General features: G+C 37.2%; 6 protein-coding genes across 14 annotated transcripts; 4 read left to right on the top strand and 2 right to left on the bottom strand.

Moving 5' to 3' along the window:
* The first annotated feature begins 21,395 nt into the window (after positions 1-21,395).
* Positions 21,396-53,121, top strand: rad50 (RAD50 homolog, double strand break repair protein). The gene is made up of 26 exons (XM_065287248.1): positions 21,396-21,546; positions 21,810-21,964; positions 22,120-22,203; positions 22,351-22,502; positions 23,663-23,848; positions 25,010-25,214; positions 25,292-25,420; positions 25,923-26,088; positions 26,360-26,553; positions 32,675-32,881; positions 33,174-33,356; positions 34,663-34,820; positions 36,532-36,707; positions 39,322-39,559; positions 39,711-39,900; positions 40,782-40,908; positions 43,305-43,498; positions 43,749-43,859; positions 43,958-44,050; positions 44,123-44,236; positions 47,967-48,094; positions 48,284-48,508; positions 50,250-50,335; positions 50,553-50,695; positions 52,226-52,359; positions 52,685-53,121. The coding sequence occupies exons 2-26, from the start codon at positions 21,836-21,838 to the stop codon at positions 52,869-52,871; spliced, it is 3,939 nt and encodes a 1,312-aa protein (XP_065143320.1). The 5' UTR covers positions 21,396-21,546; positions 21,810-21,835; the 3' UTR covers positions 52,872-53,121.
* A 428-nt stretch (positions 53,122-53,549) lies between these two features.
* Positions 53,550-55,107, top strand: il13 (interleukin 13). The gene is made up of 4 exons (XM_065287249.2): positions 53,550-53,966; positions 54,057-54,101; positions 54,675-54,809; positions 54,891-55,107. The coding sequence occupies exons 1-4, from the start codon at positions 53,826-53,828 to the stop codon at positions 54,996-54,998; spliced, it is 429 nt and encodes a 142-aa protein (XP_065143321.1). The 5' UTR covers positions 53,550-53,825; the 3' UTR covers positions 54,999-55,107.
* Positions 55,108-62,782: 7,675 nt separating this feature from the next.
* pou4f3 (POU class 4 homeobox 3) lies at positions 62,783-64,155 on the bottom strand. The gene is made up of 2 exons (XM_065287816.1): positions 63,935-64,155; positions 62,783-63,697 (listed from the first exon to the last, which is right to left on the bottom strand). Exons 1-2 carry the CDS (start codon positions 64,028-64,030, stop codon positions 62,804-62,806), a joined length of 990 nt encoding a protein of 329 aa, XP_065143888.1. The 5' UTR covers positions 64,031-64,155; the 3' UTR covers positions 62,783-62,803.
* Positions 64,156-71,837: 7,682 nt separating this feature from the next.
* rbm27 (RNA binding motif protein 27) lies at positions 71,838-89,417 on the bottom strand. 6 transcript variants are annotated; one of them, XM_065287251.1, is made up of 21 exons: positions 89,232-89,417; positions 88,494-88,612; positions 88,176-88,294; positions 87,722-87,816; positions 86,906-87,102; positions 86,332-86,622; positions 84,348-84,566; positions 84,023-84,199; positions 83,055-83,201; positions 82,799-82,943; positions 79,819-79,920; positions 79,288-79,645; positions 79,071-79,202; positions 78,791-78,916; positions 78,597-78,671; positions 76,855-77,022; positions 76,615-76,719; positions 75,839-76,036; positions 75,651-75,734; positions 73,969-74,100; positions 71,838-73,674 (listed from the first exon to the last, which is right to left on the bottom strand). In XM_065287251.1, exons 1-21 carry the CDS (start codon positions 89,288-89,290, stop codon positions 73,585-73,587), a joined length of 3,138 nt encoding a protein of 1,045 aa, XP_065143323.1. In that variant the 5' UTR covers positions 89,291-89,417; the 3' UTR covers positions 71,838-73,584. The 6 variants fall into 6 exon arrangements, with proteins under 6 accessions (XP_065143323.1, XP_065143324.1, XP_065143322.1 ...); XM_065287252.1 differs by having other exon boundaries at positions 82,799-82,940; positions 86,332-86,625; XM_065287250.1 differs by having other exon boundaries at positions 86,332-86,625.
* Positions 89,418-90,411: 994 nt separating this feature from the next.
* Positions 90,412-109,334, top strand: LOC135776496 (leucine--tRNA ligase, cytoplasmic-like). The gene is made up of 32 exons (XM_065287256.1): positions 90,412-90,509; positions 91,450-91,571; positions 91,676-91,763; positions 91,840-91,920; positions 92,007-92,144; positions 92,301-92,462; positions 92,567-92,679; positions 92,914-92,977; positions 93,072-93,139; positions 93,851-94,076; positions 94,364-94,451; positions 94,881-94,957; positions 96,470-96,523; positions 96,902-97,042; positions 97,238-97,315; positions 97,399-97,484; positions 97,642-97,707; positions 97,800-97,882; positions 98,165-98,303; positions 99,384-99,596; positions 99,818-99,875; positions 100,253-100,316; positions 101,100-101,283; positions 102,118-102,208; positions 102,407-102,547; positions 103,213-103,353; positions 104,745-104,855; positions 105,382-105,492; positions 106,709-106,813; positions 106,912-107,007; positions 108,188-108,320; positions 108,665-109,334. The coding sequence occupies exons 1-32, from the start codon at positions 90,504-90,506 to the stop codon at positions 108,868-108,870; spliced, it is 3,534 nt and encodes a 1,177-aa protein (XP_065143328.1). The 5' UTR covers positions 90,412-90,503; the 3' UTR covers positions 108,871-109,334.
* On the top strand, positions 109,010-117,794 carry plac8l1 (PLAC8 like 1). 4 transcript variants are annotated; one of them, XM_073812566.1, is made up of 4 exons: positions 109,010-109,146; positions 112,558-112,741; positions 113,459-113,595; positions 116,879-117,794. In XM_073812566.1, the coding sequence occupies exons 2-4, from the start codon at positions 112,564-112,566 to the stop codon at positions 117,008-117,010; spliced, it is 447 nt and encodes a 148-aa protein (XP_073668667.1). In that variant the 5' UTR covers positions 109,010-109,146; positions 112,558-112,563; the 3' UTR covers positions 117,011-117,794. The 4 variants fall into 4 exon arrangements, with proteins under 4 accessions (XP_073668667.1, XP_065143890.1, XP_065143889.1 ...); XM_065287818.1 differs by lacking the exon at positions 109,010-109,146 and adding an exon at positions 111,857-111,983; XM_065287817.1 differs by lacking the exon at positions 109,010-109,146 and adding an exon at positions 112,368-112,467.
* The last annotated feature ends 26,385 nt before the right edge of the window (positions 117,795-144,179 follow it).

A 144,179-nucleotide genomic window follows, 5' to 3' on the forward strand; every position in this document is an offset into this window, starting at 1 on the left:
TACCCAATTAAACTAAGGCCTAGTTCTGGCTTAAGCTAATCCCTGTCCAGGAAACCACCCCATAGAGACAGCGTTTTTGCTCCTGCCCAAATAGGGGCATTTTGGACATACTATACCAAATTATATGTGGGGTATTTTGAGCTGAAACTTCACAGACATATTCTAGGGACAAAAGAGACTTATATAACATCTTGTAAAAATGGAGAAGGATGCTTTTAGGAACCTTAGTGGTCATCTACAGTCAGGGGCTAAATCTGAACAAGCAATAGGTTGTACAGAATGATGAAAAATAACTGCAAAGAATAAAAGCACAAATCAAGACTCTTGTAAAAAACTCAGCTTTAAATAACATATACTTTGTTGAGGGGACTTTAAAGAGAAAACTCTGTATAAACATCTGCGGATTCTAGGAAGATGAAAAGTTGTAACTTAAAAGCTAGGGTAGATTTGAAGTCTCTCACGGGTCATTGAAGCCCCCTCCTCTACCCAATGGTGTTCTGACCTGTGGGATGATATAAAGCCTTTGATCCCTTAGCAAGTATGTAACACCTCATGCAAAACGCTTACAGCCATTGAGGTGAAACGTGAGATTTAGCTTGATTCAAAACTCAGAGCGTGTTCAGAATAACAGCATGCTGATCATTGCATATTAGTATGCACAGCATACTGCCTACAATGTTAGACACATTTACATGTACACTTTAGTCATTTAGCAGACGCTTTTGTCCAAAGTGACTTACAAATGAGGTAACAATAGAAGCAATTAGAGCAACACAAGAACAGCAATACATAAATGCACTAAAACTAGTCTCATCAAGTCTAACACCGTATACATAGCCAAGAGTGTTTGTTTCTACAGAGAATGTAAAGATAAGGATATTAGCAAGTGATGTGGTGGCGGAAGATATGTTTCTTTAGCTGATCCTTAAAGACTTCAGAGTCAGCAGATCTTGTCTCAACCGGCAGATCATTCCACAGGTGTGAAACATATCCAGAGAAGGTACGCAATCATGATTTTTTTTCCCTTTTTGGGGTGGCACCACAAGCCAAAAGTGGTAATATAATAACAATTCATTACATTTATATAGCACTTTACATATAAAAGGGGAATCTTTTCAACCACCACCAATGTGCAGCATCTGCATGATGCGACGGCAGCCATATTGCACCAGAACGCCCACCACACACCAGCTTATTAGTGGAGAGGAGACAGAGTGATATAGCCAATTAGTAGAGAAGGGGATGATTAGTAGGCCAATGGGCAAGTTTGGCCAGGATGCCAGTGCATATCCCTACTCTTTTTCAAATGACATCCTGGGACAGAGACTCAGGACCTCGGTTTAACGTCTCATCCAAAGGACGGTGCATTGACAGTAAAGTGTCCCCATAACTATACTGTGGTGTTAGGACCCACAGACACTACAGGGTGAGCACCCCTTGCTGGCATCACTAACACCTCTACCAGCAGCAACCCATTTTTTTCAGGAGGTCTCCCATTCAAGTAACTGGCCAGGCAAAACCCTAATTAGCTTTAGTGGGCAAGCTGTCTTGGGCTACAGGGTGATATGGCTGCTGGATAAACTTCCAGTTTATTTATCACATTGGAAAGTTCACCCAGTGCATTGTGGGATACAAATATTAGCAGAGGGCTTCGTTAAATACTTGTAATTTGACTAAATCATAGATTATTCAGGAATTTTATGCATGACATTTGATCCTGTCTTTGAAAAACAATCAAATTATGAGATAAGGAGCATCAAAGTTTGATTTTACATTGATTTCAATCTATCACATAATCTTACTGTGACTCTGAAACTGGCTGGGTTGTTTTTAACCCATAATAGGTAAATATTGGACAGAACATGTGCCGGGTAAAAATGACCCAATATTGGGTTGTTGTTTGCGTCCAATTTTAATCCTGCAGTGTGTTCTGTCCAATATTTGCCCAACATGGCTTAAAAAAAAACCACCAAGCCATTTTTAGAGTGCATGCATGCAGGGGCGTAGCAAGCTTTTTAAAAGTGTGGGGGATGGATATATATCATTTTAAATTTGATATAAACGCACCAGAAACACGCGTATGTGCACCTGGGATGGAATTAAGCACCACCCATGACACAAACACACCCTCTCTTCCTTCATAGACCTCTTTCACAAACTGTAACATTCATTTTTCATTGCTCACCTGTGAAACTTTCTGTGTCTCTCTCTCTCTCTTTAAACTGATGCCTCCAGCAACCTCATCTCCTAAACAAGGTGATAAAGGAATAAGGCTGTGGTACTAGCAAACCTTATTGAAACTTGAAAAGTAATATATTAAATTAATGCCAAAATATATAATGATAATAGGCTACTGTTGTTTAATGTCAACATTTATCAACGTCCAGCTTTCAACTTCACTTACAGGATTTCTCTTGAAAAAGGTGTCAATCTTCTCCTGCCTCTTTCTTTTCTGTATCTTATTGATACTGCGTGACAAAAAGATAATGGTAAGCTCGATAGTGACATGGGTCTGACAGGACTGTGACTGCTAAATTTTGCTACTTGTGCCCTGAAAAGCTTTTTCTCTGGTGGTCTAAATGATGTAACAATTTACCGTTTACATACTCCAAATGCTGGTGTGAGACTGGTTCAAGGTAAGTTACATATTACTGCACAGACTAAATAAATGGCTGCATCCTTTCTTTTTATTCTTTTGTTATGTTGTTATTAGGCTAACTGAAAGATTGAAAACAGAAATTAACCCATATACTTTATAAATTATAATTCCTTTCAGATTAATGCAAATGTTCAGCATTAATTTGAAATGAATCATAATTTATAGAGTATAAGGGTTAATTTCTGTTTTCAATCTTTCAGTTAGCCTAATAACAACATAACAAAAGGTTTTACCATTTATAAAATACATATAAATTACATACATTAATTAAATTAAGTACATAAATTAAATTGCAGAAATGTTTTTAATGAATTCATTTACATTGTTTCTTCTTAAGGTAGTATTAGAGGAAGAGGATTCAGAGTTCAAAGACATAGGATCAGAGAGAGGATGCGTATTATTGATCCAGCCGGAACTCTGATTCGACGAAGACGTGTCATCAGAAGAAGAGTGTACAGTGTGAGAGGATCGAATCACTTATGGTATCTTAAGTTTAGTCTCTACAGAAACAATGTTGTAACACAGATCCTTATGAAGCATGAACTGCTCTTTTAATTTAATTAAAAAAAAACAATCAGAGTCAATTGATGCTGTTAATTAATTTGATAATTTTCCTTTACACTGTCTAATAAACTTCTATTTTTTCACCCCTCTAGGCATATAGACTCTAATCATAAACTGATTGCATGGAGATTTGTTCTTCATGGCTGCATCGATGGATTCAGCAGAACAGTTATTTATTTAAGATGTGCCTCGAACAATCGTGCTGAAACAGTACTGTCTTTTTTTCAGATTGGAGTCTCCCAATTTGGTTTGCCATTTAGAGTAAGGGGAGACAGGGGCCGAGAAAATGTACGTGTTGCACAGTACATGATAGAAAGAAGAGGCATAGACCAAGGAAGCTTTATTGTGGGAAGGAGTGTCCATAACCAAAGGATCGAACGTCTCTGGGCTGATGTGAACAGGGTTGTGTCAGACTTTTATAGGCAGCTTTTTCAGTACATGGAACATGTGGACATTCTACACCCAGATAATGAGATGCATTTATGGTCCCTCAACTACATATTCCATAGAAGAATTCAACGGTCATGTGATGAATTTATCAGACAATGGAATTTTCACAATATGAGAACAGAGGGTGGCATGAGTCCACTAGCACTGTGGAATTCTGGCATGATAATTGAGCCAAATATTGTCCTTAATACCCCTGATATTGATGACTACAGTAGTGGCTTTGTTAATGAGAATAATACACAGGCCACCATTGTACCAGAAAATACTTTTAGTGTAAGCACTGCAGATACTGATTACCTTCAAACATTATTGGATCCCTTATCAGATGATGGAAATAATGGCATACAACACTACTTAACTGTTTTGGACTATTTGTCATCTCAATACCCATAGCAAGAATTCAAACACACTTGTTATTTTCAAGTTTATGTTTTTTCTTCAAACTTGTTTTTATTCCACGAAGCAACCGTTTTGGAAAATAAATTTGTTTATAAAGTGCATCCTTTGTAGTTTTTCAACATTCATCTTTGATGAAAATTTTTACAATTTAAATAAGCTTTGTACTTTAAGCCAAAAGGAGCTTTTAAAACATGCATTTTTTGCTTTCCTTAACAATAACTGTTAAAACAACTACTAACAACTCGCACATCATTAAACATTTCAATTAGATGTTATAAAGTGTTATCTTGGTTTATAAAATTTTGGTAACAAGATGTGCAAGTTTAACAACACTGACTGTACTAATTTTAAATTTTTCCAAACCCCACCGAGCCTTTTACTGCTTCAGTTAGAAGTTTTTCTAATTCAGTTTCATCTTGTACACCTCTTGGTAAGAAAAGAACCATTGAACAAGTTGATGCAAAAGGAATTCTTCGACTTCCATTGTCTTGTGTATAAAAGTCGACCTCGGCTTTCTTGTGGAAACCCAGGGGAGGCAGACAATCAGCACCAGACAGGAATGTCAAAAGATCCTCAAAAGTCAAAGGAGATGCTTTTTCTGTTGTTAAGCACATGGAACAAGAGAAAATGCTTACAATTATAATACATATTAAAATAATGCTTAAAGAAAATGTCAGCACTTACCTTGGATGCTGTTGAGCAAACATTCCCAGGAAAAGATGGTCTCTTCTTCAGCCTCTCTTCTGTTACTACCTTCCTGACTCCAGTTCACAACAAAAAGGTCTCTAAACTCACTTCTTGACAATGGCTTCTGTGTATTTGTAAAAAGAGGCTTGCAGACCTTCCAGTTGTTTTCCACTATCTGCCAAAGTAACCCACACGAATTGACCCCTGCTTTGAACTGTGAAATCATGCTGGCAGGCCTAAGATGATAAAAACCATTGGCAATTAAAGAAAACATCAAATACTTTAAGTATTATTAAAGAGTAACTAAACCCTAAACCAACTTTTTATAATTAATGATCTGTAAGAATGGGGCTTTATTAGTGCTGTTCATTGATTTGAGTAACTTTTTTGACATATGGGTATAAAGTGTTTTAATACTACAATATATGGTGTAAAAACGTCTGAGTGCTGCCCTCTTCAGGTTGAACGGTGGCTACTGCAGTTGAATTTTCCTGTTGGATGTTGCGGTACGGTGTGATGTAAGCGGTATGATCCTACATAAGGTTCAAGCTCACCACGCCCTTGTTACGATCTCACCACACCATTGGTACAAGGTCAGTTTGTCCCCACTATCTCCATTGGGATCTGCCCACTTTTCTAGCATTTTTCAAATATTGCCAGTGGGTGGAGTCAGGCTTTGACCAGGGGTTTAGTTACTCTTTAAATTCAAAAAGGTAACATCTTGTCAACAAAACTAAATTATATTTCACTATTCCGTGTTCTATCAGTGATTGCTGACCTACTCCCAACACTATAAAATTAACAGTGTCTTCATAAGAAGTTTTTACAAGATTACCTTAGATAAATGAAGTGTTTAATCACAAGGCTGTAAACTCTAAGCATGTCAGAAAGGCCAGCATTGTAGATCCAGGGTACCCCACAATCTGCAATCCAGTCACCAAGATTGGCCTTCAGTGAAATGAGGTCACTCACACTTGTGCACTGAAGGATCTAAGCATGGCAGGTTAGGAAAACATTGTTTCAGATTAAAATTTAATTGTTATTAATCAAGCTAAATATTTGTGCATTATATACCTGCTGCATCTTAAAGTGCACTTCATTATCAGGCAAGTCTTGAAAATCAAACTTGTCCAATTGCCCTTCCTGTCCACACATCAGCAAATATAAAGCAGAATGAAGGGCCTTAATCCCTGGACCTCCATGAATTATTGACCATGCAATGAGTTTCCCACCAGTGTAAAATCGGTTCTGTTCTAAAGCTGTCTGATTGTAGGCGAAAAAAACCTGGCCTTGTTTTCCTTCAAAAATTCCAAGTGCTGACTGTACATCTATCATTAAGAGCCTGATGGGAAGAAAATAATGTCTGTTAATTATAAAGAAAACAGACAATTTCATTTAAAGTTCAGTAGCTTTAAGTTTTAATCAGAACCATGCAGGAACAGCTTACACACACACACACGCACGTACACACACGCACACACACACCTGTATGTGCATAGTGCCCTTTCGTAAAAAGTCTAAATTCTCTTTTACTTTGACTAAATTTAAAAGACCTTGTTCTTCAAGACTTATGGTACACAGGTATGCAAAACAAGGGAAGTTTAGCACATTTCATACACAAATGTAACCCAAAGACATATAATTACATAGAAATTATTTACAAAGAGAAAAAAAAAACAATCTTTAAGAGGGATTTACCAACCTTAAAAACTCTCTTTGTGGACCACCAAAATCTTCAGCAGACTCTCCAACAAACTCAATTCGTGGAGTTCTGTGCCATGCAAAGTAGCTCTTTGACAATGCTTGACAGGCGCTTTGGAGAATTTTTGACCGCCTTGCAACAACAATGGCATGGTCTTGTGTGTCAAGGTTTTCTTTCTGGAATGATGTCAGAATTTCAGCCAAGTCTTCTGCATTCTAAATATAAGTTTAAATATAAGAAACATCATAAGAGATCATACAGTAAAGTTTACAATATATTTTAAAAGCTTGTTACTATCATGTTACTATTTTAAATCTATTATTTCAGGTAAACCTTTTTGTAATGCACTCACATCTTCTGTGTTGGTTTTACTGGGAGAGCGCAACATAACTTCTTCTTCAGCATCTGACAGAACCATGAGGTTTTCTCTTAAATAAAAATAGAAAATACTACATAAATACCAACCTTTTACAAAGATGAAAAGGATCAACATATTTATGTATCAGAAAATAATTAACCAGTAAATGAGAACTGTGATAATGAAGAGGGTGGAAAATGTTTGGATGTAAGAAACCAAAGTTCTACTGACCGCACAAATTTAAATTTTAAGTTTAACATCCTTATTATTTAATAATAAAACAACAATAAAAGTACAACAACAAACCCAATCAGAACTTCTGTGCTTAAGTCATCAGTTGCTGGTTGGATTATTCTGTAATACACCTAAAATAAAAACAAACACGATAAATTCTTACACCATTTTGTAAAACTGTTCTTACTCATTACGCACACATCTGTTCGTAAGCATGGTTGATAAATGAGGCCCCTGGTGTTTATCTTTCACAGATAGGACAACCCAGTCTCACCCCATGGCGTCAATATTTGACGACACTTGACCATGCGTCAATATGTTGACGCGGAGGGTATACCTTTCGCGTCACTTTTTGACGAACTGGGGACTTCAATACTATCAGGTACGCGAAATTCTCTTTCCTATTTTCTTACCATTTTCTACCATTTTCGCGTCGGTTTAGGGTTAGATTTACATAATGACATCCCTACCCAAACCTATCCCTAACCCCAATGTCAGTTGACAACTGTTTAATTTCGCGTACCTAATAGTATTGAAGTCCCCAGTTCGTCAAAAAGTGACGCGAAAGGTATACCCTCCGCGTCAACATATTGACGCATGGTCAAGTGTCGTCAAATATTGACGCCATGGGTGTGAGACTGTGTTGGATAGGACCACAAATACTAATTCTTCTGCATCAGACAGTTTTGGGGAAAGTTACTTTTAAAATTAGTGCATTACAATATTAAGTTATTCCCCCCAAAATGTAACTAATTGTGTAACTTAGTTACTTTTCATAAAAAGTAATACTTGTTACTTTTGCATTACTTTTTCTTACTTAGCTGAGGCTTGATCTATTTCAGGCCTTGCAGGTGTTTTTTATGACTGAGAAATTCTGCATTCAGAAATTGCATATTTCCATTGCAAAAATGTCAAGCTCTGGCCTACCATCTCTGTTTCTGACTCATAGGGGTTGGGCACACCAAAACTTTTAAACGCGGCTGAAAACGCCTGGAAGGCGGCGAATGCCAGCTGTTTATTTAGCCGATTGCCAGCTTTCTGCAGCTGAGCGCTTTGGTAGCTCTGATACTTTAGCTGTGAGCCGGTTGGTTGCTGTGGTAATGTCCCGAACCTCCTCCACTGTGATTGGACAGCCGTGTGACAACAAAATGAGCTTTTTTTACACAAGGTTGAATATTTTTCAACTCTCAGTGCGGAAAAACCACCCAGAGCCGGTTTTCAGCGCGGAAGAAAAAGTAACTTCAATATTAATGTGTACATTTATAAAGTAATGCTACTTTACTCGTTACTTCAGAAAAGTAATATTATTACGTAATGCACGTTACTTGTAATGGGTTACCCCAACACTGGTATTAGTCTAACCTTTACATGTATCTCAGAAAACACTAGACAAAATCTATAGTTCATTTTAAGGAACAGTATGTAAGAAATGTATATCAATTAATCATAAAATGTCCCTGATATGTCACTAGACATTAAGAAATCATTTTCATTTTAAATGCTTATATCACTGACAACAGTGGTCCGGCCAGGATATTGTCATTTAAAAAGTGGAGTTGCGGTCCTAAACTGATGTTTATGTTGTCATTTTGTGTATTGGCCACCAGTTGTGTGATTGCAGTACCAGTTTTGGCCACAATCCTACATACTGTTCCTTTAACATTCACGAAGAAAAAATATATTAACACTGTAAGAGAAGTGTATTTAAATTATGCCAAAAAAACTACAGCACTTACATCTGGAGTTCCTGCATTGATCCATTCATGCAACACAGGATCATCATTGTCCTGCAAATATCATATATGTTTTAGGCAATCTTTCCAATAAGTACCCTAATGTTGTATAATTAAGTAATGGTGGATGCAGAGTGGTACCATAGCAGATATCTGGTCTGGTGATGATGGCTGGAGATGAGATGGTGCTACAACTGTTGCCTGGAAATGAGATGGTGCTACAGTTGTGGTCTGGTCTGGTGATGATGGATGGAGATGAGATGGTGCTACAATAGTTGCTGCTTGCTGGAGATGAGATGGTGCTAAAGTTGTGGTCTGGGCTGGTGATGATGGCTGGAGAAGGGATGGTGCTACAATTGTTGCTGCTTGCTGGAGATGAGATGGTGCTAAAGTTGTGGTCTGGGCTGGTGATGATGGCTGGAGAAGGGATGGTGCTACAATTGTTGCTGCTTGCTGGAGATGAGATGGTGCTAAAGTTGTGGTCTGGGCTGGTGATGATGGCTGGAGAAGGGATGGTGCTACAATTGTTGCTGCTTGCTGGAGATGAGATGGTGCTAAAGTTGTGGTCTGGGCTGGTGATGATGGCTGGAGAAGGGATGGTGCTACAATTGTTGCTGCTTGCTGGAGATGAGATGGTGCTAAAGTTGTGGTCTGGGCTGGTGATGATGGCTGGAGAAAAGATGGTGCTACAACTGATGCTGATGGCTGGAGATGAGATGGTGCTGCAGTTGTGGTCTGGGCTGGGGATGAAGGCTGGTAATGAGATGGTGCTACAGCTACTGATGCTCGAACCTGCATTCCTGCCTGCACAGAGGATGGTGCTAAAACTGGAGAAGTCAGGAGCGGTGTTGAGGTCTTAAAAAAATTGAGAACAAGTAACAGAAGTTTACATAAAAAAAAAAAAATTGTCACACCCAGCTGTGCTGAATACAAAAATATAAAGTTTGAAATATGGAGTGGTTTCATTTTATATGTTTAAAGTCATTAAAATTACCATCTACTATTTAAAGGGGCCATAGCATAAAAATCTCAGACTTTTATCATGTTTAAAGGACAAGTTCTGTATTTTACACTTAAAGCCCTGTTTTCAAATTGTTGGAAAGCATCTTTTGCAGTGATTTTTGTGTGAGCATATCAGTGAACACCCCTGACCACTCGGTGAGTTTCACGTCTTTGTAAACAAAAGTTTAAAGCATTTTAGGAAAGATTGTTCCAGTTAGGGATGGGCATTCGATAAAAAATTTTTAGTCGATCGTCGGGAGAATTAGCGATCGACTATCGATTAATCATTAATATTTTTATCATAAAAAATTATCATTTATCTTTTATAATTCAAAAATGTTGAATACAAAAATACAGCGCGTTTTCCTCCATGAGACCTTTATTACAAGATCAACTTGTGGCAAACAGTTAAACTACATTTAGTTAGACAAACGGAAGATATGTGCGCTTGAATATGCGGTGCTCTAAAGCAGCGGAACTTGCAGCTGCGATCCACATTCTTAAACAGAGACTTCATTTGTTCCAAAAAATCATGACCTCTTCATTATTATTTTTTTGAAATCAAAACGGAAGGTCAAACTGCTTCAAGACACATGCTACGCTAGGCAACGCAACCTGCATTAGATTAAAAAAAAGTATTCGATTAATCAATAACAAATTAACGTCATCGACTAAATTCTTTACGATCAATTATCGATCGTCAATTAATCATGCCCATCCCTAGTTCCAGTGCACCTAAACAGCCATTGTAGAGGTGGGAGGTGAAACACAAACACCCGAAAATTCTCAGGGCAGCCGCATATGTCCAAATTTCAGTCAAAACCATTCTATTTCACCATAAACAATCTGAAAACAGGGCTTTAAGTGTAAAATACCGAACTTGTCCTTTAAGTGCTATAATTGGGTCTCCAGTGGTTCTATCAACCTAGAAAGTGTGAAAAAGACAAACACAGTAAACTTAGCTTTGGTAAAACAATTCTCTGCAAGCATGTGAAAATTTTAGTTGTTCAGAGAGAGAGAGAGAGAGAGAGAGAGAGAGAGAGAGAGAGAGAGAGAGAGAGAGAGAGAGAGAGAGAGAGAGAGAGAGAGAGAGAGAGAGAGAGAGAGAGAGAGAGAGAGAGAGAGAGAGAGAGAGAGAGAGAGAGAGGCTTAACAGATCTTTATTATTACATTAAATACAGGATTTACAACACTATTATCATATCATTTTCGTTCAACAAAAAAAATGAATATATTAAAAAGTGAAACATAAAACTCCATCCATAATAACACATAAAACCTCATTTATACCCCAAATTTCTAAAAAATTCTCAACATTATTAATCAATTTGTAATATGAAAACTCAATTTTTATCCTGCCTTTTACCATACACTTCAACATCATTTCTACATCCGTTGAACCAAGTTCTAGTTCCTTATTTTTCCTAGTTTTCCACATTGCAAGCTTTGCTGTACCAATTAAATAATTTAATAAACACACTTTACCTCTATCAAGCACTTTGTATTTGAGTCCCCCAATAAAAACTTTATGGGAAAACTCCTCCCCAAAACCCTGAAACCAAGCATCAAGCAGCATAAAAAGGCCTCCAAGTCTCCGACATTCTAAGAACAAATGTTCTATAGTTTCTTCACCACTACAAAATCTACAATCCCCCCCAATGGCTGGATTCAGGTGAGCCACATGTCTGTTTGTAGCTATCGCCCTGTGAATAAGCCTCCACTGCAGATCAGCTGTCCGCTTCTCAATGGGAGGCTTATACAGGACTCTCCACCTGTCCCTCACTAGGAAGTCTGGCTCCATTGTCTCTGTCCATTTTGCAAAACTGTGCCTGCTAAGTGAGTTCATGTGAAAAACTTTCACTGTGACATAATACAAAGCTTTTTTCGACACAATGTCAAGCTCTTCCAGCTGCGGAGTTTTAAAAGACAATATAGATCCATCACATTCTTCTTCTTGTTCTCTACCAACATTGGGAGAAATCTGTAGCTCTGGAAAACCTCCTTTCGGCTGTTGTATGTTTCCCCCAGCAATAAGGCTTCTGTACCTACTTGGCAAAACAGCAAATATCTCATCTCTCAGTTTCGAAGCAATTCTTATTGAGCACAAACCAGATAGTGCTTTAAAAGTGTCCACTGAACTCCAACCACCGTTATCCAGTAAATGTCCCAGTTTAGTGACTCCATTCTTAACGAGAGTTCTCCGAATGCTTAATGATGATAAAAACCTGGTCTGAATCAACGGATTATGAAACAAAGGTTCCTCATTAATCCAGTCTCCAAGTTCCTCCAAATTTCTCTCCACTTTCAAAACTTTAATCCAAGCTTTTAACAATGATTTGTAAAAAGACGAGAGATTGTCCAGTCTCAACCCATCAATTTTCAATAAAAACAGGTGTTTGTCTAATCCAAGACCTTCAACCTTCTGCAGGAATGCACATGCTGTCTGTGTCCATGATAAATCCTCTTGGTAGAGTAATTTCTGCACTGCTTGTAATCGGAAAACAACAATTCGACTCTTTACGTCCACCAGTCCTTGACCTCCTTCGTATACTGGTAAGTACAGCACTGCTGCCCGAGTCCAGTGTTCTCCACTCCAGAAAAAGTCCACAATTGTCCTCTGTATATTACAGATCAAGTCATTTGGTGGTTCCAGAACAATAACTTTATACCACAACGTGGAAGCTGCCAGATTGTTTACCACTAGAACTCTCCCTCTATAGGACAATTGTGGTAATAGCCATTTCCATTTAGACAATCGAGCTACAACCTTCTCCAGCACTCCCTCCCAATTCTTCATTTTAAAACTTTCTTTTCCTAAAAACACCCCTAACACTTTTATACCCTCCCTCCCCCAAATCAATCCTCCTGGAAGTTTCGGAGGTCCGGTATCTCTCCACCTGCCCATTAAAAACCCCTCACTTTTCTCCCAATTAACTCTAGCTGAAGAAGCCATCTCATATTGCCTAATGCTTGTTTCCAAGGCTATAATATCATTTTGTCCTGAAATAAAAACAGTTACATCATCCGCATAAGCGGACATATACACTTTAAGAGTTTCCTTCATACCCGTAATTAAAACACCACCCAAATTTCTCCTTAACTTACACAACAATGGTTCAATTACAAGACTGTATAATTGTCCAGAAAGAGGACAACCCTGTCTAATACCTCTTGTTACTGTTACTGGGGCACTTATTCCTCCACCAACCTTAATTAGCACTGATACATCAAAATATAACAATTTAACATATGAAATAAATTGATCCCCAATTCCAAAACTTTTTAACACATTGAAAAGATAATCATGGTCCACCCTATCAAAGGCTTTTTCCTGATCTATTGACAGGACACCAACATTTAAATCATTTACACAGCCACAATCAATCACATCTCTTAAAAAAAACAAATTGTCCATTATTGATCGCTTCGGTATACAATATGTTTGATCTTTATGAATCAACATGTTCAAAACATTTTTGAGCCTATTTGCAATAGATTTTGAGAGTATTTTATAATCTAAACATAATAAAGATACTGGCCTCCAATTCTTTAAATAACCTAAATCTCCTTTTTTTGGTAACAGTGAAATTACAGCCCTTCTACAACTTACAGGAAGAAGTTTATTTTTAAAACATTCTAATACAACTTCATAAAAATCCTCCCCTAATATTCCCCAAAAATGTTTATAAAACTCAGCTGTTAAACCATCAATTCCTGGAGAGCGCCCCCTAGACAACTGCTGCACCGCTTTTGTTAATTCTCCATATGTAATTATACCATCCAAATCTTTTTTATTTTTTTTTCCAACTGTGGTAAATCTTTAAGCAAGTCTTTTGCACTATCATGATCACAATCCTCAGCACTATACAACATAGAATAAAAATCCACCGCCAACTTCCTCATTTCCGTCGGATTTGTTGTTATATTTCCGTTTGGGCAACGAAGATGATGCATCTGTTTATACTGAACAGTCTTTTTTTCCAAGTTAAAAAAATATGAAGTTGGAGCGTCCATGTCTTTAATTGAACAAATCCTTGATCTCACAAGTGCCCCTTTCACTTGTTCTTGTAACAAAGTCCCCAGTTCTTTCCTTTTCTTATTTAAAATTGTACTATTGTCCTGTACTCTTTTGTTATTTATCAAATCCTCTTCCAAACCCTCAATGTCTTTTTGCAAACTTTGTATAGTTTTTTTCACATTTACAGAATTACAAGCAGAAACATTTTGACAAAACTCTCTAATTTGCACTTTGCCCACATCCCACCATTGACTAAGGCTTTCAAAATCACTTTTTTTTTCTTTCCATTTCTCCCAAAACAGCTTAAAACTGTCACAAAAAAGTATATCTTTTAGCAATTTTTCATTAAAATGCCAATAATATCTAGGTTTTGAAATTTGCTTAATATTAAAATCAAAAATGATCAAATGATGATCAGAAAAACCATTCGGCAATATTGATGCACTCATTACCCTATTTTCCACCAACTTACTTAAATAAAACCTATCCAGTCTAGCCCCACTAACCAGATTTTCTACTACTTTCATCCATGTATATCGTCTTACTCCAATATTCCTTCTTCTCCACACATCTACCAAATCATATTTCCCCATTATGTTAGACAGTAATTTACTAGAGTAACTATGTGACTCTTCACCATTCCTATCAATTAGAAATTTAATAGTACAGTTCCAGTCCCCTCCTAACACTAACCAAGTATCATCATCAAAATTTTGAAGCGCTTTATCTAATTGATTAAAAACTCTTACTCTTTCCATCCCATTATTTGGGGCATACACATTAACCAGAACAAAAACATGTCCCCCATACTGTATTTTTAGTAAAAGTACCCTTCCTTTTTCAATTTCCTCAGTATATAAAATATTGACATTCAACCCTTTTTTAAATAATATAGCTACTCCCGCACTATTATTTGTCCCATGACTTAATACCAAATTTCCATCCCACCATCTATTCCACTCAATTTCATTATCATCATTGCTATGAGTCTCTTGCAAAAATACAACATTGACCCGATTTATATTTAAAAACTCAGATATTACTGCCAATTTGCCCCTATCTCTTCCTCCATTTATATTTAAAGAGCCCACTTTTAAATTCTCCATAAAAAAGTTGAAATATAAAGTGGACAGAGACAGAAGGACAGAAAGACAACACATAAAAGTCACCCAGTGCTTTTTAGCCATTACTTATTCATTAGAGACGGCCCTTTATCTTTCCTCACCTTCGTAAGAAATTTCTTTAATCTGAATCTCTTTTGTTTGCTCAATGCATCATAACTCACCGTACGCTGCAGTACTTTAATTGAATAAACAAATTTTTCTACATCTGGGAAAAAATCTTTCACCTCTACCACTTTACCAAAGGTTGTATCCAAAAAATCATTAATCTCATCCAACGAATACATCTCCTCCATGTTTTGAGACCCAATCTCAGAGATATCCGAAAGAGTATCATCCTCCCTTAGATCTTCCTCTCTAGCCATCTCAGGACAAACCAGCATATTGTTAATCTCCATAGTAACCACTTCATTCGTCGGAACATCCTCACTTTCCTTACAATCTGATTCAAGACTTTCTCTTATTTCTGTAATCTTGTCAAAAGTCTGTTTTCCATTTCCTACGTTACTACATGATGCAACATCACTTCCATCACTTTCCTTTGTAACATTAAGAGTCATTTGCTCTCCGTTGGATTCGTTTCTGGCCTCTGAATCAACATTAGGAATCACAGTACGAATCTCACTAGGAGTCGTTTGCTCTACATGAGATTCTCTGTTCTCTAAATCAACAGCAGGATTCGATGTATTAACACCGCTACCACCCGCCTTATGTGGACATTTAGACTTTTTATGTCCAACATCTCCACATTCAAAACACTTTAAACTGCCTGTGCTAGCATAAACCATGTATGTCTTCCCTTCATAAGGAACTCTGAAAGACACATCCAAATCAGGTTGTTTCAGAAACATTATCACCTGTCTCCTAAACGACATTACGTGTTTTAAAGCCGTATGTTTACACCCTAATGGGATCGTTTTTAGCGTACTAGCAAACTTTCCGTACCATAACAATGCACGCTCAATTTCATCATCAGGGATGAACGGGGGAACATTTGAAATTATTACCCTTCGGGTTGGGTTAACTAACGGTGAAATAGCAACAAAAAGTCCACTTACCGAAATCCCGCTGCTTACTAGACGATTAACCACATTCTCATCCTTTAAGAACACTACCACAGCTTTGTTCATTCTTGACGCTGAAGAAATGTTCTCATATCCAACTTGTTCTCCAATTGATACTAAAACTTCCTCCACTGCCACACTCGATTCAACCGCACACCTGACGCCATGCTGAAGCGATAGTGACGGTGGCACCGGCGCGTCCTCGCCAGGCCGCGATGCCATCCCAACTCCGCCAGCAATCCTCCCGACGCCGCGCCAAACAAATAATTAAGCACTTCACTTCCTATATTCTTACTTTTAAATGATGATCCTCAAAATAAGAAGAAATTAAACGGAAAAAACAGTAGAAAAACCACTTTCATTCAGTCTCTGCTCGTGAACACTCACGCTCCCCACTCACCCCGCACATACGCAACAGAGAGAGAGAGAGAGAGAGAGAGAGAGAGAGAGAGAGAGTTCATTGCAATCAGTGTTTGCATTTCATCAGCTCATTTCATTTGAAAAGACAAACCCAAAAACGGCACATTTTTGCTCACACCTACAAAGTGTCCATTTTAACATGTTATAATAAATAAATAAAAGACGTATTTTACATCTTTAAAAACATCTCATAATATGACCCCTTTAAAATACTTTTGTTTTACCTCAAATTACATGCAATTTAAAATCGAAAACTGCGGCCTCGTGCCTCTGGCCTAATCACATTCACAGCAAAGCTCATAAGAGCTTATTTATGCTTCATTTAAGCTTTATAGCGTATATTTATGTACTGTACCGTCTTCTCATGTTGATGCTTCCACGTGAAGCCTCGCCACGGAAGTTCCTGGTGAATTGAAATGCTGGTCTTGGTTGTGTTGCTTGTCTCGTATGTGTTAAAACTTGGGGATTAAAAAGCCTTCTAACTTCATTTTCTGCATTTTGAGAATAATTTCTCCTATTTTCCAAAACCTCGTCAATCCTATTTAAAATGTCTGGACTACTTAATATTGTTTCTACAATGCGCCTTGCCATGCTCCGGAGAATTGTGGGTAAAATGTTAGTTGATTGTTATGGGTGGGGTCCATTAGAGTCGCGCAGCGCCTCCCAGTGGGTCGCGCAGGTTTGTGGTCCGAGCAGCGCTGTCCAAATTGATCCGCGCTGCTCGGATGAAACTGGTCCGCGCTGCGCTATCCATCGGGTGGCGCAAGTAAACAACTCATCTCTGCACTATCCAGATAGCCGCGCGGCTCTGTCCATTGGGCCGCGCATATAATTGGTCCGCGAAGCGCCGATCACTCGAGTGGCGCAGTTTCGTCCTTCTTTTGAGGAGTTCGGCTTCCCATAAGACAGAGAGCGGCCAGAGAAACGGAGGAGCGACTTTAATAAGGCGTTCTTGCAAAACTGCATAAAAAGTGTGGGTGTTGAACCCTCTCACAGGGAAAAGTGTGGGTGTTAAAACACCCACATCCCCCACGGGTGCGACGCCCCTGCATGCATGTATTCCACCGTGACTCGTGTCATGCTTGCAATCTGAATCCTTGTGATCAATGAATATCCTTTAAAGAGATTGAACATTGATTGGAAAAAATTTATACAACTAGTTAACACAGAATGTTTGTTCATTTTTATCCGCATCAGAAATGTCATTGGCTTGCAACTTTGCTATTGCTAAAATGAAAGCATCAATTGATAAACATGATATGAGCCAAATGACAGAACTATTCAATGCACAATTATTCAATCATTTAATAATGGGATTAATAAAACCCATCCAGGTTTATGCTGAAGATTATTACTTGCACCAAATTGTCTTTTCAAATACCTAACCCTACTATTAGCAATATAAAAAGTGAAACATAGTGAGGTTCATAGCAAACACCAATAAAAAGTGCTTCACTACCATCCAGCTAAAACTTTGCGATCAGCATTTGAATAATTTACCGATGTAGTGTGTCGTTTCAAACGTTAGTGCAGTGGTTCCCAAATTGGGTGACAGAGATGGTGCCAGGAGACCCCCAGTTTTATGACATTTTTTAAACTACATTACATATTATCATAAATTCTGTTTAATCAAACCTCAGAAAATTTGAACAGCACTGCATTGTATCATTTAATATGTTTTGTTTAATTCAATTTTTAAGTTTGAGATGTCTTGAATTTTCTTTGGGGGGCATGAAGAGATGCTACCTACACAAAGGAGGGCACACTCAAGTCACACACGAAAAGTTTGAGAACTATTGCATTGGTGAATGCTTTTTTTTAAAATGTCTTTACTTTCAAAGATTTCAATATCAGGATGAAAATAAATGTTTATGTATTTTGAATATCAGGAGAAAAATAACCCTGCATGTGAAAACCCAGCTAAAGTCTTTTTTATGATTTACTACATAATGTAAAGAGCTTCCTGTGAACATATAATCTTAATATTTTAATATTGAATAAGGTCATGTCAAAGATTGAAAAAAAACTTTGATGCTCCTAATCATCATTAGATTACATTATGAAACTTAAGCCTGGATTTAACAGAAATAGCTAACTTGAACCTTACATGTGTGACATCCACATGAGCAACACAGCCCAAAAAGATGTCCTGAGATTCCAAATAGTTTTCAATGGTAATCACACTAAACAGCCCTAAAATAAAACATCAAGAGTTTTTAAGTGATACTGTAGCTTTATATATAATACTACGATCCGCCTAACGCCTTCAACCCTGCAGCGAGGGCATGGGAAAAGAAACTGTCTCAGTTGAGGCTTGTTAAAGCAACACCATTGAAGTGCCTGCTCTCTTTTGACATGTAGCATCTTCTAGAAAACCCTGGAGTCTCCACCGATGCACCTGACCTGCTTCTCAATTCACCTCAGTACATTCTTGCCCACATACAGTACCTCACTTCATCTACCTACGCTTTTGTTTTAAGACCCTGTAAGGAAACTTTTGTGTGTGTGGGCTACAGGTTTCTTACAGTCTGTGTATTTTATTCTGTACAGTACACTGCATTCTATTAACAGTATGGTTTACAACATTACTAAACCACACAAAACAGACATTCTGATAAATACCACAAGGCAATAAAAAAATTTCATTTTATATATTGTACATATATATTTTTTATTGTGTTTCGAAAAATTGCTGAAAGTTTAAAAAGGGTTTTTGTGTCCATTTTTTTAACCAATGCATGCAAACTATGAAGTAACATTTAGCAGAGATAGAGAACAGAATTAAATGTTAATGCATCTTATATTAAAGCTTTAATCATGCTATATTTACCTCATAATTTAATTATAGCAAACCTCATTTAATTCAATATTAACTCATCCAACATTGTGTTATAATGACATGAAAGCCAATACAAGTTTAAGAAGACACTGCCCTCTACTGTCAACTTTACTAAACGTAATCTTTGCACCTGTATAGAGGGTTGTAGCAGCATTACCACATTGACCAATGAGAATGCTTCCTGAGTCATTATTTATTATGGCATTATGAAACGAGATCAACAGTTTACATTGTGGGGTAAATGGTTGCATTCTAACTCAAAAATATATTAAAGTGAATGTTTGATTAACAAGTTAGTAGTGACAGCTGAACAAGAATTGAAATTGATTTTCTGGTAAAATGGAAAGCAAAACAAAATAAATAATATGCAAAAATGTTTGTTTTTTCATAATAAATCAAAAGTCGCTGATGATGCATTTGTACATCCAGTCTTGGAAAAACTCGATACACAGACGAATGAAAGTCGACTGTCGATCAGTCCTCAAATTCTTCAAGGGGACCATGACTTTGTCTTTGAGACAATGTTCTCTGATCTTTCAAAATAACACAAAGGAAAGAAATTTCACATTTGACAAATCTAAAGTTCAATCTACACATTTTCAATATGTGCATTCCCTGGGGATCAAACACCTGACCTATGATACATAAGACGAACTCTTGCTCACCGAATTCTGAAGGAGAAATCTGATGTTGTGTCGCAGGAGTCGAAGAGTAGAAGCGGCGGCATCTTGATCAGTAACTTCTGCTGAAAGAAGTGTCTTCAAAAGCTCCTCAGCAATGAACTCTTTACATCTGCACATCTGAAAGCAAACACATCTAGTGCTCTTTATGTACAGGGCATCTGCCCCTGACCTGTTAGCCATAGTATAAAACTCACCTCTCTGCTTTCAGTGTGGACATTTGGTATGTATATTGCGTTCACGTCCTTTAAACGAGACATAAAACACCTATTGCTGCAACTTTAGACTAGTTCAAATGCAAAAAGTTTTGTACTGATATTGTCATGTTGAGTTGACCTCTTTGACTTTCTAATGCAGATAGCGTGTTACTTACAAATGTGAGGAGATGGGCGTAACCTGTGAGGTCTCTGAGGTGATAAAGTGCCTCGTGTATGGCATCGTCCCCCAAACCTGTCTGCTGCAGTGCTATACAGAGAAACAAAACACATTTGCATGGGCTGAGCATTTTCTTATACATTCACATACGCTACAAAATTCATGTTGGAACTATAAAGATCTGAATTAATAAGCATAGCACTGTTGTTGTGTATGTCATGATTTCAATACTTCACATACGGTATAACTTAACTTTAACTTGGGTACTAGTTTACATTTATGTTGGCCACCTTTCGGAAACAGCACCACCTAAAGGACAGATATGATATAACAATGCAAAAGCATATTTCATCTAAAAAAATATTTGTATATAAAGTAAATTTAGATCAATTAGAACACGTTTTACAGTCCTCTCAACGTGAAAAACGTTCCCAGATTTATCTATATTCATCTTATGATATTAAACAGCATGATATTAAACTTATTTTTAAAAAAAATCAAACTACTACAATCATTTTAAAAATCACTATGTAAAACAGTTTTGGTAAAAAAATTATTTGTTTGTGTACGTCACAGAAAACAAACACGCGCGTCTACCTCACGTGTGGATATTTAACAATTACGATAATGCTTGGACTGCTACTTACACACCAGAAACAGCATGAGAGGGAAAGTTGTGCAGATGTGAGCGATTGTGGGTGAAAATATCAACAGCTGCTATCGGTTTGCAGTTCTCTACAAAAACCTTTCTTCGTGTCGCTTACAGGTCATGATAGGGTCATGATGTGTTTACCAAGACGTTTGCTAAAGTGATCTGCAGTTATGGTGGCATGATCAACAGTCTCGCCCATTTGCCCTGTCTCACGCTCTCCTAAATACATTTCAAAACATGAAGACAATATAACCAAAAATGTGCTCAAATTATTTTTTTACTTTCGTGACGGGGCTTAATCGTTGAAATTTTTAAGCTCCACATTTTCTTTATCGCTCTCGCGGTACTTTGACGTACAGTCCATCCATACCATAGATATGTATATGTATATATGCCTTTATATACATATCTATGATCCATACAGCATGTGCATTGTGGGAAATGTAGTTGCTAGAGATTTGTGACGTTTATTTGAATACGGAAGTGCGTCACTGTGCCGACGCGGGAATCAGACGCATCTGTGTGCGTGAGCAGTAAAAACATCTGAACTGCTGTTTAAACAGGGAAGTTACAACATTATTTACCCTGTGTGAGTTTATTTTGTTCTAATGCTAACTTACTTTATATTTATATCAGAGTACTTTGCAAAGCCTGGTTGAATGCAATTGAATAAAAAAGCATGCTAGTTTACTGTTTTGATAAATGAAGCAGAAACGTTGTTCGCCTTTTCCGAACTGTGATTTAACGTTGCTGTGAACTTTCCGCATTAAAATGGCTTTGTTGTCTTATTAGTGTCAGTGTGTTAAAAATGACGCCAATGTGCACTGTTTCATGTTACTTTTATGTCATAAGGTCACAAGTCAAAGCACTGGTCCAAAATGTCAAAGATAGAAAAGATGAGTATTCTGGGAGTGAGGAGTTTTGGAGTGGAAGATAAAGACAAACAAGTGATATCATTCTTCAGTCCTCTGACTGTACTGGTGGGACCTAATGGAGCTGGAAAGACGGTTTGTAATGTATTCTGCTATTAGGCCATACGTGGGTCAAGTGATACTGTATAAAAAAATATTACTCCTGTATACTAAAATATATTGGTTTAGTAATATATAAATCAACCAACCATAAGCTCTTTAAAAACTTTACACTGATATTAATTTTGCAGACCATCATTGAGTGTCTCAAGTACATCACTTCAGGAGACTTTCCTCCAGGAAGTAAAGGAAACACATTTGTCCATGATCCAAAAGTATGTCGTAACATACGAGTATTTTATTGTATTGATGTGCATTTTGTCTTGTACATAAATACTTTGTAAACATTCTTGATTCATGAGTCATGGTCTGTACAGTTTATGTTTTTAAGGGGTGTTAATGATAGTGTTTGTTTGTTCCAGGATGCACATGAGACGGACGTGCGAGCTCAGATCAGACTTCAGTTTAGAGATGTAAATGGCGAGCCCATGGCTGTCCAGAGATCTATGCAAAGCACACAGAAGGGCAAGAAAACCGAGTTTAAAACCCTTGAAGGTGTCATTACCAGAATCAAGTAGGTCCACATGTGTCATTTAACAACTAACATTAAATAAAATTAACTTTTTAACATGTTTTAATGGATACCCCAGCTATAACACTGGCAGTGGCGATTAAATCTATTCACTTGAATGCTATAATTTGGTTTACATTACAAAACCTGTTGTCAAAAGGTTGCAACCAAAACCTTTCTATTAACGGTATAGCGAGGAAACCTTTAGTTTCTATATTATGTGAGGTGACCTGTTGTCTTGAATTTGCCCTGTAAGGGCACTAAACACTGTTTGGATTTTGTATGGCATTTTAACCGTGAGCACACATACGTACTTTCAGTGGTTAGCATTTTGCTAGGTCATTAACATACTCAATTTTCTAGACAAAATTTCTTACAGCAACTTTAAAGGGACATTCCACTTTTTTTGAAAATATTCTAATTTTCCAGCTCCCCTGGAGTTAAACATTTGATTCTTACCGTTTTGGAATCCATTCAGCTGATCTCTGTGGCTGGCGCTAGCACTTTTAGCATAGCTTAGCACAATCCATTGAATCTGATAAGACCATTAGCATCGCGCTTAAAAATAACCAAAAAGTTTTAATATTTGTCCTATTTTAAACTTGACTCTTCTGTAGTTACATCATGTACTAAGACCGATGGAAAATTTAAAGTTGTGATTTTCTAGGCAGATATGGCTAGGAACTATACTCTCATTCTAGTGTAATAATCAAGGACTTTGCTGCCGTAACATGGCAATCGCAACTTTAAATTTTCAGTCTGTCTTAGTACACGATGTAACTACAGAAGCGTCAAGTTTTAAATAGGAAAAATATAGATTTTTAAACGTGATGCTAATGGTCTAATCAAATTCAATAGATTGTGCTAAGCTATGCTAAAAGTGGTAGCGCCAGAACTGCAGTTCCACTGAATGGATTCCAAAACGTTTAACTCTAGAAGAGCTGGAAAATTTGCCTATTTTCAAAAAAAAAGTGGAGTGTCCCTTTAAGTGTAATATGTTGTCTTAAAAGTTCTCAGGTTCCTCATTATTCAAAAGAAAGGTACAAACGCACCAGCAACTAGTATACAGAGCTAGTATATAGGCACTGATTTTTTTTTTCGGCACAAACAGTTATTTTGCATTATTTCATTAATTTCTGTGTTGATCTCTGTTAAAACCTTAGGCATGGAGATAAGATAAGTGTGAGCTCTAAATGTGCTGAGATTGACCGGGAGATGATCTCATCGTTGGGTGTATCGAAAGCTGTTCTCAACCACGTCATTTTCTGTCACCAAGAGGAATCCAACTGGCCTCTGAGTGAAGGCAAAGCCCTCAAGCAGAAGTTTGATGAGATCTTCTCAGCCACAAGGTATTCTCATCGTGAACGCAGGTTTCTTGTACAATTCATGCTTTAGTTATTAATTCACTTTACAGTTCATTTCCATCTCTGTACATCTGTTTGCTCTCGATTCCAAACCTCTAAAGCCACAGTTTTAAACATTGTCCTCATTTGTGTAACATTTGCAAACTGAAATTAACTGTTCATATAACCATATTTAACCTCCTAAGACCTGGATACGTGGACATCACATTTTTTTGTTGTTTGCACCATAATACTTAATTCTGTGTAACTGGAACCTGTTGTACACAAATGTGGACAATTACACTGCTTCATGTTTAAAGAAAAATATTTGGTTATTATATTTATTGGTTCCTCATAACCCCAAAATAGCTGGAACAAATCTGAAAAACGACAAACCAAAATTCCGGTCTTAGGAGGTTATGAGAGATTAAGAGAGAACACCTGAGACTACATGCGATATTTGTGCATTTGTACTTTCATTATTTTAGGATATATGATAATTTAACTGATACTGTAGGTCAGGGATATTCAAATCTTACCCTGGAGGACCGGAGCACTGCATAGTTTAGCTCCAACCCTGCTGTTAGGGCTGCACGATAAATCGCATGCGATATCACGCGCATATCGTCAGTAATGCCGGTTCCTTGATTAGCACTAAATCGCCATCAGCTGTTTTCAGATGGAGCGGCATTAACTGCACAGAGCCGTAGTTCACTGACAAGCTGTGCCATATCGCATACATATCGCAGGCGATACATCCGCGATAATTAATGCAAAAACGGCTCTGTGCAGTTAATGCCGCTCCATCTGAAAGCAGCTGATGGCGATTTAACTCTAATCAAGGAACTGGCATTACTGACGAGATGCGCGTGACAATTACATGCGATTTATCGTGCAGCCCTACCTGCTGTGGGTGTTAGTTAGGGTTAGGCTTATGGGGCGTACACACCAAACGCGAAGCATCACATTCTTCGCTCTAGATTACTGGTGGTTTATGGCATGCAAATATTTCAGTTTTGCGTTTGGTATGTACGCACCATTAGGGTACCTAAGATATACACTTTCCCTTATATTTATATTAACCTAACCCTTAAATTGTTTCTTTATAAGACCATGAAAATAAAATGTGTCAGTTAGCTAACCATCACCACATATATTTGCTCAAAGGTACATCAAAGTTTTGGAGACACTTCGGCAGCTGAGGTTAAAGCAGGCAAACACAGTTAAAATGTGTCAGGTGGAGCTCAGGTACCTAAAACAGGATAAAGACAAGGCTCAGGAGATCAAGGAGCTGCTGTCAACTAAAGAAGCTCAGCTAGCTTCCTCCAAAGAGACTGTCCAGCGAATCGAAAGCCAAATCGACCCACTAGAGGTAAAAAGACGCAGACAATAAATTCAAAATTGTTTGTTTCGGACGTTGGTTAATAATTTGAAATGATATATTTTCAGAACCGACTCAATGACATAGATGACAGCCTCAGTAAAGTGATGAAGTTGGACAATGACATCAAAGCTCTAGAGAGCAGAAAGAAACAGATGGAGGATGATAACCGTGAACTAGAAGAAAAGATGGAGCAGGTAACCCCCAAAACCGGTTTGGAAGTTATCAGTTATGTAACATTTTCAGTTATTAGTCAAATATACCAGATAACAATCGTCTGACAGCCAGGAAATGTTTTGCAATGAATGCATCTACAGGATGTTCAGCGAGAGATGCTTTTGGGTGTTTTGTACCTAATGACATGCTGCTGTTGAGAAAAACGGAGAGATTGATTGTGTTTAAAAGTAAAGGGCTTATGCCTTTTACTTTAAGGTTTACATTAAGTGTTGCTGATTTTTTTATTTTCATCATCAAAACTTATTTATTAAACTTTTTCCAGACTGCTATAATACACCCAAAAGAACTTAATTGATTACTTATTAACTTATAGTGAGAAAATTGTACGCATGTATCAGGAAAACAACAGGGCCAAAGACTGAGCCTTGTGGCACACCATACTTATTGCTGGTTAAATCGACAGCTGTTTATTTGCACAAGAGTCATTTACTGGGTTGCATATGTACTTGTTTTGTATAACAGGTTTTTCAGGGCTCAGATGAACAGTTACAGGAGATGTATCAGAACCACCAGCATACTGTAAAGGAGAAGGAGCGGAGGCTCACCGAGTGCCAGCGTGAGCTTGAGCGAGCCAGACGAGAATGCGAGAGAACAAACCGTATCAAATCCGACCTGCTCGTTGAGCAAGGTACTCGGACATCCTTTCCTGTTTATTTATCATTTGGTGTTAATTAGCATGTTTATAAACCCTCAAACAGGAAGTCAATTGCGGGTGCATTTATTTGGTAATTAGGGAGTCACTGTATTTATAACATTTGTATGTTTTGTTTATTCATATCTGTGAGTGTGTTTAGAAGTAGTTTTAAGCTATGTAGTGATTTCTTTTAAAGCCAAAGTGAGGCAAAATACTTTATTTTTCTTCATCAGAAGTTTTACTCATCCTTTTTGTTTATTTAAAGGTCGCCTGCAGTTGGAGGCAGACAGGCACACACAGAACATAAAAAAGAGGGACACCCAGGTGAAGAATCTGGCATCTGTTCTAGAGTTGGAGGGCTATGATCGGACCCCTCTCAGTGAGAGACAGCTTCAGAGTTTTCACAGACAGGTCAAAGAAAGACTGGACCAGGACACAGAGGCCCTCAACCAAAGCATGGTAGAAAGCTAATCTCTAGGATGCTGTGCTCACCTCTCTGAATATGTCACAATAGTTATGTTTTCACAAAAGATTTGCGCAAACCTTTAGTGTTATTTTATAAATGTTGACACAAAACGCTTAGGTTACTCACGTAACCCCGGTTCCCTGAAATAACGGGAACGAAGCATTGCGTCAGTTAGCTGACGCTATGGGGGAAACTCCTGTTTACTCCGTGACTGAAGCCTATTGGTTAACGTCTGTACAAAGTACAGACCAATGACGTTTGAACCCGCGCGCGGGAGGAACGCGTCCCTATATAAGCGCGGTTCAATCGTCAGGAGCTCATTATATTCGACTGAAGCGCGCAGCCGAATAACACTCGCTGCGTAGACGTTTGTAGCACGGCAAGAGACGCAATGCTTCGTTCCCGTTATTTCAGGGAACCGGGGTTACGTGAGTAACCTAAGCGTTCCCTTTCAATACGGTTCACTTCGCATTGCGTCAGTTAGCTGACGCTATGGGGGAACGTAATCCCATCACGCCGTGCATACACAACGTACTGAAGTGCCTTACCGGAGAGACACTGCGTGTGGCCCTATACCCGGCATATTCACAGCTTTAAAAGCAAATGTGTAAGCACCATATAAATTGTTGACGCGCACACGGTGGGGTTTTAAACGCACCGGGGGCACATAACATAGCACAAGACGGCGAGGTACCGAGCGCGCCGCGGCTGTGCGAGATAAGTAAATTCAGAGTCACGTTGGTGAGCTCGCTGAGCGCACCGTGGTGTACACATAAAACGCATGAGCGTGCATGATTGAGCCGAGAGAACCTGCGCTCGTAGGGCAGGGACGTCTAAGCTGTACAATCTGACAACGTAGACGGCGAAGACCAGCCGGCCGCGTAGCAGATATCAAATATAGATATAGATACCCCTGTAGACCAAGTTCATGAAGAAGCCAAACTCGAACAGAGTGGGCTCTATATAGGACATAGCTCATAGAGGGGCGTGAGCCAGTGCGATGGTTTCAACGATCCATCTAAATAACCACTGTTAGCAACAGACATACGTAGTGAGTGATCTGCGCAGCTCACGAACGGCCGATCTGACTATAATATGCGGCAGAACGGTTCGTAGCGTGGGATTATACAGATACCACAATAGTGTGAACCCAGGTGCACCCTCGAGCGCATCGGGATGCATATAGGTAGTATTATAGTGCACAGATCGGTGAGCTTTCCAAGCGCGCCGTAAATGTGTATTGACTATAAATTGCACGGGCACAGGTGAACACTTGAATACATCGTGAATGCATATAGATGAATCAGAGTGTTATAATGCACAGGCCGGCAAGATTCTCGAGCGCGCCGTCATGTGTTCTGATAATAAATTGTGCGCACACGGGTGAACTCTTCAGTGCACCGTGAATGCGTATAGATAAATCAGTGCACAGAACGCGCCGTGAATGTGTACAGATATGATTGATGAACGTAACGGTGGGCACCCAACGCACCGTGAACGTACACAGATGAACAACAATGTATGTGTCACAAAGCATAACACAGCTGTGTATACAGGTGAGCTTTCCCAAGCGCATCTTATTGTATACCAAAATGTTATAGCGTGTACATGTGAGCTTCTCTAAGCGCACGGTGGACGCATATAATTAAAAACCATATCGTGCATACAGGTGAGCTAATGGGCGCACCTTTAATGCAACAAACCTCAGTAGTGCGCGAAGCAGGGATGTCGAAGCTGTAAACTGACAACGTGGACGGCGGGGACCAGCCGGCCGTGTCACAATTGTCAATGAGAAACCTCTAAGACCATGCCCATGCTCTAAGACAAGTGAGCATAATTGTCACGGGAGGTGATAACGTCAACGATCCATAAATAGCCTGTATTGACAGGTGCTCTAGTGAGTGATCTGTGACGCAGATGAACAGCTGATCGTCTGATGTACGTCAGACGTATGTGTCATACAGGACCTTGGACAGTTCCAGAGCGCTGTGCCTCGGGCACCGTCCGCATCTGAGAAATGACAGGCTTATGAATAAAGTGAATGGCCAGCCGTAAAAGCATGGTTCGCTGTTACCGCCGCCGTCCGCATCTGAGAGATGACAGGCTTGTGAATTAAATGAATGGTCGGTCGTAAAAGCGTGGTTCGCTGTTATCACGGCCACATAGATATAGGTAGGGGAGAGAGCCGCCGTGCCTCTGTAGTGAGGAGAAAAGTGTTCCACCGGCGATTCGCGGGGGGTTTTGACTTTCAAATGTCACTAGACAGAATGGATCAGACTTTGCATAAGGACGCCTCGTGAAAGGGGTCCTAGCAGCTTGTGTCAATGTGTCATAAGGCACGTAATGTAGGTCGTGTCCCACGGATGCCATCTCCGCACGCCCATCGTAATGGGTTAATATTGGTAGTTAAGCATGAGATGCGTATCACTCTGATTGAACATAGCTTATAAAGCGATGCAATGAGTTTATAAAGGAGATGACTCGTCAGCTTGTTCAGGGGGCGAGATCTCAGTCTGGTTCGGTAAATAATGAAACCACCGTAGATTGCCCGACCGCATTATCACAATAACACGGTCGAGAGTGCTGCAGTGCTAAATCATCCTCTTAATGTACCGTATTCACAGTACAAGGTGATTTATATGAGACAAACGGCGTTCCACGCGCCGAAGGCTGATTGCCGTCGTAAAGCGTGTTCAACCCACAGCAAATGCTGGCCTAGCTCGTAATGACAGCACTTCATGCAGCCGTGTGTAACTTAAGCAAGCTTCCCGGCCGTCAGCTCGGGGCGGGACCTTTGCTTAGTCAAACTGAAGTGGACTTATGAACAGAATGCCACGATATTCAGCTTTCTGAGGCTCGTTAGAGGGGTACGTGTGCCCGTCTTAAACGAGATGCCGCGCGCGTCTGACTGTGCGCGCGCTTTAAGCTTTGAAACTTATTGTGGCGGGTAGCAAGCTCACTTGAGGTTGATATTACCCTTAATATCTCCGAGTATTGGAGCGGAGGTGTGAGCGTCTTCGGATCCGCTAATATAAATCAGCTATATGGCCGAAAAACGTCATAAACCGCTTGGCTGTAAGCCTTTGAGTGGCCGTCCGGAGAGGGCGCGATTCAAACGCTTGGAGCCATGCAAAAGTCTGAGGCTGTCCTTCCTCTAGGAAGAGAGAATAACAGCCGTAAGACCGTGCTCGTTTGCGCCATCAGCATCGTAGCGGAGAAACTGAGGTGGGCTGCGAGCGAATTTGGCAGAAAGGTGTTAGAGACACCGTACAGTCGTGGGGTGTCAATACACAGTATATGGCCAAACCGGGGTTTTTTCGGCTAGCGTCGATAGAATTATGGACAGCGGGCCGTGTGTGCGTATTACTGATTGCTTGTCAGTAAGGCGATAAAGTGTTTAGAGACACCGTACAACCGTGGGTGTCAAAACACAGTATAGTAAGCACGGAAATTACTCTTTTTAGAGGAATTAAATACCGTTCACCACTATAGTGAGGTCGCATAGCCGACAGTATTACACAGTATGTTTGGATAAACAGCACACAGAAAACATTTCAGGGCAGTCCAGCCGAGGCGCGACATAACCCCTTTTCTCCCAGACAGTTTCGTTCTCTGTTGATGCAGCTGTGCTGCGGAGACCAGAGCTCAGCCGTTCAGGTGCACAAGCCTCAGTAGTGACGGTGACCGAACGGCTCACGGAGCAGGGTAGTATGTCTAGGTGGTTTAATGTCAGACTGAACCCATCGCAGAGAGGAAGTCTGCCGTGAGGCCCGCGGTTTTGCCGTTTATTAAAAGGGCAGAAAAACCGGGTATATATATATAAGAATGTACCAATATTCAGCGCACTGATATAGGACGGGACTGAATAAAGGGAGGTATTCGGGCCTCAGTATATTATAAACAAATTCGCTCTGCCTCTGATTCCGTCTAAACCAGAGAGAAATTACCAGGCAGACAAAGAATGAGCTATCTGAAGTGAGATCGGCTCAGGCCAGTAAAGCTCTATAATAAGTGTTTTAGCGCTCCAATAGAGGCGTGTCCGCCTTATCGAGCAGACGAATGAGATCGTGCCGCTCCAGGAGGGGAGGGGCATGAAGCTCTCTTATAATGAGTGTTCTTGGTGCTCCAATAGCGGCGAATCGGCCCTATCGAGCAGACGAATGAGATCGCGCCGCTCCAGGAGGGGAGGGGCATGAAGCTCTGTAATCGTTGAACACTGGACAGCTGCATTTAGAGGCAGCGAGCCGTAATACCGCGTGCTAGCTAAGCCGTTAAGAGACCTCACCACTGTGGGGAAAGGAGCGAGGGACTCCGCGAGCGTGGAGCACGAGTGGCTGTGCTATGACAGAGACAGGGGCAGACCGCCCGTGTTTGCTTGTCGTATGCATCTATCCAGGTCTACGGTTCCCCGTTTGTTCATCTCAACAAGAGAGGAACGGCAGAGGGGAGCAGCAACACAGACAGAACAGCCATGCGTCGTGACGGTATCACCCGATGCACTCGGGGGATTAATATATGTGCCAGAGATCTCGCCACTGAATGTAAGAGGAGCGAAGGGACTCTGTAAGCATGAACGGTTGCGGTGTGACAGAACACAGGGGGGGTTAGTCCGTGTGTGCTTGTCTATGCATCCATCTAGTCTCATGGCTCGCCGTGTGTTCATCCCGGCGAGAGAGGAACAGCAGGGGGAGCACGAAACATGGATAAGACAACCAAAGCATAAGCGCGGTCCCGGCGTGGGAGGTGCCAGACCGGTAACGCGCTCGGAGGAAATTCATAGCAGAGAGGCTCACCGAGCCGCTGTGCTGGACGCTATTACAACAGCGCCTGCTCTTTTAGCTTATAGCTTTATATTAAAAATATTGATCTTACCGGGCGGCCGCAGGGGAGACCTCGTCAGGCGTGTGTCCGCTGCACAGGGCTCGTACCACGGCAAGCGAAGGCTATCTTCGGTTCTCGGCCGGAAAGCGGCAGGGGAAGACGCTAGACCTGGACTCTGCTATCTTCGGTTCTCAGCCGGAAAACGGCAGGGGAAGACGCTAGGCCTGGACTCCGCTGCAGGGCTTTTGTCAACGGCGAGGTAAGACTTCTTCTTTTTCTTCGGAGCAGCGAGAGGTTCGCGCTGAAGGAGAAAATAATGAGCTCCTGACGATTGAACCGCGCTTATATAGGGACGCGTTCCTCCCGCGCGCGGGTTCAAACGTCATTGGTCTGTACTTTGTACAGACGTTAACCAATAGGCTTCAGTCACGGAGTAAACAGGAGTTTCCCCCATAGCGTCAGCTAACTGACGCAATGCGAAGTGAACCGTATTGAAAGGGAACTGTTGCGAAATTACACAGTTTCCATGAACCGATGTTATGCGACTAAAACATATTTTTGTTGTCTGGCGGTAAGACATAAGATTTGATGTCATGCTTGTTCTTTATACGCCCCATAAATTTGAACTCGCCTCTTCATCTTGTCCTCAAACCAAACATACCACAACTGAGGTGACTTGTAAATGCCATTTCCATTGCAGTTTTGCGATGTATATTTATTTTTTTGTAAAGCCTAAATAAAACCTTACCCGAGCATAAAAACGTTTTGCGATATATATGTAGGAGTTTATGCAAAATTGTCGTTTTACCAGTGGCCGCATTTTAAATTTGTGAAATTTGAAGGGTAATGGAAATGCATGTTCTCAATATTATATGATCATTTTTTGAGAATGATCCAATGCATCATGAAGTAGTTGATTTTAAGCTTAATTTAAAATGGGTAAAAAAGTGACCTAATGACGGAAAATAAAGTGCCGAAAACAGTTCCGAAGCAGTACTGTGGCATTGCTCTCGTGATACTATGTACTGATGCTGTTGTTGCTTTTATCAAGCCACACTGTGGGCTTGCATATAATGTAATAGTTATAAAACTTTAATAGTGCCGTCCATGAAACTGGTTGTTTCCTATCGACCATGAAGGTAAAGACTACAACTCCCATTGTTCCACATTCTTTCACAACATCATCAAGCTGCTGCAATTATTGTTTCCAAAAATGTAATGGCATAAATCACATATTGTGCCCTCGAATGTTGTCATTGTGTATTCACTGTACAAATCTTAATCTTCTTTAAGCGTGATATGCAAGAGAAGGAGGTGCAAAAGCAGCAAAACATTGATGATCTTCGCGATAAGAAGACCGGCCTGGAGAGAACCATTGAGCTGAAAAGAGACATGCAGGCAAAGAAGCAGCAGGAACTGAAGAACATGAAGTCTGATCTGCAGAGATTAGAGGGCTCATCTAGCAGACTGCAGGAGCTGGAGACTGAACTTCAGAAAGCGGTCAGACCTGCAGCATTCCTGACTTACTGTCAGCTTTAGATGTATTTCTATGCATTTCTATAGTGTGCAGCTATTAAAAAACAGCTGTAAATGTGTATATATATGATGTGAACTTCAATGACACAGTAAACATAGGTTGGATCTTGTGATTCTGATGGCCTGTGCAACATATAAAACATAAAATAGGTTGTATGCCAATATAATATAATCTGCTGAAATACACCAGTTATGATTTTAAAGGATGCCCTGTGGCATCAATACTCTCACTCATTCGCAATGTATGTGTTTATAGGACCGTGAGCTTGATAACGCTATGCAGGCGTGTACAGTAGACAGTTTGAAGGCTGAAGTTATTGAACTGCAGAAGGAAAAATCTGGACTGGATCAGGCCCAGCGTAAACTGGACCAGGAGATGGAAGCACTTAACACGCACACCACAGCACGTACACAGATGGACATGCTGAAGAAGGATAAGGTGAGATCATAACCGCGTCAGATTCACCTCTACGGTAAGAGTTAACTTTTAATACTGTGACAGCACTATGCTTGCAGTATATTGCTTCAGCACCTAGATGTCAGCACGTCTTTATATCATTTCCTGTGCTACCTGACATGTTATAAACACACGTCACAAAATAAACTTGAATAGTTCAGGTAATTGTTTCGTTTTCATTTCAGTTTTACTGTCCTTTTGGTTGACCAAAGATTTAGGTTTTTGTGGAAAGAGAATTTAGGTACAATCAATAAATGATTATGTATAGGGGCTGGGTGTTGACCAATTAGATTGAATTTTTTTTTTTTTTCGATTCAATCTGGTATTTTTTGTTATTAATATTTCCTTAAAAATTTTAGTGTTGCTGACATGGAACTTATTTGGTGTGCTGTCCAGTGGTGGCCGGTGACTTCTCTTCGAGGGGTGCGAATTCAAAACATGTTTGTTGCTCGTCATTTCAAGATATGTGTTCGTTGCGTCATGTGACCCATGTGCATTATGTGTCTTGTCAAATATGTACCTGCTGCACACACGTCAAAAGGATTTATGATAAAACATACACATTAGATTAAACGAGTATCTGGCTAACGCGAGCGTCTCTTTTATTATAAACTCCTTCAAAGCATCTGCAGCAGGCTCATATTTTGACATCACGCGTGATGAACATAAGTTTACATGACGCGCCAAATAATATTTTGAAATGAAGGGCCACACACATGATGGGCTACATACATGTTATGACGAGCTTCACATCATGCGTCCTTTAAAAAGAAGTCACCGACCGCCACTGGTGCTGCCACTGTAATGGGCGTTTCACACGCTATGTGGCAACCGCGTTGTTTAGTTCATTTTCTAAAGGATAGAAATTTGTGTAAATCTGTTTGTTTAAGCTCAAGGAAACGTGGATACAGTATTTGCTTGCTTCACATCTTTTGCTTGAGGCCTAAACAACTTTCAGATCAGTCGAATCATTTACAATAGAGGCATGGAGTAATAAGGTTTTACCAACAGTTTGAGGATTAAGTGGAGCTAAGAGGTTTAGTTACAATCTTTTCCTTCACCTACTTTACAAAGGTTTTTTCAAATAGCATAACCCACAGACAGACCAGTAGTAATAAATTATGCTAATGAATAAAATAACAAAATATGTAGATCATTTAGAGCCCAGTGGTGTGTAAAAATTGCGTTTGTATTTTTATTTACTGTAACTGAAGTCACAATATAACAGTGTTGCATGCTATGCATGTTGAATGATACTTTTAATGTTAAGCTGTTTTCTTGATTTCAGATGGATAAAGAGGAACAGGTGAGAAAGATCAAGTCAAGACACAATGAAGATCTTACGTCTCTGTTAGGACACTTTCCAAACAAGAGACAACTGGAGGACTGGATCTACTCAAAATCCAAAGAGATCAACTCTACGAGAGATCGGCTCAGTAAGCTCAAGTGAGTGACACACTACATGAAGCCTTTTAACGTTTAAATAATAGTAGATTTAATATACTAGAAAATGACGTGTGAATATTGAGTATAAGAGTGTAGATTTATGTTTCTAACATAAAGCAGAGAGTCTGTGTAAAGAGACATGCACACACACACACCATTAACCTTTGCACATAATCCCTCCCACATACTGGATTAATGCCGTTTTAATACATGCTGATGTATTGGGGTTCATAAGGAATGTGTCATCTGGAAGTCAAAGCAACAGTTGACTTTTACTATATGGGGGATTCAGAGGTCGCGTTAACAAAACAATTATCCTTCCGGGATGACTAATTCTTGTTGTGGGGAGAATTTATGCAGGTATTTTACAAACTATAAGATATCGCCCATCCCTAATACATAGATCTGCCGCGTATACTAAATGAGGCATGGGTGTGCAGTTACATTCAAGCTGTTTTAAAGCAGAAAGTCATTATTGTCAAAAGAATAACTTATACATATGCATAAAATACATTATGTGGCTTAAAGATGAGTTTTTAATGATAAAATTGTTGACTACAGGGGGACCATAACCATTTATTACAAGGCCTTGGAATGCTTGATTCTGATTGGCCGGTCGCAACATTTGCAGGTTATTCTTAGATAACAATCGCTCAAAAGCTGCAAATCATTTTGACAAGTCCAGTTTAATATTAAATATAAATATGTCTTTTAATAACATATATGACATTATATTTACAACCGATTAAATCAAATAGTGTGTTCGTGACATTTGAATATCTTGTCTTATCTTAAACCAAAAGAAAATGTTCAAGTAGCCAGAGAGTAAGATTAGGACCCAACACGATAACAACCTGCTGCCTATACATTATCCCTTACTTAACTATTTATAACCATAAAAAAGCAGAAAAAAAATAATGCTTTAGGACCCCAGATGTACCAGTAATTATAAAATCACCAACATATAAAGCATATACATGTTTCTATATACTTAATATCACCCTTTAGCCCAAGACAGCTTGCCCACTGAAGCTAAGCAGGGTTGAGCCTGGTCAGTACCTGGATGGGAGACCACCTGGGAAAACCAGGTTGCTGCTGGTAGTGGTGTTAGTGGGACCAGCAGGGGGTGCTCACCCTGTGGTCTGTGTGGGTCCTAACACCCCATGATTGGGACTTTTTGAAGCTTTGATTGTGTACAGTGCGCAATATAACATGTGTTCATGTTTCACGTTTAAAAGAGCGGTTTTTTTCACATAATATCACTGTCCTAAAACAGGCTGATGTCTTCCTTGTTCTATGAAGTCCCTCCATCAGAAATACATATCGAGTTCTGATTGTGTAGTTTGTTTAGTGTGTTGTGATTCGACAGCAGCTTAGCTTAGCTCAGCTGAGCTTATCTGGCGACTGGCGTATTCCTGTGGGCGGAGTTTAGTCAAAAACTGTTTTATTGACGTCATTCATTCGGGAGGTAGAGAACTGTAATCCAAACCGGCCGTTCACTGTAGGCTTTGAAAGGGGAATTCTGTTAAAGAAAATATATCGCCTGGCAATGAATTTTTTTTTATGCTTAACATAAAAATGTAACTAAATTTTGGAAAATGGGATCAGGAAGAACGTGACCTTTAATACTGTTACTTGTAAATGTGGCTGATACAATGAACATGAAACAGGCTTTAACAGGGTTAAAACTCCTTTAATGTTTCGTCTGTAGCAAAGAGCTGGCATCTGGTGAGCAGAAGAAGAGCCACCTCACAGCAGAGATCAAGCGTAAGGAAGAGCAGCTGAGCAACTATGAGGAGAAGCTGTTTAATGTGTGTGGAAGTCAAGACTTTCAGTCAGACCTCAGCAAACTGCAGGATGATCTGGAGAAATGCTCCAAACAGAGAGGTACGTCACTCTTACGCCCACATAGAGGCTAAGATCTTCAGTTCTAATTATGGTGTTCCTGTAGCTCAATTGTTAGACTGTTACATTAACAGTGCAAAGGTCATGGGTTTAATTTCCAGGGAACGCACATAATTACTTTGGATAAAAGTGTTTGACAAATGCGTAAATTTAATGGGGAAAAAAACGAATACGATTTACAAGGGGTGGACTTATACAGAATTTTGTAAATAGTCGCACAGTGAGATAAGGTGGGTCACAGTAAGTCAGTTGTTTGTAGAGGTGAATGACAGTTTAGTCCAATTAATGACTAGCAACGACAAAGATTTTGATATGATATATCATAAGGTATTTTGGTAAATTTATAGTTTTTATAAGAGATTGAGGTAGATTATTCCTGTTTGGGAATAGGAATTGCAAAATAGGAAGTTTGGGAAGCCCTGGTCTAATGCATGTAAAAATTATGTAAAAAGCAAAGACTGTATGTCATGAAATCATAAAGGCTTTGCTGCGTCTGTGTTGGTTGGGAACTGCGCTCTGTTTCAGTCACACTTGATTCTGAGGAACTACTTTGTTTGGCGGAAGAGTAATATTTATTGTATAGTGCCTAACAACGCCCCTTAGCTGTTATAAAATGCACTGGTAACCCACTGCTTCTTGGGGCTTATTGCTTTATTTTACAGATTATTTTGATTAATCTGTATGTCATGTGACCATTACACAACACTACAATACAACACAAAACTGAGAACTCATGCAAAATGGACAGATACGTATTATTACCTGATAAAAGGTACAATAACAAGTAGTAATAACTATGTAAGATACTACTAATAAAAACTTAAAGGGGCTGAATGTAAGTTATATGCAATCGCTAGCATGTTTCAAATGGACTCTGTAGACGGAAAGAAGTGACCAACTTCCAGCACAATCCAGACACTCACGAAAACTCCTCGTAAGTTAAAAAAAAAATCCTTATCTAGTGCGGCCAAAATAGTGCGTGACCGGCGTCGGGGAAAAGACAAGAGAAACATGAACACATGTTATATTGTTATATTATATTGCATCGGATTGGCATTTGATTCTTGGAGGGAGCTCCGGTCAGCGCTGGGTATGAAAACAGACCTTGAGCAGGTTTCCTTTTTACTGCAAAGGTAAGACATAGTTACAGGGCATCTGTAATATATTATGTTATTGTTTTTGTGGTGTAATGCTAACGATAGCATTTATTTTGTGGTGTAATGCTGACAATAGCATGTAGCACAGGACCATTTCAAAAGTTACTTTCTTATATGAATTATCTTTATTCAGAGCACGAGTGCATTAAGATTGTGAGTGTCGGGAGTGTGTTTTACAGTGTCGTGTTACAAAACTTTTAGAAGTAGACTTCTGTTGAAAATATAAAGTAGCACTGCAACATTTTGCTAAAATATGGTCTGTCAAACAATAACCTTACAGTACTGTAACTTTTCTTACATTTGTAAACATGCTGGTGAATCTCAATGAGCTGTCTGTGGTTGCTACGGCAACTCTGGTTGTTGTGGTCATGCTCGTACGAGTGTGCCCACTGAGAACGAGCATGAGACTGGCTGCAGTTTCTATAACGGCCACTGGTGTCAGTAACGGTTAGAAATTTCTCAACTTACGGAGAGCACCTTTAATATAATAAGTGGATACAATTTTGGCTGGACGGTAATGACAAAAATCATAATTGTCAATTATTCACCTTTGTTATTGTAATTGCGGTAACTATTGCTGATTAATAGACTTTACACTAAAGTTTTACACTTTCTGTGAAACAGCTGCACGGTACATTTTTAACATTCACTAAACTAAATAATATAATGTAAATAACAAATAATTATAGGAGTGATGTTGTTATTAAAAGAGTTCAAAATGAATAGCCGAAGTACACGTCAACTTATCAATTATAAGATCTCTGATTCAGTACTGTACTTGGTCCCCAAACATATTGCCGAAATGCACAGAATTTGGCACAAATGGACAGCTGCAATTGAGCTTTTGGCTATTTATGTAATTGTTTCACCCTTAATATATTTATATATGATCTTAAATATAGCAAGCTGAGATTTCAAATAACAGTCAATGTTACGCTGCCCACATGGTTGACTTAATGCTGTCATGATAGTTCAACAGGGAAAATCCGCTATGATTTAGACCTCCGGTTTGGTCTAAAAATAACTGCATGACTAAACTGCATGCACATACATTTCACTTTTCCGTAGTGATAGCAACATGATCCGTATTTGACGTCTTCTGCCCCCATTTCCATTAACGGTCATGCCATTTAATTTCATTTTAGTCATATTGTAGGCTGATTTTAAACAGATATTGGATGGACCTGTCATATCCAAATCAGTTCCTTTGTCTTTATGTTTTTGCAAATTCTTATAAAAAACATATTTTGATAACACAAAAACACAAACACAAGTTAAGACAGTGTTTACATATTGAAATGTTGGTTTTAAAAGTATCAACATGCATATTGTTAAATAATAATGAAATTATTGGAATGAGTAAATACAGCCACATTGTTGTATTAAATCTGATATTGTAATCTTATAGTAATTGTCTCCCTAATTCTCATCCCTCACAGCCATGCTGGCAGGTGCCACAGCTGTGTACAGTCAGTTTATCAGCCAGCTGACGGAGGAGGGCGAGCCATGCTGTCCCGTATGTCAGCGCGTCTTCCCATCAGAGGCCGAGCTCCAGGACGTCATCAACGACATGCAGTCCAAACTGCGCCTCGTCCCGGATAAACTGAAGAACACTGAGCAGGACCTAAAGAGAAAAGAGCGCAAACGGGATGACATGATGGCTCTCAAGCCGATCAGGTAAAAGCCCATGACTTCTTTATAATATCACTCCATCTATTCATCCATCCATCCAATCTTCTGTTTGTTCAGCTATCACTCTATCATTTACTACCGTTCGTTTTTTTGTCTCATTCATATTAAAACATTATGTTTAACGTTTAATTTTCAGACAGTCCATAGTGGAGCTTCAGGAGAAAGAGCTGCCAGAGCTCAGGAACAAGCTCCAAAGTTCAAATCGAGACATCGAGAGGCTAAAGGGAGACATAGAGGACCAAGAGACACGGCTGTCCACCCTTATGTCCGAGGAGGACATAGCTAAGGCCTGTCTGCAGGACATCTCCCTCATGGACCGCTACCAGGTCATTACTAACACAGACACTTAAATACAAAATATCACTAAAACCACATGCTTGTGTGTCCATCCTTTCATAAGACAAATAAAGATCGAAATATGTCATCAGAAGAGTGCACTTGTACTGAATGCACACCGCCAGATTATTTAAACCCTGCATACATTAAGTGTAGGTCGCATACGCGCCTACAGGAGAATGTAGTATGTAGCCCAGGAGATGCATTGCATGTTGTCATTATATGCATGTGTCGAACGTCTGTGTACACGTACAAGTCAAATAAACTATACTTTGCAAGGCTCTGCGTTCGACCGTGTGCGTATGTTTGTGTACATGTAAAAAACAGACTAAACTCCAGGCTTAAGGCAGTATTACACTACAGCTTTAAAAATCTGAAAAGAATTAATGGACTTTCAAGTTGTTTCAAACAGACCTAAGTTACACAGATAAACATAATAAACAGGTTGCTATGGTTCATGATCCCACATACTCAATTTCCACTATCCAGCAAATGACTTCAGATTTGAGTCACGGACCATCGTACACTGTCAGATTTCCACTGTAGTCAAATTTAAATGCCAAGCATTTTGATATCTCAGCTAGTCTGAATCATTTTCTGAGGGTAAAACATTACATTTTTACTAGTTGTGCAATATTTATTGGTTTGCGATAATGATGTGCAAAATCAAATGATCACGGTCAAGAGTAAAATTATGTGCATGCATATACATAAATAAATGCATACAATACAACATGTATTTTCACAGTATGAACATTATACACATGTATTTTTTACTTAAGTGCATCATGTTTAAAAACACCCAATATAGGTTGGGTCAGTAGGTGTTATCCAGAGTGTACTAAAAATCTTTTGGTTTGTATGTTTTCAGCTTGACCTGAAGGATGTAGAGAGGAAGATTGCTCAGCATGCAGCCAAACTGCAGGGAGTCGATCTCAGTCGCAGCATGCAGCAGGTCAGCCAGGAGAAACAAGAGACCCAACACCGCCTGGACACCAGTACGTTTACCACCATAACACTGCTGTAGCCGAATCAGCGGCTTATTCCTTAAAGCACATAAAGAAAATTCTTAAAGGTCACATAACGCACAGTTTCTTCCAATCTCATGTAAATATTGGGTACCTATGAGGGGCGTAACGATAAATCGTGCAATTTGCTTGCTAAGCTGGTCAATGAATTATAGCGAAATGCCACTACATTCAAAAGCCAGAGGGCACTCTCGTGCAAAAATGTAAAATGTACCACAGAAGAAGTACCACTGGCAGCTCTAGGAAATGGCTATAAGCATATTTATATCGTTGTTCTTTTCAAGTATTTTCATGATAATAAAGAATATGTATAATGTTTATGTTTGACAAGTGTTGCATGTTATAAATCACTCAAACTCACAGTGATTTTAAATTGATAAGGACTTTCTACTGATCAAAGAGCCGTAGTACATTATGGAGGACCACAAGAGTCATGCAAAATGTAATAAAGAACTTCAATATTTAATAACTACCTGGACAATAAAAATAGCAATTAATAGATTTGTTTAATAATTCATTAATTAATTAATCTATAAATAAATAGACAAAGTTACAAAAAAATCATTATGTAACATTTTATTAGGCAATAAAAAGTGAGATTATAAAAATAACGTAGAAATGAAATATTAATCCATTAATAAATAGTTCAAAGTAATATTACAATTTACAAAAACAACATAAAACACTCAATAAATTCATACATTTAAATTGCATTTATAAATTCTTAATTAAATAATGGAATTTCAAAATGTATTTCAAAAAGCGATTTAAAAAGAGAAATAAATAACTGGATTTATAAATTGAACTACAAATACAGGTTTAAATTAGGCATTTAAAAGGGCATTTCCGTTTAACATTTCTGTTTTCATTTCCCGATGGTTCTCCTTATTCTTTTCGCTATTCGATTTGCTTTTCGTTTTAGCCTCTCTATTTTGCTTTTCCATGACTCTTTGGGTCCTTGCAAATGGTCAAATGAGAAATGCAAATTAGCTATGGCCAGGTGGGTGTAACAAGCTCGCTGATTGGCTCTGATTGTAGGTCATGCGCAGATTTATAGTTCTCAGATGAGACCCCAAAGAGTCACAGAAAAGCTAAATAGAGAGGCTAAAATGAAAAGCAAATCAAATAGCGAAAAGAATAAGGAGAACCATTGGGAAATGAAAACAGAAATATTAAATGGAAATGCCCTTTTAAATGCCTAATGTAAACCTGTATTTGTAGTTCAATTTATAAATCCAGTTATTTATTTCTCTTTTTAAATCGCTTTTTGAAATACATTTTGAAATTCCATTATTTATTAAGAATTTGTAAATGCAATTTAAAATGATGAACTTATTGAGTGTTTTATGTTGTTTTTCAAAATAGTTATATTAATTTAAACTATTTATTAATGGATTAATATTTCATTTCTACATTATTTTTATAGTCTCACTTTTTATTGCCTAATAAAATGTAACAATGCTTTTTTTTGTTACTTTGTCTATTTATTTATAGATTCATTCATTAATTTTTAAACAAATGTATTAATTGATATTTTTATTGTCCAGGTAGTTATTAAATATTAAAGTTCTTTATTACATTTTGCATGACTCTTGTGGTCCTCCATACTACATGAAAGAGTGGTGCATAATATCGCCTTTACATTTCAGAATCGATATTGTCCAGGTATTATTTTCGTATACTTCGATTTTTCTTTGCACCCCTACTAGTATTGCATCCTTCATCTTGCCAAAGAGTCTTTAATGTTGTAAAATTTATAAAAGAAAGATCAGCTATCCCTCTTCTTTCCGAAAACAGCCAAGCTGCTGGAGGTGTACAGTGGGCGGAGCAAGTCACAAGCATGCAACATACACAATAGATCGGCGCATTATCCTTGGATAAATTTTGATGAACTTTTGCCAACAAAACACGGACATTTGTTGCATTTTTTTATTTACCGCCTGCAGTTTTGATGTTGATGGGTGTGAACTTGTGTTCACTCTGATTGGCACTTTTCGGTGATGCCCCTACAATGACTTCCACTGTACCTCCACAAGTTGTGACGTCACAGATTTAGTAGTCAAAGAAACTTTACAAGCTTTGTAGAAACCCTGACATAGAGTATTCGGCACAAAAAATACTCATAAGTCATACCTCCAACTTTTTTTTACTTTTCCTATGTTGATTGTAGGTTTGATAGCAGGGAACAGGCATACTGATAAAAAATGTATAGATTAATGTGCAATGCAATTTGCTTTGCATAAAAGCATCTGACACATGCATAAATGTAAATGTTATATATTATGTAAACCATAATGATTGTGAAGTTGAAAATGTTGGACATCATTATCATTCCATGATTACAATGTGTGCAATGTAATGTTCAGTTTGCAGTAAGGTCGACCTAAAGCGGAAACTGATCCAGGACCAGCAGGAGCAGATCCAGCTCTTGAGGAGCAATGTGAATGAGATCCGCGGAGAAAAGCTGCAGATCTCCAGTGACATGCAGAAACGTCAGCAGTTGGAAGAGCAATGTGTTGAGTTTTCCACCGAGATCCAGACACTCCATCGAGACATTCGGGTGAGGGACAACCCTGTCTCTGATTATCAAATAACGGTTTAGCTGATGTCAAGAGGCAAACATTCACTTTTATGAACACAATACAAGTGGTCATTTGGTTTACTGTGTTTAGTGCCTTTTTGTTTATTCATTTTCATTCTTTTGTATTATTTTCCATCCTGGAATATTACAAAATAAGGGCTTTAAACTACGAAAGAGTTCATGTTGATCATATTCTTATTGTGGTGTGTTTGGTTTGTGTGTTTATCAGGAGGCAAAGGAGCAGCTGTCTCCACTCGCTGTGACTCTGGAGAAACTCCAGCAGGAAAAACAGGAGCTGGGGGAGCGCAGGAGACAGAAACAAGAGGAAGGACAGGAGAAGGTGTTCAATAAACTTGCTTATGCTCATTGCAATGGAAGACAGGTTTATTTATCTGCTATATTTATCTGCCAACTAATGTTGTTTAAACTTCCTTTTAGATAAATGCAATCAAGGAGAAAGTTAGAAACCTGGCTCTAATCGAAAGAGAGATCACTCGGTACATTGAAGAGGGCAAAGACGGCTATAAAGAGGTAAATCACTTTCTCTCTTCTCTTTCTGTATAGGATTTTTTCATCTGATGTATTCTCCTTTTTCTTGCATAGCAAAAAGAAACCGAGCTACAGGAAGTGGAAAAACAGCTACATGAGGCTGAAAAACAACGAGAGAAGATCAATAAGGACATGGGCAACCTTCGGCAAGACATTGACACTCAGAAGGTGCTAACCAAAACTTTTTTATCTTCTGAATTGATGGGCTCTGTTTGGCATATAATAGTATTTTACTTTAAAGGCGGGGTATCTGATTTACGAAAATTCTAACGGTAGCCTATAGCACTGAAATCATGATCCCACCCTCCATAAAGCATCTTTTCGGTACTGTAGACCAGTGGTTTTCAAACTGGGGGCCGCGAGATGGTGCCAGGGGGGCCCAGTTTTATGACATTTTATAAAATACATTAATTTATCATGAATTCTGTGTAATCAAACCTAAAAAATAAGGATACAAACCAAAAGCACTACTTTGTATAATTTAATATGTTTTTTTATTAAAATGTTGAGTTTTAGAACTGTTTTTGTCATATTTTCTTTGCGGGGTCCTCGAAGGAATGCGCCGTACACAAGGGGGGCCGCACGCTAAAAAGTTTGAGAACCACTGCTGTAGACGTAGTAGTATATCGTTATGCTAATTTGTAAAGGAATACAAACTTCATAAGCAACACAAAGTTTCATCAAAGAGGAATATCTGAAACATCTAAATGCACAATTATATCATGTACCTACCTTACAAAAAACAAGACCCTTTCAGACCCTTTGCCTTCCCGCAGCTGTTTGCATCTTGTCAGAGGCGTCATGCCTACTCAAACTGAGGCGGCACGTGTCCCCTTGTTTTTTTTTTTTTTGAGCCAAATGGATTTTGCATGCAACCTCAAAATCAAAGAAGCGTCCATTAATCTGTTATTTGTCTTTTAATCTGTTTAATATGCACAATATTATCAATTCTGTGCTGCATCCTTGTCACTTTTTTGATCTGCAGACAGCGCAGTTGCAGAAGTCATTAGCGTCTGGCTCTTTGCTGTTGCTGCTGCATTTTGCTATCTGTGGAATTAAAACGTATAAGAAATGCTCACAACATTTCCAAACCCCAGTACGGTAAAATGTGCCTGTAACCTCCTCTGTGTAGAAAAAGTATGGTTTAAAATGTGACAGTCTCAACGTTATATTAGAGATTTTTTATATATTTTTTTTAATAATGTTATATAAAAAAAAAATATCATTATTGAACATTTATCATTATTGAACATTAAAGTCAATCACATTAATTACATTAATTTAATAGGATAATGCAGTTGTTGTGCAAAATGCATTAATGGCACAATTAAACAAGTCAAAGTTAGTCAACACTTTTATTTTGGAGGTTTTTGAATGAAAGTAGTAGGGGTGTGACGAGATCTCGTGCGACGAATTGTTGTAATTTGCCCATGACTTGCGAATGTAATGCTCAGATAATTAACTGAAATAAACCTTGATGAGGTATGAAGCCTGCATATGCGACCTCCGGAGGATGCAGCTTTCTGTTTGACCCTTTTACAGTGCATGCATTATATTTTGTCTTTTACTGCGTTTGCTTTTTTGTTTGGGTTTCCAATAATGTTCGTTTGGGAACTTGTGTGAAGTCTGAGACGCGTTGTGTTTGTCTGTTGATCAGTGTCAGATGTGAATTCTTAGCAGATTAAACCCTCACTCAGAGTTGCATGATTTAATGTCTGCATGTTCTTGATCAGAAATGACAGTGTCTGTATCATTTCTATTGTAAAGAAATGGACATATATTAAATATTAAAATGGATTTAAACATTGTTTGGCTAAAAATAAGCGTTTCTCCCCGTCTAAAGTGAAAGTGAAAGTCAAGATAGCGTCCGCGAGTCCATTATCGACCCCTGCAGGCATTTTTTATAATACATACATACTTCTTTTTATTTATAGACCACAAATGTAATGTGTTTGTTAATGTAATGTTGTTTAATGTAACTTGGTTTTAATACTTTATTTGAACCAATTATTATTGCATCTTCGTTATTATGTAATTTTAAAGGCTACTGCTCACTTGGGTCTATTTTTATTACCCAAAAATAACAAATTACTTCGTTATCAGTTAGCAAAATAATTGTTAGGGCCAGTCCTTGATTAGTTAAAACATTTAAAAATAACGTGATTTCAGTTTCTTATTCATTTATTTTATCATTGAGGGTTTCTTAAAAAGTGTGAAAATATCGTCTCGTTCTCGTGAACCCAATCTCATGTCTCGTCTCGTGGATTAAGTGTCTCGTCACACCCCTAGAAAGTAGGGGTGTTCAGATTGTTATTAATGTAAGTGCCATGGAAAAGACTGAAAGCTCTATTCATGTGTACCAAAGACGTCACTTACGCCATGCACGCTGCCATATTTGTGTCTGTCTTGGCAGTGAATACAGCATATCTTATGCACTGAATGGTCACATTTATTAGTTTAATTGAGGGCTTATCAGAGACAAAATACTGATTTTACAATGTGGAGTTAGATGTCGGCTGCCAGTCAGTCCCTCCAGTTGTTCATGATCGCAGAAGAATTTTTGGTATCTTGCATTATTTGTCATATTCTGTATTAAATATTCCCAGAAATTAAAAAGTCAAAAATACATTAAATGTAATATATCTTGGTGAATATTTTTGGCTTTAATTTACTGATGCGAATGAACAATCCCTCTCATAGCACGCTGTATCCTGTTATCATTAACAGCCCTGCACACCACAGTTATCAGTGAATCAGGTCTTCTGAGTACACATAAAACCATTATCTCTACTATATTTCTAAGTTTAAGATAAGTTATAATCCATTATTTCCATGACGATACACACATGAAAAGTCCTCGTGAAACCTGCTTGGCGCACCTTCTGTCTCAAATGCAAGGATTTAGTAAAGCCATATCATAATGTATTACAATTTATTGTTTTGTAGTCCTTAAAATAAGTTGCTGGGACACAAAAGAAAGTCTGCTGTCCATAACATCTTAGCGGGAACAAACGTGTACTTGCAGAACTGTGATCTTTGAAAGTAAAGTAAAGAAATGACAGTAATAAAATTTGTTAAAGTTTACAGTAATAAGCCTCATTGTAATTTCACAGAATGAATTATGTAAAAAAAATTGATTGCTGGCATCTGTGCTGCCAGTATCTAACTGTAAAGTAAAGAAAATACAGAAATAAAATTTGTTTACGTTTACAGGAATAAGCCTTATTGTAATTTCACAGTATGAATAATGTAAAAAAATAGATTGCTGGCGTCTATGCTGCCAGTATCTTACTGTAAAGATAAGAAAATACAGGAATATACTGTGTTTAAGTTTACAGTAATAAACCTTATTATAATTTCACAGTATGAATAATGTAAAAAAAATAGATTGCTGGCGTCTGTGCTGCCAGTATCTTACTGTAAAGAAAATACAGAAATATACTGTATTTATGTTTACAGTCATAAACTGTACAGTAAACAGTAGATTGCTGTGCTGCCAGTATCTTACAGTTATTTTACAGGAAAAACTTATAATGTATATGTGTTTGAAAGTAGTGTAATTACTTTAAACTTTTAGAATTTAATAGAGTTTATAGTGAACAGAGACTTATTTGAACCAATTTTAACTCATTTTAAATATGCATTTATGGTTTTCAGAGTACTGTGTCCAGAATTTTCAGCAAAGTATCGCCCTTTTGGTTTGAAATTTAATGTATACGTTGTAGTGCAAGTAGCTTTGGTTAACAGCATAGTTTCATAGAGTTAGTTAGCTGGGCTGATATGTGACTGAACGTGTGATCTGTTATTGCTTACATGATCTGTCTTTCTTAAAAAGAAGAACATTTTCACCTGTTTCCCAATGTATTTGTGGATACATGATTGCAGTTTGTTTTGATAGGTTCAGGAACGCTGGCTCCAGGATAACCTGACCTTACGGAAGAGGGTGGAAGAGCTAAAGGAGGTGTCCCGGAAACGCGAGGTGTTGCTGAAAGAGATGGGAAACATGCAGGTCTTGCAATTGCGCAAGTACGAGATCACTTATAAATTCTGCTCATTTATAGATGTCTGTCCATGATAGGTAGTCCTGACACAGTTTCAGAAGTTCAAAAGGTTACATCATACATTTAGATTGCTCCTTAAAGTCAGCTAAATCATGCAGGCCTAAAAGAAGTGTGAGATGTAACATTAATTTTCGCCTGCATTCTCTGATCTCAGTGAGCGTCGAGAAGTGGAGCGAAAGTTGGAGGATCTCAAAAAGACCCGCAGCGTGGCTCTCGGCCGGCAGAGGGGCTACGAGGACGAGATCATGCGTTTCCGTAAGGAGCTCAGTGAGGATAAGTACTCTCGGGCTGAGGATAGCTACAGAGACAAAATGATTGTCATGAGAACCACAGAGTTGGCCAATAAGGACCTGGATATATACTACAAAGCCCTAGACCAGTAAGTTTGTCATTGGGGGCTTTTCTGCTGTGAAACTTCAGGTAACCGTTGTGTGTGGGTTTGGTTTGATGTGGTTCAGCAGACAGTCAGAAGCAACAAAACTTTTTTCGCCTTAACTCGAGGAAATCGAACTCAGACGTCACGAGGCTGAATCAGCGGATGGTTAGTCCGAAGAAGCCTTTGTAATCATAGGGACTACCCGAAAATTTAACAATTATATATATATTATTGTACATTTTGTCAGCATGGTCAATAATATCCAATAATATATTTGCGCACAAATGTGCGTACAATTTATAAAAGTTTAAGTAGTTTCAGTTTCTCAAATACTTTAAATAAACTTTACATTTACAGAAATTAAACTTTATATTAAACTTTAAACTTCTTGATATTGACTGAGTAAGATCATGTCAAAGATTGAAATCAATGATTGAAATCAAAATGATGCTCTTCATTTCATTATTACATTATGATACTTCAGTCTGGATTTCACTGACTAAAGAGTCACATATTATCTTTATATCATAGTATACACACATTATATCATCAATGCACATTGATTTGCTTTGTCCTCATTTTAGGATGCATTTTTTTCATGCAATTCTTTCTGTTTTGCACGTATTGAGTGTAAAATCTAATCAGTATCAATTAATGTAGTCAGCATTAATGATGACAGTGGAAATGCTGTCGCTCTTTTTTATCAGGGATACACAGAGGAAGTCCTAGGTCATGATGGTTTGTTTAGATCAGTATCAATCCTTCACAGAACTGACATCAGCAGGCCTTTCTGTGGGTGTCTGAACCGCTCTGCCGTCATGCTTGCCTGCAGTGCAATAAAATTGCCTAAATTTTCAATTGCTCATTAATGTTGATTTTATCATTTTCCATATATAAGTGAGATAAAAATTAATGCTTACTAGCCATTTTTTTGTTTGTTTAATTTACAGTTTAAATAGATGTACAGTTGACACTAAAGCATGGTCAACTATGTGACCAACACAACCAAACCGAAAGTTTTTAGTGATTCTGAAGTTACAGAGGATGCAGTTATGACTTAACATTAATCTGCCCACAATTGCATTGTGCACATTAGAAGTAAACCATCATGACATAATAGGGCCTATGCATATTATTATTTTTTTTTTGTGGAAACTCATTTGTGATTGTGATAGATTGTCTATCACGATCACCATATTTTCACTTTTCTCTCAATGTCTTCATTGGCCAATAATAACCCAAAACCTTCATAAATCCCTTCATAAGTGTAAAGAATTGTGCTTGCATACATGACTGATATCATGTTTTAGCATTTGCAATGCACACTATAGCTATTCATTCGGGCATCATAAACAGACAGCTGTCCAGCCTGGTTAAGTAGTTTACAGGTAATGAAATATTAATGTGTTACCCATCAAACAAGCTTGGTTCTTCTCACATGATAGCATCACTGCTGTCTGCGCAGACTGAAGGAGATGTGGCTATTTGATAGGGCTTACCATACTAAAAAACATTTCCTCTAATATCATTTCTAATAAATAGTATGTAAAAAAAGCTTATGGTCATGGTTAAAATTAAACTCAATATGTGGCACAGTACAAAGTTTTGTCAAATGCTTAATGTTTTTATTTGACTAAAATTGTACATTTTATATAAACTGTATATCTTGATTACATACCTAGATGTATGCATATAACTAGAAAAATAGAGAACGTTGGTTATTATGTATCTTTTTTTATTACAGAACAATTATGAAGTTTCACAGCATGAAGATGGAGGAGATTAATAAAATCATTAGAGATTTGTGGAGGAGCACATACAGAGGACAAGGTCTATCTTTATAATGTATATTATGAAGCACAATAATATCATACTGTAAATCTTATATAAACAGTTAATTTTTTATAAAAAAAAAAAAACATTTGCAAATATTTTGGAATAGTTTAAACTACTAGTTGAAACTTTTTTTAAGTCCTACGTGATAATATGCAAATGTTTGCTTGATTGCTTGAATCCATTGTCCATAAATGGACTGTGATATTTTCAGACATTGAGTATGTGGAGATACGCTCAGACATAGATGAGAATGCCTCTGCCGGGGTGAAAAGAAGGACATATAACTATAGAGTGGTAATGGTGAAAGGAGACGCAGCTTTGGACATGCGGGGACGCTGCAGTGCAGGACAAAAGGTTTTATTACCCATAATTTTTTTCATTTAATATTATGACCATATGCGACAGCGAGTTGAAAAAATGTTTGTTCGACTTCATGCTGCGCCGCTAGAACTGACAGGTAGATGACGTCAAAGTACCGTGAGAGCGAGTCGAATTTAGACTTCTCCGTATGATTTCTCAAATTGCGCTCACAGTACTTTAAATAAATCCTCTTGTCGGTTCCTTTGGCGCTGCGTCCAAACAGCAGGTCATGTTTACACATGGGCGAATATTTTCATAAACGGACATTTTAACCTCTCCGGTTTCAAAAATAACATTGTGCACACATGTTTGATTAGAAAAGTGTTCATTTACACATACCCATGTATATATGCCATCAAGAGCATGCCAAACCTGTAGGTGGCGGTGTAACGAGAAGCTCAAGCCCACGTAAGCCAATTAGAATCCCGAAAATAGCAACAACAGCAATGAATCTCTTCCTCTTTTGAACAAGGTTGCACTTTTGACGTAGGTGCGAGCGCTGGCGCATACTTTGACGTTGATTGCCTAATGCGGCTTTCACATAGGACGCGGTGCACGCTGCGCTGCGCTATGAAACCCATTCATTTCAATGGCTTGCGCCGCGCGAGGGCGGTTTGTTGTTGCGTCGAGCAAAGCGCGGGCGCAGCTTGCGCTCTCGTCGCGGTCAAAGTTCAAAATAGTTTAACTTTTGCGCTGCACTCTGTGACAATTACCTGTACGGCCAATAGAAACGGGGCGTCCAAACAAAATGGACGAAGAGCTAATACTCGGGTCTGGCCAGCAGAGCACAAGCGGCGAGCGCAGCGCACACCGCTTCCTATGTGAAAGCCACATAAAGTTTCAGAGTTTTCAGAAAGAATCGGTTTCGGAGGAAAATTCTCCGTTTACATGTAAACGAAGGGAAATGTATCCGTTTTTCAAAATAACCATGTACGTGTAAACAGGGCCTGGATCAATCCTTATTAACTTAATATGGAGGAACAGCTTATCATAATTTTGACACAAATACAAAATAATGCATGGATACACATTACTGAATCTGTGGGAATGGCGGCCAAAGGCAAAATATTGCTTAGCAACGGCACATGCTACCGGAGCGTCACCGCGCATTGGAAAAGCGGAAAGACGCGAAATGTGGATCTCCCCTTATGCTACTAACACGTCAGAAGCAAAGCATCATGTTCCTTGCTCTAGATTACTATCGGGAATTAACTTTACGGCAATGCTAATTTTCCGCTTGAGTTGAATATCTCAATTGTGCAGAAGCTGGTTAAGCTACTGAATTCGCATAATTCGTATCACCTCCCGTCTATTCACGTTCATGCGTGTAAAATGCGCAAGGCTGAATGCCGGTATCACCGGCTTTGTCACGCGCTGATTAACTGGTGGGACAATTTCGTCACCGCAACATTCCTATTGGATGCCAAACTTAAAAAAAAAGTGTGACCAACTTTTTAAAGTTTTGTTTCTTTAAAAACCTACAAAACGTACGAAATGTTTTAAAATCTGTTTTTTTTTTTTTAGGTTCTTGCCTCTCTCATAATACGACTGGCTCTGGCTGAGACTTTCTGTCTGAACTGTGGGATCCTGGCACTGGATGAGCCCACCACCAATTTAGACAGAGAGAATATAGAGTCTTTGGCACACGCCCTGGTGGAGTAAGTCTTTATTTAATTTAATACAATTTTGTTTCTGTGTCACATTATTTGTTATTTGTAATTCATGAACTTGGATTATGCATGCACACACAAACACACACTGTTTGAGAATTTTAGATTTTATAAATGTACACGTAATCAAATAGCAAATCTAGTAGTGTATGTGGGACCCTGTTTTCTGATTTTTTTCACCATATCCCTTCCTCGTGATGTTTCCCAAATGAAACCTCTTGTAGAAACCCCTTTAGAGTTGAACTTTGACACCTGAGCACCTACATCGTCCAACGTCAGATCTAAACAAATGTACAAAATTTCTTATTCATAGGATAATCAAGAGTCGCTCTCGTCAGCGCAACTTCCAGCTGCTGGTTATCACCCATGACGAGGATTTTGTGGAGCTCTTGGGACGATCCAACTATGTGGAGCATTTCTACAGGATCAAGAAGAACAAGGACCAGTGTTCAGAGATAATAAAGTGCAGCATCTCCACTCTTAACACTTACCTGCACTAAAAACCCATTACAAATAAGTAACAATCAGAAAACAGTATGTTTGTCTCGGCCTGATTTATGATCAGTTTTTCAATTTTGATGTGAAGTCTTAATTAAGGGCATCAGAGATTCGTCCCCGTGATTCCCAGATCAGAAGTGCAATGAATATGAAAACAAATGCTAGCTAACATTTGCATTCTTGTTGTACAGTTTGTACACGTGTTTGTTTAACTGAAATTGTGAATAAAAAAAATAGATGGTTCTGAAACAATTTGGCATGGTAATACTGTACAATAAGGTTGTATTTGGTAACATTTATTAATCTTTGCTAATGTTAGTTAATGCCAATACAATTGTTCATGTCAGTCATTGTGCATTAACTAATGTTAACAGTTACATTTTTTTTTTATAAATGCAAAAATGACCACAAACGAAGATAAATAACTGCTGTAGTATTGCCTTGAAAACAGTCAGCATCTTACAATTAGATTTCAGAGGTACTTTCATATTGTTATTAGTCATCAGCCATGCATTCATCCGTGTATCTCAACTTCAGTTGATCAAAGTGACTCTAGTCAGGCATCCATTTTAGGGTTTAAAAACCCTTTAACTGTTTGATAACAAAAGCACACGTTTTGCAGCAAAAGCTATCAGTATCGATCATTAAAAGTCTGCAGTAATGAAACTTGTTTGCACAACCAAACACGGTCAACGCTCAGCCCAGCTATTCAAAATCATTAAAAAATTATCTTTCTCGATTCCGCTCTTCGACGAAATCAGGGCAATATGACAGACGCGAACCACAAGTTATCAACCCCATCTTAACCAATCAACCCATGAGTTTGCAAGCACTTGCTTACTGTGCACAATGGAAATTTCACGAGAGTATATATATGCAGAGCACTGTTGAAGACGAATCATTCACTTTCGGGATTCGAAAAACTAAAGCTAAGGAAACCAATCTCTTGAAGCAAAATGATGACTTCTGGGACCACCATGCTACTGCTGGCCTTTGTAGCTATGTGCGTCTCGGCCGCTCCTACAAAACAGGATTTGTTTAAAGAGTTTTTCGATGAATTGAATGCCACAATGAAAGAGCTTTCGAAGCATCCCATGGTAAGACTAAACTTTCTTACATGATCATAGCAATAGCTGTCTAGATCTGTTCACGTATTTATTCCAGTATTCTTGAATCTGTTTTTTTAGGATGACATCTTTGTGAGTGATCTGAAACACCATAGCGATTGTAAGGTGAGCTGCTGTACATGTAAACAGTTGCATATAATTTGAAATTACTCGAGTTTTGCATATGAGAATATGATCAGAGAATTTTTTTTGTGTAAATTCTGTCTAGACACCTACCTTTAAGTCTCGGCTGTGAGGCTCATTTTGTTGTGTTTAATGATCATTGTGAGGCATGTTGTCACAATGGATGCCTGCTTATCATAGGTTTCAACCTAAAATGAAATGATTATAATAAACAGACTGTTCAGACTGTTACTATTGCTGTACCCATGGGCAACATTTAAAAAGTCCAACTTGACATTAGTGCAACATACCATTATTCCCCAGTTCCCCTTGCTTTAATGCAGTGGTTCCCAAACTGGAGGTCCTGAGATGGTGCCTGGGGGGCCCATTTTTCATCTTATTTTATAAAATACATAAATTCATCATAAATTCTTTGTAATTAAACCTACTACCAACAGTACTCCATTTATCATTCAATATGTTTTGTTTCATTCAGATTCCAAAGTTGAGATTGTTTTATGTCATACAGTATTCCCTAATATGATTTAACCCTGTTTTTGTCACTTTGATTATCAGGATTTGTTTTTCTGCCAAGCTGAGGATCAATTGATAAGAAAGGTTTCCGGGCACTCTGGGTCCAAGTTTGAACATTTCCGCACAGACAAGAAGCTAATAAGGACTTTGAAAAAGATAAATGAACAGCACAATATGGTAAGTTAAACACACTAGAATGCACATTTCTAATCATACCTTCATCCTACCAGAGAAAAATGTCATGTTGCTGTCTTTCAGAAAACGTGTAAACCTGCAGATGACCAGGTTGAAGTCCAACTGTCTGATTTTCTGATGAAACTGAAACAATGTGTCCAAAAGAGAAATACCATGAAATCAAAGAAATGAAGCTGTGCTGTATTAATTTATATATTTAATATATTTATATTGTCTATTAAAAAAGACCTTTGCTTACATGGACTTGTTTCTGTTAACATTAAAATGCATTTGTTGCTGAAGAGAAATAAATAAATATATTTTCCACCATCAAATACTGTTTTGTGGTTCATTTTGTGATACATTACTTTATGCACTATGTAAAATACATTTCCATAATCTCATAAACATACACTCTAAATGCTGCTAAGGTTTTTTAACCCAATGCTAGGTAAATATTGAACACAATAGGTGTTGGGTTATTAAAGAGCACCTATTATCCAATTCACATTTCCTTTGGTGTGTAAGTGTGTATTAGTACATGTTAACGATGTACAAAAGGTACAAACCCCAAAGTAAATGATGACGCGAGTTATCGTCTCCAACGTAAATCTCTTTTCTTGGACTACAACAAATACCCTGATTGTAGGCAACAGTTTACTTCCAGGGCCTGTTGACGTGGACAAGGGCGACATTATCATAATACAGCCTGTAAGTTAGCATTGCATTGTGACCGAATCTTTTAAACATGGTACGGAGCGTCACATTTCCATCTGACGTCAGAGGTATTCCGGCCAATCACAACATACAGATTATCTGGCCAATTAGGGACACAGAGCTTTTCAAATCTGTATAATATGGTGGAAAAAACATGTGTTATGTCCATGTGGTATTTACCCAGCATTGGGTTTAAAACAACCCATCAGAATTCAGAGTGCACTCCAACTTTATCTATTTATCTACCAAAATGTAATTTTCACTCCTATACAACAAAACTCAGGCCCTACAGGTGCACAAAAAGTGAATTTAGTTTGAAACAAAATTAGTTTTTGCCTTCATGCTATACCTGCATTAATGCTCTTTGTTTCCATTGATTATCATGTTATAGTAAAACTAATGCTGGGTTGTTTCAACTAATGATTCGGTAAAATATTGACAAGTTATAAATGGACATATGCTAAGTTGTTGTTACCCAGCCATGGGTTAAAAGAGCATAGGTTTATTTATAACCCAATGTTTTGGTTTGTTCATATGTTACCCAACCCTTGAAACCACCAAGCATTTTTTAGTGTAACTACAATGAATCATGAGTTTAATACTGAAAGTCTTTGGTCTATGACATGTACTTCTCTATATTTGTATAAAGAAAAATAGCCACAGTTTGAACCTTTACATACAGTCAAGAAATTAAAGGGGTCAGAGAATGAAAAACCACTTTTACCTTGTCTTTGTTGAATAATGGTAGCCTACCCACATTCACAAACATACAAAAAGTGCTAAACATCTCAGTCTCATAGAAATTCCTCTTTTAGAAATGTCAGCCAGAAAACGGCCCAATCTGAAAAACTGATGCTTATGACATCACAGGCATCAAACTGCCCCTCCACTTTAAAATAATTGGCTACATTTTTTGAGTGGCAGCAAAGTCAGCCAATCAGTGATGATATTGCAAGTTAAGCCAACAGGGGGAGCCAAATAGGTGCAAAACCACTTGTTTAAAATCCCCCACCCTAATAGAGCTATCTGAGAGAGGTTTTTAGGAAGCTTCTAAGGCATTACAGACCCAAAACAAATTTTTTTTGTCTACATGTCACATCACAGAACAAGGATAAATACCCCGTTCAATCATTCTATGTCACCTTTAATGAGGACATCTGGGGAGTTAAATGCGAAGCTCATCAGTCTAACATAAACGCTTAAACATAGAGACTCAAACTAGTTACGTAAAAAAGAAAGTACACAAATTCAATGTGTTTACGTATCGGGACATCATACAAAAAATAGTCTGGTCCTTAGCAAGTCTTAAGACACGGTGCTCTAGGATCCTCGATTCTGATTGGTTGTGGTGCCCTTCCGTAGTTCGTTATTTCCAATTGCAAACCCACTTTGCAAACCCACGGTGATGTTCTTATCAAAGAGATAGGGCTTCTTCTTGTCAATCCTACAAAATAAGACATACTTGTTAAGTCTTCAATTTTAACGTGCTAACTTAGAGTCTGAGATGTAGCACTTGGTGGTTGTTGTTGTTTCAGTTTTGCATTGTCTTACCTTGGGGTGTATGGGATGTACACACCCTAATTGTTTTGCACTTGTGAATGATCTTCCTCACTGTAGAATGATGGACTTCAGATTCAAGATTAAAGGGCAACAGTGGCTTCTGCTTTTGATTTTTGTGCTGTTTGTTACAACACAGGCCATTATTTAGTGCACTCATTTAATCCAAAAATGCACTGCAATAGCGATTCTTCAATTCATGTATCATCATCATCATCATCATCAACATAGCTATAATGCACCTTGGGGATCACACTGACTTTTTGTGACTCAGTAAGATGTGGCAGTACTTCTGACTCATGCATTGTTTGAATTTGCTTAGCTGTGTTCATTTACTTTTTCAAGTGGACTATAGTAAAAAAGGGAAATAATTGATGGTGGTATTGTGAGCTTTTTCAGTTAAATCCATAGTGTTTTACAGTTTTGTGTGCAATTAGCAGGTTTAGTGAACAAACTATGGACAATAACAGTCAGCATAAATGCTATAATCTGTTAATATGGTTGGCGAATAAAAAATTTATATCTAAAAAAATGGTGAATCCTACAAAAAGCGGATATAGAAATATTCACAAGTATGTTGATTAAACTGTAAATGCTTTTACTTTTTATGGTAGCACTGAAGTGCCCCATAGTGGATGTTGATGATAACATGTAGAATGATAAAAGCACACAGCTTTAATGCAGAGGCAATTCAAGAGCCAAGCATGCACACATCCCGCAATTTAGCAAGCCTTTAGTTGGGTGTGAATGATCAGATACCCGAGTTTATAACTACGGGGGCAACACTATTACAATTTTATAGTGTATGCATCCTAAATCATTTTGCTTCTCTTGTAATGCATGGAGACTTTTTCTATTGACTGGTCCATTTTAATGGGTCGATTCAGTGCCTGGTTAACTTAATCAAATCCGCCCCTCTAGTCCAGTGGTTTAAACCACTCTACTGCAAAGTTTAGTTACAACCTTGCTCCAACACACCTGTCTAAATTTTCAAGCGTGTTTTCAGGTGTGTTTGATCGGTATTGGAGTTAAATTCTGCAGGACATTGTGGGTCCCCAGGAGCAGGGCTGAAGACCCTTGGCCCACTACTCTTCTCTGATGTGTGAGCTTAAAAACGAATGAATTCATTTGCAGTCGCAATCTGTCAATGCAAGGCCAGTTAAGAATGAACAACTGTCAGAGTAGTGGCATATTAATTGATGTTTTAGGCTACTGTTGTTTAAATTGTTGCCAGTATTTTACCCCCCAAAAAGTTTGGTTACACTTTATTTTAAGGCGTTACAGTGTAATTATATTTAAGTAATAATCATCAACAACATGTACTTACTGTAGGGTTGGGGTTAGGATTAGGGTTTGGTTTAGGATAAGTTACATGTAATTATGCATAACAAACTGTTATTGCTATAATAATTACATAACATGTGTAACAAAGACACCGTAAAATAAAGTTTTACCAAAAGTTTTTTTTCCAAAAACGTCAAATAACGGCAGTAACTTATGATAAAAGAAAGAAAATGTATAAAATATACATGTTGTTACTTTGTTAATTTATAGTATCTGCATGTAATTACAAGTTCAATCTGATCCCTAAATCCACGCCCCTAAACAACACGCATGTGTAGGCTACAATGTATTGAATGTTTTCTTATGTAAGTACACAGTAGTTTAAAACACCAAATATAAAGTGGGAACAAAAAAACTTTTTAGTTTTAAATTTCTTATGTTTATTTTTTATTATCTGAGTTTTTTTTTGTTTTTAAATCTCATTTACGAGGTTAGCATTTAAAATCTTGCCGACAACGTTAATTCCGTTTAAGAAATTGGTCTTTTTTATCCATTTATAGACGACGCACTTACTGCAAGTTTAGAAACTGAAGAAAACTTTAGTTGCATCTACACAGAACCAAAGCCTAAAGCATTTGTTTCTTTATGTGCATATCTATATATCGTCTTCAGTTTATTTCCTACCCAGTCTCAAGATGCGTATAAATAGCAAGAAGTGTGAAAATCGTGCAATATATACGCCAAATTCCACTTTGGCATGCAAATTATACGCCAGTCCTTCCCATTCACTTAAACGGCGCATCTTTTTTGGCGTTTTATTTATTGGTTTCTCAGTGTTTTTTTCTGTTTTTTAAATCATTTTCGCTTGGGTTTAGGGTTAGATTGGAGATTTGCTTAAGGAGGTTATTTTATATACAGGTTTCTTCATGCTTTTGTCTATATTGAAGCCATGGTCGCAAATGGTAACAAAAAGTTGTTCTAACTCTAAACCCAAGCGAAAATGTTAAAAAAAAGCAACAACAAAAAAGAGAAACCAATAAATAAAACGACAAAAAAAAGATGCACAATTTAGGTGGGAAGTTGCACGATTTTCACACTTCGTGCTATTTATACGCAACTCCGTGAGACTGGGTTCTTATTTCATATACAAACAGCCCAAACAGAAAGGTGACATTGAAACGCACTACAAACAGACAAAGCGCAACCGAAAGTCTGGTGGAATCGTCCAAAATTGACCTCTAAAGAACGGACTCAGGTTTCCCGGTAACAGTATCCCCTTGGATAACCCGTGAGTTATCTCTCTGAGACACCGCAGGCAAATGCCTAAGGTGCTTTGGCGTGTGATGATGATGGGAAACGACTAATAAACGCGCACCGGGCGCACTCTCCGCCACGCATTGGCTGTTGTCTCATGTGTTGCTGCTGGCGCTATGAATTATTAAAGCGCATGCGTCCTGACTATCATTCTCGTGCTCAGACCCGGCACAAGAACGAGCGCTAGTGCCGCAGAGGGAGCATGGGCTCGCCGCATCTCTCTAAAGACAGTCCTGCATGGCCTCCATCCTCATTCTGTCACATCTTCTTTACTGTGAAATGAAAGCATTCACTCTTTCTCTCTCTCACACACACACACACATGTCGCTTCCTGTACTCAAGACCTGAAAGCCACAATCATATTTTAAAGGTTCTTCAATGTTTTTCAAATGAATAGGAGTCTTACATTTCTTTGGAGATAAAACTCTTCCCAGTACAATTATTAAGATTATAAAGAATAAAATAAAATGTCTTAAGGCATTAAAAAAAGCTTAATGTAGGTTACGCATTCCATCTGGACTTTTCAGTAGGCTACTGTTTTTGCGTTTTTCTCTTTAAAATATTGTAAATCTACTTTGCAATACAAAATGTAAGACTCAACAGAAACTATTTTAAATTAAAATAAATATGGTTAAAAAGTGAGGAATACTAAACATAAATTAAACCGATTAAAGATACAGTCGCAGTTAAAAAAATGCCATATAATGTGCCATAGCACGTGAGTTGTCTATAGGCCTACCTGTCAATAGTTTATCAATAATTTAGTCTCCAGCATTGGCCACATGCCCCTGCTCTGTGCTCAACTTAGATTGGTTTACACCATTGTTTGAGGATTATGATGTACAACAAAAGTTAAATTACTGCTCTTAATTATTCATAAAGCTCTTTCTCACATCAAAATGTAGCCCACATCCTTATCATCATTAGTCTGGTTTACTACAATTTACTATTATTTAATATATACTCCTGTTGGCCATTGTTATATTATAATTGAGTACTTATTGAAACCACGCAGTTAACATGTTCTTGAGACCCATTATGTATTTTTAGAACTTTTGATTGTAAAACAAAAAAAATGTCGCACGGCTTCGGAGAAATATTAATCTAGAATATTGGTTTCATGCTTTAAAAAGTTTTTTTGTGGAATTCCGTGTTACCAAACATACTGTTGTGTTATTACACTGTAATTAATAGAATAAAAATATATAATTTTAAAACATTTGCGATAATAATCTATATTAATTCTATATGATATTTTTTTCCACAAAATAGCTACAAAAAGTAAATAGTAAATAAACAGCTAAAATTATTCTAAAATAAATAATTTAAAAAATAACCATTTATAGACAACAACTGAAAAATAGTTAAAATAATACAGTGAAACAGCTTTACATATAATTATATTTTTGTTTTAAATACGTTAATTGTTAAATACGCGGAATGAATTATGTTCATACAATATTAGGAAATATCAATGTGTTTCTTTATGATCGCGGGAACTAATTATATTTGACTATATATAATGAATAACCTTTTATCATTATTTTCAAAATAACAAAACACTTATAAATTTAAATGGAGTCGTCTTTTTGTGCGCTTTGCAGAAAGTAAGTAAAAAACATCATAGCACAGCTGAGTGTGAGCATTATTATCATCATCATAATCTTACCTGAAGAGCTTCTCTTCATCCCCTGAGCCTGTAAGACTAACAACTCTCCCTTCAGCTCTCTGCCTGTTTTATACCAATATACAATTAATATTGCATCGCCATTACTTAATAATTTCAAATCCCTTTGCACAAAGCCGTGGCAGACATTTATTATTCAACGGGGTCTGTTTAAAGAGGTTGTCAACTTAAATTAGAAAAGAGGAAAAAGATGATGGTTTTGATTCTGGCTTAGACTGTCCATTCTTCCAGGTCTATCTAAATATTATTGCCTACATTAGGTTGTGAAGTTTATATTATTTCATAAATATTTAATCGATTGAGCATTTGGGTTTATTAATAAAACAACACAAGTCTTAACAATTTAGGATATTAAAATGATTTTAACGCGTCTAGCTGTCGTCAGAGATAATTTATGTAAAATGTAAAATTTATGCTACGTGCGTAAGTGAATCTGTTTGATTCTTTTTCCTTGATCATTGGAATTTCAACTAGATGAATACTATTTCTAGTCTGTATTTAGTTAAAATTAAATTATTGTTTCAAAATGAAATCGTAAAAATAGGACGTAGTCAATATAAAGGCCTCAAAATCTGCCCGTTTGCATTGATAGACCTGAAGTATAATACGTTTAATTTTTGCAAACACACTAAAATAAAACTCAAGAAGGCTTTGAAAAAATCAACAGTTTATTAAATAACATTCAAAGTCACACATTTTGTAAAGTGAAGATTACGCACGAGAGTGATTGTAGTGGCTACATTAATGCAAATGAAATAGCAGCATTCTTCATTACACCATCAGTTTTTGCATATTATTATTATCATCCCTAACTGATGATCAATTCGAAAGAGTTTGTGAGAATATGTGATTTCCATCATATATACAGTCACTTACAACAAGACATTCAAAACAATATTACAAACGTTAAACCAACTTTCAAATGACATTCCATGTGATAAGACCTTGTGCGTAATTTGTATAAATAAATATTTAAATACCAAAAAACACTAGTACACACTTCAGAATATAATTTCACGTGTGATAATACTGAAACCAAGTTCTAGTAGCCTTTCATTTAATTTTGTGTACATTTTATTCCGAGTTTGGTGATTTAAATTGAAACCTTTATTTATTAACCCTTAACTAAAATGATAGGCAAGAATTTACATTACTATGTCCATGATTAATTTAGTAATAATAACAGTGTGTAATCACAATCAGATCGATAAAATAATTACACATTAAGTGCTACATTGTTAATATTACTGCAGAGTTACATGAACAGTGTATTGCAAATGGTGGCCAAAGTTTGATTAAATTTACTGTGTAAAATCGTTGGCTACACGAAGTGAAGGCAAAAAGAAATTTGAGTCTTTATAGGCTTATATACGTTTTAAAATAAGATATTTTAGATCCCTGTGGTGTTCCTAAAATGTCCAACTTTGCCATCAAGACACTAGTGCACCGCCGCATATTTCATCCTTTTCTGTTTTTGCCGCTGATTGCAGAACCAAACCCGAACCACGTTCTTTTTCAGATCCAACTTCTCCGCGATGGCCGCGATTTTCTCCGACGACGGTCGCGGCTGGATGGCGAAATACGCCTCGAGCGACCGCTTCTCCGGAGCGGCGATAGACGTGCGCTTACGCTTCCTCTCGTTGCCGTTAAAAGGATCCGGTTTGCCATTTTTCTCCCGGTATGCCGCTTCAGCCTCCTCCAGCCAGGCTTGAAGGACGGGTTTGAGGGCGATCATGTTGTTGTGGGAAAGTGTCAGGGACTCAAACCTGCAGATGGTGCTTTGGCTTAGCGACCCGACGCCCGGTATCTTAAGGTTCGCGAGGGCCGAACCCACGTCCGCCTGGGTCACTCCGAGCTTTATTCTGCGCTGCTTGAACCTCTCCGCAAATGCCTCCAGTTCGCGGGGATCGGATTCAACGTCGCTGATGCACGCCATGCCGTTATGGACCGACATGGTGTGAGGGTGGCCCATGGCCATGGCTTGGTGCAGGTGACCCATTTGCAGGTGGTGGTGCTGGTGAGCTTGGGCGGTCGGGTCCGGTGGCGCGCCCATGCCGCTGACCGATAAACTAGAGGAAATGTGGTCGAGCAGATCTCCTTCTAAGGTCTGGTGGCTCAGGTGATGGTGATGGTGCGAGGGTAAGTTGCTTGACGGGTGTGATATGGGCACCGTGGGCGACGAGGAGGAGCAGGGCACGCTGCTCATTGTATGGTAGGTGACGTCCGTCTTGAATGGGTGATTCTTGGCGTGAGACGCGATGTCAGCCGCCGCCAAAGCTTCAGCGCGGGCCAGGAGACTCTCATCAAAGCCGCTGAATATATTGCCCTGGAGCTGGAGACGAGAGCGCGCATGTGGAAGTCAGTAGGGAATTGTGTCAACTCCCGGATTAAAGAACATTCCCAAGTCAGGAACATTAATATGAAAGCAGCAGCTTTGCTTGGATAGGCATGTGGAAGAGAGAGGGAGAGTGGAAGAGGAAAGTTTGGGGTGGGGTGGGAGAGGGAGTGAGGGATGTTGGAGCGACCTTAAAGTATAACAGAGTGGTGAACAGTTAAGTGCGAGACGTACCTGCGGGGCAGGTAGGCACATCCGCCGCATGCTCTCGTTGCTCGGTTGTAGCGCATGGTGCATGTTGAAGTGCTGCTTGCCGTTCATGGTCATCATCTTCGTTGCGCACCTGGCAGGTGAGTGGAGCTGACATGAAGGCGAAGCGGCGCAATGGCTCGACGCTCCTCGTGTCTGCCGTTTCCATTGGCAGCGACGCCTGGTGAACTCACACCCACCTCCACCCAGACACGACACCCTCCCTCTCGCCTCAACCTGATCCTGTGTTCAACTACTTACAAAACTCTCTACAGTTAGAAAATAAAAATTTAAAGTATTCGTGTCTATAAATAACATTAATTACATAATAATAATAACAGACATGTTTATTCTTAATAATAATAAGCGTCATTTATTGGCCATTAGTATTATTAATTAGTAATTCAATTGTGAACTATTTTAGAAACTATTTTATATCTAACACTCTAAAAAAACAAACGGTGCTATATAGCACCAAAACAATTGCTTTGGATCGTAACGATAGAAGAACCATTTTAGTGCCATATAGCACCGGTGAAGAACCAGTGAAGCACCAGTGTAGAACCATATAGGGGCCATATAGCACCACATATGGTTCTACATAGCACTATATGGTTCTACACAGGTGCTTCACTGGTGCTTCACTGGTTCTTCACTGGTGCTATATGGCACTAAAAATGGTTCTTCTATCGTTACGATGCAAAGCAACTGTTTTGGTGCTATATAGCACCGTTTGTTTTTTAGAGTGAACGGCAAAATATTATTAGAAGAGGGTTTATTAAAAGGTAATTTAATAACAGAGCAGTTGTCTTAATATTAGGTAAGGTGTTTTTAGATTTCTTGAAAATTAAGGCAGTTGCGGTATATGCATATACCAATGGCTAAAATGAACCTATACAAAATATAATGTGTTTCATTTGGCAGTGACTGTTATAAACCCTTTTTTTTTTACATATTTTTACATAATATTATATAGTGGGGCACGAAAAAATCCACTTCTATGTAGAAAATACTCAACAATGCTGCTGAATAATGAATTTGCTCATGGTTTGTCTTAAATCATATTAAAACACCACATAGACATCTAAACAAAAATAAAAACTTGTTATTTTTAAGATATAGGATATTAAGATATACGACTCAAAGATATACATTTCTTTTTATCAGTATGAGAAAATACTAAAAAAAATATTTAACTACCAATAAATAGTCATATGTCTAATTGTATATCATATTTATAATAAAATAATAATTTCAAATCAAAAGCAAATATGTGGTTGTTCCCCAAAGTGTTTATAATGCTATAGTATAGGCTACATCTCTTGGCAAAATATAAATATAGGCCTGGTTTCACAGACAAGACTTTGGTCTGATAGGCCTTAGCATCTTTTAAGACCATGCCTTAGACAAAGACATTTCTGGTTTATTTCTTGAGACACATCATTTGCACTGTGTTATTTCATTTAAGACGGCTAAAACATGTGTCTTAGTCTTTGACTAGGCTTAAGCCTTGTCTGTGAAACCAGGGCATAGTCCTTTTTAAATATAGATTAACCATAATATCCTAAAGGACTAACATGAAGTTTTACCTTGGCTGACCCCTGATTTTTTTTTGTAGAGTTTGACAGTGCTGGTTTCACCTGCATTGATAAGTTTAAAACGTCTTTAAAAAAAAACCTCACAAAATCTGTTTTTGCAGCCGAAAACTCACAAATCTGTTTTACTTAGGTCTGTACAGTTCACAAGATTTGCAAGATCGTAAGAAGAATATAAAATAATAATATGGCATAATAATAAGTTAATACAAAAATAATAATTTTATTATTATTTAGCGCCTTTTAACAATCTCAAGGACGCTTTACAAAGATGAGATATACAATCAAACACAATTAAGGAGGTATAGTAAACATCACTATACGTATACAAACATACGCATACACCATAGAGAAGGAAACAAAACATAAAAACATCCCAGTCAACAAACAAGTACAATGGGTAAATCAACTCTCACCATGCACCTATTGCGCACAGATTTTGGTCCTGTCCTCTACACAAATATTGGTCCCAGATCTTTAAAACATTATATTAAGTTAAAACTTGTTGACACTTTAGCTTTCACAGCTTTAATTGCTATTCTTATGCCAAAAAAAAATGTGATTTTGTAGTGTTTGTGAAACTTTAGAGATTAGAAATCTTTATAGATTAAAAATATTTTTTACTTTAAATTAGAAAATATTAGACAGAATGAAGGTCTCCTCTGATACTTTTTATTAATATTAGGGATATTTTCTAGATTCCCTTGAGTATACACTCACCGCCACAGTTATTAACATGGCCTCTATATTTGTATATGTACAGTGACTAAACTATAATATAAAGGGAAAGGGTAATAATTATTCTGCAAGAAAAGAGGTAATTATAAAACCTTTTAAGCACAATGTAACAATCCTTTTAATAATAAAAAAAATGTATATACAAAAGCAGTGGTGAATTAAAGATATAAAGCATTAAATTGCTCAACAGTGTGGATATGAGTGGGTTGAAGGTAAACACCTGTTATCACTTCATGGCTGGTTGGCGTGGTGACCATGCCGGTGACTGCAGAATAGGAAGCCAGGTAGTGCTGTGACACAGATGTACCATCCGATCCCATCCACCTCTCTTGTTCCCCCAGACTCTCAATTATTCATCTGCTATGTGGCTGGCATCCATTACCTCTCTGGCATTTTCTCATTCATTACGCAGATTAACAGCACACACCTTTATAAGTCTTGGCAAAAAATATAAATAGTCACACTGAGCCAACTATGTCATGATATTCCCCATCTTGTTTATGATACCTTTTATGATAATGTCATGTGACCCTATCCTCTCTCAAGATAAAGTTTCAGTTCATGAATATTTTAAAAGCATAACCCAAAAATGCCCCATTCATAGCTCATCGCTTCATCTTGATTTACATGGACACTTTTCCATACTATATGGTGTGAGCAACTGTACCTTTGAAATTGCTAAATGAGACAGATTATTATTGTTATTATATATATATATACATGTATATTATAATTCTTGACCTGTAGAATAGTTGAAGGTTTAATAATTGCTCTTTCAAACATATCAAGACTCTTTATTATTTTTTTAAGTAGTAAAATAATGTGCATACATTTTTTAATGTAGAAAGTATATATTGTTAAATATAGTTTAAGATGTATTTAAAATGTGTGTATTTAAATGTTTTTAACAATTTAGTTTAATGTGATGCTTGTCAGCTATATCACGTACATTATGCGCCTGAAACGAAGTGAACTTTTCTGAAAAAGAAGCAGCATTTTTGGCTGAAAGGTTTTAAAGCAGTGGTTCTCAAACTTTTTCAGTGTGCGGCCCCCCTTGTGTTCAGTGCATTCCTTCGCAGCACCCCCAAAGAAAATTTATGACAAATTTGTTCTAAAAGGTAACATTTTAATTAAACAAAACATATTAAATTATACAAAGTAGTGCTTTTGGTTAGTAGCCTTATTTTTTTAAGGTTTAATTGCACAGAATTCATGATTAATTGATGTATTTTATAAAATGTCATAAAACTGGGGCCTCCCTGGGGGCCCCGGACCCCAGTTTGAGAACCACTGACTTAAAGAACCTTTAAAATCTGATGAACCTGTGTATGGCGTGGTGAAGCACCTTATCCTTTAAAAGTGTGTAGTAATTAATTATAATTAGATGTTAAACACTAATTTGGGGCAACATCAACATTGTTGTTTTTATTAATTTATAATATAATTTAGTATAACTTAATCAACAATACTACACAGTCACAAAAAAGGGTAAAAAAATGGTCCCTAGCTGTCCTAACTGGGGTGGTACCTTTTCAAAAAGTACATATTTGCACCTAAAGAGTTCCTCAGAGGTACATATTGGTATACCAAATGGACCCAGCGTTAGGTCAAAAAGGGATGAGCCCAGCCCGATGAACTGTAATTTAACCCGTGCTGGATTGTGTCAACCCAAACTGCTGGTTTGTTTAAACCCATTGTTGGTCAGATATATAAATTTTCTGGGTAAGAGTGTACACTAAAAAAAATGCTGGGTTATTTTCAACAATGGGCTGGGCTCGTCTCTTTTTGACCCAACACAGGATTGTAAATAACCCAGCATTTTGTACACATCTATAACTAAATAGTACATATCAGGACCTTTTTAAAGGATACTGCCACAGTGACAGCTGGGACAATTTTTTGACCATCCCAAATAGAAATAGACTTCTATTTTAGGATGTAGATTACACCAACAAAGGTCATGGTTTAGAATGATTTCTTGTTTATAACCTTTTGAAACAGAAATGTCCCCTTTATGGTATTCATTTCCCAAAAAAAAAGATGTTTAAATAGAAACAAACAGTTGCTTTTGAATTAACATGATGATCAGTCAAAGCCATTGATCAACTACTGTAGATGTACTAAACAAACACAAGTGAGAAAATCTCATGGTGATGATGTTTCTTGGCCCTGACAGCCAAACCGCCAGATTGATGCTTGTGTAGCATCATGTCTCACATTGCAAGCATGGAAAGAAAACTCTCATCGTGACTTCACCGGCCTACTGCTCTGTTCAATGTTCATCTTAAAAACTCCCATTGTCATCTGAAAACAAATGCATTATTTAAAATCTGTGATGGTATTTGTGGACTTGTCATCGGCGGGCAACAACATGGCACTGATTTCACATGACATATGTTTTATTGATTTGGTTATGGCGAGAGTTGACAGGACTCTGCTCGTCCACAGGCAATTTAACTCTGTCCCACAGAATGACTCTGCGAGTTGTCGTTGGCACACTTGCTCCATGTATTTCCGCATCCCAGGCTGCAAACTTTGCGTCCAGGTCTGAGTGCCTATAGCAGCAGGGACAGAGAGAGAGAGAGAGAGAGAGAGGCTGGTGGTTGACGTGCTCTCCCGCTGGGCAATCAACACTGCTTGCATTAAATCAAATAGACTCTGAGTGTTTTTCACTTGGCCTCCCAAAGTAAAGGATGGCTGTGCATAATAGATGAGCATTTGAATATGTCAAAGCCACTGAAGCCGAATTGAGTTTTACACTGTGTTGGAAGTTTGGGTTGGATGTGTCATAGTCATAGACTGTAAAAGAATATGGATGTAGTGTTCGTGACGTCACCCATTGGTTTGTGAAGATCGTTTTTTAAGCTTGAAGTAGACGTTAGGCTTGTTTGAGATGCAGCTTGCCTCGCCTGAAATATAGGCGAGAGTAGCCGGCTGCAGTGAGGGGAGGAGTGAAAAAAGTGGAGGCAAGCCGGACGCTTCATGAATCTCGCAGTGTTGTTGACTGCAAACGTCAGCAATGGAAGAGATCGCGTTCGCGTATTTTATCACGGATTAAATAGATGCAACTGAAAAACCAACAAATGCATTTACATTAAGATGTTTATAAGGAGAATCAACAAAGCTGAACTGTTCATTATTGGAAAAGGCTTCTTAGTAAATGTTAGGATGTAATCTAAGTCTAGACGTAATACAAATTCGTTTCTGTGTGAAATATAAACAGCACACTGTACAAATAATACAACACCAATATATAAGTTTAAAGGAATTTATTAATAATATCAATGTCATAAGTCACGAACAAGTTGAATAAATATAAAAACTATTACAGGAAGTGGAGTTTTTAGAATTAAAAAGTCATCAGCTGACATTCCCGGGCAAATCAGCATTAAGCTATGTCGTCAGCAAGTCTTTTCCCATCGTGCTTTTCGTCAACGCAGTCGGTGGAGAGCAACTGCGCTCGGCTGTAGAATCCGACGAGCCCGCCTCTCCATCGCGAGAGTTATTTTGTACACGTCAGCGTGACATCAGAGCAAGTCGGACGTAAGTCGGACACTTTTCTAACCGGAATGCATCTTGCGCTGATCACCGGTGATCGATTCTGCGCAGAATTTGCTCATCTCAAACAAGCCTGTTGCCTGCCGTCGCCATCTTGGCCGCGAGTCACCGCGAATCACTCGCGGAAAACCGAAAATGGGTAAAGCTGAGGTGGCTGGTTGCTGAAACCACGCCCGCCTAGCTCGACTCTAATGACAGCATTGGCCGTTCACCTTTCACTCAAGTGGCCACACCCTTAATTATGCAGAAGTGTAAGGCTTAATACAAATTAAACGGATGAGTTACAAAAAAATTCACCACCCTCACAGTTGTCTTGAAGGGCAAAATTAGCTATATAGACCAAAAACACTTTTTGTACCCAGCTATAAACATATTACATAGGGTCAAGTTCTGACCCTACCATCTGAATTTCGCAGCTGAAATCAAGACTCATCAGATCAGGCAAAGTTTTTCCAATCTTCTGTTGTCCAGTTTTTGGTGAGCCTGTGCGAATTGTAGCCTCAGTTTCTTGTTCTTAGCTGACAGGTGTGGTGTTCTGCTGCTGTAGCCCATCTACTTCAAGGTTCGATGTGTTGTGGATTCAGAGATGTTATTCTGCATGCCCTGGTTGTAACGAGTGGTTATTTGAGTTACTGTTGCTTTCTATTAACTTAAACCAGTCTACCCATTCTCCTCTGACATCAATAAGGCATTTTTGTCCACACAACTGCCACTCTTTACCATGTCTAGATGCTTAAATGCAATGAGTTGCTACCATTTGATTGGCTGATTAGCAGTTTGTGTTAACAAGCAATTGAACATGTGTACCTAAATAAAGTTTCCTGTAATGGTTTGTTCGACTTCATGCGGCACTGCAAGAACTGTCAGACAGATGCTGTCAAAGTACCCAAAGCACTATTCGAGAAATCATAAGGAAGTCTAATTTTTTATCACTCTCGCAGTACTTTGACGTCATCCGCCTGTCAGTTTTTGCAGTGCCGCATGAAGTCAAACAAGCATATACACTTACAGGCCACTTTAAAGGAAAACACCACAGTTTTTCCATATTTTACTATGTTCTTACCTCAACTTAGACGAATTAATACATACCTATCTTTTTTCAATGCATGCACTCAATCTTTAAACAGCACATCGTGATTGTTTTAGCATTTAGCCTAGCCCAATTCATTCCTTAGGATCCAAACATGGATGAATTTAGAAGCCACCAAACACTTCCATGTTTTCCCTATTTAAAGACTGTTACATGAGTAAGTATGGTGGCACAAAATAATTGAAAACGAAGTGTTTCCTTTAAAGTCGAACCTTGTATATCTTCCGGCAGTAACCCTTTCCCTTCCCAGTATAGAGATTATCAATTTACATTAGGTATATTTAGGCTTTTTGATCATGTTTAGCATCTTTTTGCACTCAGAAATGTAAACTGAGGTCAGACGTATATTTCCCAACAAGCTTGCATGTGGTACAGCTGTATATTTTGACATTTTTGTCTTTCACAGAGTGTGACATCTCACATGAAGCTTAGGCTTGCGTGTAAACACGTATTCCACTTTGTAGAAAATACAGAGTTATTTATCGAATATCGACATTCATCCCATTTTTGTTTTTATTTTGCAGTTGTATGCTGCGCTTTGTTTATATGGAAAAAATTTGAATAAAGTGAGGAAATAAAATATTTCCTATTTCAAAAGTATTTTTTTTATGAGTATCATTAAACAGCAGATTCCCTTTGTGACGACATGCACTGATATAATTTCAGTTTGTTTCTTTTGTAGTGGTTATAATTTAAATGACTTCATGACCACGTGACTATGAGCCTTAACTGGTCATAACCTTATAAAGTATAAGAAATAGATAAATAGACCGCTTCCTGGTTGAACAAGAAGTTAAACTTCCGGTCTCCTCAAAGGTGGGAAAAACACAATTTCTTCTATAAAGTATTCAGATTTTTCAAGTTATCTCCAAACACACACAAAGAAAATACAGGACAACGGTTTCAGAAGGGATTAATTTTTGGAATGGCTCATGGATATTTTTTTCTCTCTCTTGAAATTTCAATATATTTTTTTCTTTGCATGTTGTTGCAAACTATATGGCCAATTGAACTTAAATCTTTTTTTTCTCTTGATGTTCTTCTAGCTCCTGCCCATTCCATTATCTTTATTAATTAGCAAACATGCGACTGTTAGAAATCCATTTTACAAACAGAGAACTCAAAAATACATACATACATCTTTATAAACAGTAATTCAAAAATCTATTTATGCTAAGTGTATGACATTATACTAATGTGTTGTGTAGCAAAAGGATTGTAGAAATGATGAAAAATCCACTACATTAGTTTTTCCATGACACTATCATGTACAAAACCAACACAGATACCAGCCAGACCTTGTATGAGCGACTGAGTTATTGAAAAAGAGAAAATGCCATCTCAGAGGTTTACAAGAACACATTATGTACAGGTGACGTGAAAGAATGGGGCGTACAGATTTGGATTCAAACAGCATAAGAACATGCTATTAAATATCACATCAATTGTTTTACTCCGGTGCTTCTTTAAAGGAACTATAAACTTATATCTTACCAGTTTTAGCAAAGTACGTAAATGTGGTCATTAAAAAAATATATATGCGTACATACATATAATATTTTTATGTTTCAATTAAACCCACTCATACAGATGCCAGCATGCTACAAGATTTTAAGTTTATAGAAACTGACACATTTTTGGCCCATTTCTGGCTTCAGAAAAAAAGTGGACTGGCAAAAATGAGAATATAAACCCAACCAAATTCTTTAAACTTCAAAAGTAAGTTTGCTTGTCAACAAAAACACATTGTTAGGTTTAAGTCGCAAAGTCACTTAAATGACCCCGTACTAGTTATGAATGTCAACAACAGCAGCTTCATTCATTCCAATGGCTAAAACAAAACAGAAACCATTTACAAAATTTACATAAAAAAGGACAAAAAACAGTCACAGATCTCCTAAAAAGTCAGCCGTACACTGATAATAGGGCGCAAATGAAGTGTGAATTAATTTAGAAGACATCTCATGTTTATATTTTACTGAAATTATATTTTTTTCGGACCCTCACCCAATGTACTTTTGGTTTGAAACATCGCCTAGATGTGAAAAATAAATATGAACGGTTGGACATATTGTCCACTACGAAGCGTGCCACGTTTATCTTTATCATATTTACACAAAGTGGCACGTTAATCTGGAGAAGAAATAATAATTGGGGCCAGATACGTGTTTCGACATCTAGACAGCATATCAGAGATGCCACTAAGAGATGTCAAGCGAGTGCATCCAATAGTAGAGACTTGCCAGTGACGCCAAGTGCAGATGAATTTTCACATCAAATGATATAGTGGACATTATGAACATTATAATATCATGAGCCAAGAGAAAATCATCTAGACATAAAAAAATTACAGTAGTCACAAATGTTGTGAGTTACTGACATCTGGTCATGCACAGTTAAACAGAACGTTTCCTCATTGAAATATTTCGCATTCAATCTCAGCAAAAATGAGAGTTTGATTATATAAACGCAGAGAGACTGCAATCCCTACAGACTTCTCAAATTCCTTTACGGAGAGAGCTTCTCCAAATACTGAAAACCGTCTAGAAAAAAAGACCTTTTGTCTTTCCATCACACTTTAATTAGACTATTCAAAAACTAACTAAAAATGAAAGTCCTTTTCCAAAGAAAAGTGTGACGCCATTTCCCATTCCTCATCGTCTCCACGAGCGGCTCTCGTAATCGTCGTCTTCGTCATCTTCCTCCTCCTCTTCCTCTGGAAGCAGGAAAGGGCTGAGTGGCTCCTGGAAATTTAATAAAAACAGTTGATGAAAACGATTCTCCTTCTCTTTAGTCTTCGGCATGTTGCCAATATAACACAAATACATTTCGTCAATCTACAGATGGCAGATTCAAAATATTAAAGCAAAGAACTAAAAGTTTTAGGCCGAGTTCGAAAGCTGGTAGGAAGCTAAAATGGATACGTTTGAACTAGGGGGGACTTTAAAAAGCCCAAACTTTTTACAAAAGCAATATACATAGTAATGTTTCCTGTCTATGTAAATATAACACATAATTATCTGTAATCGTGTCATTACATGTAATCCTGAAGTGTTGACATCCTCTTTTGACTCCTCTTCTTCTGGTTCAGTAGACACAGATGGAGTTTTAGGTTTGTACCATGAGATCTGCAGGATTCGACCTTTGAACGTCGCTCCTTGATTTGCAGCCTGAAAAACGCGATTGTTTTATTAACCCACAAATACAAGCTGCCAAAGTATACTTCAAAAATATTTAACAGGTGCCAAAGAATGCATTGAAATAATATGCAAAATTGTTCTCTGATATCTACATTGGGCATGGGCCGGTATGAGGTTTTGGCGGTATGATAACCTTCAGCAAAAATACCACGGTTTCACGGTGTTGCAGTATTTCTATTGCAACACTAAAATGTGTTATTTTGAAATGTCTGCATATACAAACAGCAACTTTTCAAATTTTACATTTTATTTTTAAGCAACATACAGCATGTATGCCAGGCAAAAATAAGGCCTTTAATTATAATATTCTTTTAAAAAAATTATAAAATTAAAATGTATTAATAATATTAAAATGTAAACATCAAATCAATTACTTGACTTAATTATTTAACCTAATTTTGTGTTATAAAGCTTATACCTTGAAAACGGTATTACATAAAATTTTAGTGGCTTGAAACATTGACTCTTTAAAACCTCGGTATACCTTGAAACCGGTAACCGGCCCATGCCTAATCTACATAGAAGGTATGTAACTTTATTAAGTGCAAAAATTATAATTTTTTTCCCAATAGAATGAAATATTCTAGTATTACCTTATTTGGAAAGGTCATGAATATTAATGTTGGGCTCTGCTCTGATTGGCTGCTTTACAGCGAGGCTCATGTCAGTAGCTCACATTAAAGGCGTTCTAAGCGAGTTTGCGAGACGTTAGTTTTTGTTGACGTTTGAATTGTTTTCAAACAGACGGAGCGTAGCTAACTCCTCCCCCTCCCTTCCGTGCTTTCATGAACGCGCCCAACCCCCCTCCCCCCAAATCCTTCTTGTCGTTTATTGGCTGGAACACTTTGTTATGGTTTCTGTTTGTAGGTTTGGCCCCCGTGTTGTTATTGCCGTTTGTGAAGCCTGGGCTGTCTACAGAGATCGCGTTTTTTTACAGTTTGATCAGCGGACAGGCAGCAAGCAGATAGTGAGGAAATGTTTGCTGTATGTAACAAAAAATGTTTTATGGTCTAAAACGCATCAATTCGCTTAGAGCGCCTTTAAGTAAACAAACCTTATGTTTAAGCCTTTATCAGATGAAGATACAGATTTTGATCAATATATAATCTATATATATAATCAAATATATAGAGATTGGATATGGACATTTCTGAGTGGTAAGTTTGTGTTACGCTAGCATATAATGTTGCATTACCTAGCATGTAGCGCTAACTCAACAGTCACAACTTTGTTTTTAGCATTGTAACAACATTGTACTAAATTTAATTTGTTTAATATGTTTAATGTTGGGGGCGTACATCATGACTGTATTCGTCACCGTTGGTGTTGCAGTATGTTTAGATTGGCTGGTCTTTTTCATGCCAGAGGTTTACATAAGGATGAGGAAACGATCGTGTTCACGATATGTCATTACCATGAACAGACCTAATATTATTCATCTATGCCTAGATAAATACAGTTTTACATTCTACAGCACCTTTAAACTTGAGATGAAAATGAATTACAAAAACTTTTTTTACGTTTTCAGCTTCACTACGGGTTTTGAAGGTCATCACGACACTAGTAGCATCTTGGTCGCGGAGTTCTTCGATCTCACCAAATTTCTAAAAAAAAAAAAAAGATAAAATTGATTGATCGGAAACTAGGTGATAAGTTATATTATATTTACTAAGGCCTGCTGCACTGAATATACAAAAAAATATTTTACCACAAAATGTGGCATAAGCTCCTCTTTCTCTTCCTGTGTCACGCCAATAATGGTGAGGGCTCGAGGTCGGTGATCCACCACCATATGATTGCCTCCGCCGCGCCCTCTCAGGCTCCGCCCTCTGCCCCTTCCTCTTCCTCGGGTTAGGGCTGCCGGTGGCTTGCCGCGCCCAGCTGGTATGAGTCCCAGCCGAGTTGCCTGGGTTTTAATATAGAGCGTAGTTATATAAATAAAACAACTTTGGTAAATGAGTACTGCAAATAAAGCAATCTGTTGGAACAACTGCTACTAAAAATTGGAAAGATAAGCAAAACATGCAATATGTATCATGGCCAAAGTGCCTCAGGTCTGAGATCAGCTTCTGACTTCTAAATCACTTTTAGAAACACAGAAATCTTTTTAATCTTTATTCTGCCTCCAAAGTGAGATTAAAAAAGCCACACCACCGTTTCTCTTTTCTGCCTTGACTGAACACAACCTTTCAGCCGACGCATTACCTTCTTTGCTTTCTCTTCCCTAAATCTCTCTCTCATTTCTTACATAGATGCTGATCAAAGTTTAATAGAAGGAAAAGCATAAGCGTGATGAGAGGGATGCAAGTGCTTACAGTTTAATGTGAACGAAACACAGAGTAATGACATGCATATTTCACGCATACTAGTTAAAGCCCAGAATCAGATATGATGCCAATCTCTTGTTTCAGGGATGTTAAAACCTTTAAAGCCATTGATCTTTCTCTAGATATCTGCATGCGTTAGACATACGTGCGTGCTCACCTCCACCTGCAGCTGACCCAACCTCCTCTTCAGGTCTGTTGTGTCCTCTCCTGCCGTCAGCTTCTTATGGAAGTCCAACTCCGCGTCTAACAACTCTTTCTGTGCCTACGTATAGAGTTACACGGTTTAATGTACAAACTAATGATGGCTCTCGAATAAACACAACTTTATGATGAACACGCTTCAGTTTCACAAAAATATACATGCGCCGATAATATGATGATGAGTGTATCGTCTTACGTCTGTTTTAGTTTTTTCACGGGTGGTGTTGGCGGTGACGTGCGAGGCCGGGCTGATCTCGTTCTTCACTTGAGAAATCTTGTCCGTCAGCTCTTTGAGAGTCTTCATGATGTTTGCCCTCTCTTCTGGCTTCATCCCTCGGTTCTTCTCCAGACGGTTTATCAGGACCTGCAGACAACAGCTCAGGTTTAGCTTCATATTAACCCCCCCCATTGACGAGTTATCTCGTCAATTAAGAAAAAAACATTTGCATAAATAAACGTATTTCTGAAGAATTTTTATGTTAATCTGCAATAACGCAATAATCCAGTAGATGGCACACTTACCCAATTTATAACAAAACTGAAGCCAAAATGTTATTAACTCATTTTTAACTCTGTGTATGTTTTAATGATTGATATGAATCTGATCTCTAACAAAATTCCTTTACAAAAATGCAATTATTTCAGCTTTTGGCTAAAAAAATATTTTTAAAGAAAAATATCTATATTTAACTCTTTCACCGCCATTGACGAGATATCTCGTCAATTAAAAGAAAACACTTCCCTGCCAATGACGAGATTTTCCGTCTTTCCGCAATATTATTCACCAGAACATTATTACAAAAGAACCACTGAAGGTAGGATGAAACGTTTTTTTTTTTTTTTTTTGAAAGCAGAGGGTCTGTTCTTTCATTTGGTATATTGTATGTTTATATATTTAAAGAAGAACATTTTCTGGAAGGCATTAAACTTTGGTGAAAATCATGAAAAACGCTGGCTGGCAACTTTTTTTAAAAACGCTGGCGGTGAAAGAGTTAAGAAAATGGAATATTCCTTTAAGTCGCACAGGTATAGTTGCAGCAATAGCCAACAAAACATTGTGTGGGTCAAAATAAAAAAATTCAATGCCAATAACCATTAGGATATTAAAGAAAATGTTCCATGAAAATATTTTGTTAATTTCCTATTGTAAATATCAACTATTTATTTATCAATTGTAATGTGTGTTGCTAAGGACTTCATTTGGACAACTTCAACCTCATAAGACCTGAATGTCCACATACATGGGCATCAATTTTTTTGTTTTGCACCATAATAGTTAATTCTGTGTAACTGGAACCTGCTGTACACAAACATGGACAAAAACACTGCTTCATGTTCTAAGAAAAATATTTGGTTGTTATATTTATTTGTTCTTCCTAACACCAAAATAGCTGGGAGAAATCTGAAAAAAAAAAGACAAACCAAATCTCGGGTCTTAGGAGGTTAAAGGCGATTTTCTTTTATTTTTAACTAGTTGCATCTTGGCTAAATATTGTGCTATCCTAACAAATCATGCAATTTAATGAAAAGCTTATTTATTCAACTTTCAGATGATGTATGAATCGCAATTTAAAATTTAAAAATGTGGTGCTGCCGTATTTTAATTTAGTCCTGGTAAACATTTGCATCGATTTCAGAATCGCTAAATACGCTCAAAACATTAATCATTTTCTGTCATGAATGTTTTATTTTATTTCAGAAGACTTTTATCAACCTTTTAAGACCTTTGACATTTTAAGTCTTTGTGTTTAATGTTTTCAATGCATCAAAAGATTGTGGGTTTGATCCCAGGGAACTCAAATAATGATCTTATTTATAACTTTTTGCTTTGGATAAAAGCGTCTGTTAAATGCATAAATGTAAATAAAACATTTTTTGGGTGTCCTTTAACACACTGGACATATCTCCAAGCATTTGTTCGTTCAAACACTGTCGTACCTTTTGACACTCGATCTGTTTCTCCAGCATTTCTTGTTTCTTTTTCCTCATGTCCTGCTGCAGTTTCAGTGCCTCCTGAGGGTCAAAGGTCATGTAAGCTCACTCATAAGTACATTCCAGACAGTGCAATCTAATCGAGATGAACTGCTGCTATCGGTTTACAGAGGTGACACATGGAGAAAGGAAATACTCACCTGCTTCTTTTTCAGAACCTCCTGAGCTTCTAGCGCCTTGGCCGTCTTGCCCAGCGATTTCGACGCAGGTTTCAATACCGTACGCGAGAATGGACCCTTTTGTAAATTGGAGGGCGGCATCAAACCCTTGTTTAACAGAATCAAAAAGGCAATTATCAATTAGTGCACGTATAATGCCAATGTTATTTTTTGCCTCGAGCATCTACCAAGCATTTAACAGACTAGATGACTTTACAGACAATGCATTGCTATATTGTCTTAACACAAGTGTGTTCCTTACTATTGAGGGCTCTTGGCTCGGGCTGGTGGGTTCAGCACTGCCAGTGCTACCAAAAACTCCCGTGGCTGTCTGGTGTTTTGGGAAGGTGTTATTCAGCACGTAAGCTCCTGCAGGGTGCTGCTTACTGACAACCTGCAGACACAACATGGCACGATCAATATATGTCGAAAGACAAACAGATTGCAGTTAAGTATAGACGGCATCACGGACATCTGACCTTATGTGCTGTAGGATGCTGTTGGCTAGGGTTTGAGCTTTGACCGGGTCCCTGCTCCTGTGCGTAGGGCGTGGCCTCTCTATGCCAGTGGACTCTGATGAAGCGGTTGTTAAGTACGGCTTCAGTACTGGAGATGGCCCTCCGAGCCTCGTCGTTGACCGTGTACTGGATCAGCGCCGCCTCCGGGTCACCCCCGAACACCACCTGAATGTTGACGATGGTTCCAAACTTGCTGAAGTGTTCGTTGAGTTTGGTGATGTTGTTTAGGTCTCGTGGGATTTTGCGCACCTCTAGTTTGGTGTTTACATAATGAGTCTTCTTTGGGAAGGTGGGTTTATTCTGGTTATTAAAATTTTGCCTGGTGAAATGAAGACACCTTGGTGTGTTACGATGGTTTTCTTAGCAATCAATAAAGTAATAGCAAGAAAAAGACAACTGAACGAACAAGTTAAAAGATTATTTTATCAATCAATCAAATTAATTAAAGGGATAGTTCATCCCAAAATAAAAATGAGACTAAATTTTACTCACCCATTTAATCCATAGTTATTAAATGTCTCCTGAGGTGTAGCAACGGGTTGTTGTAAGGTAGGCTTCCGCCAGACGTCAGCTCTCTCGGGAACACGCGTACGGCTGTGGTTTATAAAGTTTAAAATATAAAGTATGAAATATAAAAATTCCTTACAAAACCCATCACCTCAGAATACATTTAATAACCACATGGATTCATTTTTGATGAATGGATATGCTTTTTAGCTTTTAAAATGGGGCACTATCTGATGCCATTATAAAGCTGAAGAGTCAGGATATTGAGGCAGTTTCCCGGACAGGGTTTAGATTAATCCAAGACTAGGCCTTAATTCTATTAGGACATTTAAGTCATTTTTACAAGCATACCTTACAAAAAACAACTCTGGTGTGCATCTTGGGACAAACCAATGGCACTGATACATGTTATGATATGTCAATGCAAGTTGTTTTTAAAGTCAAGGAACACGCCGACTTTTTCTGACTTTAGCTTTTTCATCTTACCCCCCAGATTTAGATAAGTCCATAAATACCATTTTCATTTCCGTGCATCCCATAACTCTGTCAAGCGCACCCACCGGTAGCCTAGCTTAGCACAAAGACTGGAAGTAAATGGCTCCAGCTAGCATACTGCTCCCAATAAGTGACATAATAACGCCAATATTTAACCGTATACATACTGGGAACTGGCGAAGCATTGCTACTTGGGCCGAGTGATTAGCGCAAGATTTGCACACACTCTCTGCTCCTCACCACATGGCTTCTCGTGTGCTGCGAACAAATCACTCGGCCCAAGTAGCAGCGATTCGTCTTCTGAGAATATAGTTCCCAGTATATATACGGTTAAAAGATGGCTGTGTCTCATATCACCTTGTTATTTGTACACGGTGTGACTATACAAATCACAACATATAAATAGGAAAATGTTGGCGTTATATTGTTACTTATTGGGAGCAGTATGCTAGCTGGAGCCATTCACTTCCAGTCTTTGTGCTAAGCTAGGCTAGGTGCGTCAGACAGAGTTACGGCACGTGTGGAGGTGAGAAATGTATTTATGGACGTATCTAACTCTGGGGGATACGGTGAATAAGCTAAAGTCCCAAAAAGTTGGTGTGTTCCTTTAAGGCAACTCAAACATGCATTTGAGTCTGAGACTAGGATAAGCCGTGCTCAGGAAACTGCTCCATTATTTAATATATCTCTGACTGTGTTTGTTTGACAGAAAGAAGAAAGTGATGTGGGTCAATGACAAAAAGGTGACTAAAAAAGTATTTTAAAAAAATCCTTTAAAAATGGATGTAATGCATATTTTAAGTCTAAAAAAAATTGTTTAGACAAGTTTAGCATTTCAAAGTATCTACATACATTTCAGTGCATGTAGATACATTTTTCGACTTTCCATTCCAAAAATTTTAGGCGGTACAACCAAATTACTACATCACTTCCTGATGGCACCACCTAACTTTTTTTAACTAATTCACTAGGGATGCACCAATCCGATATTCTGGATCGGTATCGGGGCCGATCTGGCCTTTTTTTCTGGATCGGATATCGGACTAAAGCCGCCTTTCCACTGCACACGACAAACGACGGCCGATAAGCCGGAAGTCATTAATTTCCTATGGAGAGTCGCAAAGGGTCTGCGTGAAGTGCCGACCATCTGCGGATGCGTAAATATCGGATCCGTTTTGAGCGTTGGATCCGTTAAAAAATTTGAACTTGCGCGACTAAACCGCATGCGATATGCCGACCGGAAGTTATGTATTTCATTGTATTCCAATCATAAACTGTTTGTGAGGTAAAAATGATTAATCCTTTTGGTTTAACTTTATTAGTAACACTTAAATCCTTTTAAAAAAAACTTTTGATTACTGATAATAAATAAATTATTCATTTAATTTGTGTATGTAATTATTTTAATCTTGTCTTCATATGTTCTCTCAAAAAAATATTGGCAATCTGTGTCATATATGCATAGCTGTTTATTGTTTCATTCATGGAAAACCACTGCCCTAGGGCAACACTTCCGGGTTTTACGAGTTGCCACCTGGTGGATAATGGCGGTATTGCGGAAAGCCAGAAATACTGTCATTAGCAGGGAAATGTTTTCTCTTAATTGACAAATGGCGGGGAAAGATTTAAAATGTGTTTGATGAAATAGCAGTTTCCTTGTTATACATTGGTTGTACCACCTGACATAGAAAGTGTACCTTCCTACCATTACATGAAAATAGCTATTTTTCAGCATTTAAAAATACTTTAAAACTATATGTCTGTCAGGTCGGTTTTGGGTTTGGTCTGTCTGTCTTTCGTTTTGTTGTGATAGTTTTTCTGTGGTTAATTTGTAATATAATGAATACAACTGTATATGTGTTATTTGGAAATGTACAAATAAAGTGATTAAAAAAAAACTTTAAAACTACTAGTATTTGTGAAATGTGTTTAAAGGAAACGTTTTGAATATAAAATATTACCAAAGTGTCTTTTTTTCCAATTTTGAATATTTTAAACATAATTTTTATAGTAGTCTACTAGTCTTAAACGGCTTATGTGTTCTGACAAATTGGCCTCACCTGTCATTTTACAAGTTTGAGATAAAAAAATTAATATTTATTAATAAAAAAATTAAAATTTATTTAAACTAAATGTTTAATAGAATAAAGTCCTAAATGCATCAAGCTATTTTTAAACAAAATAATGCTCCTGGAGACAAAAACGTCATGTCATTGACCCAAATGATGGCTTGAGGGCGAGTAAAATATTGGCTAATATTCATTTTTGGGTGAACTATTCCTTTAAGCGAAAACATTAATGGACTTATTAGACTACATTCATCATTTAAATTATCAAATAAGTTCCATAGGTCCTCATTTTTTTTAAGCCTGAGGAAACTGAGGCCTTAATATATTTATCTGTAAACACACAGTAAGCCAAAAAAGCACATTTGGAAAAGAAACAAAAAGCAAATTTTGATTTTACTCACTTGTCCATCATCCAGGGTTTTTTAGCTTGAGGTCCATCTCCAGCATTCAGAGGTCTTTTTCTGTTCTCCTGCTCCGAGCTATACTTCATTTCACTGTTCGACATGCTCGTGACCGACGGCTCTGTCTGGATCACAATATTAGCTGCTAAAAACACAAATAAATCACGGTTACATCATTCAACTGGCCATTTTCCAGTCTAAAAGGATGATTATCATCAGACACAATCCAAGAGTGATTATCTTTCCCATCTAATACCTCGCGAAGCCGGTCCATCTCCAGATGTGAGGCCGATGAGGTTGGATCTCTGGGTCTGGATGCGGGGAATGAAATGTCGGTATGGAGCTCGGCCTGGCCCGGTCAGTCCCGGGGCCTCTGGGTTATAACCCTCAGGATCATAGCTGTCTGTATATACAAGCCAACAGAAATTATATTATGCAGTTATTTCTTGAAATCTACTTTCTGATTCAAATGTGTGCAGTAAACATCCTATTGTAAAATGTCGCAACATCACCACTACATGGTCAGAGTTGGTCATTGCAGGCTACACAAATGTACATTACATACATTTATGCACATGGCAAAATATAAATCAGGTGCATTACAAGATAGACATTTTTTAATCAGTTTGTGTGTTCCCTGGGTATGAATTTAGCACTAATATGTCCATTCTTGTTTTAGTATCGCTATATTAAATACATTCAATTATCACCTGTTTTCTTTTACCCCTGTTGTTTTGCTTTAAAAGGGTGTACTTTAATAAAATATTTTGCCAAAATGTCAGCTGAAGAGGACATCTTGTGTGGAATGAGAGCAAATAAATAAGAAAATAACTATTAACTAAATATAATTAACTATTCCGAATATATACAGAAGTTCTCCAAAGACATGTTACTGTACCTTTAAGACCTTCATTATATAAATGACCTCTGTTATGATTGTACGTACTTGATGAATGTACTTGTCATGGGTTTGGTCAAATACTGAACAAGTGTTGACATGTAAACTAAGTCAGTCGTGTTAATGAACTTATGGTTGTGACATCATTCACAACCATGATGTGTTTAATAGGGGCTCTGGGTGGGAAAAGCTTTGAATTGCAAACATCAGAGTGAAACCTTATATGGGCCCATTATAAGACAAACACATATATAGAGAGAGCGAGTTAGCATGCTTTAGAAACAGCACAGGTTATGAAGAAAAGGAAAGAGCAGTGGCAGTCTTACATTCAGACAGACTGTACTGAGGGTGTAGAGAGGCAGAGGAGGAGGAGGAGGAAGAAGGAGGAGGAGGAGGTGGTGGTGGAGGAGGTGGTCCTACTCCAGGCAGGGCCAAAGGAGAAGAATTACTGCTCCTAGAGTGAGGTTGAGTGACTATCCCAGTGGCTGGGATGAGAGGAGGTCCTAAAACAAGACAAGAGCAGACTGATGCATGCCGGACGCTACAGTACACGCAGATCAGATCCGGCTCAAGTTTGAAACACTTGACACGCATGAACAGATGAAAATGAACTTCTTTGTAAAACATAATAAAATATAAAATGACACCTACCTGGCATGGGATAGATGCCTGGAGGTGGAGGCTGCCCGTGAGGAGGCATGGGCATAGGCATGCCCGGGGGAGGCTCCGTCATGGGCGGCATAGGCATCCGGGGCAGGCCGGGTGGAGGCGGAAACGGGATCATGGTAGGAAGCGTGACGTCATCCACGATCAGAGGGTCATTACCGTGGTCAAACGGACAGAGGTCGCCTCGTATACAAAATCCTTTCTCTGCTCGGACACAACAAACACAACACAAAGACAATAAACTCAGATGATACACGTCTTAGTAAAATGATTGAAGATAGGGTCATGTTCATTTGTATTACTCTTTCAACAATCACAGCTTTAGTAAGATCATTATACAACCAATCTATCCATTCATCCCTGAAGATGTTTAACCCCCATCAGTGTGAAAAATACCCCAGGTCCACAGAGACCAGTTTGTAAATATAAACACGACTCCCAAAGGCCATACAAAGTCATTAGTGATCCTTTAGAAAGAGACACCCTGATGGCCAAAACGTGCCCTTGGAGAACTGAAAAGACACTTCAGTGGTTGTTTGATATACTGTATCCATGAGAAGCTTTAACTTTTATAACTGATCACTGTTGTTATTCAATGCAGTGACCCATATCTGGGGTCTCGTCTCTCAGAAATGGGTCACAGATCTGCTGTGATGGGGTCATGGATGGCAGAGCATAAAAGATGCCAAAATGAAAATAACTATATGATGATTTAGAGTTAAAACTGCTAAATAAATAAAAAATGGGCTAACCCAGTAACTTAGTTTTGGAAAAACATTATCTACAAGCATGTTAAAAAAATGGGTCATTGATAGGGCTGTGCAAAAAAAAAAAAATTTGTCTGCGATTCTCATGCATGTTTCATCAGTAAAGCCGGTTCCTTGTTTAGTTGTAAATCGCCATCACCTGCTTTCAGATGGAGCGGCATTTACTACACAGACCTGTAGTTCACAGAGAAGCTAGGCAAAAAACGCACTCATAACGCAGGAAAATCGACTCCGATAATGTATGAGATTTTGCCTAGCTTCTCTGTGAACTAAGGGTCTGTGTAGTAAATGCCGCTCCATTTGAAAGCAGGTGATAGCGATCACAGCCTTAGCCATCGAAATCTGAAAAGAAAAAATGTGTTGGTTTTTTTGGGCAATTCAAAACGGATATTGCGATATTGCCATGGAAACAACTGGCTTTTTTTTCCCACATTTGAAGGTGATTGTCACGTTATCATTCACGTGATATTGCATACTATACACTCCCAGAAACACCTTCCTCTCCTATTAAACAATGACTAGTGTTATACTATATGTGTTAGGCTAATAATGGCCGTGATACACGTAAACATCTGACAACATCTGTCACAAATAGGCTTGGTCAAAATCAAAGCGATTCGCGAAATCATACGGAGAAGTTTGCTTTAAATTCTCTCCCGCGGAAATTTGACCTCATCCGGCTGTCAGTTCTTGTGGCACCGCATGAATTCGAACAAGCCTAGTGACTTTTGGAATGCATTATCATGAGAGGAAAAATTAGGATTTAGTCGCAGTTATAGAAGCGCCGTCGTTTCGCACATTTATTTATCGATATTTAGAAGATATTACAAAGTTTTGTGCAAATCTGCAATGGAAAACCATTATGCTATTATTGCAAAATTTATTCTGGGTTAAACATATGTCTAGGTATTAAAAAATATATGTAATGACATCTACGTAAATGGCAAAAATACAAAAAAAAGTTAGTTTTCTTCATTATTTGCTCGCAGATGCCACAATTTAATGTTCCCATTTAATATAATGCGTCTAATGCAATATCAGTCATATAAGCACCATCACAACAAAGATGCTTACAAAGGTGAATAAATAGATTTCATTTGACCTTTATCTGACTAAAATCTGGGCAGAAGTTCAATGCAATTTTTTTGTAAACTAACCATTACTCATATGCAAAAGCCCAAAGATTTCATAATTATTCTTACCGTCGTAGTCCCTGCAACGATGTTTGACTGCACTCTTGTTGAACGTCTTGCCGTCTGTGTGATTGTTGTAGTATGTGGACCAGCTCTCTGTGGTGCTGTCAGGCAGGTGAGCCGGCGCTACCACGGTTACGGCATTGGGGACACCAGTGCTCCCCGAGGTGGGGAACTGGTGCTGGGAAAGCAGCAGAGGGGGCGGATGGGTCTGCTGGTGATGTGGGTTACTCAGATGGGCAGAAGAGGGGTTGTAAGGCTCTGTCTCTTTCCTCTCCGGTTCGAATTTGGATCTGTGTTCTGCTAAAAGATGGTAGATTTAAACTGATCAAGAACAGCTTGCGCTAAAAACAACAAATACACATATCATATTTGAAAAGGTGGTCCTCAGAATGTATTTAAACAATCATAAGTTGCAAAAGGTTAAGAACCCCTGCTATATGGTACACTAATGTAGCTCATGTTAGTCATATCTTTGCGAACAGACAAAATTTTTAAAGCCTCATTTACTGCTTTAAAAAACACAACAGTAATTAATCTCAATTCAACATATGGTCAGTAGGTGATTTAAAATGGTCATCACCTCTCCTCTGGTTGTGCTCTCTTTCTTTGCTCTTTCCACGGCTGCCGCTCCGGCTACGACTTCTGCTGCGACTGTAGCTCCGCCCCCGCGAGCTGCCTCCGTGACGCTCGTGACGATCCCGGTACGACTCTCCGCTCTTTCCGTGGCGTTCCGCTTCCCAGCGCTTGCGGTCGTCTCTTCTGCGATCATCCCTTGCCCTGAGGACAGAAACATTAACAGCGGTTAGGTATATCAGGGTCTTTTGAAATAAGGTAATATTACTAGATAACTAATATCAAAAAACAGCTTTGTTTGGCTCTGTTCAGAAGTTACTCTGTTATAAGAACAAATTTGAATCTTTGAACACACAAAGAAAGAGGTCAGAGTTAAAAAATTAACAGGAACAGTTTACCATAGCAAACGTTTAAAGGACCGAATATACTTTTTTGTACGCATGCAGTGTTTGCAAGTATAGTTGCATAATCGAAAGCACAGCCTTGCAAAGTGTACTTCATTTGACTTATGCAAACACGGACATTTGACACAAGCGCATTGTAAAAAATTACCTCTCCTGGCCTAGATACTAGTCTCGCACAAAGTACACGCCGTTACAAAAATCTGGTGGTGGGTGTACCCTACACACAAAGGAATCTGATGATGAAAATTGCGTCCCGCACTGTATTCTAACGTTTCTTTGCGCAATGATATCCATAACTTACACTAAGCTTACATTTTGGCCAAATAATAATTGTGTGCATTAATTTGACATTACAGCAAGGCTCGTCTAAAACACTTTCATGTAACAATGAACAAAAATAGAGTGTCTCCCACACTTACCGTTCCAGGACCAACCTAGATTCATTCAAGTCTGAACGATTCCTTAATGGACTTCGTCTTCTTCGGTTATCTCTGTCATCTTCAACATGACCAGCCTGAAAATAAATGTTTCTATTTAGTATCCACAATAAAGCATTACTTATTTAATACAAAAAAAGTCACATGTGCACAGTAAAATTTTTCAGATCATACAAAACACTATTATTATAAGATAAGTTTTACACTAGTTTATCTTAAATGAATGTGCAAATGAAGCAATCTCAGAATTAATAGTGCATGTCATTTATAAAACGCAGCTAGCAGATGCAAAAAAAATTTAAACTACGTTTAAAAAAAACAAACTAAAGTTTGACAGTAAGGCTCAGAAATTCTGTATTACGCAGCCAAGAAAGTGCTTCAATTTCCATCTTATACTGTTATTGTTGTAGTTTAAGATGAAAGACGTGATGTTTACCTCTTCCTTTTCCTCAACCTTTGGCACTGGGATTTTAGTCTCCTCTTTAGTAGGTGGATTTCCCAAATAATTTTTTGTGCTAAGACACTCAAAGAGTTTATCCACAAACCCTGTAGTCTCTGTGAAAGTAAAAACCAATCAATCATATTAGTGACTGCCATTGTACAATAATAAAGCATGCATGTAACAATCTATCTTTGAATGGGGAAGACAGATAACAAACTATTTAATGGACTTGAGTTTACACAATAAGTGTTTACATATGCAAATATTTAAGAGATTATATAAACACAAATAAAGTGAAGTGCATGCCGATACCTTTCTGGAGGAAAACGTCCAACTGATCTGCACACAATGCTCTCAGTTCTTTCTCAGGTTTATCCTTCTTCACTAAAGCCACGACGTAATTCGCCAGTGCAGTTGGATCAGCATCACATCTGCAAAAAAAATCTCACATTAGTGTCACATACACTCCATGTGTTTGGGACAACAGACCAGCAATACACATGTATATTAGAGCTATTTGTTCCAGTGATAAGTCAAGTATCTACAAGCAGGCCCTTGCAAGTTTGTGGTTAAGCACCAGCACCTCTTTAATGTTAAAAGTGTACTCATGACAAGTTGGCTGCTAATGTAGCAACCACCTAGTAAACTCAGATACAGATTTCTGAAATAAATCAAGCTGCCTCCTGATAGCACCCTGTGCTAACATGCCAAGATAGTACATTTAAAATAACTTGTGTCTTGATACGGTTATAGCCCAGTCTGTGAAAACTATCAGACTGTTTTGATATCCACACCACACACAGCAAGTAAAGCTGCTTAGCTTAGCCTCCTGAAACATGCCATCAAACTGGGACGCTTTTTAAGATTAGGAAACACACGGACTTAACAAAATGATAAATCAAAGCATTTAAATCCCGTATAAGACACGGGGCAGATCGTGAACGAGTGTTTTTAGTGCTGGTACATGATAAGAAAGCCATCTAACGTGTTAGCATGTTAGCAGCGCTAGTTAGCTGCAACAGTTCAAATGTCACTTTGATCATCACTTACATGGGTTCAAGAAGTTTAGCCAGCCAAGATTTCAAAGCGTCCACATTATCTATAATCATTCTGAAACACAGGTGTTTAATACTGATAAAAGGCTGGGCGTTTATGCGAAATTCCTACTAGCATCGTCTAAAAAAAAAACACACACGGAGCCTTCTGTAGTCACTGAGCGGAGGACGGGCTGCTGGAAGTTCAGTGCAACGACACACGGCAGCGTCACAAGGCAACAGCCAATCACAGAGCAGCTTTCACAGCAAGGTACAAAACAAATATTTTTAATAAAAACTGCATCCAGTTAGTTTACAAATTCTGTTTTTGTAATTACAAATTATAAACAACTAACAAGTTTAAGTTATTACAATTACGCACAAGTTCACCAGGGGATATGAATTTGTTTTTCTTTATTCCTGTGGGTCTCATGGGAAAAATATAAAAATATATATCTTTTTTTTTATATTAAAAAACCTCTGTTCGAAGTTACTGGTAACTGGTATTAACCTGTTTCAAACGGATGTATTTTAACTGTAAAGCCAGTGGTTGGTACAGTGCTTTACAATGGAACTGCAAAATCAGTCAAATGTGTGGCACACAGTAACTTAATAACGCTGGTAACGTTACATTAGAGTTCAAACAATTAAAATGCTGAAGTTAATGTCACGTTTATGATCAGTGGTATCTAGAAAAAAACACTGATATGTATGTTTAAGTATACAGTTGTGAAACATACATTTGCTGTTTATATATGTTTATTGTCTTTCCTCCCTCTCTGTTAATATTTTTTCTTTTTTTCATTGTTATCCTTACTAAAATAATAATAATAAAAAGGAATGCAAATATTTTTGTTGTTATAATTTATTTTATCCCTGTTTTATTCACAAAACAGTGCAGACACTGTAATAAGGAGTTGGGATACACAGATATGTAGCTATATAGCTGTAAATAACAGAAATCAGCAGCCAAAAGAATAATCTAAAAAAAACATTTGAAAATGTGCATGCAGAAAACTAAGAATTTTTAATACTTTTACATTACTGTTTTTACATAAATAAATGTCATAACATTATACTACAAACTATAGTTTTTGTTCGTTTGGGAACAATCATATAGTTTAAACGTATAACCAACATGGACCAACATGCTAAGGGCGCAAGTCCCTTTCAAAACTACACTACCCACAATGCAATGCGCATCTTCCGCCGGTGTCATCAGCCGGTTGAGCAGCGTGGATCTCCACTTTCATAGAAATACTGCTGAAGTTGTTGCCACTAAATCAGCATGACGGTAAATTTCGTTTATATTAAGCTAGTTGTGCGGAACGTTTTGTTGCTTTTTGTACTTATGTTAAGTACTTCTTGCTTTATGATACTCATTTAAACTGATCACTTTAGTAGCATTGGTTATCTTTAGCAACTAGCCACATGCATGTGTATCTTCTACCTTAGTTCATAAGTGCATTACAGTACAGAGCACATATTCTGATCCACACAGAACATGTCATATATACATTACCTTTTGATCATAATATCGTGTAGATTGGTGTAGATAGTTGGTAAGTTAGTGTAACAGGGGTGACAGCTGTCAACAGGGCTGCTAATGTTTCTTTGTTTTACTGATTTACATTTTATTCCCAGTATTGTCCTGTGTTCTATAATACATTGTTTAACAAAGTAACATGGTTGAAAACATGCTATGCTGTAAGGCTTAACATACTGGTTAATGTACAGTGCATATTATATAAATAATGATTTCAAAACATAAATGACTTTTTCTTATTATATTTGGTGATATTTCAATTGAATTTAAACATACTTATGTCAATTGTTAATTATGTCAAGTGTGAAATTTATTTAAAAAAATAGTAATAATTTGTCATTTTTAAATCTTATTCTGCAAACGGTAGGATTTTAAAGGGATAGTAAAAAAAAAAAAAATCGTAGTATTCTTTTTCCTTCTATAGAAGTAAATAGTGCCCCAGATTTTATTAGTTACAAAATATCGCCCATTGTGTTCAGCAGAACAAAAACATGTATACATATTTGAAACAACTTAAGGGTAAATGATGAAAATATTTAATTTTTTCTAGTAAATTATTCCTTTAATAATTACTGATAGTAGTAATTATTTATCATATGTATAGTCAGAATTGCAGTTATCTTATGAAGTTCTTCTGTATGAAAGTGGTTATTTTAACACATTCTGCTGATGTAATGTGTCATTTTAGGAACGTAAAGGAACGGCGAAACTCGACTTCTTGAGGAAGATCGAAGAGGAGGTCCAGCAGAAATGGGAGAAAGAGAAAGTTTTTGAGATTGATGCTCCGGATGCCACTGGCAAAAACACTGAGTGAGTCTGTTATCATATTTTAAACAGCCAAAGTTGGACCTACTTATTTGGATGTCTAATTATTTAGATAATTATTAATGTTTTGCTGTTTTCTGTTTACCTAGTAAGAGCAAATACTTTGTTACATTTCCCTACCCCTACATGAATGGGAGACTTCATCTTGGACACACGTTCTGTCTGGCAAAGTGTGAGGTAAGTTGTAAGAAAATATTCATGTTTTGTAATGTTTATTTATGTTCACATTATAACTTATAATTATGCCTTGCAGTTTGCAGTGGGTTACCAGCGTTTGAGAGGAAAACAATGTCTTTTCCCATTTGGTCTTCACTGTACTGGAATGCCCATCAAAGTGAGTCATTCAAACTCTTCCTACTGTTCTTTACCATCACATCCATAACCAACATCAATCATTTTTGTCTCTGTGTATGTCTTTAGGCATGTGCAGACAAGCTGAAGAGAGAAATGGAGCTCTATGGGTTCCCACCTCAGTTCCCTGATGAAGAGGAGGAGGAGGAAGACAAGTCGAAGACCACTGATGAGATCATCATCAAGGACAAGGCAAAGGGCAAGAAGGTACATCTACTTTTTTAACATTATTTTATGTGTGCAATAGCATGCTAGATAGATATATAGTGCTATCTATCTATCTACAGCCCAGATTATATATAGCACATTACAGCACATCACAAAGTTTGGTCAAACTTCTGTTTTATGTAATGCGATTTTTAGAGCAAAGCCGTAGCAAAGTCTGGAAGCTCCAAGTTTCAGTGGGACATCATGAGATCTCTGGAGCTTAGTGACGATGAGATTGTAAAGTTTGCCGAGGCCGAACATTGGCTGGATTATTTCCCTCCTCTTGCTGTGGACGACCTGAAGAGAATGGGTGTTAAGGTATGAGCAGACATTTTATATGAGACACTATTTTATAATGCATATGTTGTAAATTTGACATTGTGTCCATAAATCAACACACACTTTTTCCATGAATGTTGTAGGTCGATTGGCGTCGTTCTTTCATCACGACGGATGTAAACCCCTTTTATGACTCCTTTGTAAGGTGGCAATTTGTCACTCTGAAAGAGAGGAATAAAATCAAGTTTGGCAAGAGGTACATATTTAAACAAGTTAAACAGGACTTTAAAAAGGCTCAGATTTGTGACTTTATGTATGGCAGTTGGTTAATTGCAAAAAAAGGCCAAAAATGAAAGTCTAGCATCATTTGCATCTTTGTGTCCTTTTTAATGTACTTTTTTAATGTCTTAGTGGGCTCTATATGTATAAAAAAAATTAAATGCTTGTTGAGATTTTAGAATTAAAACTCCCCTCTCTTGGTTTATTACAGATATACAATATACTCTCCCAAAGATGGGCAGCCCTGCATGGATCATGATAGACAAACAGGAGAGGTGGCCATTGGTTTTTAATTTAAGTCCTTTAATTATTATAAAATAACTAGTTATGTATTAAACTAGCTATGTATTAAAACTCTTTCTGTGACAGGGAGTCGGCCCCCAAGAATACACCCTCATCAAGATGCAGATCAATGAACCTTATCCATCTAAACTGAGGTAAGGTACCATGACAGAGCAGTATTTGTATTATTCATTTAAAATGATGGTGGGGCGGCTCAGTGGGTAGCACCTTCTAAGCAAGAAAGTCCCTGGTTCTATCCCAGGCTAGGTCATGTGGAGTTTGCAAGTTTTCCCTGTGTTAGGGTGGGTTTACTCCGGGTGCTTGGGTTTCCTCCCACAGGCCAAAAACTTGTAAGTTAGGTAAATTTGGAGATGCCAAATTGTCCCTCCCCCAACATTGATTATGGATTAACTTTATAATTTAGGGAAGCATAACGATTAATCGCGATTAATCTATAGCAGAATAAAAGTTTTTGTTTACATCATATATGTGTGTGAACTGTGTATAATAATTAAGTATATATAAATATGCACACATGCATGTATAATTTTAAGAATTATTTTTATATATATTAAGTATTTATAAATGTATATAATATAAATTATACATAAATATACAAATGTATATACACATGTAAACATTTCTTAAATGTATACATGTGTGTGCATTTATCTGTACATAGTTATTATACACAGTTCACACACACATATATGTATGATGTAAACAAAAACGTTTATTCTGCTATACATTAATCGCGATTAATCTTTATGCATACCTTGTTTATATGTATGTGTGTGTGAATTAACTAGGTCTTGGTTACTAATAATTTTTTTCACGCTGAATTTTTTTTTCCGGAACGTTCTCAGTGGTCTTAAAGGCAAGAAGATCTTTCTGGTAGCTGCAACTCTGAGACCCGAAACCATGTTCGGTCAGACGAACTGCTGGGTCCGTCCGGATATGAAGTACATCGTGTTTGAGACGGCCAGCGGTGAGCTGTTCATCTGTACCCATCGTTCGGCCAGGAACATGTCCTATCAGGGCTTCACCAAAGACAACGGCCAAATTCCTGTAATCATGCAGATTATGGGCCAGGTTTGTTTCCCACACACATCACCTTTACTTTGAAACCAAAGACTGTTGTTTACATTAATCTGTACACTTAATTGTAATGAAAATGTAAAATAGGCAGAATAATATACTGATCATATACTGATATATATATATATATCAGTGGCTGTGGGCGGGGATTTGTTTGTGTGATGTCACATTACACAAATAATACGTGTATAAATATCTATCTGTAGCAAATAAGTGTATAAATATCTATCATCTAAGCACCCTCATTGTTGTCCTCACATACGCTCACATTACTTTCCTAGGACATCCTGGGTTGTGCACTGAGCGCCCCTCTTACTTCCTACAAGACCATCTATGCCCTGCCGATGCTCACTATCAAAGAAGACAAAGGTATCTGACTCCACCCCATAATATCACCTCATCATATTACATTACCCCTCGCTGACAAGAAGATGCATCCGTAACGGCATTTACGTTATGTTTTGAAAGGCAAAAATGAAAGTGGTATAGAAATGGAATATGGAAATGGCTCTTAATGGATGAAGCCTTCAGGCGGTGATGGCCACATTACTCCAAACACAGGCTGCTCTATGCCTGAGAATTATTTAGTTTTTTTTTGCCTTGGGCTCTCGTTGTTACCCTGAAAAAGGCCTTCTTTGAAATTGAAATGTCAAATGTTAATATAGATTGTTGTTGTTTGCCTGTGATTCTCAGACACGTGGGCTGAAAAGTTTTTTTTTTGTGTGTAAGTGTGACATCAATAGTTTGAAGTGCATTCATTCATTATGAAAGATGCTGAAATCTTATTTGTCAACGCAGGTACTGGAGTTGTCACCAGTGTGCCATCAGATGCGCCGGATGATATCGCCGCTCTGAGAGACATCAAAAAGAAACAGGTGTTGTGTTTGGTTTAGACCATTTCATTTTTTTTTTCACATTTTACCTTTTTATTTGGTTGGTTTTCAAGTTAAGTTCCCAGAGATATGACCGATGTTTCCTCTAAGTTACGCTCTGCATGCTCTTGCACAGATGGGAAAAGATGTGCTAAAGCTAGGGATTTCTTAAATTTGAGTATAACTGGGTATAAATATTTATTGATGTTGTATTTTTTCATTAGATTACATGAGAAGTTCATACTGTAGCTCTGCATGTATGCATTATTATTTTTGTTTTTAAGTTAATATTAAAATGTATGTTTTTTATGAGAAAACATAGTGTTTCTATACTATATTCAGATTTTTATATTTAATTCACTGGTCAATTATGATTATCATAATTTAAGATGAACTGTATATCAGAAACTGTATATTATATAAAGGATAATGTATAGGCAGCAGAAATGAGACCTGATCAGGTCGAGACACAAAGCAGGGGTCTTGTATCACACAGAAGGGGCTTATTCAGCAAAAATAACAGACTGCTTCCTGCTTATTACACCGATGTTTAACCTAATAAGTAAGATAAGGAACATTTAAATATTAATTTGAAATATTTTATTTGCTCATATTTAACAAATGCAGGCTTTTCGTGAGGAAAAACCTGTTTACTTTCGGTTTTAAGATAAGACAAGACGTTCAAATGTCACAAACACACTATTTGATTGAATCATTTGTAAATGTAATGTCATAAATGTTATAGAAAGACATATTTATATTTAATTTTTGTGCAAAGTTAAACTGTACCTGTAAAAATTATTTGCAGCATCTGGGATACCGTTATTAATTTTAAGCGGTTGTTATATGGGATAAACAAACCTGCAAATGTCGTGACTGTTCAAACAGAATCAAGCATTCCATAGAGTGTAATAAATAAAGATAAATTAAAAAACATAAAAATCTTATATATAAACCTATATACTGTGTAAAAGTCACCACCAGACTTTTATTGTCCATCTATATTTATTTTTCAATCTATTTTATTAAGATACAAACAGAAAATACAGGAAATATGTACAAAAAAAAAAAATTTCCGGACTAAATGTCTTCTTAAGGCATTGTCAGTGTTTAGTGTGACCTCTCTTGGCATGAAACACATCTTGACCTTTTTTGCAGAATGAAGTAAAAAGATTAATTTCTTTAAAATTAGAAGTTAAGATTTAATTTTATTTAGGTTTAAGAGATCCTGCAGTTTCTTGCTAGTGCTCAAGTGAAAGGGGAGTTTACCCTAAAATATAATTTATATTAATAATAATATAAATCTAAATATAAAGTAATAATTTATACAGTTTTTAATACTACATACACATTTCCTGTATTTTTCGGATGTATTCTATTAAAGAGACAAGGAGAAAAAATGATACATGATCACTATATCATTGCAAAAACACCAAATCTAATTCTGGCATGATGGCACAGTACTGTATATCATTACAAAAATGTCTGATTCTTGTGTAACATCTTGTTTTTTAGGCTTTAAGAGAGAAGTATGGCATTCAGGATTATATGGTTCTACCCTTTGACCCGGTAAGAATACTAAATACTCCTCACAATCCCCATGAAATCAAATAGAATTTTGTCTATTTTGTCAGTTTTAAAACTCTATATGCTAATAGTCTTCATAAAATAAACTTTTTAGCAGATACTCATCTTGTACCTCTCAAATGTTTGTCCAATAAAGTCTTCTCTAGAAGAACAGTGTGCCCTCCCCTTAAATTATAAAATACCACCTGCCTTCGACTAGCAATATGGGTAGCAAATCATGTTTTTTTTGTTTCTGGTTGTTTTTCTTTTCTCTTCTGGCTACAATGCAAACTAAAAGGCCTGCCACTACTACCTGTCTCCACAGGAAATGCATTTTCATGAGGTCTTTGGGTAATTTATAATGATCTGTGTTTCCATCAGGTTCCCATCATTGAGATTCCTGGATACGGAAACCTGTCGGCTCCTCTGGTTTGTGATGAGCTAAAGATTCAAAGCCAAAATGACAGAGAAAAGCTTGCCGAAGCCAAAGAGAAAGTCTACCTAAAGGGCTTTTACGAGGGGGTGAGGTCATCTGTACACCAACATCCCTCAAATACATTTTTTATTATGGAATATTAACTCACTTAATTTTTGATGTTCAAGGGTGGGTATTAATGCACTGGGTTGCTAATCAAAAGGATGCTGGTTCAAGTCCACCTTTGTAAAGGATGGCCGCTTATTAGATCTAATGGCTCTTACCGAATTTTGTTTTGCCAGATCATGTTAGTTGAGGGTTTCAAAGGGCAGAAGGTCCAGGATGTGAAGAAACCCATTCAGAAGATGATGGTGGAAAAAGTTGGTTGGATTTTTTTGTCACCATTAGTCCTATATTTAGCATTATTATGAGTATGTCCCATCACATGTTACTGTGTTGTCAGGGTGAAGCTTTGATCTACATGGAGCCAGAGAAGCAGGTGTTGTCTCGCTCTGCAGATGAATGCGTGGTGGCGCTATGCGATCAATGGTTAGTGGTTAGCTCCTATAGTACATGTTTATTACGTTACATCCTCTCATAGTTATCCTTTGAGGTTTTAGCCTGGCTGTTATCATAGCGACTTGACATCAGGGATACCTCGACTGAATTGGTTTCTCAGACAGTGACTGGTGACTTTATCTCTCAGGTATCTGGATTACGGCAATGCGGAATGGAAAAAGCAAGCCACGGACCATTTGGCATCTCTGGAGACGTGAGTTTGTCTTACACACACTGATGTCTGTGTTATAGATACTCGGAGGTTGTTGTTGTGAATGTGGAAATATCAAATGTTTCGCTCTTCAGGTTCTGTGATGAAACTAGGAAGAACTTTGAAGCAACTTTGGATTGGCTTCAGGACCACGCCTGCTCCAGAACATATGGATTAGGTAAAGATCTGCTTATCTGTTTCGTTATCAAGCAAGTTCTTCTAATGTTTGATGTATTCAGACATCAATAGCTATTATCAGATGGACACCTTTGTATGCAGCCTATATTAATCAAAGTCTTTTCACAAGGACAAGGCCCATCCGTAGTTCTTTTTTAATGCGCTCATTTCTTTGCTCTCGTGCCCCCAAACCACTCAGCGATAGCATCAGCAATTTTCTTGCTGCTCCTCAGAGAGAGCTCTCTTGATTTTTGAGATTTTTTTATGGGTTTGGTTCCCATAGGAACCCGGTTGCCATGGGATGAACAATGGCTCATCGAGTCCCTGTCGGACTCCACCATCTACATGGCCTTCTACACTGTGGCACATCTTCTCCAGGGAGGGGTCCTCAACGGACAAGGACCCTCACCGCTGGGAATAAGGTATTATTGGCTTCGGATCCACTTAAGGAGGAAGGCAAAAAAGTTTATTGCTATATTTTTACAAAAAAAACTTTACACTACAGATTTTGTAAATCTAAACTTAGAAGTGATCTTCAAAATAGTTAATAATTCAGTTCAGTTCAAATTTGTTCATGCTTTTGACATTGTTGCCAAGCAGCATTACATACAAAAATAGAATACAGGAACAGGAAAATTGAGATGTGTTGAAAGCAGTTGAGTACAATACATGGTAATAATCTCATAAAATGTATAGACTCTTTTACTGTTTGTACACAATGATGACGTGGCAGCGTATGCGCACGCATTTAGGCAATGGAAGTATGGTAAGAAATTGAAGCAACACAAACAAAGTTATTTTAAAAAGTTGACTTTATCAACATTTTCAACATCGCTACCAGATCCGTGTACTATAGTGAAGTGGATAAAAGACGTTAGCAGATGGCCAAATATAAAGTTGCCAGATACATATATACGTTTATTAGTATATTATATATTAGTGGAACCAAACGCAACAACCAGACATGTTGACGCTGGGAAACCGTTTTATTAAACTTTCTGAGTTGCTAACACATTAGAACCAATGGGGAATAACACCACTTCCGTTGCCCAAATGCGCGCGCAGGCTATTTGAACACATGAGCTGTAAAAGGGTCTATGCATTTACTAATGTTAAGAAATACAACCATATTTTAAAAATTATACAATGTGATAATCTTTTACTTCATGGCAAATAAATTTGTTTTTTAGTGATACAATTTTTATATAATTTTATCTAGATTCAACTATTTTAGGTTTATCTTTGTATGCATAAAGTTGTCTGTGAAGTTTGTTTGTATATTTGGTTTAAAAGTAAAATGAACAAACCAGCAAATTAATACACTTAAAAAAGCAAATTTAGCTTGATAAAAAAAAATACTGTGTTAGATGATGATTCAAATATAAGGAAACATATAAAAGACCTTGTTGTGGTTTCTGACCACCAGGATTGTTTGATATATTGTACAGCATAATAATAGTAATTTACAAAATGCTAGAGAAAAACATTGTTTCTCCCCATAGACCCGAGCAGATGACGAGGGAAGTGTGGGATTACATCTTCTTCAAAACCGCACCCTTTCCAAAGACAGACATCCCGAAAGATCGCCTACAGAAGCTCAGGAGAGAGTTTGAATACTGGTATCCTGTAGATGTGAGGGTGTCAGGAAAAGACCTGGTGCCCAATCACCTCTCCTATTACCTGTACAACCATGTAGCCATGTGGCCAAATGACAGGTACACAACTCTTATTGCAGTATTCAGATTGTGTGTGAAGTAAACACAGATTGCAAATTTGATTATTTGTATAGATTCACATACAGTATATGTAAGGGTGGTAAAGCATATGTTAAATTCATTGTAATTTTCTTTTAATAAAACATTTGCTAAATGCTTCAACACAATGAGGGGCACTTTGTATTTATATATTTATTGTTAATGTTTTTTGGCACCTATAGTGGAAAATGGCCAAAAGCGGTACGAGCCAACGGTCATCTTTTGCTAAACTCTGAAAAGGTGAGTTAAAGTTTCTGTATTTTCTTTTCTGCCCTTCCTATGTTCTTCACTTTGTTTGTCTCACAAAATTTCTGTCATGTAATAAAGTTTTGTGTTTGTTTTTTGGTTATACATTTGTGATAATGGCATCACAAATATTGACAATCCTTCTTAATCTGCTTTGTAAGGACTTTTGTTAATAGCATAATGAAAGTTCATAAGAAAGGTTTTTTGCAAAAGTAGGTGTGTGTTTGTGTGTGATTGTTTGTGTGTGCGTGCGTGCGTGCGTGCGTGCGTGCGTGCGTGCGTGTGTGTGTGTGTGTGTGAGAGAGGCGGAGAGGGAAGGAGAGAGAGCGGCCATGATTATCCATCTTATAAGGTGTTTTTTTATCCACCAGATGTCCAAATCCACTGGCAACTTCCTCACTTTGAGTCAAGCTATTGCTAAGTTTTCTGCAGATGGTAAGCGCTCCATGTATATTCATTTCATGGCCCTGGAAAGAAGTTATTGGCTCCTGGAACTTTTTATTGGAATTTTTCATACTTATTTAGTTTTCTACTAACAGTGTCAGACATATGCATGTCCATTACAGATTAATTCTGTCATATCTTTCTGATATATCATGAACATTAACACCGCAAAGTTTTGTTTGGTATCATTTTGATGGTAAATAATGGTGGTGGAAAAGATGGTATACCCTATTGCCAAAGCTTATTTTTTTATGTCTGTTATTTTTTCTTTCGTGCACGAAATCACAACTCTGGTCTGGTGCAACCAAAATAAGGCCCAGTTACACCAGGTTGGCACAAGTGCCACCCCTCTCAATTTTAGTCTAGAGTTCTGCTTGCAACAACCAGATATATCATTGATTCCGACATGCATTATGGTTGCTTTAAATATTATTGTACAACATAGGATTGTGCAATACTGTAATTTTCAGTCTATCATCCACCTGAAAAGATCACACTTTGATCTATTGGTCATCTGTTGGTCACACGCCTTCATATACGAATTCGTATGAGCTTGTGTTTCTAATCGAATGTATTTGCATGTGTATGAAAAGTGCAGTGTGATTACACCCTTACTCAAATGAACTGCACTGGCTGACCAATTGCATTAAAGTTCATTTTATTCAAACCAAATCTGCCAGAGAAAGGACACTAAACTGTACTCAACTTTATTTTGTTGGCATAAAAGTTTGACTTTTGGCATACAAGTTTCACTAACATATCTGTCTATCTCAGGCATGCGTCTGGCTCTGGCTGATGCAGGCGACACGGTTGAGGATGCAAACTTTGTCGAGGCCATGGCAGATGCTGGAATCCTGCGACTCTATGCATGGGTGGATTGGGTAAAAGAGATGATCGCCAACCAAAATAATCTGAGGACCGGACCAGCAGACACCTTTAATGACAGAGTATTCGTTAGGTAACAATGGGGCTAGGGCTAGATTGTATGAAGATGTATTCCATTACCGTGAAATAAAAAGTCAGGCGTAACACGTTTTTCTATTCCGTGCATCTTTTGAAATGTAAATAAGTGGGCGTGGTTAACTCTGCACTCCCACGTGTTAGACTGAGTGTGAAGGAGAAACTTGTAAAATAATCCACTCATAACAAATGAATGAGTAATTTCATAATAAGCGCTCTCTCTGTCTCTCGCTAGCTCTCTCTGTGCGCATGCAGCAGTGGTCTCTCGAGGCGCCCACAAGGATCTGCATTGCCAAATAAAGATAGCTCTTCTAGCACATAATGCTAATAGTTGTAAAGTTTTCTGAACTTGAAGCAAGCGAAGACAAAACTCGCATTTATATAAGTGACGCATGCGCTGCTGGAGCAATGTAGTTTGACGTGCCATTTGCACATAGTACAAACATCTTTAATCAGAAAGACGAGAAAGAGATGCAACGTTAATGTCTAATAGAAAGTAAAGAGCGTCAAGACCTTAAAACAGACTCCATGGTCATTGCCCCATAGCACCTGTCATATTAATATTATCTATATCTAGAGATCCATCTCTCATATACAGGTATATAACGTAACGTAACCATCATAACCAAGACTGTTAATCTAGTCTTAATTTGATACATGTACTGGATGTACATTGCTCCTCCTCTCTCTCCATTTAGGGGTCCTTGACCTTAAAAAAGGTTGAAGACCTGTGGTTTATAGTCCTGTCACTGCAAATATTTATTGCAAACATTTACTCTTTGTGAATATGTCTTTTATAACTTTTTGAAATCCTGACTTCTTTTATGTGCAGTGAAATGTACTCCAGCATTGTTAAAACAGAGCAGCATTACGAGAGGATGATGTATAAAGAGGCATTGAAGAGCGGCTTCTTTGAGTTCCAGGTAACACATGGACTGTCAAATCCACAGCATTTCTGTCTAAATCAGTATCTGTTAGGTTAAGCATAGAGATATAAACCAAGTGAAGTTATTTTGGAGAGACTAGTAGCATTCATTGATGTTTTTTAAGTTACAGTCAGTAGTGTGTATATATAGAGCCTGTCTGTTCTTAAAACGCAAGTTTGTGTTTTTTTTTTTAAGGCTGCGAAGGATAAGTACCGTGAGTTAGCCATCGAGGGCATGCACCGAGATCTTGTGTTCCGCTTTATTGAGTACCAGACACTCCTGCTGGCTCCCATCTGCCCCCACCTGTGTGAACACACCTGGACCCTGCTGGGGAAGGTGAGACCCCCTTAATGCTGTTTTCACAAAGAAATTACACATTTACCACAACATTTTACAGTGAGCGGTCCTGTTTAGGTATTGCAGTGAATATCACTTCCTCTGGGCTCATGTTGGTCAATTATGACCATAGACTTTAAAAAAGTTGGACGTAGTGTCCGTGACATCACCCATAAGTTTCTGAAGATTGTTTTTGAAGATTAAAGTAGGCGGTGCCTGCCGTTGCTATTTTATATGATTAATAGCAACTAATAGTTTGCAGAATAAACGATTTTGTTTACATATATGTGTGTGTGTACAGTGTAAAATAATCATGTGTATATATATGACTACATAAACATTCACATATAATTAAAAAATATATATAAATATACAAAATTATATTTTAATTTATATTTTAATATATAAAATTATATTTTAATATTACATAAAATTCTATTCACACATGTAAATATTTCTTGCATATGTATATATATATGATGTGAACAAAATTTTTTATTCTGCAAATGATAAGTCACGATTAATCGATAACCTGTTACTAAAATATCTACAGGACATCTAAAGACAAAGAGGATTCTGCAGCTCACACAGTTAACCTCTTCAGGATTGACCATCCTTTTGAACCCCCCCAAAAATGTCATGCTGTGTGTTTTCTCTTTATATAGAGAACTTCTGTAATGAAGGCTAGCTGGCCCACTGCTGGTCCGGTGGACGAGATATTGATCCGATCCTCACAGTATCTGATGGACACAGCCCACGACCTCCGCCTGCGTCTGAAGGCTTACATGCAGCCAGCCAAAAGCAAGGTATAGATTATTTACACACATTACATCATGCTAAAATACCTGTTTTATCATTTTTTGGGGGGTTACACTGTGCGTTGAATAGTGTATCCCACAAAGCAGTGTGGTTTTTGGGACCTTCCCCCTTTCCATTACCAAAAGAGCACACACAATTTATTTCTGAATGTTACATAATGTTTGTGTAAAGCCCAGCAATGTGTATTAGGCAACACAATTATGTAAAAAATACAAGTTTCACCTCAACGTTCAGTTGTTATTAAAGTGATACCTGCACTCTCAGACCCCAAAGGTCCGGCATGCAAAGCCAATCCCACCAAAAGAGAACTCACATGAGGGTTGAACCAAGTCTACAGCTGTCATGTTGAATGATTTCAGCTCTGTCACCTGACATGAGAGCAGTGCATTATCCCTAACTGACTGCAGGCTTTTCTCGGTTATGTTTCTGTGGCCGTGTGATAATGGACGTCACTTTGAATAAAGAGTTATCCAAAGGAGTTGTGCTAAAGGGGTTTAGGCCCTGAAGGAAAAATATCCTGCCAGTGGCTTGAAACAAAAACAGATTTGAAGATAAACATTGACGAGGCTTTAGTTATATTAGTTACATTTTAAAGTTCTCCAAAATATAGATGATAAAATCACAGAAATTGTTACTACAGTGTTAGCAACCCTTTTCAGAGTGACACAAGATCGTGTTCACAACTATATTACATATATTGAATACATATTTTTACATTGCGAAAAATTGGTCTTTATATGACAGTTGTTCTGAGGTTTATGCTGTGTACCCACCAGAAGCAAATGTTATTATTTGTGTGAGTAGATTACATACAAGGTCAATGCAAAGACGCAAACAGACTAGTGTTAATATTGTGAACTATTTTTAATTTAGTCTTAGTTTTGTGCCAAATGTCCTTGTTAGTTTAGTCATATTCAGTCATTCACATATCTTCTTTTCTTAGTCAAGTTTTAGTCGACTAAAAGTCTCAATGTTTTAGTCAAAAGACATACAGTATAGTCTGTTTTTTTACATGTACGCTGACATACGCACACGTTTGAAGGCACAGCATTGCAAAGCATAGTTTGTTTGACTGATATATGTACGCAGACATTCGACACATGCACATTGCGACAAAATGCAATGCGTCTCCTGGGCTACATACTAAATTCTCCTTTACACGCATGATGCACTTAAAAAAAAATTGGCAGTAGGCATACAGTACGCACGCACTCTTCTGATGGGGAAAATTGCATAAAGTGCACTGTGCGCACTCTCTATTGTAAAAAATTAACCATACTTTGGCCTTTGATTCACTTCAGTGTTTTGTATAGTGGATGCAGTTATCTTTTCAGTTTTCTTGTATTTTGTTAACTGTTTTTCTCTTTGACAACTACAGAAAGGGGACAATAAACCTCCAGCCAAACCCACCCACTGTAGCATCTACGTAGCAAAGACCTACCCGCCCTGGCAGCACAGCGCCCTCTCTCTGCTGGGCAAACATTACAAGGTACTCTTTATTAACTTTTAAATATACTACAAAGCATCTCATTCCGAAGGCTGCGTCCTTCAGAGCTCGCATTTTTCTAAAATAATACACTATTAATGATGTATGCAACCTCCAAAGGAAACAGCCTTTGAAGTGAGATGTAGCTTGTATTATCTTAAAGAGTGTCTCTACATATTTAAAATACACATTTGTTAAAGTATCATTCCCATTTTTCCAAGATGTAATCTAAATATATTTTGCATTGTATTGGCATTTTTTATATCGTGCCTGATGAAGACCTGAAGGTCGATACGTTGCACTATTAAATTATATATGAAACATTTAAATCAGTCTTTAGGCTTCTTTATTGTTGTTTTTTTATGTGTGGCATAAAGATAGAAATGGAACATTTATGTTTCTGTAATGCAGAAAAATGATATTTGAAATCTGTATTATAATACTCTGTTGCTATTTCATTAGTGAATGCGGAGGGTTTAATAAAAAAATCCGAAAAAATCTATTTTCAAACTTCTGCTGTCATTTGCAGAGCAACAATGGAGCTCTGCCTGACAATAAAGTCATTGCCATGGAGCTGGGAGCCATGCCAGAGCTGAAGAAATACATGAAGAGAGTGATGCCATTTGTAGCTATGATAAAGGTATTTTAAAGTGTTTGGTACTTTAAGAGAACAGTTTGGACTTGCAAAGCAAACAACAATACTATTTATGGAGTATAACTGTATATGGAGCGCATTATGCAAGTTTTCTGTATGTGTGAATTTTTTGTATGGTCTTATATTTTATAAATATGCCCAATCAGGCATTATGGTTTGTAGAATAATTTATCCCACAATGCAATGTGTTTGTTTAGACTATCCATTTATCCTCCTCCTAACATCTCTTTCTTGAACAATTTTTTGAACACAAATATTAAAAGAAATGTTACTTTGTTTACACATTAATATTATTTTTTAACATCTAGCCATTAAAGGTCCACTGTGTAAATTTTTAGCAGCCTCTAGCGGTAAGATTTTAAGCCGTAAATTGTAACAACTCAGTCCACCGCTCACCCTTCCCTTTCGAAACGCATAGTGAAACGACTCATTTTAAGGTAATAAAACAATAAAGTTTATTTTGTAAGGTCTTTATACACCTCAGATAATGTAGTTATGTAGATTAGATTGCATTTCTGTCAAGAGATCCTCCTAAAAGTTACACAATGCACCTTTAATGCTATAACCATATAAATATAAATTGGATTGTCAATGTGGCCGTAATACACAGCCATGCTTACAACTTACTATATTTTTTTTCTTTTAATGTACACACTTCAGTATCATTCAAATTTATTTCTGTAGCACTATTTAATTATATTTAACAAAATTGACGGTCTTTTACTGCAAAACCCTCTAAGTGCATGCAAAAATCTCCACTTCTAAAATGTCTTCACTGTCCTTTCTGATTAAAGTTAAAAGGCTCAAAAATTCAGTCAATATCCTAATATCTTCAGTAAACCACCTTTAACTCTTGCACAGTGATGATGTACATGCTTTGTTCATCCAATTCTTCTTTAGTGCGCTTAGAGGTCTTTGGTGAAAAATTGTTGTGAGGTTTAGAAGATGTACCAGCATATTATTTCTGAATGGCCTGAGCCCGATATAAAGCAGTTTTGAAGCTAAAGTATTTGATGAACTTTTAATATGTGCCGATAGCATTCGGGTAAAATATTTTTTTTAATTATCAAGGTTTTAATAGAGGTGGCATTTAGCAGCTTTTGCATGTCATACGGTAATTTTTTACAGTTAATATTGCTGATAGACATTTTATGTAAGATTGTTAGATGGGTTATAAAATACAGTCCTGGTGTGTTTTCAGGACAGCCTTGAGAAGAAAGGACCCCGGGTTCTTGATCTAGAACTGGAGTTCGATGAGCGTGCTGTACTGCTGGACAACATTGTTTATCTGACCAATTCACTTGAGGTAGCAGCAATACAACTGAAAGACTGAAACAAGTCGCAAGTGATGCTCTAACCCTGTGATTTTGACTGATTGTGTGTCTCTATCTCCCTACTCAATAGTTGGATCAGATAGAGGTGGTGTTCGCCTCTGAAGCCGATGACAAAGTAAAGGAGGACTGTTGCCCTGGGAAACCATTCTGTGTCTTTAGATCTGAGGTGATGATGATGGCCTATTGTCATAGCCTCCACACTCTCTATTGTTTCTCAGTTTATTTTAACGGTTGATCTGCCCTGCACCACTGTACATGTGGAGAGAGGGTGGCTATTTTTAGAAGCGCTTTGTGCATGTCATGCTCCTTTGGTGCATCTCATATTACCACAGTGTAGGCGTACAGCATTCATTCAGACATAAAACCTCTTTTTTTTTATTGTTGCCTTGCTTTTGGTTGCTTGTAAATTCATTTTAGTAAATAATTGCTTAAAGCACTACCAAAAAAACAGGAAGCTCCTGTTTATTTACCCATGCGTGTGTTTCAGATAGATGGAATGCACAGACTACTCTTCTGCATATAATGACATTTTTTTAAGCTCAGAAATGAGATTTATAAGTGGTCCCCCAGTCATAATTGGTCATGTGACCAGGGTTGGGTGCAGGTCCTGAGTACTCAAATGTGACATCCATGATCGATTACAAAAATTATGTTAATGTTTTTTTGTGTTGGGTTTCATGTGGTATGTATATAAGATTTTAATTTTGGAGTTTGACGGACGTAAGTTGCAATAGCCAACAATACATTGAATGGGTCAAAATTATCGATTTTTCTTTTATGCCAAAAAGCATTTGGATATTATGTAAAGATTATGTTACATGAAGATATTTTGTACATTTCCTATCGTAAATAAATCAAAAATTTAGTTTCGTGAGTGGATGCAGCAAAATCGCAACAACAAAAATTGGGGGGGATTTCCAGTTTGGTTTTTATGTAAAGCCCATTTAGTCAACAAGTTAATTACAGTGGTAAGCCATTACAGATCGCTATAACAAACCTTTTTCTTAAACTTTGAATTCTAGAGACTTCTTTTGGACTTTAAATGCGATTTTTTTCTCAGCCTTTTTGATTTTTTCACCATCAGATTCAACATTTTCAAATCGTTGTATCTCAACCAAATAATGTCTTATCCTAACAAACTATATAATGAAAAGTATATTTTTTTTAGCTTTTGGATGTTGTATAAATCACAATTTTAAGAGATTGACCATTATGACTCGTTTTGTGGTCCAGGGTCACATATATTCCACTAAAGAGTTTCAATGGGGCTTTTAAACTGTCACATTTTAGATGCAACATCCATAAATCCATCATCATTGGCTGTAACCTCTCTCTCCCTCCATTAGCCTGGAGTATCGGTGTCAATGGTGAACCCACAGCCGGCCAATGGTCTCTTCTCTACTAAGATTGAAATTCGACAGGGAGACAGCAAAGACTCCATCATCCGCAGACTATCCCGAGTTAACCGAGGGATCAAGGGTGAGATTAAAATCTTTATAAGATTCCTCTTTTTAAGAAATACTGTAATTATAATGTTGAAATATATTTATTTGTTTGGGAAAATATCAAACCAAGTGGCTTTATTAAAGAAAGATAGCCCCCAATTACACACTTATTAAACAAAATGTTTTCAAAAAAGAAAGTTTGGTAAGCTTTTAAAGGTCATTGCATAAATATCTCAGAAAAGTTAATTGGTTTATTTTTTTATATCTATGTGTAACGTTTAAACATAAGGCACGGCTCGAGTCTCAAAATAGTTTTGAGGCCAATTCTTGTTATTTCATTTTTGTGATTTATGACTAATGCTTTTATAAAACTTTCAGATATATCCAAAGTGAAGCTGATGCGTTTCGAGGACCCTCTGCTTGGTCCCCGAAGAATCCCTGTTCTGGGAAAAGAAGAAGAGGGCAAACTCGCGGTCTCAAAAAGTTCAATCTTTAACGTCAGCCTGGAAGAAAACAAAGTTCACATGACTGATAATGGCCTGAAAATAGACATTGGAGACACTTTAGTCTATCTGGTCCAGTAAGATGTGAGACTCAAACTGTTATTTTATTTACTTTGTCTAAAAAAAGACTAAAGTTGCATCGAGGCTAAACATCAGCAAATGATTCACAGTCTCCGTATTTAAATCAGTACAGCACATTCATATTACATTTTGTGGATTATATCATTCAGCTTGTTCGGAGTAATACTTCTACAACGAAATCAAAACTATAGTTTTATGATCACTACTATTTTTAGAAGCTCCTAACGTGAGAAAAGAGGATGTGTAAGCCCCTATGGATGCTTCAAAGATATTTCTGTGAGTTCTTACTGTTTATACATGTATGAATTTCCAACTTGTTACTCTGTCCAGTATTTTACAGCCAGACCTGTACTTACAAACTATAGGTTTGTGTCAAGGATTTTTCTGTGTTGTCTGATATTTTGTTGGTCCTAAATTTGTCAAATTTCAGTGAACATTTAATAAATAATTGTTAATAAAATCTACATCCATCTCTTTAAATTTCTCTGACTATGACACCACCTTAGGTCAAACTGCAGATGTTATCTGCACATTATTGGGTAATGATGTCATTTTCGTTTGAACTGCTGTAATTAATTGAACATTTTTTTTTTTCGATCTTTATGTATTGTAATATCAGGAAATTTTTAATTCACAATTCGTCACTTTTCACATTAAATAAGGAATAATTGGCAACTGGCCATTGAATTAGCCTACTTGAAAATAAAGCACACCTGAGGTTGTGGATTAATGTACACACCGTGGGTGTGGATTATTTCCAAATAATACAACGGACCGTAGTCAATTATTTTGCTTATACCACATGTATCACACCATAAGACATAGTTCAGGTGTTTTATTTTAAGACTGACAGGTTATTTTTTCCTTAAAATGCTATTGTGAATAGGACTAAGTTTTTGCTTATGTCACCTAAAGCCTCCGTTTCTAATTCCAAAACATCATTTTACAGCGAGAGAGAGAGAGAGAGAGATGCACTTGTAGTCACAATAATGAGAATAATGTGAACAAATTGACCTTTAATATTGACCTTTATTATACCGCTAGTTTTAATGCTTGATTCTGATTGGCCAGTCATTTGATTTGCAGGTTTGTTATTCTTTGATAACAGCCGCTCAAAACTAATAACACACGGTAACCTGGATGCTGCAAATCATTTTGACTGGTACAGTTTATTATCACACAAAATTTAAAAATAAATGCCTTTTAATAACATATATGATATCATATTTACAAATGATTAAACCAAATAGCATGTTTGTGACATTTGAACGTCTTATCTTAAAGGGACACTCCATTTTTCTTGAAAGTAGACTCATTTTCCAGCTTCCTTAGAGTTAAACATTTGATTTTTACCGTTTTAGAATCCATTCAGCTGATCTCCGGGTATGGCGCTATCAGCATAGCTTAGCACAATCCATTGAATCGAATTAGAACATTAGCATTGCGCTAAAAAATAAGACTGACAGAAAATTTAAAGCAACACTATGTAGTTTCCATGTAAAAATGACTTTGTTGAATGTGGTTGAAAAGCGCAACAGTGCCTGTTATCATACACTCTTCTGCAGGCGGGGGGAGGGGCGGGGCTGTGTATGCTACCCTCCACCGCCACTTTCAGAGTGTGCTTGTAGCAGCTAGGAGGCTGCTCAGGTTGCAGCAACAGTACAATTTCTCCAGTTAAAAGTTGTTCTATCACTGAAAGAATTTTAGAGATATTATTTAAAGGTAAAAAAAACTACATAGTGTTGCTTTAAAGTTACGCCACAATAAGAGTATGCTATATTTCCTAGCCATATCTGCCTAGAAAATCGCAACTTTTAATTTTCCGTCGGTCTTAGTACATGGTGTAACTACAAAAGAGTCAAGTTTTAAATAGGAAAAATATAGAAACTCTTTGGTTATTTTTTAGCGAGATGCAAATGGTCTAATCAGATTTAATGGATTTTGCTAAGCTAAGCTAAAAGTGCTAGCGCCAGACCCGGAGATCAGCTGAATGGATTCCAAAAAAGGTAAAAAAAATCAAATGTTTAACCCTAGGGGAGCTTGAAAATTTACATATTTTCAAAAAAAGTGTAGTGTCCCTTTAAAACCGAAATAAAAATGGGTTTTTCTTCCGGAATATCTGCATTTCTTAATTATGAGCAAATAAAATATTTCAAATCAATACTCAATGTTTCTTATCTTACTTGTGAGGTAAATAGCCGTGTTATAAGCAGGATAATGTACAGGCAGTAGGTTGTTATCATGAAATAAGCGCCTGCAGTGTGATACAAGACCTGATCAAAGTGTCTGGCTCATTTCTGTGTTAAAAATACTGGCTGCCTATACATTATCCCTTACATAATGTTATGTATGTATTTACATTGTTCTAGTTGTATATTGATAGAAAAAGGCAAAAACAAAACCGAGCAATGTCTATTTTCCATTTTCTTCTCTTTTTAATTATTTTATTCATTCTTTTATTTTTTTTGGCTATCACACATATATTCATGCTTTATTTGTTGAAATGAAAACTGCTATTTCAGTTAAACTTGGCTTGGTGATCTGGAACTGTAATGCCATTGACAGACCTGGAACAACTTCAGAGGTCTGTGTTTAGGCTACTGAAAAAATAATGCACATCCTTTGTCAGCCAATCAGAATGAAGCATTTACAGCCCTGTGGAATAATTATACTTTATGGTTTCTATAGTCAAATTATTAATTTTTATATAAATATATTTGTTTGAATCACGTTCTGCTTTGACCTCTCCCTATTTTAAAACAATGCTTTGGTATATCTGACATTTTCGTATGGTTGACATAATTCAAATTTTTTTTATGTCACATTTTCGATATAAACTATACACTGCCGGTTTTCTGAGAAAGGCCTGTTAGTGATAAGCTCATACCCATAGTTGGATGTAGGCGAGGTTATCCACACATTAGCATGTTGAAAGAGACACACACTTGAACAGACTTCATTTCCAAACATATAAGCGAGTCGTCCCATATAACCCACTTTGATACGTGTTAGCTTTGCTGTAAAAAGGAAGTGATGTGAGACGTTAACCTCAAGTGAACGTGCTATTCTGCATTGTCTCATTTGTGTTGCATCACATACAGTCTGAATCAACGGTAAGCTTGTCTCGCATGTGTGTGTTTTGATTTTTATAATTTAATTATTTCACTGTGTGATATTTTGCATTATAATTGTGGTTGTGCGGATACTAGTGGTATATTTATATGTTGACCTGCAGGTCCCATTAGTGCATGATGATGTGTTGCTTCTTGTGATGCTCAAGCTATTCTTTGTATTCCAATATTGTGACTTGTGAGATATAAACCAGTAGCATTTGTGTCAGAGTTTGCCTCTATTGTGGGTTTGTGTGTATATTTTGTGTATATTAAGACGGCCGGGTCTTATCAGCTCAAAGCAGCTCTCTCGGCCAGCTGGCTATCAGAAGCACCACTGTCACTACGGGAAACTCTGCCCTTTTTTCGGCAGTATGTTGTCATTGTAAGGGACTACTGACATTCACTACTTTGTGCTTGTTGACCCTCATTATTATTCGTTTAATTACTGGACGTAATGCTCTCACAGAACTGTCAAAACTTTAAGGTCAGGTCAGAATTAGTCGTTTTTTATTTTATTTAAAGACTTGCACATCCACATTCTTGATTTAGAAGAGGTTTCGTGTTTCCTTTTCAGAATCTAATGGACTCCCCAGGTGGAACCGATGCGGAGGAGAATGTAACAGGAAGTGAGAAGGTTGAACTTCCTGTTCTCACTCAACCTGGGCTTGGCGTGACCACGACCACAATGACCACCATCACTCAGACAGGAGGAGGATGGAGCACGGGACTTTTTAATGTGTGTAGTGACAGCAGCACATGTAAGAAAAGATATCAAATATATATTTTTGGGGGGTTATAAATATGAAATTTTGACCCAGTGCTGGGTTGAAAATAATCAAACATTTTGAGTGCATGCCATTTAACCAGAATATGACTATAATGTATAATAATCTTCATCCCTCCTGGCTCTGACTCTGGTCCATGCATGAGTTGGTTTGTATGTTTTCAGTCTCACATTTAATCAATGACTGTTCCTTAATTATTATAAATTGTTAATGATTTTCCATTAAGCTATCCAAGGAGATTAGATTTTCCAATTAAAGGGATAGTTCCCCGAAAAATGAAAATTCTGTCATTTTCTCATCCTCGTGTTGTTCTTAACTTGTATGAATTTATTTTTTCTGGTGAACACAACAGAAGATATTTTGATAAATAATGGTAAGCACACAGCTGATTGTAAACATTGACTTCCATAGTAGGAAAACAAAAATGATGGACTTCAATGGGTACCATCAACTGTGTGCTTACCATCATTTATCAAAATATATTCATTATCATTTATCAAATACTTCCATAGTATCTGTTTTCCTACTATAGAAGTCAATGGTTACAATCAGTTGTGTGCTTACCATCATTTATCAATTTTTTGTGTTCATCCTTTTTTGTTTAAATCCTATTTTTGCAGTCGATCAAATATAATCCGTGTTTGTAGGCAATTTTTTTTATAAATTCCATCTCTCCTCTCCTCTGTACAGTTTTGATGGGTGCGTTTGTGCCATGCTGTCTGGACCTGAGTCTTGCTCATCAATATGGAGAATGTCTGTGTTTACCTCTGCTGCCCGGCTCTACGTTTGCCATGAGAGTGGGCATCAGAGAGCGCTTTAAAATCAGGGTAAGGATTCAATGTTAATATTTCTGTAGCATTTTCATGATACAGTAAATACAGCTGGGTTATTATCAGGATATATACATATGTGACACTGGACTGTCCATAAGGGCAATTTATTAATATGTAAAAATGTATATATCATCTGAAAGTAAGTGAATAAATAAGCTTTCCATTAATGTATGGTTTGTTAGGATAGGACTATATTTGGTCGAGATACAACTATTTGAAAATCTGGGTGCAAAAAAACATCTAAATATTGAGAAAATTGCCTTTAAAGTTGTCCAAATGAAGTCCTTATAGCAACACATATTAATAATGATAAATACATTTTTATATATACACTAGTCAACATTTGAAGTGGATCAAAACCTTTCCTAAATGTTGCCTTAAAACCAATACCCGTTCTTGTCTTAGGACAACTTGGATGAAAGTTTTTGATCCACTTCAAATGTTGACTAGTATATTTATGGTATATTTTATAAAATATTTTCATGGAACATGACCTTTACTAAGAAAAATCGATCATTTTGAGCCATACAATGTATTGTTGGCAATTGCTACAAATATAACCAGGCTATACTCTAAGAAAGGTTGTGTTTATTTTAACATTTTTTTTTTGTTAAACTATTTAACACATTATGTGTGTTGATTTTGAGTTCAAATAAATGAAATGGACAACACAAAATGTGTTAAAACAACACAAGGGTGTTATTCCAAAATTAACACAGAGAGGTGTTAAGTTAAGGACAGATGTCTTGTCCTTACACAAGATGTGTTAATTTAACATATTTATTTTAAGAGTGTATGACTGCTTTTAGGGCTGTGACGATACATCTCGTTCCGTTCCCCATTAAAAAGACCTGCCTAAAATCGACTCTGAATCGCAAGGCTCCGATTCTGTGTTTCATGCACAGCTTGTGCGTGTACTACACTATGGCTCTCAGTAGGAAGTCCTTAACAAACTAAAATCACTATAAGTTTAAGTTGTTTATAATGTGAATTTAAAAAAAGCAATACTCGTCAAACACAATCATTCAAAATATTTTTATTATCATGAATTTTTATTACCTGAAACAATCTGAAGAACAGCGATATAAATATCCCTGAAGACGTTTCCTGGAATAGTTTGTAATGCTTTTTCTTCTGTGGCACAAATGGTGTTTCTACACGAGAGCGCCCTCTGGCTTTTGGATGTGGCGGCATTTCACCATAATTCATTTAAATTCATTCATTGAGAAAACGCGCATTTGCACGATTAATCGTCACAGCCCTAATTTTTTGTGGTCCAAGGTCACATGTTAGAAACATTTTATCCAAACCATTTATTTACTGGGAATCAAAGCTACAACATCATGCCTATCTGACAAATTATCTGCTGTCACACCACTGCTATGCTGATGATATTCAGATCGATACTGCTTGCGAACCAGACTCCATTAACCAGATCACATCACTCTCAGCATGTGTCAGTGAGCTAAAGACCTGGCTAACTTCCAACTTTCTGAGTCTAAAATCTGAAATCTTAATTACCTGTCTCCCAACTGTAAAAAAAGTCTCTCCTAGCTTTAACCTCGGTGCTACATCTATTATCCCATCTGCCGCTATAAAAAATCTAGGTATTACTCTAGACCAGTGATCTTCAGCGTGCGGCCCCCTTTGTGTACGGTGTGTTCCTTCGCGGCCACCCCAAAGAAAATTTTTGACAAAAAACAGTTCTAAAACTTCACATTTTAATTAAACAAAACATTAAATTATACAAAGTAGTGCTGCCTTATTTTTTTAGGTTTAATTTCACAGAATTCATGATAAATTAATGTATTTTATAAAAATGTCATAAAACTGGGGCCCCCCTGGCACCATCTCGCGGCCCCCAGTTTGAGAACCACTGCTCTAGACTCCTCTCTGTCTTTAGATGCAGTAGCCTCACAAAAGCAGCATTTTTTTCAACTCTCTTTCTAAACTTTATCCCTATTCCAGTACAAAAGATGCTGAAACACTGGTACATGCTTTTGTCACATCACGCATTGATAATTGTAACTCGCTATTTTATGGATTAACATGGCAATCTATTTCCCATTTGCAATATATTCAGTGGCGGCCATTGAATTCATTTGTAATTGTTTGATCTATTATAACTATATTCTTGAGCTTAATAAAGGTGCTATAGAAATTACACATTATTATTATTATTATTATTATTATTATATTACTATTATTACTATTTTTATTATTATTATAATCCTTGCACTGCTTAATACTTGTTGAGCTATTTGTGTCCTCAATTTAATTCTTATGATTGCATACTAAATGTATTCACAATCTGATAACTCCGCGTATGTGCTGCAAAATAAGTTTTGCTGCAAAGCACTTGTTTATGTGTTCATAAAATGTTTTATTATTATGTATTATCATTATTGGGTTGTATAGGAAAACTGTGCAATTTACATAATTTAATTTAAAATTGTATTTAAATGATTCAAACATTTTATGCATTTTCTATGCACATTTTGTTTTTGTCCCTGAATCGTCTCTACATCATGTTTAAGGAAGTGTCATGGTTTATACAGTACACTGTAAAAAAATTGCTGCCTTATTTTATTATTATATTGACTGGAGATGAGTTGTTAAAACTACAGATGAGATGTTTTAATGTATAAAATATAGTTGAAAAAGTCAACTTCATTTTATATGCTGTAGCAACCCATCTCTTGTTTTATTTTACAGTGTATGTTGATAGTACATTTATAGTCTTTATCTGCATTTCATTGTCAAATTTGATTCCTAGCAGTACATTTCATCTAGAAAATGTATTGTTCTTGTCTTAAAGTACAGGAATGGTAAATAGGAACAGAGAAAAATGTGTAAAGATATCGGCTATAAAACATTCATGCAGCAATCTTCATCTCTAAAACGTGGGTTGCTTTCAAAGAGACATATTCTAAGGTAATACTATTACAGATTTGGTACGTTTGTGATTTTTCTAGCAGGAAATATTGAGATAATAAAAATTTATCACACGGCAGCATTTGGATAGCATGCATCCAGAAAATGAGCCAGCTCTTGATGATATAAATGTTAAAAATAGCAACTACTGTAAACTCAGATTGGGAATGTAGACTGAAAATTCAACCCAACAATGTTGACTGTACAGAAAAAAAATTTAAGGTAGAACTGTTAAATCCAGATGAAAAAACATCTTTATTTTTCAGCTAAAAAGCCTAATTTGTCCAGCAATATCAAGTAAATAATACATTAAGGTGCATCTACTGTATTGGTGTGTGTGTAGGGCAGCGTGTGTGAAGACTGGACTGCGGTATATTGCTGCTATCCTCTGGCCCTCTGTCAGATGATCAGAGAGATGAAGAAGAGACTGAAGACACAGACTTACACTGTTTCAACCATGCTGGACAGCTCCTAAGACATGGTGTACGTGCGTGCGTGTATGTGTGTGTGCGTCTGTGTGTGTGCGTGCCTGCGAGCAGACATGCATTTTAAACATTTCCTCTTGAATGTTTTTGGTGACGATAAAATACTGAGGGGTCTGTCAGCATGTTTATTACCCGGGGTCCTGAACTTCACGCAGGGTTAGACATCTCAACACCCTCTGCTTGAAGATTGATGTACCTGACATTTCAAACTGATGGAGAGATGGAGGAACAGATGGGTGGATATGGATGAGAGGGGGCTTATGATGTGTTCTGGGTATCATATTAAATCGATTACAATTTTACATTTACATTAAAGATTTGGTTTTACATTTTAAAGGTGAACCGTGTAATTTATACGGCACTATAGGGTCACCAAACATACACGCCTCTCACATCTGCCTCTGATCAGATAGCCCAAAATATAAGGTATTGGTTGAGTAAATGATACGGTGTTGAGTTGGTCTCGATTCTCAGACAAACACGTTTTGAAAGCCATGCTGATAAGACACCATGAAATTACAAGTGCACAAGTTTACACTGCATAATAATACATTAAAGAAGTAAACCCATGAATTGTTTTGCTATACAGGATTTTAATATAAAAATTATTTCACACATGAACTCATATAGTTATATTAACAATTATGGTTTTTGAAACATGTATTTATAGACAATGGACATTTTAAAAACTGGTAACAACATCAGAATCAAGTGTTGTAAAATGCATCTGTTCTGTAAAATGGCTCCTTCAGGACGGCACTGAATTAAAAACAAACTGCAATTTGTGTGATCCCTGAATTTTTTTCTAAATAACATTTTGAAAGTGGTAACTATGAACTGCACTGTATATAACAGTAATCTAAAAAGGGGGAAATCTGTTTTAAAAACTGCGTTGTGTGCGTATGTGTATGCCTGTAGAGGGCACTGTTGTCTCATACAGACTCTTGTGAAATAAATAAAGTGTGTATCTGGGTATAAAAGGGCATGTAGGCTATGTACTGTATTGCTGCTGTCAAGGGTTTTTTTGTGAGCCCCTTGGGGGACACGAGACCGCTGGAGCCTTAAGCTCTGCAGATACAAAACCAGATAGGAAGAAATGAGGACATGGCGGCTGAAGAAAGATCACAGAAAGTTTTATTGTGCCTCTCTTCATAGTATTGAGTATTATCAACGGTCGAGTGATCATAAGATTAGAACATGAAAAATGTCTAATGATATACATTCAAATCATATCACAATAATAGCATTTACAAGTAGACTACACTGAAAAGAAAGATTCATTCAATTTACTCAATTTTTTAAAGTAAGTGGTTGCAATCATCATTTAAGCTACAGGAAAAAAACAGAAAAAAACGTAGGTTTAAATAAATTGATTGTAACCACTTAACTTAAAAAATTGAGTAAATTGAATGAATAATTTTTTTTCAGTGTAGTTGAACACCAGACTGTTATGTATCAATAGAAAACTCACAGATGTATATTATTAGCTAGGGGGCATGTCAATAAAAATTAAGCTATTTGGTAAACTTTGTTAATATTGACTGTGTTTTAGCCGGTAAATACTGTTAAAGGAAAACACCACCGTTTTTCAATATTTTACTATATTCTTACCTCAACTTAGACAAATTAATACACACTATCTTTTTTCAATGCGCACACTTAATCTGTGCTCAGTCTGTTGTGAATGTGTTAGCATTAGCCTAGCCCCATTCATTCCTTAGGATCCAAACAGGGATGAATTTAGAAGCCAGACAAACACTTCCACGTTTTCCCTATTTAAAGACTGTTACATGAGTACTTACATGAGTAAGTATGGTGGCACAAAATAACAAGTGGCAATTTTTTAAGCAGATAAAAAATGATTTCTGTTTGGATCCTAAGGAATGAATGGGGCTAGGCTAAATGCTAACACAGTCATGACGCGCTGCACAAAGATTAATTGCACGAATTGAAAAATATAGGTATGTATTAATTTGTCTAAGTTGAAGTAATAACATAGTAAAATATTGAAAAACAGTGGTGTTTTCCTTTAAAGTGACCAAATTTTTAAACTAAAAAAGTGGGGACATTTCCTAGTTCAATGGTCAAAATATCATTAAATTCTAGTTTGTTATTATCTATGGATTAAACAACAAGGACAAAACCTTCTTAAAAGTATTTGTATTTTTATTGTTGTGGGTTTGTGGAGGAAAGAACACCAAAAAACGATGCTAAGCATTCAGCCGGTTAATGTGCTAAGAAATGCATGACAGAACCAGTTGGAAAGTAAAGAAATATAAAATTCCCAAACACGTGTGTCCTATTTCATTCATAGGAAAATCACTTTAAAGTACATTTGACAATTATGACTTACTAACCAGTAAGCAAGAACTTCCCAGGAGGATGTGAAGTCAACAGCAAAAACCAAGAGCATCCATGGCACTATTTGGACCACCTGTGTCTTAATGAGGATTTGTCTTGCCATGACGTGTTTAATGTTGTGTTTGTAGATCCTTAGCAGCCCCGTGTCCCCCTGGTAACAGTCGAGTTCACGGTAACCATACAGACACCTGGAACAAATACAATCTTATGTAACTGATGGTCAGATCTTTGAGGTTTTATAGCATTGATCTCTTTAAAGACAGAAAATCATGCACCATATTGCTTGTCATTTAAGCATATATCACTCTAAAAATGGCTGGGTTATTTTTAAGCAATACTGGGTGATTCTCGTGAAATTAGACTTATGAGGTGTCATGAAACATTTTAATAAAAAAAGTAAATGCAAAGTAAGAGTATCAAAATAAGAAGCATACAGTTACAAACATCTCTTCATGATCTATTTTGCACATGATTTCAAATGACATCATACAAACCAATTATGTTGTTTTTTCCACATTTAAGGGGAATTTTTTTATTACCGCAACGTGTCCATGACTGGATTTGGGTTTATTGACATGGAAAATTTATAATTAAAAAATCTAAAAAATAAAAAGCTTCAGTGCATGTTAAACCATAAATATTTACAGTAAAGAAACATGTGGTATTTGGTGATCATTGGTAAATGTAGAGACAATAATAAGGAATATAAATGTGTCCAAGACCAATTTTCTCATCCTCCACATTTTAATCATTGTTTAAGCCCCCCAGGAACTAACATTTTCAAAACAAATTTGTTGGAAAGGACATAATTTACTGTGACACTCAAGATGGCTACCAGGTGAGCACTTCTTATTTTTTCTCTCCAGATAAAAGTTGAAATTTTGTCATAGTACCATAGTACAACTTTTCAGTTCTCATTACCGAAACATGAGTTTGTAAATGCATATATTTAATGTAATATCATGTTGCGGTAATGATCATTTTTATAATGATGATCTAAAAAAAAAAATATATAGGAAAAAATATTTAAATCCTTTAAAAATAATGGTTATAGTATGTTCAGAGTTCAGACCTTAATCTTATATGTGCGAAAAATAATTGGCTTCAATGGCTTTTTAAAAAAATCTGATGCTGGACACCTTTTAAAGCTAGTGTAGGTAATCCTGTTCAGATACATTTTTTATTATACTGGGTGAAATGGTCCTTCTATCCTGAGAGTAGTCAATACATTATGTGTTCAGAAAACGGAATGAAAACAATCAGACCTCTGTAGCAGCTGCAGGACAGTAAAAACTCCGACCAATCACTTCCATTCGGTGCGTGTGTAAAGAACCAATCAGATGCCTTCATGTCTCGTGGCCCAGCCCCACTGCGCGCGCTGCCCTGCGTGCACTAATCACGTCATCGTCACCCTGAACACTACACCGAGTAAGCAGGAGTTTGCGGCACCGGCACAATGGAAGATAAAAAGCAGCCAAAACTACCACTGCCAGCTTTGCTGGTAACTGCTCGCCCTAATAAAAAACCTAGAAAAAGAAAATCTGAGGCAGAAAAGGCTGCAACTAAACAGGTACTGGATAAAGCCAGAGGACAAACTCGCGTAAACATCGGTGGAGCATTTGAACGGTGGAGACAACTGAGGGAGCTGAAGGGCCTGAAAAGCGATGCCGAGGTTGCGGTCTTTCTGCTGAACAGGTAATAATTTGTTTTGCTTCGGGGGGATTTGTTATTTCCATGATAAATGTTACGTTAGGCAATGTAGCTATTTTTGTAGCTAGTATTAGCCCAATGCTAACATTAGATTCTCTGTCGGTGTAAATCAGTTGAGTTACAGGTGAATGAGACATGAAGTCGTTTGGTTGATGCCTATAATGTGTTGAAATACTCGGTTTTCCTGTGACCTGCAGCTGACTCCGACTGTGGATGCGCGTTCATGTTTGTGGGGGCGTAGCTTTGGACGGAGTGCTAACGAGAGGGGGTGTAGCTTAGAAGAGGTGCCGTTTTCTAATTTTGCTAGCTCTAAAACATTACCTATCCTAGCTTTAAGTCTGGATTTCGTGAGAATCGCCCTATTGGGTAAATATTGGACATGCAGGGCTTTTTCAAATTGACCCAATGCTGAGTTGTTTTAACCCAACTGCTGAGTTATTATAACCCATGGTTGCATAACAACATCCTAACATTGGGTCATTTTTAACCCAGAAGGGTTTTGTCCAATATTTACCCATTATGGGTTAAAAAATACTATTTATACAGTGATCCCGTTCAACAGTAGATGTGTAGTCAAACAGCAAAGGGAGGAACCCATGACCTTTGCACAATGCTCTATCAATTAGCACAATGCTACAGAAATGAGTGTTAACAAATTATTATAAATTTAACTTTTATGTGGAGCATGCCACAGCCACTGCCTATAGTGCTTTAGTTTCTTTAAAAACTGATAACACAATTGCCTCTCTAAAAAAACATTGGTCTTTTAATGGTTAAACTTTTAATTTCCCCAGCAGCTGTGCCCTTACAAAAAATAACCATGCACTGTATTAAACTATGGTTACCACAAAATAACCATGGTTTTGACAACCATTGTTTCAAAAACCATAGTAAGCCCATGGTTACTGTTGTATAACCAATGCACCAAAACAACAACAACAACAACAACAACAACAACAAAAAAAAAGGTACTACACTTTTACCACAAAAAACATGGTCAATTTCCGTAAGAGTGGGTTCTGGGATTTGTTTGTAAGATATACTGAAGCTTTTTGGATCCTACGCTTAGAGTCTTTGATATCTGAAACCCACAGTTCAAGGTGTGGTTCTTATCTGTGAGCTTCTGAAAGTGTGATGACATCTTATCTTCTCATAATGCCTCTGTTCTGAACCCTGCTATGGATTATATATGGATCAATTTTATAAAACATACATTATGAATGAAAACAAGACACTACTTTACTTACTGAATGCTTATTGAAGCTTAAAATGATATATATAATTTTCCCTGTCTGCTACTATTCGATATCACATAAGAGTAGTCAAGACGTTTTTGAAACCAATGCCTTGTTGTCTCCGTTTAAACTATGTACCCAAATCTGTGATATAATAATGATGACATCATGCATGTGTTAATTCAGCATGCGCGAGTGTAACCAAAACCACAATGGCGGCCTACAGGAACGTGTTTGTGCAGCAGGGATGACGTATTTTTGTAGGCCAACCTGAAAGTTAGGACACTGGTTCCTTGCAAAAAAGCCCATTAGTTTTTAGATTATTGAAAAAAGCTCTGTGTTTAACAAAAGTTTATGACATTTATGTTTCTCCAACAAGTTAGTCTTCACAGATGAATGCTGTTATAGGGGTATAGTGTATCATTATTGTTAAAATTCATATGAATTTGCCAAAGAGCCATCCATGCAACTTCACGCAGCTCATCTGGATATGATAGGAATGATTTCCTATAAAACTCACCAAGGCTGTCATGTAGATGCTCACGTGCTGCAAAATACGATTAAACCCCATAACACATTGACAGCCAATTGTCGTAAATAATTTTCATCTGAACCAGAACAGCAGTAATGCTCCACTATTTCAGTATAATAATGCCAGATTCACACTAATGGATACTTGTGAGGTGAATTATGGGTAATACACTTCTGCATCACAGTGCCCCAGTGACCTTACTTTGGCCACTATGCATCAAGCATACTGAAAATAGAGCACTGTGAGAAAAACACTGTGGTTGGTGATGAAACAAGACAAACAATTAATGATTCATTGCATATGATGCATCACGAGTACACAGAAGCTGCTAAGGTACGAGAACGTGCTTTGCTGTATTAGCCACAATGCTAAGTGAAGTAAAGCACAACTATAACAATTTGAATCAAACTAACTGTTTTATAATAGAAACAAACCATATTGTGACACATCCATATTATGTTAAGAAAGTACATAGCACTATTATGCATGCTGTTGTTGTACATGCATCATTTTTTTCTGTATTATTGTTATTGTTAAAAGTAGATTTAGTTTAATTATTATTTTAAGGCATTTGCAGTGTGGTTTTGTGTAAAAATATACACAATATAAAATAAAAAATACTGTGAGATGGACAATTACATATTTACCTAAACCCGAGCTTTCAGTTTATGAAGATGATTGGCACAAAGACTAGATAGATTTTGTTGTAAAAGAAGGTAATTTTATTAAGTGGAGTGCTTTTTGCTTCTCTGTGAGATAGCGTTGGTTGAACGCTTTTAGCCGGATCACATTTCGTAATTACTATAATTCTGACATGGCATAAATAGACACACATTTCAGCACTTAATCCTTTGGTTTCACAGACAAAGCTTAAGCCTAATCCAAGACTAAGACACATGTTTGAGCTGTCTCAACTGAAAATATACTTGCACTGACAGATCTTAAAAAAGCCAATGCCATTGCATTGATTTGTCTCAAGATTAGGGCTGAACGATACATCGAATTTTCATCGTCATCGCGATATGAACTCACGCGATGAACACATCGCAACAGACAGCCTTGACGCGATGAATGAAGGGAAAACAGTAAGCGCATGTAATAAACGTTTGACCTATCACGTTTAGTCCTGAAGACATGTGCTGCGTCCGAAATCGCCTACTACCATACTATATAGTATGCAAAAAGCACTACTTTGCCTACTATATATTATGGAAGTAGGCGGTTTCGGACGCAGCGATGGTTTGCGCGTTCATGCTATGAGGCCAATCAGGGGAACCCCCAAGTCAGCTACGCTCAGATTGATTTGGGAGGTGTCAGTTGCGACCAGAGGTGGAAGTAACGAATTACAACTACTCACGTTACTGTAATTAAGTAGTTTTTTCGTGTACTTGTACTTTTATGAGTAAATTTTTTAATCTGTAATTTTCCTTGTACTTAAGTACAAATTAAGGTAAGTAATGTACTTCGCTACTTTGAAAATAACATTCGTTACTAAGTACTTGTAGAATTTGAATTAAATTAATATTCAAATCTTTGACAGCATTTGGATATCCAATAGAAATAATTGATCGTGGGCGGGCCAATAAAAACCCATGTAAAAAGCCCGGTTTCTGGAGAGCTATTCAATCGATCCTCGCGCGTCCTTCACTGTGACGTTGTATTTAGTGTTTTTAATGTCAAAGAACTTTGGCGTTATGGACGCTGAATTAATTAATAATTCCGAAGAAATACCGGATGATGAGTGCCCATGGCCGCACCTGGGAATTGTTCACAAACAGAGGAAGGAAAGGAGACAGCGTGTAAATGTATCTGCAGTGATTTCAGCTTACAATACTTCAGCCTCTAATCTCAAAAAGCACATTATGGTAAGAAGACTTATAACCATATTTATGTGATCGTTTTCGTTTTTAATGTTGGGTAGACCTCACGATAATGTGACTGAAAACATCACTAGAAACATGACCTAGGTGACAAGCACATAGACCGTAAAAAAAGATTTAGCATTGTTAAATGGTGCTCAAAGTTAAATTTCATGTCATTGTCAACATTTTATTATTCATATTGAATCAGTGTTTTAAGCTTATAATAATAAACAGTCTAATAAGGACTCTTTTATCAAATTCGTCTGTTGCCGCGTCCCACAGCAGTGTAACTGCACTGAAAGCCTGTCTAAATTACACATATGTCAGTGCTAAATGCTGATAACTTTTGAAATATTAGTAGGGTACTTTTCAAAGCTTTATCGTCCAATAATATTTTTTAACTCTTTTCCCGCCATTGGCGAGTTATCTTTTCAATTAAGAAAAAACATTTGCATAAAAAACGTGTTTCTGAAGATTTATGTTAATGTGCAATACCGCGATTGTCCACTAGAAAGCGGACTTCCAATTCATGGATAAACTGAAGCCAAAACGTTATTTACTAATTTTATGCTTGATATTCAATACAAATGTGTATTTGTAAAGAAAAATACCAATATTTAAGAGTTTATAAGGAGGGAAAAAATAGGATGAAACGGGTTTTCACTTTTTTTATTGTTTGTTTGAAAGTAGAGGGTCTGTTCTTTCAGTTGATATATTTGTATGTTTATATATATTTTTTTAGAAGAACATTTTCCAGGAAGGCATTTTGTAAAACTTTTGTGAAAATCATAAAAAATACTGGCGGGCAACTTTTCGAAAAATGGCTGGCGGGGAATGAGTTAATGTAAAAAAAAATCTGTTTTTAAATAAAATAACCCAACAAGCTTATTTATGTTGCATCATAATTCATTAATAATAATAACATTAGACCATTTTTATAACTTGATAAAAATTGTATGAAGAAACAATATGAAATAATATAGCTGCTGTTAAAATCATTTAACATTCTTTAAACAGACAAAATTCCTGTACTATGTGTTTGTTCGTATAAAACACAAATCGCCTGTTTTTAGTCCATTCATATTTCTGATTTCATTCAATGGATTCAATGTTTATTCAATAAATATCACCGGCTAAAAAGTAATTTGTACTTGAGTAGTTTTTAAGAGGGGTACTTTGTACTTTTACTTAAGTACATTTTTAACACCAGTACTTTTACTTGTAATTGAGTATTATTTTAGCAACTACTTGTACTTGTACTTGAGTACAAATTTTCAGTACTCTTTCCACCTCTGGTTGCGACGCTGTGCCTGTTAGCAAAAACTATGGCAGAGGAAGGAGAGAAGAGTGAGGAAAATGTGTTGTCAGACGAAGACCTTGTGGTGAAAATGAACAGCACTTCAGCTATATCATGGAATTATTTTGGATTTAGGAGAGATGACGCCGCAAACACAGGTACTGTGGAAGCGGTGATTCTCATATTGCGTTTATTGCGCGCTCAAGTTCATTATTTCAAATGTATGTGTGCTCTTGGAGCGCCGCGGTCGCGACACGCTCGTTTTTCCAGGTATTTCAAAAACATTTTAACTTTTCAGAATGACACAAGCGCAGCGTGCAGTTCATGTGACAATAACCTACGTGTCTAGTGTTTTCCACGTGTTTTAGGCGCGACATGTGAATGGCCCCTAAAACATGAAAAAAAACTATATATATTTATCGCAACTCACATCGTCATCGCAACATTAAACAATGTCATCGCACATCGCAACTTTTCCTCACATCGTTCAGCCCTACTCAAGATACACACCAGTAACGTCTTTTTGTAAGGCATGTTTATAAAAGATTTAAGATTTAATTTAATTAAGGATTAGTCTTGGCTTTAGCTAAGCCTTGTCTGTAAAACCAGGCCAATATGTGGTTTTAATTCAAGTCATATACATCTGTGATGTAAGGAATAATTGATGGCTCTGCATTGTGCTGCATTACCACCTTGGGTGTGCATTATTTTTAAATAATTCAAAGGACCAGAGTCCATTACCGACATTGCTCTGGCGTTTATTTTAAGACATTTGACAGGTTTTACAGAAAAATAATCAAAACCCATTGAACATTTCTCAACCAATCAAAATAAAGGCATTCAACAGGCCCATAAGGACAAATATTTAATGAGTGTGTTTGAACTATATTTTTATGTACAGCATATGTTAATATTATTTGGATGCTTATCACATCAGTCACGTTTAAAAGGAGATGACAAATCTTCTTACGGGTCAGTAGTCCGTTTGATGCCCCTCATCTTATTTAAAAAGACCTTGCTTTGAAGTTTCTTCAGAAAGACATTAACGCTGCATCTCAATCCCCAAGCCAGTGAATATTTCACTGGATATCATTTGCTTTTTTACTATACTGTATGTTGATCAAGATAGCAAACCTTTCTAAATTAAAACATTATAAAAGACCAGATCCTTGTGGTGGTAAGTTAAAGCTTACCGTGAAGGTCAGGAAACACTGATATAGGACTTCAGTTACTTTATATGACTTTTAATATGCTACAATAAGCTCAGCCTATTAAATCCCAAAGCATAAGCCGATAATGCACATTTGAAAAGACAGTAATGGGGCACGGTGTCCTACGATTAATATTTCCTAGAAATGGTCCACACAAGAAATCCATGTCAAAAAATGTGGTGAGGCATAAAGCCATAAAGTGCACTGGTCTAAATATAGGGAGATGGTTTAGGGGTGCTTAGAAAAGAAATAAACATCTTTCATAGACGACATTCCAGTCAAATAGAGCACAATAGGAGTTCCTGAGGCATGAGCGGCTATCAGTCAAACCTCCACAGCTGATGTGGCTGTTTAAGGGAAGACACAGACTGAAAACCAAATAAGTTAGTAAAGAAGACAGAGAGAAAAGAGAGCGACGGATTGACGGAGATAGAAACTGACAGTGAAGTGAATGAAATGGGGTGCAAACAGAAATAATAAAGCAACAAAAGAAAACAGAAAAAGAGAAACAGAAACAGAAACTCAAGAGGGGAGGGGGAAGGAACGCAGTCAGAATAAATCTTAAGAGTAAATAGTGAGGGAATCGGCTTAGAAATATCCAGTTTGAGTTTCTTATCAAACCTGTCTCAAATGGACAGTTAAAGCATTGATTTAAGTATTTTTATACACTACATAATTTACAAATGATATCGGTAGCTTTTGAAAAGAGACATTTTCTTTAATATTAGTTAATATTAGCAAGACAATTACAAAACTATTGGTGGAACTGAAGTAAGTTTTGTTAATGGCACACAAATCCAAGTCTTATATTTAGTATTTTTCACACTTTCATTATGCAAGGGATGGAATCTGAATCTGCGTTTGTTCAGATGGTTTATATCCGGTATATCAGTCGCTGGTAATCAGTCGCTATTGTAATAGGTGTGCTGAGAGATTGGCACATTTAGCCACGCCCACTTGTCTTATATGGGGTTCCTCACACACCGGAAAGTTATCAGTAAACTAAGTAACATTGCAATGAGCCTCTCTGTCTGCTTTCTTCATTAATATCACAGTCTATTACAGCTATAGTAATAACTCGATGCCAAGATCCTCTTATTTAGCAAATCTGAGAGTAGCTGTCATTGCAAAAAGAGGTGATATAACTATAATGATTTCTTACAAGTTAAGAGGTTCTATTCATGCATGTGCTATGTCTGAAACTGTACTGCATATTATTTATGTGGCAATTTTGCCAACTTTTTTTATGAAAAGTAGCTAAAGCCTGCCTGGAAAGTTGCTAAATGTCACTAGATTAGCATATCATTGTGAAATCATCACATCATATTTGTAGTCAAATGCCATTTTGTACTTTTTTCGACTGAATTGCTAAGTAAAAAGTTGTCCATGGCATTGTAGCAAAGCTACGCAATGTATACTATGCCTTTCCTACCTTTACATTTGAATAGACTTGTAAGCGTGCTGTAATCGGTGTGGTGCAGCATGCTATCAGAGCTATAACAGTCACCCACCTCCATCCCCAGTACCACCTGCCTAAAACATTTCTGATAACTTGCGTGCTTGCTGCAGGATGTGTACAAAAGCATAGCAAGTCTTCATATTTCCTTTGCACATGCAGCTCTGAAGAATCTAGTTCTGGTAAGAGCAAATACATTGACATCTAATGACAAATAAAATGCTAAAATGTATCCAGAGAGGTTTTTTGTAAGAAGGCAGAAATATTTTCTAATTAAACTAAATAACTAACTTCGGCTGGGCCATTAAAAATCATTTAGATCAATAAAGACTAATCTATTTTGCTTTACATTTTGTGGTTGTGTTGATGTGAAATTGTTTAGTGGTTTGCTGCGTCATTTAACACAAAGACAAATGCCTTTGTGAATGTTTTGCATTTGTCAAATATTATATAGAGCTACTTACTGAAGACTCTTAAAGACTTTCCTGGTCTACAGACTGAATAGTAGCAGAGAAACACTCCCTTCCTGGTTGGGTCATTGCAGTAATGCATGTTTAATCAGTTCATTAATCAACCGCTTCAGACGCCTCCACTAACAATTGCAAGACACACAATAGCAATGAAGAAACTATTTTACATCAGACGGTAGAACTGAAATAAAAGTCATTGTCATAATGCACGCTCATTTGAGTTCAGTAATAGATCATATAATTAGTTTCACTGTAACCATGCTGTCATCATCTTCAGCAGAATTTCAAATTCATAGGCACTAGGATCCACACAAACACAAAAGATGCTCGGAAAATGTGCCTTCTTTATTATTCTGTATCCATGCACCGCTAAACAGGGCATAGATTTTAGTATTCATAGATCCTAAAAAGCAGGCAGACTGATATGAATGTATTAATAGCACGAAAGGAGGAGGGCGTGAGATTCAAAACATATGAATAAGTAAGTTTTTGAGAAAATTAATGATTTTTTTGATTTTGTTAAATGTTTGGAGGGGAAATGACACCGGGTCATTCTTATGCCTATTTACACTGTTTTTGCCTATTGTGAGTAATGTCATTTTGACTGTAGAGCCTTTAAAATCCAAAGAAAATGGTTCTTTAAACTAAAAAAGGGAAGAAAGAAATGGTTTGTTTAAAGAGCACCTATTTCATTGCTAAGAAAGCAACGTTATTTTGTGTATTTGGTATAATACAATGTGTTTGTGTGGTTTATGGTTAAAAAACTCATTATTTTCCACATACCGTACATTTTTGTACCACCAGATTTTGCTCTCTTCCTGAAGCACACAGATTTGAAAAGCTCTGTGTCCCTGATTGGCCAGCTAATCTGTACGTTGTGATTGGTCTGAATACCTCTGATGTCAGCCGGAAATGTGACGCTCCTTACCATGTTTGAAAGATTCGGTTGCTAACAGGAGTTAACTTATAGGCTGTGAGTCCATATTATGATAACGTCGGTCTTGTCTACATCAACAATCCCAGGAACTAAGATGCCTACAATCCGTGTGTTTGTTGTAGTTCAAGAAAAGAGATTTACGTTGGAAACGATAACTCACGTCATCATTTACTTTGGGGTATGTACCTTTGCATATCATTAACATGTACTAATACACACAGGAAATTAAAAAACATGAATCGGACCATAGGTGCCCCTAAAAACCTTTGATAGAATAAGTCTTTGGAGACCCAAAAATTGTTCTTCTATGGCATCGCTATGAAGAACCTTTGGTAGCACCTTTATTTTTAAGAGCATAGACAAACAGATTTGGATCTTCTAAAGAAAATGGTCATTATGTGAAATATTGGTCATACAACATCCTTAGTAAATGCTAATATTTTGCTAAAGGGGTTTGGTGGTTACCAAGGTGTTTGAACACTTGTAAAAGTTGCTTTAAAGGTTCTTGACCATAGCTGGGTTTCCATCTAAATGTAAAGTGAATCTTTTAAAAATGTGCAAAAAATAAAAACAAACAAATGCAAAATAGGTAAGCTGTTTGAGCGAATGGCGTTGGTATTGGTAATCTAGTAACTAACAGTAAATAAAACAAGGCACGCTTAGAAAATGGAGACATGACTGCATGTAGTTACGAATTATAAATTTACTCGCAGTGCAGCTTGTAATTCCCAAACTGAATGCTGTGCACAGAAAAAAAGAAATGCAACATTTTTGATGCAGACACTAGCAGCAAAAGCATTGTGACGACGTCGAACCCCATATATGGGAAAGACAACGTCAGCTGATACAGATAAAAAAATCAGTCACATGGATTTAATGTTCGCTACGTCAGAATTTAATCGGCTAACGCATTTCTATTTCCTTTTATTTGTTTTACTATTTTTTGTAAAAAAAAAACACGCAGGCGTAAAAACTTTTTTGTGAATTAAGGAACTTCGGAATATGGCGTTTCCATTACTCGCTTCTTATACTTCAAAATGTGCATAAAATCTGTGTAGTGATGCCATAGAAAAATCATTTTTGTTTCCTTGAAGAACAGTTTGATCTAGGGCTGGTTTAACCATACGGACATAGACAAACCAGCTTCAAAGATAAGAGCCCGTCACGGCTGGTACACGAGGAAGACGAAGGAAAACCCAAACGCAGACTAAAATCAAGAATACTTTAATATGTATAAACACACAGAACCAAAACACCCACGAGGGGGTAAAACATGACAATAAACAGACACGAGCACTAAACTAACTAACATAAACACTGAGAACACTAAACTACATAAACTTACACAGGAGACCAAGAATACAATCAGGGAACTTGCAGGAAACACAGAAGAATACCAACGCACGGAGGACAGGACAGAAGGGTATTAAATAGGAGCCGTTTCTCAATATGCGTTCTTGTCTGTACTTGTGTTCTTGTGGACTTGTGAAACGTCATCAGTCGCGGCCCAAGTACTGTTCCAATTCAAAGTTCGCATCAAGCCCAAGTTCACATAAAATCCCCGGATGTGTTCTTGATCCGCCCATTTTATCGAGGATGCATCAGAGGAGACTTGTGTGGACTTATGAGAGCGAAGTTTCCCAGAATGCATTTCGCGTCAGGAGTTCGTTCTTCCGAGTCTGAACTTGCAAGTTCGAACTACGAAGGACACAAGTCCGAGTTCGGCGTACTTGGTTTTGAGAAACGGCTAGGGAGTTCTAATAACATACACCTGGAGCTTAATCAAACATAAGGGAGCGGGAAACAATACACGAACCCTGAGAGAAACGTGGACCGCGGAAGGGCATGTCACACAACTCTCTCAGGGCAGACACGTACTGTCACAACCTAATCTCTCAAACTCGGATAAGACAAGAAATAGAGAGATCAGGTCATGACAGAGCCAGCATTCAAACTTGACCTTTAGTTCATTTGCCATAGTGATATCTGTTCTCATTTTATCCCTTAAAGAAATATTCATCCTCAACCTGCTCTTGTTTCTTGCACACCAATGTGTTATCTAAGTTATAACATTTAAAAACAAAACAAAAAACTATTTCAGACTGCAGTGAACAAATTGATGTAGTTTACAGTAATTGTCCTGACCAATAGATGGCAAGCAGGAGAGCTTTGTTCAAAGTCCTGTAGGGTTTGTCATTGCATTTAATGAGTGAAACTCCAGCTGGTTCCTGAGGCTGAAGGTCTCTCATTACGCGATTGCAAGTCGAGCTGATCTATGCTGCCAACAGTGAGGCTGTGTAAGGTCTGGATGCTAAGAAACATGTCAATGCTAAGACCATCAGTCTTTGGTTTGAGGCACAAAAACTTTGTAATATGGAAATAGATATTTCTTCAAGATATATCTTCAAGATATCACTTATAAAACTATAAACTAAGCCTATTTGGATTGATCTCCAATAATTAACTGACCTTTTGTTTACGGTTGTGTCTATGTTTTGAAACTTGCCCAGTATTCTTATAAGCTGGATGGTTGGTACCTGGCAGAACAACAAATGAATGTCTTACTTAGTATTTTTGTCTTGTTTTCTAATATAAATATCTAAAAATTCTTCAATTGAGATACATTTACTTGGTAAGAAAGTGGCTTAAGATAGAAAAATAAACTTAAATTTAGTTTATTGAATTAAGTTGACACTGGAATTAGGTTTATTTTTCTTACTGCACCGACAGATATTTTGACTTGTTTTAAGTAAAAAAACTCTTGATTTTCATAATTTATTTAAAAAAAAAAACAAGACATATTATCTTAAGCACTTGCTTACCAAGTAAATATATCTCAATTTAAGAATTTTTTCAGATATTTATATTAGAAAACAAAACAAAAAAACTAATTAAGACATTCATTTTTTGCAGTGTAACCATTTTAGAACAGCATCTATGCAGCTACCCTGTTGCTTGGCCATGTTAGGCTGATACAGGTTTTATTTCAACATATTCTCTACTGGTTTTTAATCCTACTGGTCAAACTAAATAATTTTGAACCAGCTAATGACTAAAAACAACTAAAAACCAGTTTACTATGTTTTCAGACACAACTACCACCTTGAACTTTCCAAAAGCTAACATGAGGCTGTTGATTTTTGGCCATTTTTTAACCTATCCATGCTACGTTAAAACTACTTTAATGTGTGAGGATGTTGGATAGCCATTTAGTTCTGTGACTTCTGTCGGTGACATAAAACATGCTTAGATGAAGAGCATGAGGTCCCATCCAAAGGGTTCAAGAGTTTCCAACAACTTTGTCAAGCGTGAACGGTTAAGTAAAAAGTGACGTTTGGATCTCACAAATCTGACATTGCAAAAACCTGTCAAAACATTTCAAAAGCTGCAAACTTGCTCTCGCCGTCCCCCGGCTGTTGACATTTTGGAAACTCTATGTTCCCTAACTAGACAAAGTTTGGTTTGGTTGGTTTGAGAAAATCCACTTCTTCAAAGAAAAGAGGAATCTGACAGGCTTATATTTATCGTCAGTCTTGTTTGTATCGTTTTTGTGCGTGTGGGGGTGATGCTGAACGCTGTTCTGCACAAACCTGACATTTCATTGACACGTTGTCTGTTTTAATGTGAAAGTGAGGTTTCTAGAGGTTTTATTGTTTGCAAAAGCTAAAGTTATAGAACTATAATAGCAGCTTATAGCTGGTGGTAAGGCTGGGTTATGTTAGAGGACTAAAAACTGGATGAGTAAAACCATACAACCCATTCTCAAGGCCTTTCATGGTAGTCCCAAAATATCTGATTTGATTTAATTTGTGTTCATGGAAACGGTTTTCTCTTTTTCCGTGTCAATGAGCATAAATATTTTGTGTATTGTCTTTTGTGTACTCGAGCATAACTTTCTTTTTTATGTATTGGTTTCTCAATTTTTTACCATTGTTGCTTGGGGTTGGATTTAGAATGACTTTCTGTTACATTTCAGACCCAAACCCCAACTACAAGCAACAACAGTTTAAAAATCAGAAATAATTTTTTTTTAAACTAATACATAAAATGACATCCAAACCCCAAATCTAACCCCAATCCCAAGTGTTAATGGTTTAAAAACAGAAAAAAAGGAAAAACCAATACATAAAATCACACGAAAAAGAAAGAAAGTATAGAAATTTGTACTGATTGACACAATTAAAAAGGAAAATCATATCCATGAACACAAATAAATAAAATATTTATACCATGAAATGCCTTGAGATAGGGTAAACCATGGTGTTCACCATAAAAACTTGGTGTTTGGTTGGGGGTGGACTACCAGTTTGGTCCAGGTAACCTTTACCATGGGACTTTTGCTATTTAAACTATTTCAAAAGACTGGTGGGACAACATTCATTATGCGTGTTTTTTGAGCACGGTTAAAGCAACAGTAGCCTACTGGCATTCATGATCTAAGAAAACATTTGCCTTTAAACTTCTAAGGAAAGTTGCTTTTGAAGAATAAATATAGTGACATCTCTGATGAAAAGAATTATCACTCGAGTCAAAGCGATGTTGAAACAGCCTGCACATGAAGGTTTCACATTCATCCTGTTAGAAAAGTCATTGAATTTTATTAAAAAGAAAAACCTATTCTGTCTATTTCCCTGTATTTGCACTGCACCAGTCGATTAGCAAAATCATTAAAGCCGTTCATGAATCTCTGTCTTAAGCCATAATATAACAGCTTCTACAAATCATTCTGTTAAACTAAATCAGTGGTGACCCTGCTTGTAAAACCTCAGCTAAAGTCATTTATTATTTACAGTTGTCTACATAAAATCATCTGCATGATGTAAAGGACATTTTGTGAAAATATAACCTTAACATCTTTAATAAGCAAGGTCATGTCAAAGATTGAAGTCACTTGTAAATTTAAAGTAATTATATGCATTAATAACTTTGAAGGTGTAGCGTAGGCACACAATTTACGAGCATGCACAAATTATGAATCAGCTGAATACCTGTTAAAATTATTGCCTGTTTAATAATCAGTCCAGAAGTGCTTGTCATACCGTAGCATAAATTAAATTACAGATCATTCATCACTTTACATTTACACACTTTGCAGAAACTTTAATCCAAAGCAACCTACAGTCCATTCGAGCTATAAATGTATTTAATATCCATATGAACACAGTGCTGGATGTGCATGCTGAACTGATTTATGAAGCAACATAAAGTGGTAACCTATTGTCTACTGGGCTTTTGTATGCAGTGGCAGACACAGAAACTCTTCTACTGAGAATCTAAATGAGTTGTGTATTTTCAAAAAGAAATGATTTTTTGCTCACACCTAAAAAAGTGGTACATTTAAACATGCTATAATAAATGATACAACCTCTAAACATCTTTAGTTTGAGTGTACATCAATGCGTTTTTTCATGTGCCTACTGCGGCCATGTTTTTCTGCGTTTAGCACTGAGCACCCAGAGTTGAAAAATTTTCAAGTTTTAATAAAAATTCAGCTCATCAATGTCACTTTTCACTCAGTCGTCCAATCACAGTGGAGGAGGGGTGGGACAAATACCGCAACAACCAACCAGTGCATCGTACAACGACTGATAAACAAAACAGAAGTATCATAGCAACCAAAGGTCTCAGCTGAAGAAACTGGCTGTTTCTCAATTACAAGAACACAAAGAACGGACTTGCGTTCTCGTGGAGATCGGATTTGCCAGGTGACCTTGGAAGAAGTCAAAAGTCAAAAGAACTCAAAAGGTCGCGAGACCACAGAACGCACTTGTGAGAATTGAGATGTGTCCTCTGTACTTGTTTTTTTTTGCTCTACTCTACGCCATCATTAACCGTCGAAGTTCAGCTCCAATTCTCAAGGACGCAAGATCGCTAAAGAACGCATATTGAGAAACAGCCACTGACAAGCACCCAGTTAACATCCACCTGTTGGCAATGCTTTACTTTCTCCCTTAAGTGTAATTTATAGTCGTGCGTAGGTTCTACGCCGTAGCAGCTATGCGTAGGCTATACACAGCTTTGCATAGCCTGACACACACTTCGGCAAAATTGTAACAAGACGTCCATTCTACATGGATCGCAAGCATTGTGATTGGTCTGCTAGAACTCCTCCCTTCAGATCCTCATATGGATTTCCTCTAACAACGGTAAAAACAAAGGTGAGTCAAGTTGCGGAGTGATAAACTCAAGATGCAATAATAGTTGCTGCCCATTTACCTCCATCACAGCTAATCTTCTCAAGTCATACATGACAAACTTCTTCAAACTGATTCTTCTTCTTTGGAGGGTTTACTGGTCTTCTTCTATGGCTGTTTTACTGCTACAATGGGTTACACACGTGGATACTGCCTACTAGCGGTCTGCATGTGTAAGTGCACGTCGACGCAGGCGATGACCCAAAAGTATGAATGAAAACCGACATAAACTAACACAGAACTATAATGAGCCTTAATTGTCTAAATTTGAGCTGATGTCTTACTGTTTTTTGTCTTGTTCTGTAGTACGGCTGGTAAATAATCAACTTTAAGTTTATTTATGAAGAGACACTATAAAACAATTAAACCTCATGTGGTGTTGCTAACTCAAATTTGACTCTTAGGTGAAACTGTTTACAGACATGCAACTCTCTGTTCTCCTAATCTCTTCATCACAAAGGCTTTGGCACTGTTAGCCTTAAGGCTCACATCACTGAGTATCTGCTGAAATATATGATGTAATGTATACATATTATGTGGTTCTACGTTGGTATTTAATATTAATGTTTAGTATTATCTTAAAGGTCATGGTGCGATGAGTAAAAAGGTCTCATTTCTATAAATCTAAGATATGATGGATTAAGGTTTAAGAACTTTGGATAGAAGATGCATTTCTTGTAGAGGTGGGTTTTTGCCTTGATATTTCTGGCTAGTTTGACCAGTTGCCAAGATACTCCTGGCTAGTTTGACCAGGTGCTCTTTAGTATCACTTGGCACAGGTCAAACTGGATTTTGACCAGGTGTTCTTTGGTATCACTTGGTACAGGTCAAACCAGATTTTGGTAGTTTTCTCAAGCTGTGTATAAAAGGTGGCCTGGCAAAACATTCTGGGAGGCATCCTGTAACCAGGAGCTCCCACACTTTGTGTGTAGCCTATACAAACCTTATGGAGGCATCCTGTAACCAGGAGCTCCCACACTTTGTGTGTGTACTAAAACATCATGGAAGAAATCTTTAACAAGAATCTTCTTACACCATTTTAGGTGTATTATATTCATGATAGAAGTACTCTGTAGCCAGAGTGTCTATTACCAGGTATGACTTTGTAACTTTCGCAACTGTTGATCATTTTAATTGAAATTGAATCATATTCTGTATTATGTGATATTCTTTAAGCTGGAACCTGCCTGGTATAATAAATTGTTATTCATTTTAATTCTTCATAAATTGTATTGATTTATTTTAATTCTTTCAGAAATTATTATTTCCAGTAGATTAGAAGGAGTCTGGTATTACCGCAAGATTATTCTGTCAGGATATGATCACACTGGTGTTTTGATGTTCGAATGGAGCATGGGGCACATTCATTAAAACTCTCAGATTTATGTCTATCACCTGCCTTAGCAAGTTGCATGAGCGCTAAACTAAAGTAACTATTTTTATGATCGGAGCAAGCATGGAGCGGCCAGACATAAAAATATTAGTTTTCCCGGCAACCTCTGACTAAGATCAGACTGACAATTTTGTGTCCGTGAGATATACGCAACGGCCGGCGTATACTCTGTGCGATACCGGGTCCCTAATGAACGAATAACTAAGACTATGGGAATTTATAAATAATCAAACATATAAATTATGATCAACAGATAATTGGAATAATGCACTAAATTCTTACTATATTAAATTGGAGTCAGATTATAATTTAACCACAGAGGTCAAAGAAACAAATTAAATAAATGGAATTATTCTTCTAGAGGCGCTAAAGGAAAACGAGAACACGAGACCCCTTCTCCCCACGCCATTGGACCCCGTCGTTGGACCAGTGGGTGGCGTCTTACAGCTTGGTGATCCCGACGTGATGACGTATACCACAGGTGACGTAATTCTGGTGACGTAGTACACCCGAAAAAGTGACGTGGTACTCCAGGAAGCTTTCCAGCGCGACATTTCAACCATAACAGAGGATTCCATTCATCGCAAAATAGGAGGTTTAAACGTCTACTTTTCTGTCTACAGCTGTGTTGGTAAGTTGATTTTATTTGCCTATTAGAAATGTTGAGGGTGAGCATAAACGCACCCGTATGTTGTAGAATTGGCGGTAATGGTAAACTCAGTGAAAGTCCGGAGAGATCCGGTTATGCATGTTTTTATCGCGGTACGTTACGAAAAGTCGTAAATTTGAGTCTAAAAGTGGAAATATTGCCGTGGCGATTATCTATTTGCTCGTCGAAACGATCTCGCAACTATGTCGGTAACCCATAAAGTATTAACGAATATCCGTAAATAAAAAAATTCCAGTCGGATAAGATGAGAAAACTCCGTGACCTAGTCGATGCGTCCATGTATGTAAACAAAGCTGCGCAAAACAGGCGATAACTCCTCTGTTAATGGAAATAAAGTTACACAGCATGACAACAGCAGTGTAGATGAGGATAAATTCCCTTTGTTAGCAAATCAAATTTCTTTTGTTTGGTAAAGCAACAAAAGATAAACTTAAAATGGATTAACATCTTCCAAATTTTATGCTGGTTCTCAAATAAGGGTAAACATTGAATTACAGTAATTACTAAATGTATAGTTGTTTATGTTGTTCACAGCAAATGTGCAACATTTAAAAGAACAATCTTCTGAACAAGAATTAACTTAAATAAAGGGATGTTATATACATTTAAACTGCAGTATAAGTTAATGTGTTTGCATATGATAAGTGAATTTTGGGTTTACATGATTGAAATGACAAGAGCAAAGGTTCATATTAGTTTTTTTAAGATCATTAAATGTTGCAAACGTCAGTATACTAACTATGCCTGATGAGTTAAGGAGATAAGTAAATTTGTGAGTGAATCTCCTAAAGAACACTCAGGATTGGAATGGAATAAGTAAATCTTAAAACTCCTAAATTCACGCAGAATTCTCATTGTGAAATAAGGTAAATTGAGCTAAAGCTTTAACTGATGCACAGAAAAATAATGATGAAACTGTTCTTACAATTGTCAATAAAACACATGTGATCTTATCTCACTGAGAAAGAATTACCACTGAGATCAAAGGGCTTAACCCCCTCTCAGAAAGTATGTGCTGTTTCTCCTTGTTTCAAGGGAAATATGTTTAGCTTTGTTGTAAAAAATAAAATACATCATTATTTTCTGTGAATCAATCAAAATGATTTAAGGCTATGATTAACATCATGATATACAGTACAGTGTTGTCAGCACTGTTAAAAGTTCTAGGCTTAGTCCTTTCTTTATGAGATTATGAGAATTGTCAAATAAACAATTTAGTCCAGTTGTCTAGAGATTGTTGAAGCTGAGTCTTTGTTCTCTATGAGATTGTGGAAATTGTTAATGAGCAATTTGTTGTCTAATTGTCTAAAGATTGTGAAAGTCATAAAAATAGAGCTTATAACTGAGTCCTGAAATCACAGCAGGAATACAGAATTCCTGTTTAAATTGAATCAGTCAGAGCTAAATGTCTTTTTACACTTCTGTATGTCTTCAGGTTGAAAGTTTAGGACTTTAAAATTTAAAGCAAAAGTTTGTGTTTTACATCCTATTCCTTGATTACTTTTTATATTCACAACAGGTAGCTGTTGTTGTTAGTGGAAATGTTAATGCACAGGAACATGTTCTCAATTTTGCAAATTTACTATCATTCTTAAGCCCTTGAGACCAGTAATAAAATTATTTTAATGAATATTATTTTTAATTTAATGTAATTTATATTATAATCATATTATAATATACATTATATTATAATGGCCAGACAGGCCTAATATGGTGAAAAATGATGCATTACATGCATTTCAAACTTACATGATTTAAGACCCACAAAAAGGCCCAGGGAATATTTAGATTCAAATTTATTTGGTCCACTATCTCGTGCCAAAACGGGGGTATGTGTATGCTTTTGCTTGCTTGTTGCTTTGTTTTTTGTTTTTGTTTTTTGCTTTGCAGGAACACAGAGAATACTATGGCACAAGATAGCAAACCAAACAACTCTTTTATAAGTTTAAAACATCAACTTAAACTGAATCTGATTAGTCAATGTACTTTTATAGTTGGTTAAAACTGTGGGAAATGTTAAATCATCAGAAATTACAGTCCTACAGGTCACAGAGATGTGAAAAGTTTAAAAGTGTGTACCATAAACAGACATCACAGCAGTTAAACATGTGAGCTGACGGTACTGAGAACAACTCAGAGTAAAGCCATTTAAAGGGGGGGTTTAATGGTATTTCAAGCATTCTGACTTATTAACACAGTTATAGAGTTGTTTCCTCATGCTAAATGTAGGCAAAGTGTCAAAAATGCAGTTGGGCGTGTTTCAGAGTATTTCTGTGCCGAATGCACTTCGCCAGGGTTCGTACAAGTTTCGGCTAATTTTTTTCGATTACGGTTCTAACTGACGTTTCAGGGGTTTTCGATACGTATCACTTCTTTATATGGGCTTCCGCCGGAAAACTTCCCCTGAAAAACCCCGCCCAGCCGTCAGTCAGCGGGAGACGCTAGAGCTTGCTAACAGCTTATCACGCCACTCAGCTTTGTTTAATTTCAAAAGTCAACAATGGCACAACAAGAAGTGTGTTTTTGGATGTAAGGAGAAGACATCCAGCCTTATGGAAACAATGGATATAGTTTATTATCCGGATTAGCAGCGGAGTTTTGCGTGTGTGTGTTTGATGCGGTGGATTTTCATGACGAGTTACACGCGGTAAGTAAGACTTCTGTATTATGTTGGAAATAGGCGCGTGTATATTATATAAATGACACGAACATGTAGTGAATCATAAGTTAAAACAGTGTTGTATAGTGTTGCATGACTCGTACTCGCTCCTCCCGTGTTATAACTCCTCCTTCTTCATTTTTTCGTACGTTATCGGAAAGATTCGGTAAAGCTAATCTTTCTTTTATAAATCTGATTAAACTAAAGACTCTTCAGAGATATAAAGGATGTCATACTACTCCATAGGTACTCCAGATTAATATCAGAAATGCAGAAACAGCGTGTGTTACGTGAGCTTTAAGTTTAAAGTTAATCCAGAAATTTCCCCAGCAGAACTGGGATTTCTTATGCTCACAGTTTAAATGCAAGTGCAGTTTATGGTGCTATACACTCAGACTATACTGAAACAACATAGTCAAATATAACAGAAAATTCCCAATTTAATCTGGCCTCTGAAATTAATTTGCAGAAAGTAATGATAAAAATCTTCTTAACAGGAAGAATTTACAACCTAATGCTGTCGTTGACAGCTGTGTGGTAGTGACATCAGTAGAAACTAAAGATAATGCCATGCCTTAATGCAAATTGACCACAGTTTAGAAATGCATGTTTCTTTGTCTGTTATCTTAACATCTTCCTTTTCAGGTGGATCTCTATGACTCCTTAAGAGTCCAGACACTAGAGACGTGTCTGAGCTCAAATACAGGCATAAACCTGAAATGCAGGAGGTGGGTGTGATAATACTTTAAGGGGTCATACACATCTCACAGTAATAAACTACTATATTCATGTATGTCCTCCCGATGTAGCATCGGAACTAAATTGTGCAACACAAATTGTTTTAAGTTAGAATCCACCCACTCCCAGGCATGAACTTATAATGCACATATTTTCACCATTGAAACAACATAACACTGTTACCTGGTATAAGTTTTAAAACTATCCAGGCTGAAACCACCACACATATGTATGATTAATGACTAAGAATCCAAACTCTAGAGTTTGTCATACATGCAAAACCATTTAGCATCTCACACATAGGAAATCATAGAACTACTCATGATGCTAATTTTATTTTTAATATAAAACTATGTTTGCATTTTTCTTTTGAACTACGTGAAATTTTACAGTGTACGTAGGACATATGCATGGTTATAGTCACAAATTAAGGTTTTTGTCTCTGATTGAATAAATTGAAGGTAGAAACTCTACCTGAAAACTCTAAATAAGACCTATTTGAGAATAAGATAAGTGAAGAATTAAGCCATTTGATGTGGTTGCAAACATGTCTAATGACATTCCAAACTTTAAAAAATGGTTAGATCTGAAGTGCTGGCATTTCTATTGATCAACCAACTGATTCTCAATCAGACTTCTAACCATTGAATGTGACTTTGCCAACGTATATGTATAGAATTTGTGAACAATGGTTAAATAAGAAATTCAGAATCTGTTTGTTTAAGTATTTCTAGGTATGTTTTAATTTGCTTTACTGAGGTTTTAGATCTACATGGTTAACTTGCATTTCAGTGTTCTGAACTAGTAATATGGTTATTAAAATATAGTCATATATCATATAGACATATCATATTATATATACCTTAGTATAAATATCTGTATTTTATATACATATAATTACCTGTATTTGTATTATATTTGAATACTATTGTTATTATATGCTTTAATGATGTATACCACTGGTAAATATGCCAGTTAAAAACTTTTGCCACTCTTCCTTTAAAATACACAGATTATATCAAAATTCCACTCTATACAAGAGATGCATAATAGAGAAGAAATTAATATTTAAATGGGATCATCTTATGGGAAATTACCTTGAAAAGAGAAATAAGACCTTTTACCATTCGCACCTATTATTATGAAACTTATAATAATGTCGTTTGTGTTTGTAATTTTCACAGCCATATTCTTGCAATGAAAGTCAAGTTTTTCAGTTTTCAGCTATTGCATGATCATGTTTATGATGTTCTTCAGATGTCCCACATACAGTGGTGCATTGTCAGTGTGAGGAATTCCTTCACCTATGGAGGTCTGACTATTCTACAAAAAATAACCTTCTGCCAATAGGTAACAGAGGACTTTTCAAAATGTCAGATAAATATCCTGGGGAGGATCCCGCTAGACACACGTCTCTCCATGGTGGGGAGACACTTTCAACGAACACAGCACACAGTCATTGACTGACACCATGAATTTGGTGCAACAGACGATTCTACAGACTGAGTACCATCTCAACCAGGCTAAGGTAGAAACAAACCTGGCCAAAGGAACAGCAAAGATTTTGTCAAGTTCATCTATTCGCTTTGCACAGTATGTATACACTTGGTGGGACTGGATGTTTCGTGGGTTTGTGATTGGCAGTGGACTTGTGTTTGCTGGTATTTCAGGTCCACAATTTGCTTACGGACATCTGCCAATGCTGCTATCACCCTAAGTCCCCTACAAGTGCCCGCCATACAGAGACTGTTGCAATAACAAAAAACACACAAGGATTTGAATATGACCAGCAATGGCCCTTATGGACTATTTTTCAATTGCCCCAAAAGGGCCAGGGGAGGAATTGTAGTACGGCTGGTAAATAATCAACTTTAAGTTTATTTATGAAGAGACACTATAAAACAATTAAACCTCATGTGGTGTTGCTAACTCAAATTTGACTCTTAGGTGAAACTGTTTACAGACATGCAACTCTCTGTTCTCCTAATCTCTTCATCACAAAGGCTTTGGCACTGTTAGCCTTAAGGCTCACATCACTGAGTATCTGCTGAAATATATGATGTAATGTATACATATTATGTGGTTCTACGTTGGTATTTAATATTAATGTTTAGTATTATCTTAAAGGTCATGGTGCGATGAGTAAAAAGGTCTCATTTCTATAAATCTAAGATATGATGGATTAAGGTTTAAGAACTTTGGATAGAAGATGCATTTCTTGTAGAGGTGGGTTTTTGCCTTGATATTTCTGGCTAGTTTGACCAGTTGCCAAGATACTCCTGGCTAGTTTGACCAGGTGCTCTTTAGTATCACTTGGCACAGGTCAAACTGGATTTTGACCAGGTGTTCTTTGGTATCACTTGGTACAGGTCAAACCAGATTTTGGTAGTTTTCTCAAGCTGTGTATAAAAGGTGGCCTGGCAAAACATTCTGG

The sequence above is a fragment of the Paramisgurnus dabryanus genome, chromosome 18, assembly GCF_030506205.2.
Source record: "Paramisgurnus dabryanus chromosome 18, PD_genome_1.1, whole genome shotgun sequence".
NCBI lineage: Eukaryota > Metazoa > Chordata > Actinopteri > Cypriniformes > Cobitidae > Paramisgurnus > Paramisgurnus dabryanus.

Coding starts and splice junctions, on each gene's coding strand:
- il13 (XM_065287249.2), top strand. CDS start 53,826: ATGATGACTTCTGGGACCACCATGCTACTGCTGGCCTTTGTAGCTATG. Junction 53,967..54,056: donor AGCTTTCGAAGCATCCCATG/GTAAGACTAAAC, acceptor CTGTTTTTTTAG/GATGACATCTTTGTGAGTGA. Junction 54,102..54,674: donor AACACCATAGCGATTGTAAG/GTGAGCTGCTGT, acceptor TTTGATTATCAG/GATTTGTTTTTCTGCCAAGC.
- rbm27 (XM_065287250.1), bottom strand. CDS start 89,290: ATGATTATAGATAATGTGGACGCTTTGAAATCTTGGCTGGCTAAACTT. Junction 78,917..79,070: donor CGAGCCAAGAGCCCTCAATA/GTAAGGAACACA, acceptor CTGTTAAACAAG/GGTTTGATGCCGCCCTCCAA. Junction 77,023..78,596: donor AACAGATCGAGTGTCAAAAG/GTACGACAGTGT, acceptor TGTTGTCTGCAG/GTCCTGATAAACCGTCTGGA.
- pou4f3 (XM_065287816.1), bottom strand. CDS start 64,030: ATGATGACCATGAACGGCAAGCAGCACTTCAACATGCACCATGCGCTA. Junction 63,698..63,934: donor TGTGCCTACCTGCCCCGCAG/GTACGTCTCGCA, acceptor TCTCGTCTCCAG/CTCCAGGGCAATATATTCAG.
- rad50 (XM_065287248.1), top strand. CDS start 21,836: ATGTCAAAGATAGAAAAGATGAGTATTCTGGGAGTGAGGAGTTTTGGA. Junction 22,503..23,662: donor GGTGTCATTACCAGAATCAA/GTAGGTCCACAT, acceptor TTAAAACCTTAG/GCATGGAGATAAGATAAGTG. Junction 48,509..50,249: donor TACTACAAAGCCCTAGACCA/GTAAGTTTGTCA, acceptor TTTTTATTACAG/AACAATTATGAAGTTTCACA.
- plac8l1 (XM_065287817.1), top strand. CDS start 112,438: ATGCTCTCACAGAACTGTCAAAACTTTAAG. Junction 112,742..113,458: donor GTGTAGTGACAGCAGCACAT/GTAAGAAAAGAT, acceptor TCCTCTGTACAG/TTTTGATGGGTGCGTTTGTG. Junction 113,596..116,878: donor GAGAGCGCTTTAAAATCAGG/GTAAGGATTCAA, acceptor GTGTGTGTGTAG/GGCAGCGTGTGTGAAGACTG.
- LOC135776496 (XM_065287256.1), top strand. Junction 94,958..96,469: donor GAGACATCAAAAAGAAACAG/GTGTTGTGTTTG, acceptor CTTGTTTTTTAG/GCTTTAAGAGAGAAGTATGG. Junction 97,043..97,237: donor TAAAGGGCTTTTACGAGGGG/GTGAGGTCATCT, acceptor TTGTTTTGCCAG/ATCATGTTAGTTGAGGGTTT.